Source organism: Rattus rattus, chromosome 4 (assembly GCF_011064425.1).
Source record: "Rattus rattus isolate New Zealand chromosome 4, Rrattus_CSIRO_v1, whole genome shotgun sequence".
Taxonomy (NCBI): Eukaryota; Metazoa; Chordata; class Mammalia; order Rodentia; family Muridae; genus Rattus; species Rattus rattus.
The window spans coordinates 145,698,232-145,818,972 of record NC_046157.1 but is presented as its reverse complement, the minus strand read 5'-3'; the positions used below and the strand labels follow the sequence as shown (position 1 = coordinate 145,818,972).

At 45.0% G+C, this 120,741-nt stretch overlaps 1 protein-coding gene and 2 non-coding genes across 4 annotated transcripts; 1 reads left to right on the top strand and 2 right to left on the bottom strand.

Annotated features, from left to right (window-relative positions):
* Nucleotides 1–1,652: 1,652 nt before the first annotated feature.
* Nucleotides 1,653–1,843, bottom strand: LOC116899936. Its single transcript, XR_004387903.1, has one exon. It is a non-coding gene; the product is annotated as a U2 spliceosomal RNA (small nuclear RNA).
* An 11,532-nt stretch (nucleotides 1,844–13,375) lies between these two features.
* LOC116899931 lies at nucleotides 13,376–13,566 on the bottom strand. Its single transcript, XR_004387899.1, has one exon. It is a non-coding gene; the product is annotated as a U2 spliceosomal RNA (small nuclear RNA).
* A 333-nt stretch (nucleotides 13,567–13,899) lies between these two features.
* Nucleotides 13,900–81,751, top strand: Mreg (melanoregulin). Of its 2 annotated transcripts, none has more exons than XM_032901313.1 (5): nucleotides 13,900–14,003; nucleotides 48,197–48,356; nucleotides 77,343–77,433; nucleotides 78,971–79,134; nucleotides 79,960–81,751. In XM_032901313.1, exons 2-5 carry the CDS (start codon nucleotides 48,264–48,266, stop codon nucleotides 80,092–80,094), a joined length of 483 nt encoding a protein of 160 aa, XP_032757204.1. In that variant the 5' UTR covers nucleotides 13,900–14,003; nucleotides 48,197–48,263; the 3' UTR covers nucleotides 80,095–81,751. The 2 variants fall into 2 exon arrangements, with proteins under 2 accessions (XP_032757204.1, XP_032757203.1); XM_032901312.1 differs by lacking the exon at nucleotides 13,900–14,003 and adding an exon at nucleotides 28,559–28,696.
* Nucleotides 81,752–120,741: the final 38,990 nt, after the last annotated feature.

The following is a 120,741-nucleotide window of genomic DNA, read 5'->3' as shown; positions in this document are numbered from 1 at the left end:
CATTTTTGGATGAGCAGTGCAGTTAAACATGGTGTAGGAAAACTGTGGGAGATCTGGGCTACGTTTTGCCTTCCCAGGGCCATGCATCTTGTACTTACAGATGATTTTCCTTAGGGAATCACCACTCTCCTGCTTAGTCCAAAATCTCACCCTCTCCCGTCTCCTGTCTTCCTCTTCTCTTGAGCACTTGTGTGGATATGCATAAGACTTGAAATCTCCTATAAAGCCTGACTCCCTTCATCGGCACAAGACTGTTACTTTTGTTGTGCACCAACAAGGTTAAGGTCCAGGTCTGGGTGCTAGGTGGCTGTGAAGGAGCTGTTCTCTGAGTTAACTAGAAGAAAAGATGTGCAAGACAGAGAGCTACTGAAGGCAGGAAAGTGGCACGAACTCAGCCCAGGGAGGAAGCAGATTGGATCGCAGGTGTGCACCACTACACTTACTCCCTGGCCAGAATCAACCAGCCACCAGGGCCATGGCACACTTTCAGACAATCTGGGCTTTACAGCTGAGGGAGGAAAGACTTGTCTGAAAACAAGAAGAACCTGGAAATAAAAGACTAAAGACCCACAGACTAAAGGACCCTAACGTCTAGATGACCTTGGTTTCCTTCTTGCATGTACTGCACGTATTTGCTCGCCTAGGGAGTTCTTCAAGATTGCATCTCTAATGCAATCTGGTCCTAATTTATAATATCTATTTCAATATGAACACTAGGAAATATCTTATCATTAGGGGTACGTATCCTGCCCTGCCCATAGCCATGTTTCCTCTTAGTTCCCTAGTTTCCACCCTGCTTCTTACCTAAAAGATGATTAACAAAGAAACAGGCATGTGCGCGCGCGAACACACACACACGCACGCACGCACGCACGCACGCACGCACGCACGCACGCACGCAGGGTTGGGGGGCATTTAAAAATGTTATTTTTAGGGGTTGGGGATTTAGCTCAGTGGTAGGGCGCTTGCCTAGCAAGCGCAAGGCCCTGGGTTCAGTCCCCAGCTCTGAAAAAAAAAAAAAAAAGAAAAAGAAAAAAAAATGTAATTTTTAATGACACTGGCTTCCTCCCTCAATTCTCATTATTAATCTCAGATAAATGAATAGTGAGTATTTTTTTTTAATGAAGTGCCCCTCTAATGCTTAATTTTACTCATGTAAATATCCAAAACCAGAGAAGAAGCTCTAACAGAAAAGAGGACGAACAAGGAACAAAAGTATAGGTTAGGCATTACTTCTCTGACCAACCACGGTCCAAGATGATCTACTAAGTTTTACTACAGGCTCAATATGAGCTACTTAAGTTTTACTACAACACACGAATCACAGAAAAAGACAACACCATCCACAACTCCATCCCCGTTTTAAAAAGAGTATTAAAGATGAAAATGGCTTTAGGCTCCTTCCCACTTAACCTCATAGCTACTGATTAGCCTTAAATACCAAGTAAGGAGAGTAAAAACGCTGAACATAAAAAGAAAGAAAATTAAAAAATAGGCAACTAAAATACACCCTAGTTTACAGCACTTACTCTCAAACACCTTCTCTATAACCACTGTTAAGGGTATACAGCATAAAGACAAAGCCATCAGGTAAGCTGAGATACTAAAGAATAAAGAAGCTACTTCTAACTTTAAACAGTTATTATTCCCCAGAGGGGTGCACCGTTCCTGGAGATACTGCAATACCAGGTCGATGCGTGGAGTGGACGGAGCAAGCTCCTATTCCAACTCCTAGCTCCAAAAATCCATTTAATATATTGTCCTCGGATAGAGGACGTATCAGATATTAAACTGATAAGAACAGATACTACACTTGATCTTAGCCAAAAGGCCGAGAAGCGATACCTGGCAGCCAGCACGCAGCCAAGCTCTGCGTCCGCGAGACACATTTACTTCGTGGTGACCGCCCGAAAAACCCTCACTTCCTGCCTTTCTCACGGCCCCCTCCTCCTTCCGTTCGCCTCCGCATCCTTCACCCCTCACTCCCTCTCCAGTACCCACAGCTTCACTACAATTCCCACGATCGCGGCTCTCCCGGCGTTCCCGCGCGCGCACGCGGACTCTGATTTACATGTCCCGCCCCCTCGCGAGGGGCGTGGCGACACCGCTGTCTGCTGCCTCTGAGCCGCGTTCAGAAGTTTTGGGAACACTTTTACTTTGGTCTCCAAAGAGGAAGGCTGTGGCATTGTGGTGGGCAATGCTCTAGAGGAGACGCGGTGGCGGATGGTGGCAGAAAGGGGTACACCTACTGTTCCTAGTTTGCGTTTGAGTGAGCTGGCAGACGAGCTTCTCCGGTCCGCGGAAGGGCAACTTCCGAGTCGAGAGGGCAGCGCGGGGATATAGAATCCGGCGGACTCGGAGGGGTTCAATCCCACCGGGCACTGCGGCTGCGCGTCGTCACCCCTCCCCGCCCCCAACTTCGAGACTGACTCCGTTCTCTCCCCTCCCTCACCTGGTCACTTAGCGACGGAACCGCTGGGTGTCTCCGCCTCCCGCGGCTCCTGCGCCTGCCCAATTTAGATATGGTCCCTGGTATTTTACCTAGTCTTGCTAGAAGAAGTGGGGCAGGCTCCGGGAAAATGCTGTATATTCACGATCCTCAGATAGTCACAAACCCAGGATGCTGGAAAAAAAATGGCTGAGTGGTTAGGAGCACTTGTATGCTCTTGCAGGATCCAGATTCAGTAACTATTATTTACATGATACTTCACAACTGTCTGTTGCAGGGGATTCAAAACCGAATTCTGGCATCTGTGGACGACAGGCTCACACGTGGCACACGTGCAGCCAAAATAGCCATACATATGAAATTCATCTTTAAAAACACGTTATCGGCTCATTACATATTAGGATGTCTGAACAAATAGGATGAAGCAGAGTTAAAATTTATTAACATTTTAAACAGATTTAAACATAGGCGTTAATAGCTCTCGGGAGAACAGTGCACACTCCAGTGTGGATGTAGACCTCTCAAGATAGTCTCCCACATATCTTAGCAGTAGCCATGTGAATGATTTTTTTATGTTTCCTGACTGTATACTGTTTGAAAATTTCATAAGAATCTCCCCAGGCCTACCTTCAGAGCGGTTCCTGGGGTGGGTTGGATAAGATGACCATGAACATCTATAACATGAAGGCAAGGGTCACAGAAGGTGCAATATCAGTTTTTTGTTGTTGTTGTTTTGGGTTTTTTTTTTTGTTTTTTTTTTTTCAGAGCTGGGGACCAACCCAGGGCCTTGTGCTTGCTAGGCAAGCGCTCTACCACTGAGCTAAATCCCCAACCCCGAAATATCAGTTAAGATATGCCTTTCACTGTGAGCTTGTGAGGGGGGCAGGGAGGAGGGAAGTGAGGGAGGGGGGAGAGGAAAGGGAAGAGATATTTACTACTGACTGGGAAAGAGGAAGATTCATTGTTACTTAGATGTTTTGTTTTTGATATATATATGAATGTAGGCATAATGTATAAACATTGCTCCCCAATTATTCCCTGATTGGGGAATAAAGCTAGCTGATCAGCCAATGACTAATAGGGGAAAGAAAAGAACATCACATCCAGCCAGGGGAGAGAAGGGGAAGTGGGGATTTAGCTAAGGGGAGAGTCCAGGAGACCTTTTGAGAAAATACCTTGAGCCCAGACAACCAGATAGGTACTAAAATGAAAGTATCTCTGAGATTTTGGCTGGAGGATAGCCAGATTAGCATAGAGGATTAAAATAGAGTAATACGGCTCAGTTGTTGTGCCCTTATAGCTTGTTAAATAAATATAATAATCCAGTCGCAATTATTTGAGAGTCACCTGGGTTAAGAGGAAAACTGCAACAAATAGTTATAAAATAGCTACTAATGGGGCTGGAGAGCTAGCTCAATGGTTAAGAGCACTGCCTATCCTTCTGGAGGTCCTGAGTTCAATTCCCAGTAACCACATGGTGACTGAAATTCATCTGTAATGGAATCTGATTCTCTCTTCTGACGTGCATGAAAACAGAGCACTTATACACATAAAATAAATAAAATCTTTTAAAAAAAAAAAACCCTATCATAGAAATAGTGTCTCCATATGGGCATTTCACTGGAAATGTTTTTGTTGATTATGTTTGACTCTCAACGTTCAAAAAATTTCAAGTGAACTCCAGGAAGAACCTATATGTTCTTCCCAAGTGCCCTATAATCCCCACACCACATCTTTTCCTTTACGGGGTTCCTCTGTGTAGCTCTGGCTGTCCTGGAATGCACCCTGTAGACCAGGCTGGCTCCAAGCTTCCAAAGAGCCATCCCCAAGTGTGGGGATATGCTGGGTAGGCTAACCCATAGCACTGTGTTTTTGCTTGCCCAGCAATGGAGGGCTCTATCCTAGCCAGGGTGGGCAGACCTGTGGAGAACTTTAAGGACTGCTTGGCAGGAATTTGAGGTTTGGCTAGGACAAGGAAGTAAGCTCAGGCAGGGATCTGGTTTTAGGTTAGAACAAAGAAGCAAGTTCAAGCAATTGACATTGGGCCTGGACAGGAAAGTAAGTTCAGAGAGGAATCTGATTTTAGGCTAGAACAAAGAAGTAGACTTCAGGCAAGAGTGTGACTTTGGGCTAGGACAGGAAGCAGGCTCAGGTACCTTGGTCATCTTGATCAGCCTCTAGAAGCAGTGGTCATGGGACTTTGTTTATTGCCTTGCTTGTTCCTTGACTATTTGTGTTTATTGTTTTGCTTGTTCCTTAACCTAGAACTGACCTTATTACTTGCATGTAGTTGAAATGGTATAAAAGAAAAAAAAAAAAAAAAAAAAAAAGGAACCAGGTAAAATGGGGTTGGGGATTTAGCTCAGGGGGAGAGGGCTTGCCTAGGAAGGGAAAGGCCCTGGGTTCGGTCCCCAGCTCCGGAAAAAAAAAAAAAAAAAAAAAAAAGAAATGGTATAAAAGTAGACTAGAAAAAAATAAACCTGCCTCAGCCTCAGAACTGGCTGGGGTCATGCTACAATGTTGTGTCATTGTCTTTTTCTTGTTTTAATCCTCACTCCTGCTCTGGAGAACCTGTTGACTGACTGAGCTGGCTTGGTCACAGACCTGAGTAAAAACTTACCAGTTCCCCTGTGATGACTAAAGAGACAATATTGAGCCAGGCATCCCATAAGAGCCGTGGACTTTTTGCTCAGGAGTGCTGGAGATCCTAGCGGCACTCTGGTGATATGAGAATGATGGCTGTAGGTGTTAACAGTTGTCTTTGCCGATGTACAGCCTGCTTATCGCTATGGGGACGGGATGCGATGGTCTTCTTACTCTGTAGTGGGAAAGAGACAACTGAAGGAGGCAAAACAATTTTCCTGCCCAGCTATGGATTCACGGGCAGGTGTAACACACCTTTCTGATACCTGACTTTAATACCTGACTTTAAAACTTTAAAACACCCCCACTCCACCCCTGCCCCGCTTCTGCATGCCATGTTGTTTGACTCTAAGGCTGCCATCTTTCTGCTAGCTGTAAGAATCAATTCATTTCATCTACATTTGGGATGTCTAAATCGTTGGTCTTCCCAGTGTACTCAAAGGCCACAGTACAAGTGCTGGGGTGAAAGACACGTACCACCGCTCGCTCCCAGCACTCTGCTTTCTATCCCCCAGGTATTTATAGAAAGGAAGGATTCATAACTTTTCCCTCTAATACTCTGCACCACCGTGGCCTGACCTCACTGATTGAAATGTCATTAGGGCTTCGCTGGGTGTGCCAGCCCTTGCTCTGTGCTCTGGGTATTGTATGTGGCAGTAATCCTTTCTTGGGGGACTGGACCATGGGTATGTGGTGATGTGTGAGCACTGACCAGAGAGGCATTTGGGAGACCGGATGGGCAGGAAGAAAGATGTGGTATTTGGTGGCATAGCATGAGAGACTATTGCTGAGGCCTGGAAGATTTCCTTCCAGGTCAAGGTCCTGGGAGAGGAAGGGATATTTCTTTCACAGTTAACCTTGGCCTTCCTCATCCTTCATTTTAGTTGAATTGTGCTGTTTGTGAGTGTCCTAAAAAGTTAATAACAAAACAAAAGGGTGGTATATTTTTGAGCCAACATCAAAGACCAGATCCAGGGAATACAAGTCCAACAACAGAAACTCTGGAAGGTGTGATTCCCTCTAAAGCAGTGGTTGTCACCTTCCTAATGCTGTGTACAACCTTTTTAACGCAGTTCCTCATGTTGTGCTGACCCCCAGCATAACATTATTTCTCTGCTACTGCATAGCTGTAATTTTCCTACTATTACAAATCGTAATGTAAATATCTGTTTTCCGATGGCCTTAGGCAACCCCTGTAAAAGGGACATTCGACTTCTGAAGGGGTCCAGACCCACCGGTTGAGAACTGCTGCATGAGACCTTTACAGTCCCAAGAAGAAGGTGGAGTGGAATTTGATATTACAGTCCTGTGATCCTACCACTTGGGCAGTGGAGGTGTAATGGGATCTGGTGCCCGGGATACATTAATGGAGAAGCCAGGTTCAGGGGTTCAGGGAGCAGTATGGAAACCTAGGTTGGGACTCTTGTATCAAAATTCACAAGCCTTGGAAGAAAACAGTGACTGACCGACTAGACTTTGTGTGAAAGAAATGCCAGGGATGTGACTTACTGGGGTATCTGCATGAAGAGCAGTCATATATGTTAAATAAAATTTTAAAAAGATTTATTTCTGTATTTGTGTATTTGTGCACTTGCATGAGTTTATATGTAACCTGTGTGTGCAGGTGCCCTTGGGAAGCCAGAGGGTCATCGGATAGATATGAATCCTGGGAAGAAAACCCAGGTCCTTTGCAAGAGCAATAAGTCTTCTTAAACAATAAACCATTGCTTCAACCGCAGATTTTTTTTTCCTAATGTGGTAGTTTTGTCTTTGATGGGCTTCTTCTCTCCCTCAGCGGTGCAGATATAGGCCAGATTATAAGTAGATGAGGGTGGGTTTATTAGGAAGCAGCTCCCAGGTGGAGAACAGAGAAGTCACACATCTCAGCTAAAGCAAGAGGGTGTTACAGAGTTTAGGTAATGAGGTGGGATTGTGTCCATACATGGTCAAAAACTGAGGCCCTGGGTGGAAACTCAAAGAGTGATTATGTGTTAGCCTGGAGTTTTCTTGGAGAGGTAAAGATGTTTTCTCTGTATGGGCAGAATTGGGAGGAGGGCAGATGGGGTTTCTCAGCTTGTGCAGGTGCAAGCATGGGTTCCAGTTTTAACAGTCTTATTACCTATGAATATAAATATAAAGTCATTCTTTTTCACAGTAAAAAAAAATTAGTTTTATTTTCCAGTGCAAGGGGTAAGGGTGGGGGCTGGGATTGAACCTGTAGCTTTGCATGCTAGGGAAGTGATACCCTAGTAAGTCACATCCCTGGCATTTCTTTCACACAAAGTCTAGTCGGTCAGTCACTGTTTTCTTCCAAGGCTTGTGAATTTTTTTTTTTCTTTTTCTTTTTTTCGGAGCTGGGGACCGAACCCAGGGCCTTGCGTTTGCTAGGCAAGCGCTCTACCACTGAGCTAAATCCCCAACCCCGTGAATTTTGATACAAGAGTCCCAACCTAGGTTTCCATACTGCTCCCTGAACCCCTGAACCTGGCTTCTCCATTAATGTATCCCGGGCCATTACTCCCTCAATGGCCAAGGACCTATGCTTGCCAAACTTAGAGGTCTTTCCTGGCTCCCATGTCCTGACACAATGAAACGGGCCAGACCTCAAAATGGGCTCCAGATTTCAGGAAAGGCAATAAAAATTGTCTTGGCACAGTTCACCGTCATTTTTTGTCAATGGTCATGACTGTGTAGGCATTTGCTGTGGTGACGAGTGGAACGGGAGGTCTTCTGAGGACAAAGGAACTGGAACTGGCTATCCTGGAACTCAATCTGTAGACCAGGTTGTCCTTGAACTTAGAGACCTGCTTCTCTGCCTCTGGAGTAGTGGACCTGACCTACTGACCAGTCAAGTCCACTCTTCCACGAGGGCCTTCCTGGGCTCCTGGCTCCTGTGCAAATGGGAGGTAGACCTCAGCTCCCACGTGGACTTCCTGCAGATCCCACAGTGTGGCTACAGCGAGATTCTTTGTTGCCTTCCCACCCTACAGCTTTCTGTTACAATGCTTCCTGGACCTACTATTAGACCCCAGCATGGGCAATATGCTCAGAGTGGATTTCTGGGTTGGTGAGCATGCGCAGTGCATGCTGGCACTTGTACCAATTCAATGCCTGAGTTCCATCCACGGAGTCCCCATTAACGGTGAACGGACACACAACTCCACACTCCTCTGACCTCCACATGTGTGCATTGGCACATGTGTACTCCCTCCATCACATACAAACACACACAATAATAAAGTAAAGAGAGGGACTGAGGAGATGATGTTAAGAGCACTCGCTGTTCTTTCAGACTCCTTGATTCATAAAGGGCAGCTCACAGCCTGGAACTCCGGGGATCTGGTGCCCTCTGCTGGTTTCTGCAGCTCATAGCATGTGGCCGACACAAACACATTCATATAAAAATAAATATTAAATATTTTCTGCTCAAATAATTTACTTTAATATGATTTGACTCACAAAAAGAGAATGACCAGGGAGTTATTTCTATCCGCACTCTCAAACTTGGAATGGCTCAGCTACGGGACTTCAGGAGACGGCAATGGGACATTAGACACCTAACCCTTCACCCACATTTTCTTCTGGGCCGTGACAGTCCTTAAGGGAGCAGCAGCACCGCTTGCTTTATGTCCTCCAGTTGGCCCTGGGACCTGGCACATGGAAGGTGAGAAAATGCTCTTCTTAGGTAGTTTCCTCTGCCCTTTCACGGACGGGCCTCTCCACACACATACTAATTTCTAGAGGAAAGTTGTGTTTTCTTTATTCAAAACAAAACAAAACAAACAAAAGCAAACTGGTATATAAAAATTGGATCTTTGTGATTTCCCATGATATTCTACTCTTCTGATTCGGGTCCTTACTCAACCCTACTGAAAACCCAGTTTCAGTTTCTTCTACACTTTTGAACAAGTTGTCAGGCTTGGTGGCAAGCACCTTTACCGAAGAGACGTTGACATCCCTGGGGTCTTCTTGACTGCAGTTATAGTAAAAATGGGGACAGATGCAAATTGCTTGTCTTGAGCTTGGCATGTCATGGTCATTCAATAGAGCAGTGGTTTCCCAAGCCTTTGGCCAGTTCTGCGAGTGCCCTCTGTCCTTACCTCCCTAGGCTTAGCCCTGTCTCTGGCCCTCAGATACTGCAGCAATCTGCCACCCCAACCCCACACTTGGGGATGTAACTAATTCTCTACGGTATAATCATTGACTTCTTTTTTTTTTTCTTTTTTTCTTTTTTTCGGAGCTGGGGACCGAATCCAGGGCCTTGGGCTTGCTAGGCAAGCGCTCTACCACTGAGCTAAATCCCCAACCCCTTCTTTTTCTTTTTTAAAGATTTATTTTATATATGTGAATACACTGCCACTGTCTTCAGACACACCAGAAGGGGGCATCCGATCTCATTACAGATGAGTCACGGTGTGGTTGCTGGAAATTGAACTCAGGACCTCTGGAAGAGCACATAGTGCTCTTAACTACTGAGCCATCTCTCCAGCCCGACGAATTTTTAAGGTATCCAGGGATGTAGGGAAGCTGAGGATAGTTGGAAGCTGGGAAGGACGTGGCAAGTCATGTTGGTGTCAAAGAGATTGGAAACTTGAATCTGACATTGAGCAGATATTGTTCAAGAAAGAGGTGGATCCTGCTGTCTGTCAATGACTTCCCTTTTCTTCCATTACCCTTCTATACAGTTGTTAGAAAGATTAAAGCTGACTAGCATAAAAAGTAAAATAACCCAGCCCCTGGGGAGAATTAAGAGTTACAATATCATTCTTCCTAGACTTCTGATGAATGGCACCCCCTTTCCACTTAACTCTTTGCAGATGATCACCTTTGTCTCTTTGACCAATTACCCCTTTGTGTCACCATCCTTCAGGGCTGTTTATACTACAGCAGGCTGAAACTGCTGGGTAGTTCTGTAGTCGCAACATTGACTCCAAACGGAAACATTACTTGTAGGAAAGAAGTGGGGGTGGGAGTGAGGGCTGGGGGTGGGGGACTCACTAGCCTCAGGAGCTGAACGAAAGGTCACATGCCTCAGAAATGGAAACCTTGTAACAGTCTTGAGAATCTGTACACTGAAGACCTGGACAGTTGGCTGAGGGTGGAAACTGACCAGCCAAACGCAGGTCTGTCCAGAAGACTATGTAGCTCTGCATATAGGGTAGAGAGATCTCTTCTGACGACACGGCTGCTTTAAAGTTATTGGTGACCCTTGCAAGCTAACCCCTCCTCCATGCTCCTGTCAGTAACCCCGATTTTAAAAAAACAAAAAACAGGGGTTGGGGATTTAGCTCAGCGGTAGAGCACTTGCCTAGCAAGCGCAAGGCCCTGGGTTCGGTCCCCAGCTCCAAAAAAAAAGAAAAAAAAAAAAAACCAAAAAACTCATTGGTTCACTAAATTGGATATTGGTGCACTTGTGACTTTGGTCTGTCATGGGCCCCCTTTCTGGAATGAGTACAAATTACATCTCCCAGGAAAAGTCTGTCACGCCACAGCTGCTTATGGAGGTATTTATGTAGGTCAATTAAAGTGGAAAGACTCATCCTAAATATGAGTGTTGCTATTGTATGTGCTGGAGTTCTGTACTAACTAGAAAGGAGAAAGCAAGCTGAGCTGTAATAGTTAAAAGCTAACTCCCCTGCAAAAGGAGTTTAAAACTACTGTGTAAACAAGGGGAAAAACCTGGGAATCAGTAGGACCTTATTTTTAGCCTAAGGATTGTTAGCCCCGGATGTCTAGACCACAACCCTAAAGCCAGGCCTGTCAGCCTTGACTCATCTAGTGACCGCAATCTAGAGAATGCTGATCTCAGACCCTCCTCCCCTTATTGTGTAATTGCTATGCAAAAATGTTGGCCTGGGTGCCTATGCTGTTTCTACTTAACCATTGCTTGTCTAGAAAAACAAACAAGAGAAGAACAAACCTACAAAAAAACCCCATGATAATGCCTCAGGCAGCAGACCCCCCACCCCCAAATTGAGTTTTGCCTTTAGAAACTTCAGTCTCCTCTGCCCTTTTTGCAGCAACTCAGCACTGCTGAAAATACAGTTGTTTTAAAAAATCTTTTAAATTGAAAGACATTTTGTTGGGGAGGGGAGCTCTTTCCCTGGTAGTCTTGAATTCCCATAACAAAGCATTCGTGGTTGCTGTGATCCTACATCCTACCAAGTTGACATTTGCTACCACAACTTCATCTCACCTGTGCAAAGCAGTCACAGGAGTTGATTTGGCTTTGATAGCATAGTTGGACCTGATATATATATAATCTTGTAGTTAAACATGGTGTAGAAAGAGTGTGAGAGATTTGGGTTGCTTTTTATCTTCCCAGGGCGAGGACTCACTTCTTTTCCTGTCCTCACTTCATCTTCCCTTGAACACTAAGTGGATGTACACGACACTCGAACCCACTAAGAAGCCAGATTCCTTTGTCTGCACAGCCCCTTACTCCTGTTGTTGGCCAACAAGGGTCAGGCTCAGGCTTGTTGGTTGAGAGGTGGAGAAGGTGTCCTCTGTATATTGAAAGAAAATATGGGTAGTTCAGAACTATCTGCCCAGATTGAAAACAGTCCAACCTTTTATTTTTCTAGGGCCCATGACCAGTTGTATAAAACCAGGATTATTTAAGAGGAGTGGGGACAGGGTCTCACTGTGTATTCTAGGCTGGCCTGGAACTCTATATGTAGACCAGACTGGCCTTGAACTCACAAGGGATCTGACTGCCTCTGCCTCCCGAGTGATTGGCTTGGGGCACCCATATTTGTCTCCAACCAGTAACGAGGGCCTTAATGGCAATCTGGGCTCTTGTAGTTGGGGGAATACTTGTTTGGAAGCATGGAGGACCTGAAATTACAGGACATGTGACCAACAGGACAATGCATGCAAGAAGAGTACCACATGACTTAAAAATATTAGCATCACCACAGATCTGGACTGTTTTCCAGCCCACCCTGTATACATGCATGTATGTGGCCTGCAGTCGGTGGAAGTGTGTTTTTGCCCATCCTGTTTTGTAGCTCACAGTCACTATGTACCTGGAAATGGTGCTTTGGTATTAGCTTTCCACTTGCCATTGCAAACACCACTATCCCACTTTTAATGAGTTTTTCTTCTTAAACTTGTATTTATTGTGTTGTGCGTGTGTGTGTGTTCACATGTTTTAGGCATGTTTGTTTATCGCGGAGGCAGTTCCCTTGTTCTCCTTACAGAACATTGTGAGCTCCCCAATGAGTACTGGGAATTGAACCTGGGATCTCTGGGAGAACAGCCAGTGCTCTGAATCACTTCGATAGTCCTAACATTCTTTGGCAAGTGTCAAAAACAGTTTTAAGACTGTAACAGGGACTGGAGAGATGGCTCAGAGGTTGAGAGCACTGACTGCTCTTCCAGAGGTCCTGAGTTCAATTCCCAGCAACCACATGGTGGCTCACAATCATCTATAATGAAAGCTGGTGCTCTCTTCAGGCCTACAGGCACATATGCAGGCAGAATGCCATATACATAATAAATAAATCTTAAAAAAAAAAAAAAAAGGGGTTGGGGATTTAGCTCAGTGGCAGAGCGCTTGCCTAGGAAGCGCAAGGCCCTGGGTTCGGTCCCCAGCTCCGGGAAAAAAAAAAAAAAAAAAAAAAAAAAAAGACTAACAAATGCTCCAGCCAGGTGTGTTTATACAGGACATGAGGGAAATGCCCTAGAAATTAAGAGGGTAAGGCGGGTATAAATAAGCACAGCTTTCCTTGACTTGACAGTCAGTATAGAACTCATCTGAAAAGTCAGTAAAGAACCTACTCTGTTAATGTGCTAACAAACACATTAAGCATATACATACACAATAAGCTGTTTTTTGAAAAGATTTCGTTTTTGACATCACCTGCAGGTTCCTTAACCAAGTGTGTTTTAAGTACAACACCCGCAGGTGCTTTTGCGATATACCAAGCTGCAATCTGTACCAGGCTGGAATCTGTACACCATAATGATAATATCAAACGCAAAACAAACAGACCAGGGATGTAATAACCTCACATTGGTATTTTACAGCTCCTCTAAGTTCCACAAACACTAAATATAAATAGGCTAGAAAATGTGTTTAACTACGTTAACTACGTAACTGCAGTTCCAATACAGGCCACTAGTAACTTTTTAAGGTAACTTTAATTTAATTAAACAACAAAAGCTTCTTAAAACACAGCCTACTAGAGAGAAGAAAGCTATACAGCATAAGGGTGAGAACATCAGATAGTTAGGAGACGCAGCTGAAACTTCCATTTTTAAACAGCTATTATTCCCCAGAGGGGGTGCACCGTTCCTGGAGGTACTGCAATACCAGGTCGATGCGTGGAGTGGACGGAGCAAGCTCCTATTCCAACTCCTAGCTCCAAAAATCCATTTAATATATTGTCCTCGGATAGAGGACGTATCAGATATTAAACTGATAAGAACAGATACTACACTTGATCTTAGCCAAAAGGCCGAGAAGCGATACCTGACGCCCAGCACGCAGCCAAGCTCTGCGTCCGCGAGACACATTTACTTCGTGGTGACCGCCCGCAACCCTCACTTCCTGTTTCTGCCGCGGCCTCTTGCTCCTTCCGTTCGTCTCTGCATCCTTCACCCCTTGCTCCCTCTCCAGCACCCACAGCTTCACTACAATCCCACGACCTTGGCTCTCCCGGCGTTCCCGCGCGCGTACACGCGAACTCTGATTTACATGTCCCGCCTCCTCGCGAGGGGCGTGGCGACTCGTACGGAGCCGCCTTCTGTTGCAGCCTCCTCCGGTCTCTGCGCTGCTCACTAATGCTTCATTTTCTGCAGAGGAAAAGGAGGGTGGGAAGCGGTTGCTTGAGGAGTGTGATGGATGGTTCAGCGTCTGGCCGTCCGATCCGTGTCCATGGCGTTTCCCCTAGTCCTGAGGCTATATGTGAGTTGACACCGTGTCCTCCCCTTTCTCACTTGACCATTTAACGACCTGAGGCCTCTCCTGTGCCCATCACAAGTGTGATCCTGGGATGTTATGTCGCCCAGGCATTCGGAGCTAATTCAGCTCTTTGGCTCTCTTACTTCAATCTGCGCTCTTTATTGGTTGTGGTATCATCTGGACTTCTCTCAGTGCGCAAGGTGTAGTAGGTATTCAGCAAATTTGTGGGTACTAATCTTTGGGTTTATCGTTATGCAAACACTCCTAGAATCATTTGGAGAGGGGCGCTGGCCTGATTCAAGGTAAAGATGATCTGAAGTAGTAGGACATAAGGGAGAATAGAGTCAGGTGGGAACTTGGGGCACGTTTCTGAGGCCAGCCTCTCTCCCCATTATGTAGCCCTGGTTGCTCTGGAATTTGATATGCAGACCAAACTGGCCACAAACTCTTGAGATCCACCTGCCACCCGCCTCTGCCCGGAAATCGTTTTTGTTTTTGTTTTTGTTTTTTAATGTGCACAACCGTTAAAACGTTTGATCAAGGGCTGGAGAGATGGCTCAGCAGTTAAAAGCTCTGACTGCTCTTCCAGAGGTCCTGAGCTCAATCCCCAGTAACCACATGGTGGCTCACAATCTTCTGTAATGGGATTAGATGCCCTCTTCTGGAGTGTCTGAAGACAGCTATATATACTCATATATGTAAAATAAAGTTCTTTAAAATTGTTTTTTGTTCAAAGTCAGAGATGGCCAATTTTCTGGGTGGATGAATTCAGATAAATTACTTTCTCTGTACTCCCCACACGTAATTCCATAGCCCCCAACTATGTACTAAAAGCTGATTGAATATTCGGAGTTGCTAAATCTTTTTTTTTTTTTTTTTCTTTTCTTTTTTTCGGAGCTGGGGACCGAACCCAGGACCTTGCGCTTGAGTGCTCTACCACTGAGCTAAATCCCCAACCCCCAGAGTTGCTAAATCTAAGCATGACGTGCAGTGATTCTCTTCTAACTTGACCTGTGGTCTGAGCCTCAGGCTCCTGCAGCCTGTCCCTCAGACTCCCTAGGTTGGAAATGTAACACATTTTCTAAGGTTTTGACTTTAGATCAGAGGCCCTCTGCATGTCTGGGGATCAAGGGACTAGAAAGCAGGTAGAAAGACAGGCCAGGCTGGTAACAGAGATGGGAAGCTTGTTCAACAGCAGTGCCTGGATACCTTGTGCATAAAACAGCTAGGCCCTGCTGTTGGGAGTGATTTCCCCTCTTTTCCAGTGCTACACACACACACACACACACACACACACACACACACACACACGTATGTATGTATATATACTTTACAGAGGCTAGTAGTTTATTACATAATGAAAGAATCTGTTGCCCTATCCCCCACCCCCCAACCCCTGCAACGGTCCATATGGGGTAAGAAGGCTCGGAAGCAATGATGACACAGATTCCGGGAGTCAGATGAGATGCAGAACCAGATATTTATTGTTATAGTGGAGATACCCTCTGCCCACGTTGACCCCTAGGTCAGTAACTGCTTGCCCTGCAGCTGGCACCAGCCCATTGGCTGCCCCAGTCATACTCTCTGTCTTTGTCTCTGGGCGCCAGGCAGGTTCTGTGGTTAGTAAATGTGAAAGCACCTGCTGGTGAAGTTTAGCTTATGTGTTTGTTCCCTGAGGAGTATAGGATAATTGAGGAACTTGGTGTACCATGTCCCCTTGATCCTCTCTGAGGTGGAATTACATACCCGGTAGAGGATCAGACAACAGAAGAGACACGTCCTGAACAATCTGAAGTTCTTCTGACAAGAACCCAGCCTCTGGGTAAACAGACACCATTCATGTGGAGCCCACTCCTTTCCATCCCTGAAGGTGGTAGCTGATAATTATGTTTTTGCTCACACTTCTCCTTTGTGACATCGACTCCTCTTCAGGGACGTCTAGACTGCAAGGGTTGGAGTGATGCCACTCTGGTAGTGAACCAGAGCTACCCAGGACTAAGGTTTCTGGAGACTTCCAGAAGTGTCCAGTTGACACTTTTCTTTTCTAGAACTCCATGGGTGCTTTTCTCAGTTCCAAAGGAGCTAATAAACACGCTCTCCTGTACTATCAACTCCTTTCCTGTCAGTAGTCCGTCCTGTGTCTCTTGCTAGAACTAAGCAGGAAGCCTCAGTAGCCTCCTGCCACGCACAGCATGGATAAGTTAGAGACCACTCTAAATCTGTATTGACAAGGGAGGCCCTGAGCGGGCTTCAGCTGGCTCCAGCCCTGAGCAGCAATGATGAGGGTCTGCTGAGAAAGCCTAGTGACATGCCTTAGCTTTTCCACAGTGAATCAAAACCAAGTAACGAGGGCCCGGACTGATCCCTGTCAGCCATTACAGTAGCTGTGTGTGACGCGAGACAAACCAATCTTTACCCATCATACAACAAATCCACGTGTGCTGCTGTGAGGATCCACACAGGGGAGGGATTCTACTCCGAACCAGCAGTTGTGGGTTCCAGGTTAACACTGTTTTGAAAATGGATTTAGGAAGGCTGTCGAGATTATTGTCATGCTGGACATAGTGGTACACACCCTTAATCTTAGTGCTGAGGAGGAGCAAGCAGATCTCTGGGAGTTCAAGGTTAGCCTGGTCTATAGAGTGAGTTCCAGGACAGCCGGTGCTACATGGAGAGACCCTGTCTCAGAGAAGGGTGAGGGGAGAGAAAGGGTCAGAGGTAATTGGCCACTTGCTGAGGTATTCCTGCAAAGGAAGGAAGGCTGAGTTGGGAAGCTTGGCTCTGGGTGCCAGTCGTAACTGAGAACTGTGGTCTTTGTTTACTTTCTATGTCTTTAAAGTAACCTCTCCTGCATATGCGTGGGGCCACAACTAAGGATTTCTCCACTTTGTCTTTTCCATTTCTTCTAAGATGTGCATTGTCAGGGACGGGGGATGGGGGGGAGCATTTTTACCTTTTTAAGATGCCAAGACCTGTGGAGGAACTATCCTCTCCTTTGGAGTTCAGCCCGTTGCACCAATTCCTCATGTTTAGAGACTGCATGGAAACTAAGTGGACAGAGATGGGTCTCCCTGGGGCTGGGGCATTCGTGATGAATCCAAGGGACCTGCAAGAAAGTCAGGTACCCAGTCTTTGTGCCTGATATTTAAGAGCAATTTAAAGGATAGGGAGGGATGGTTCAGTAAAATATCCCTACCTGACGTGATTAAGTCCTCCTTTTCTCTCCCTCCCCTCCCTCTTGTGCTAAAGGGTAGTCCAGGCTGGCTTTGAACTCCTGATCCTTGTGCTCCAGGGTCAAGAGTATCTGAATTACAAGCATGTCTCACTATGCCTTGGCAGTAACCAGCCTTTTTAGATTGGGGGTGGGCTGGGACAGAACTTATGGTGGAAAATCCTGCAGAGGCTCTGCTTCAGAAGGAAGAGGTGAGGTTAGAGGTACTTAGCAAACTTCTCACAGTGAGAGCCGTACTCCGCTTTGGTCAAATCAAACATTTAAGTGAATGACACATTTCCCTGAGACCTGGCACACAGCATAGCCTGTCCTCATTGGCAACAGCCACCTTTATGTGACAGCTTCACAGGCTGTGCTCAGGGGAAGCTCCCTTCCTCCAGGCCCCCTCGGAACCAGATATGTTCTGGTTCTTGGCCATGTCCAGCCTGTGTTGCTCACATCATCTCTACGGAGTCTCGGGCACCTCCTTAGAACTGTATAATGCAGAGTCATATACGGCCGTGTGACATTACATGGGGGCAGTTTTCCTTGTGACATCACAAAATACAGTGGGGGCAACATCACTAGGGAGTGTCATGTACAGTCTACAGTGTCGTTAGGAAGTACTAGAATATAGTTAGCAAACTATATTCAGATTTTTTTTTTTAAAAAAGACAGGTTCTCATTGTGTATCTTTGACTTGCCTAGAACTCATTTGTATAGATGACGACACGACACTGGCCTCAAACTCACAGAGATCCACTTGCTTCTGTCTCCTAAGTGTTGGGATTTGTTGAGGTCTGAATTGATGCACAAACCATTCATTAAACAGGGATGATTTGTTGAACACAAACCCCAAGACTTGGCTGGGTCTGTAGCTCAGAGTCAAGAGCTGTAAGTTACAACCACGAATATTTTTTGGGCTCAGTTTATAGGCAGAGAACCACAGTGAGCTTCTGAGCATGTGCAGGGAGCACTGTGGGGCGGGCAGCCTTCTTCCAAGGTTTTTAGTAGTTTAGAAGTAACTCGTTAACCTTGCTTGGCTCTGAGTGAAGGCTACAATTGGATAATTTTCAAGAAGAAAGAGAAGGAAGAAAAAGAAAAGGAGGAAAATAAACCTCAGAATATACAGTCAACTTGACTTCGCTCTGAGGCAAACTATTTTCCTCTGTTTAACGTCAAGCTGCTTTTGTGTTGGCAATATGGGATGACTGACAGGCATGAAACAAAAGAGTTACAGCTAACAGGCTTAAAGGTGTGGACCACCATATCTTGCTCCAATCATGAATATATAGTTAAAAATCTCTCGCCAGCACATTTAACCAAAAGAGGGATCTTTTTTGTAGAATTGTGTTTATTAGGCCGTCAAGACAAATTATCTAAATAGATAAAAGGGGAATAAATTCATTTTAAAATTTCAATTTTGTTTGTTGGAGTTCTTTTATATAATTTAAGAAACAGCTTGACAGTGGCAACACATGCCTTTAATCCCAGCACTTGGGTGGCAGAGTCTGTGAGTTCGAGACCAGCCTGGTGTACAGAATGAGTTCTAGGACATTCCGGGCTACACCGAGAAACCATGTCTCAAAAAACCCAAATGTATGTGTGTGTGTGCACGCGCGCGCGCACACACACACACACACACACACACACACATATTGCCTATTACTTTGATAGCTAAAAGAGAGGAATCCTTTTCCATTTAGCTGAGCATTCACAGACTGAGAACAGCTTGGAGTCAGCTGAAACCTCATTTAAATGCTGCTGAGACTTTAAAAGCGAGTCCTTTGAGGCATGGGGCTGCTGCAGCTTTGCTGGAGGAATGAAAGCCAGTTTGCTGATCTAGTTTTGGTCTTTGGCTCTATCCTGTAGACTTCAGCTCATTTACAGTGAGAGCCACAAGGTGGCAGCAAGGAGAATTATCCAGGATTTAGGGCAACCCTGATAGGCTTACCTTACTTCATCTTTGTAGACATCCCGTGGGAGAGTTGCAGGCCCATGGCCTGTTTACATCTCAGCAGGTGGAATGGATAAATAAAGCAACAGGAGGCAAAAACCTCATAGCCATAAACGTGTTTATTCATGCCAATGAGATTGGTAGGATCTGGGCTTAGGACTTGGGGCAAGTCTTTATAAGGTCCTAGGAACAAATATGAACAAATTATTAGCTAGCCTGGAACTTGCTATGCAGGCAAGGCTGGCCTCAGACTTACAGCGATCTGCCGACATCTGCCTCCCAAGAGCTGAGATTTGTTACGGTTCTTGTAGCTTTTCTTTTAGTTTGTGATTTTGTGACTTCATGCAACAAGTAGGGGTCAGTGGCTGCTTATTGGTGTTTAATTGGAAAGAGGCACAGTGTGAGAGGTCCTGCTCTGCTTATCCTTGGGTTTAATGTCATAAGACCTTGGAGAACATGGGTTGCTGGGACAGGGTGGGAGGGGGAGGAGGGAGATGTCCTTGCAGGGTGAGAAGACATCAGAATCTAGATCTCATTCCCTGGTTCTGTCATTGTGAACACTCAGGAGGCTTTAGCAGTGCTTGCCGTGGTGAGGTGATGAGGTGGTTTGATGGTAGGGGTACCCAGCTGTTGTTTTGACAGGGCTCCTTCCCAAGAGGAGTTAAGGAGGCTGAGAGGAGAGGGAGGGAGTCAGGTGGAATGGTCAGGGGAATCTTGCAGCTCTGAGTAGCAATCAGACCTCTTCTGCATCTGACTGACTAACAACCACATTGCTTCTTTGTTTATACAGGTTTCACAGAATAAAGACAGACTAATGATTCCCCAAGAAGTATAGCTTATCTGTTTGATTTTTTTCATTACATGTCCAGGATTACCAGTTCAGTCACAACCAGAAAATACAAACAGAACAGGTTTTTATTTGCATTATCAGTCTATAACTCCAATGTGAAGAATCTAAAGAATGTCCCCTCCAAAGCACACCAACTTACTATATGACAGTCTGCTTTTAGGCTGGCAGTGTTTGTAGTGTGAAAGCATTCCAGACAAACAGAAGATATACGAACCTTTCTTTATGAATAGCAAATACTGATACCTAACTTCTTTTCTATAAAGTAGGATGATAGGTTTTATTCAACCTATCTTAATTGCTGAGTTCTGTTCTTCCAGGGGTCAGAGAGCTCTAATCCTATTGTAAAGGAAGGTCTTGAATCTATAACCCCTTTTTTTTCCTGGCCAGTTAGAGCTTGTCAATTGTCTCTGTTTACCCTGCACCATTTATACTGTTTGTGTTTGCTCAGAGACAGAGACCCCAAGAAGATTCCTGGAGTAAAGGCCTCATCTAGCTATGTGCTTACCTGTGCTTAAAGATCTCCAGGGCATAAGGAAGACTAAAGGGCCGCATAAAGTTAGTTTTAGGATTTTCCTAGAAACACTCAGACATAATCTTCTCAGACGAAGACATACAATGAATCATAATGCAGAAAGTCCCCAAGAGGGCTGGAGAGATGGCTCAGCGGTTAAGAGCACTGACTGCTCTTCCAGAGGTCCTGAGTTCAATTCCAAGCAACCACATGGTGGCTCACAACCATCTGTAATGGGATCCGGTGCCCTCTTCTGGTGTTCTGAATACAGTGGCAGTGTACTTACATATATAAATAAATGAATCTTAAAGAAAAGGAGGAAGTCCCTAAGAATACCACATGCAGAGACCAAAATGCAAAAGTTAGAGACAGGAGGGCCACGATTGCTGCATTGGGCTCAGCCTTGCTGCAACTGTGACAAAAAGCTGTGATAGGAGGCTGGGGATTTAGCTCAGTGGTAGAGCGCTTACCTAGGAAGCAGCAAGGTCCTGTTCTGGTCCCCAGCTCCAAAAAAAAAAAAAAAAAAAAAAGCTGTGATAGCTTCGTGACTCTCGCCTTTTTCAGTGGATATGGCTTTACCCGTAGAGTGGTATGGACAGCTATGGGTGTAGACTTGCTTGTGGGAAGATGGCTGAGGTAAGACAGACCTTACCTCGAGCTGCAGGAATCAAAGGCTGGGCACAGACATGTGAATTTCATAATTTTCCAATTTTTGTTCTGGATTCATTTTTTCGAGTATCAATAGCCCATTTGTCATCTTTAGATGTATTTCGTAAGATATTGGGCTCAGAACCAATCTCAAAAGGTTGGTAATAAATATTTGCACAGGCAAATAATTTTAGGTGGTTATCATTTGCTGCCGGAGGAGAGGCAATGCACACTTTGCTTCCCTGTCGTGAAAAGCTTCTGCAGGCTGGATTGTGGGGTTTGGCGCCTGACACGACTTAGGACTTGCATTCCTTGTGAGGTCAACCCTTTCCACTGCAGACGGCCGCATCTGTAACGCACAGAGAGTCACAGTTCACCTGGTGTATCAGCATTTGTCGGGGACGATTTAGCTCTGCCCAGAGAGTTTATATAGAACATTGTTGGTTAAACAGTGCAGTTAAATATAGGGAAGAGTATAGAAGTCTTTTGCCTTCCTGGAGCCATGCCTCTTGTGCCCACAGATGTTTTCCTTAGGAAACCACCCTTTTCCTGCTCTTAGTCCAAGATCTCACTTTTCCTGCCTGCTACTGGCTCTTCTCTTGAGCACTGCATAGATGCACATGACACTTGCATAGCCTATGAAGCGGTTCCCTCCATCTGTGCACAGACCATCGGGTCTACTGTGGGCCAACAAGAGCCAGGCCCAGGCCTATTGGTTGAGTGGTGGGGAGGGAGGTATTCCTTGTGTGCTGAGTTAACTAAGAGGGATGTGCAATCCAGGACTGCTGAAGGCATGAGAGTGGCACCAACTCAGCCCAGGATAAATGCAGACCAAGCCTTTATGCCCTAGGGCCTGGGTCTAGTTGTGATGTCAATAGCTGGCAGTACAGATTAAGGGACTTCCTTTTGCACTTGTACCTGTCCGAGTGTTGTCGCTAGTGGTAATTAGCAGCTGATTTCTGTCCAGTGATGGCCGTTCAAATTTAGCCCAGGTACTGGGAGTTGTTGACAAACTTTGATTTTTACAAGGTTAGTCTGTGAGAGTCAAAATTTCTTGAATAAGACTCTCTTGGTACCATTTGCATGTTTCCTCATATGTTTTTAATCCCTAGTGTTGGGGATTGAACTCAGGAGGGCATCCTTCTGAAAGCTGAGCTCTTTCCAGGTTTGAAGTAGTTCGGTGAAGAGACCCCGCTGAATTTTGAGGGGAACAGAAATGATTTTCATACTGGAGCTGAAGAAGGAGCACAGACTATAGTATTAAGGTTTTTGGGGGGTGTTTTTGGAGTGAGGTGAACTTGAGTAGCAGCCAGCACTGAGTAAAAACAGCTTAGAAATTTAGGATGTGTCTGGCATTCTAGGAACCACAGGTGATGGACAGAAGGGTGGAGAAGCCAAGCAGAGAAATAGCAACACAAAACCTTGTTGTGCTTTGGACACCGCCTAAGTACAGGAAATGCTCCTTGATTAGCTCTCCCTCTGTCACCTAGATCCTTTTCCTGCCCTTCACCAGACTGTAAAGTGTCACAAAAGTTGTCCCTAGTAAGTAGAAAGAATATTGAGTAACTCACAGAGAATGGGAAAAGTCCTGTAGGGATGTTCCAGGCACCTGAGTAGCAATGGCCTGTAGTCTCCTCTTCAAGTAACTGCTCCTAAAGTAATTCACATTTCAACCTTAAGCGTCCTCTATCATTGGCTTCTGGTGTTTAAGATGTAAACTGTCGGAGGTGTATTTGATCAGCTTGTTTTGGTCATAGCCTGTTCCTTTAGAGGATAAGGAGCAAGGGGTGGTAGGGTATCTTCAGTCATGTGCAACCTGCAGAATTGAGAGTATTTAAAAGACAAAGGAGAGATGGGGATATTGTAGATGCAGAAACACGTGCATCAGCTGGCCATAGTGGCACACGTCTGTAGGGGGGAGGTGCTGATAGTAAGGTCTGGTTCCCTAATTGGTTTTTGATTTGGTCAATAAAGAAGGCAGGAGCCAATTGCTGGGCAAAGGGTAAAGGTAGAACTTCCGGGTCCCAGGAGGAAGAGGAGACACTGGGAAAGAGAAAGGGGTTTTTCGGCCAGGCTTTGGTGTGAGAAACACATTAACAACCATGTAAGGTCTTGGGGGTAGCTAGAACTGGTGGCCGATATAGGCTAGCTGATACAAGTTAGCTGATAAGGTTAGGGCAGGAGATTCTGCGCCCAACAATTGTGCTATCTGACAAGTTCTAAGAGATTAAAGCTGTCTAAATGTTTTTCTTTCTCAGAGCAAAGGTGGGCAGAGATACAGAGAAACTGGATTGTTGATGGTGGCTTGGCGAAGCTAAGTCGGTAGGGACTGGGATCACTCCCAGTAGCTGGGGCAGCTCCCAGAAAAGGAGGTAGCTGGCGGTTGTCGGGACCACGGAGCAAATGGGGAGTGGGGTCAGCAAGTCGGGGGTGGGGGTCAGCGGCAGCTAAGCCAGGAGCAAGGGCTGCCCTCCTAGGAAAGGGGGAGCATGTTTTTAAAATTACAGGCAACATACATCTTTAATTCCATCTCTCGGGAGGCAGAAGGAGGTGGATCTCTGAGTTTCATGCCAGCCTGGTCTACAGAGTGAGTTTTAGGATAGCCAGGGCTACATAATGAGACCCTGTTTCAAAAACAAAACAAAACAATAGCAAACGATAAAAACAGTGACTCTAAGAACCCCTCACCCTGTTTTTCTCTTGGTGATATTTAGTCATGGAACTTTAAAAAAATCCAGTATTTATTCAAAGATTTATTTATTTTATGTGAGCACACTGTTGCTCTCTTCAGACACACCAGAAGAGGGCATCGGATCTCATTACAGATGGTTGCGAGCCACCATGTGGTTGCTGGGAATTGAACTCGGGACCTCTGGAAGAGCAGTCAGTGCTCTTAACCACTGCGCTATTGGTCTAGTCCTCTTTTTTTTTTTTTTTTTTTTTTTTTTTAATAACATTGTTTTATGTGTGTGAGAGTTTTTTCTTCATGTGTGTAAGTTCATCACATATGTGCAGGTGCCTGTAGGCACTAGGATTCTCTGGAGTTAGTTATAGGCGGTTGTGAGCTCCCATGTGGGTGCTGGAAACTGAGCATACATTCTTTGCAAGAAGAGCAAGTTCTCTTAACTGCTGAGCCCCCTCTCCAGCCCCTGTTATTTTATTTTATTCTTGTTGTTGTTGTTGTTGTTGTTGTTGTTGAGACAGGGTCTCACTGTTTAGCTCTGGGTCACCTAGAACTGTCTATGTAGATGAAGCTGGCTCCAAACGCACCAAAATCTGCCTATCTCTGTCCTCCGAGAGCTGGGATTAAAGGCCTATACCACTAAACCAGGAGGCAGAGACCGGCCTGGTCTACAAAGTGAGTTCTAGGGCAGCCAGGACTACAGAGAAACCCTGTTTCAAACAAACACACACACATGGCTATGGCTGGCCTTTTTAAATGTATGCATGTGCATTTGAGTGTGGGTAATGTCCACATGAGTGCATTTATCCATAGAGGCCAGTGGCTTCCAGTTCCCCTGGAGCTGGAGTCAGGGGCAGATGTGAGTGGTCTGATGTGTATTCTAGGAACTGAACTCAGGTCATCTGCAAAACCAGTGTGTGCTTCTAACTGCTGAACTATCTCTCTAGCGGTGCGTGTGCGTGTGCGTGCGTGCGTGTGTGTGTGTGTGTGTGTGTGTGTGTGTGTGTGTGTGTGTGTGTATGCCATGATGTGCATGTGGAGGTCAGAGGTCTTTTGGGGAGTCAGTCCCTCCTACCGTGCATGTGTGTTCTGGAGATCAAACTCAGGCTGCCAGGTTTGGCAGCAAGCACCTTTCCCCACTGAGCCATGTCCTTGGCCCTCATGGGACTTCTTGATGTGATTTCTCGGAACCACCATGGTTCTCCACTGTGCCTTACATCTCTTAGGGAGAGGTGCAACTCCTGAGTAGCGTCACCAAAATTCAGCAGAACTTCCCACACAAACACTAGAGAATTTTGGTGGAACCCACCAATGATGTAGCATTGGGATTTAAACATTTGGATTTTCTCATTTTCCCTTCTGCACGAGCCCTTTCCCCCTCCCGCTCTCAGCAATTGTCAGTAAATTCCGAAAGGTTGGGGGTGTGTGAGGAAGGACTCCAAACTACACTAATTGTTTTCAAAACAGACCCAGACCGACTCAGGGTTTTCCTTGACACAGAGAACTCTAAAAATAGTGGCTGGCCCCTTTCCTAGTTCTGCTCTCAAAACAAGCAGCTGATGGCCCTGTAAGTCACCAGTTGCCCCAGGGGACTGCCAACTCCCCTGACATCAGGTACCCAGGCGCTCTTGGTAAATGTCAGATGCGACTGTGTGTGGTTGGCGAGGTGCTGGCCTCAAGGCAGGCAGCAGAGCGGAGGAGCAGCGGAAGAGCAGTGGGGCACCACTGTGAAAGGGGAAGCTCACGGCTTCCCTGCGAAGGATATCCGAAAGGGGAAGTGTGCTCAGCCACAGAGCTGGAGGTGGAGGAGAAGCTGAAGGTGGAGGAGAAGCTGAAGGTGGAGGAGAAGCTGAAGGTGGAGGAGAAGCTGAAGGTGGAGGAGAAGCTGAAGGTGGAGAAGCACAGTGGTTTCCTGTAGCTTATGAAGATGAGAGAAGCAGGAAGGGAGCCAACTCCCAGGAAGACACACTTTCGGAGCTGGGGACCGAACCCAGGGCCTTGCGCTTCCTAGGCAAGCACTCTACCACTGAGCCGAGGTGATGAGTCTTAAAGAGCCAACAAACAGGGCAGTCTCTCAATGGCTCAGTGAAAGGGGAGCCAGACAAACTTGGTTGGATTCCTGAGACCCACATGGTGGAAGAAGAGAACCAACTCCTTCCTGCAAGATGTCCTCCGAACCCCACATGTGTGTCAGAGCGCTCATAGCCGCCCCGCCCCTGCCGAATAAACAGATGTAATAAGTGTGCTTTAAGAAGGGAACTCCAACTGTTATGTCCTAAAATTCAAATAAGAGAGAATATTAATTTAAAAGTAGGCATAAACTGGACATGATCTTTCTTAAGGCTCAATGCTAACCTCTTGGTTCAATCGTTAGAGAGACACAGTCAGTGGGCTGGGATGGTGTGGGACTAACATAAAGTCCTGAGTTAGATCTCTAGCACTGTATAAACTGGGCGTGGCAGCACATACCTGTAATCTCAACCCTTGAGAGGCAGGAGGGTCAGAAGTTCAAGGTCACATCCAGCTATATAGGGAGTTCAAAATCATCCTGGGTTACATGAGACCTTTTCAAAATAAAATACTGGGGGCCTGGGGCTGTAGCTCAGGGCTTGAGTCTGGTGTGAGCAAGACCCTGGGTTTGACCTCTAGACACACACTGCTCTGTGGCACTTGTCCCCCCCCCCTTTTTTTTTTTTTTATTTTTTTCTATAGTCTATACTAATTTAATGTTAACATACTTGGTAAGTGTTTATTTCGTTTGTCCAACCCCCTCACCCCAGAATGTTCACTCTTTGCTGGTCTTATTTACTGCTGTATCCTCGTCTTAAAGCATGCCTTGAACATAGCTGAGAGTAAATACATCTCAAATAAATCAGACTGGCAAAGACAAAACAAAAATGCAAAAATACCTTCTGTCTTAGGGTTTTACTGCTGTGAGCAGACACTATGGCCAAGGCAACTCTTTTTTTTTTTTTTTTTTTTTTTTTTTAAGGCAACTCTTATAAGGACATTTAATTGGGGCTGGCTTACAAGTTCAGAAGGTCAGTCCATTATCATCAAATTAGGAACATGGCAGCATCCAGGCAGGCATGGTACACAAAGAGCTGAGAGTTCTCTATCTACATTTGAAGGCTGCTAGCATAATACTGGCTTCCAGGCAGCTAGGATGAAAGACCACACCCACAGTGACACACCTACACCTCCTAATAGGGCCACTCCCAGGGCTGTGCATTCACAAACCATCACCCGTTGTATCTTATATTGAAGATAAGACATCCGTATGCCAGAGTCTAAATTTGAATTGCTCACTGGAGAGCAATTTGGCAAGATTCATCGAAATTAAAGGGGCGGTCTGGATAGATGGCTCAGGGTTTAAGAGCACTGACTGCTCTTCCAGAGATCCTGAGTTCAATTCCCAGCAACCACAAGGTGGCTCACAATCATCTGTGATGGTATCTGGTGCCCTCTTCTGGTGTGTCTGAAGACAGCAACAGTGTACTCACAAAAATAAATCATTTTAAAATCTTGTTTAGGGCTGGAGAGATGGCTCAGTGGTTAAGAGCACCGACTGCTCTTCCAGAGGTCCTGAGTTCAAATCCCAGCAACCACATGGTGGCTCACAACCATCTGTAATGGGATCTGATGTCCCCTTCTGGTGTGTCTGAAGACAGCTACAGTGTACTCATATACAAAATAAATAAATAAATCTTTAAAATCTTGTTTAATTTTTTAAAAAGATTAAAGGGGCATCTTATGACACAGCAAGTCAACTGCCACATCTTTATTCAGTTGATGTAGATGCTCCTAACTACATCAAGGACGTGTACTGCAGCCCTACCTTAGTAAAACCGTCTGGGATTGGTTTACGTGTATACCGTGTTCACCGTCTTACATAACGCACTGGCATCCATAAGAGTAGGTCTGGGTGAGGAAGACAGAAAGGCACACACTGGGATGCAGTACGGTCTACATGACATTAGTTAAACAAGCCAGGCACAAATGTGTGCATGGGAAGGGTTGGAGGTAGGAAAGGAGGAAGTGCGGCGTGGGTGGGGTGGGGTGAGGGGGGTGTAATGTTTTAATTTCAAAAGGTAAAACAAAAAAGAACAAAAATTGGTGCGGTAATCTGCTTGGACATTAAAAAAAAATTGGGGTCTGGAGAGAGAGATGGCTTGGTGGTTAAGAGCATTTATTGCTACAGAAGTCAGGATTCGGTTCCCAGCATCCACTTGGTACTTTACAAAAATACATCTCTATCATAATGTAACAGTTGTAGAACTCACAGGCGGTTGCTTTTTATTCCACCCCCCTAAGACTGTTCAGGGACTGGACGTTTGAAAAAAAAAAAACTTTTTCAAAGCGTGTATTGTGGGAGGGAGACCTTTCACTTCCTCTGCAGTGAAGCCAATTAAAAGGACGGTTGGGTTCGGCCACGCGCTTCAGACCCCCCGCTGCCCAGCGGTCACCCCCGGGGTTCTGCGCTGCGCCTAGAGCGCGTTCGCTCCTTAGAGGGCGGCAGCGGGGCGTCGCGGGGACGCATGCGCTCGGGCGGCACCCAGGGAATTAAAAGAGAGAGGGAAAAGCTCCCGCGGCAAACGCGCGGCTTGCGTCTCCCCGGCCGGCCGCGGCGTGATGCTCACGGCCCGGCCCGTGACGCCGCGGCCGTCCCCGTCCCTGTCCCCGTGCCCCAGCCGCCATCGCGCGCCCGGCTCCGGGATCCCGGCGCCCGGCCTCGCTCCCCATGGGGCTGCGCCGCTGGCTGCGGAGCGCCTGCTGCTGCTGCCCGTGCCGGTGCCTGGAGGAGCCCGCGCGGCCCGAGAAGGAGCCGCTGGTCAGGTGCGTACCGGGCTGCCTCACGGGGTGGGGACCCGGGTGTCCTCTGAACCGGGGAAGGGGGTGCTGTGAGGTCACGCAGCGGCGCCACCCGGCCCCGGGTCCCCGCACTGTGTGTCTCGGACAAGACGTTTTAAGCTCTGGATCCTTGACTCAAGATTTTGTTTGGCTCTTCGGAGACAGCGAATGCCCCTGGGAAATGCCACTGACAGATGCAGGGGCAAGGCTAGGAAGAGAAGTTTCCAGAAGGGGTCTCATCGGATGAGATGGACGAACGTGGGTTTCCGTGGCACTGAGCAAAAAAGTTTGGCTAGCTCGTCCAGTGTCATGACCGAAAGAAGTCTCTTTCAGTGACTGAGGAAATCTTTCTCGTGATAAAACTAGGCGTGCTGAGAGACAACCTATCGACTGTTTCGGTGTAGCTTAAGCTGTGACATGTGAGGAAATTTAATGCTCATTAGCAAAAGCGCTAAGAGGCCTTGTGAAGGAACTCTATGCATAGCTTTGTCTGACTTAAAAGAAATACTTTAATATAGATAAAAGCATAAGGGATAGAAGAAAAGGCACTCAGAAATAAGACATACCCAACTGTGGGTACCGGCTCCTAGAGAGAGAAGAGCCGGGACTGTGATTTTTACTGTTCCCTAAAATGATTTTCTTTTTCTATTGCGAGTTTGCTGAAATTAAGTTCCACCATGCCAGGTTAACCTTATGTTCTAAAAAAAAAAAAATGAATGAAGTCCCACCAAGTCGTGCCCCAGGGAACAGAATATTTAGAATGAAATTAGGGCACAGGATATAGGGTGGAATTCTAGGCTTGGTGAAGAAGCTCAGAAGCCAGAGCCTCTCTTCCTTAAGGGACACGCAACGAATAAATCATGCTTGCACAACTCTTTCCCCAAGCACAGCGTGGTTTACCTTTCCTTACTCTGTCAAGTTCAGACACTTCCCCTGACTTTGGAGTTACATAACCCATCCTGCCTGTCTGCTCCTATTTTCCAGCGCATTAAGCACGGTGTACTTGCCCCTGTAGGAACAATCTACTCTTAGTCTCCCCGAGCTCACGGCCAGCGGTGACCTTTTGCCTTCTTCCCTTTCCTAAAGCAGCCTCGTCTGATCACGCTGCGCCTTTCCATCTCCCGCTTGGGATTTAGGCCTCGGATTTATCCTTTTGTTATTTGGTGAGGTGTTTCGTGAAATATATCCAGACACACAAGGCACTATATACATACACACAACAACAGCAACAGCAACAACAACAACAACAACACACACACACACACACACACACACACACACACACACACACTATCTTACTATGTTGACCTGTAGACCTGGCTGACCTCTAATTCAGAGATCCACTTGTCTCCTGAGTGCTCTGATTAAAGGTGTTCTCCACCTCTCCAGGCTACCGTACTACGTTTGGTTGTTTTTGCTAATAGCCCTCTTGCCTAGATTTGAGATTACTTTGGGCTTGGAGAAACTGAATTATCTACCTTTAATTTAAAAGGCAATAGGTAACAGTGTAGATTTTTATCTCTGGACTCCAGGCTCTAGGTTATTACGAAATATAGTCTTGAGTTTAGTTTCAGCCAGTTTTCATTTTGTCCCCCCCCTCCCCCCAGTGCTTTTTTACCCTAGAATTGCTGGACTTTAGGTACCTTTTATTTTGAAATCGAGACCCTCGCCTGTCTTGCTTTATGCTCACTGGGTGACAGTTCGTGAAGTTTGTGACCTACCTTCCTTTCTCTCTCTCTCTCTCTCTCTCTCTCTCTCTCTCTCTCTCTCTCTCTCTCTTTCTTTTCTTTAGAAGTTAGTCCGGCATGGTGGAGCAGGCTTATAATCTCAGCACTTAGGTTGGGAGGCAGGAGAATCAGGTGTTCAAAGTTGCCTTGGCTAAGGAAGTTTAAACACAAAACCCTATCTAAAAAGAAATGTTGAAGAATTGGGAAGGTGGCGGGCGGTGGTGGTTCGTGCTTTTAATCCCAGCACTTAGAGGCAGAGGCAGGCAGATCTTTGTTAGTTTAAGGCCAACCTGGTCTACAGAGAGAGTTCCAGGGCTACACAGAGAAACGCTGTCTCAAAAAGAACAAAAACAAAAAGCCAACAACAACAACAACAACAAAAAAGGAAGGTATCATCAGTTGGAGCAGCATAGCCAAGCATTGGCGAGTCCAGCTACCTGGGACGAGTCACGCACGTAAGTGGGTGACTGGCCGTGAGTTATTCAGGTTTTTTGTGGCACAGTTTCCTCATGTCTTCGTTGAGGGTGGTGATGCTAGTACGTACTTCAGAGGACTTCAGGGAGAAAGGAAAGGAGGTCATACTGGCCAAGGGCTTAATGGAGTGTCTGACAACATAGTAAATAGTCCATAAATGTTAATTAGTACTAATTTTCATGTCATTCTTCTGGGCATGTGAGTATGAGTGGGCTTGTGTCATGTGGTTTAGTGTTATTCCGGCGCCATTTCGATACAACCATTTCGGAAGGCCAGCTTATTAATGGGCACCGGGTAGTGGCACCCATATCTCTATGGGTACTTGCTTGTTCTTTTCTACCCAAGATCTTGTTTGAATTCATTGTTTTAGTTTACTATTATTGCATATTTATGTGTGTGATAGTGATATGCAGCCGTGTTTGTATGGGTGCTCACATGGGCATGTGTGTGCATATAGGGGCCCGGGGTTGATTTCAGGTGTCTTCTCGATTTCTCGAACCCCTGTATGTTGAGGCTGGGTCTCTCACCGGAATTCAGAGCTTGCTAGCTCGTCCCTTTGCTCAGGAGATCCTGTCTCTGCCGCCTGAGCTGGAATTACAGGTGGATGACTAGGCCTGCCTGGCATGTATGTGGGTGCTGGGGATCCAAACTCTAGCTCTCACATTGGCATGACAAATACTTTGCCTGGTGAACTATCCACCGCCATTTTGTTTTAATGTATGTCACTGGCTTTTAGTATATGCACAAAATCATGCAGCTATCACAGCTATATTTTGTGTGTGTGTGTGTGTTTGTGTTTGTGTGTGTGTGTGTGTGTGTTTGTGTGTGTGTGTTGGCATGCTTGAGCCATGGCTTATGTGTGGCAGTCAGAAGAGAGGACCGCTTGTGAGAGCCAGTTCTCTTCTCTTAGCATGTGAGTCCTGGAGAAGGAGCTCAGGTCATCAGGCTGGGAAACATGCACAGTTATCCTCTGAGCCATCTCTTCAGCTCCTATTGGTACTGTTTATTTTCAGTGTATTTTTAACCCCTTTCAAAAAAAAAAAAAAAAAGAGCATCCCGGCTAACCATCGCTTTTCTTATTCTCACCACAGTGGTTACCAAGCAACCAGTAATCTACATCTTTGGCTTTACTGATTTGCCTGTTTGGGGTATTTTTTTTTGTAAGTGTGATCATAATCAGCCTTTTGCGAGATGGCTTCAGGCTTTATTGTGTTGGAGCATGTATCAATACTTGACTTCTTTTTATGGATGAATATTATTTCTTTGTGTGGATTTATCATACTGTGTTTATCTGTTCACCTGTTGATGGCTGTTTGGATTATATCTGCTTTTGCCTGTTATGAGTAGTGTGCGGACGTTCGTGTGCAGGTTTCTGTGTAGACATGGTTTCAGCTCCCTTGGGTGAAGCTCTCCGAGTGGAATTACTAGGCCATGGGACCTGCTGTTCTGTTTCTACAGAGCCCAGGTGAAGCCTTTACTGATGAGGTGAAGTCTTGTGACCAGATGGTTCGCACTGTTACTGAGAACGGTCGTTTACAGCTCTGAGAGCTAAAGTGCCTGGAAGAGCTAACACCATCAGGGGAGGCCACATTGCCGCCTGTATGTGTGGCCACCCGAGACCTTTCTCAGAACTGCACTCGGACGCCTGTTAGACCAGGACATGCAGCTCAGTCTCCCAGTCTCAGCTTGCTTCGGCCTGAGCAGATTTTTGACCTTGGTCCTTAGCTTTTGCGGGGACTATGTCTCTGGGAAGGCAAAGAGTCTCTGTTCTCAGATGTGCCTCTGTGTTTTCTCTCCCCTGATTGTCTCCTTCCTTTCTCTCTTAAAACATCCTTCAGATCCCCCCCGACTAACCAACCATTCACCTTGGAGATGCTATGATCTTTAACTACCATTCTCTGATGTCCTCTGCGTCACATGCAAATGTCATAAGGGCAGTTGCCTGGACACCCACATCCTTCTTGACTACGGTTGTTGTTGTTGTATTATTATTATTAAATGGAAACATGTAGTAAGTGTGCTAAAAACACAGCTTCTGGTACCTATCCCAAAGACACTGATAAACAAGTCTGGGGCAGGCCTGGGATTCTGCATTTTAGTAATTATGACTATGCTCGGTGGTTTGGCTGTGGACGGTTTGTGGACCTAGTTTGTGAAACAGCTCTAAAAGCTATGCGCAGGGCTGGGGAGGCTGTCGGCAGGTAAAAATTGTGCTCTGCTAGCATGAGGACAGGGATTTGGATCTCCAGAGCCCATGTGAAATGCTGGGTGGATGTGTCAGCCAGACTGTAATCCCAGTGCCAGGAAGATGGGACAGAGGAGGAGTCCCCAAGCAAGCTGGCTAGCAAGACTACCTGAAACTTGAGAGCTTCAGATAGCAAGAGACCGGCCTCCACATAAAAGGTGGAGGGCAATCGGGACTCTTGGCATCAACCTTGGGCCTCCACAGGTGCACACATGCACACTTGCACTCTCTGCACATATGCACATAAGCACATAAGCAAAAGGAATAAAAGCTATGCTTAGGTTCAGTGGCGGGGCACACCCATATAGATAGTATCTGTTTATTGGGCTCCTGGCCTTTCCCCAATCCAATCCTGAAATCAGACGTCTAGTTCGATGGATATCGTGTTTTTTGAAGGTTGCAAGTGAAGAGAACTGACTGGTCCTCTCTCAGTGGTACTCGCTACCTGTTGCCATGATGTTGAACTGCTCTGTCACATTTCTTCCTCCCTGGAGTCTAATTTTGCATTCACTGCCTCTGTCTGTGACCAACCAGTGAGCTGGCTTCCTACCTGCCACCTTTGCTGATGTCATACTTGATAGCAGAGACAACCTTTTTATTTTCTGTATCCCCTCCCCACTGTGTGTGTGTGTGTGTGTGTGTGTGTGTGTGGTGTGTGCGTTTGTGTGTGTGTATAGAGTGTGTGAGCAGAAGCCAGAGAAGGATGTCTGGTATCCTGCCTTCAAACCATGAATTATTCTGTTGTGAATATAGAGGTAGGCTGGCAGCCAGCAAGACCCCGTGTTTCTCTTGTATCTACCCCACACAGTACTGGGACTGCAGGAGTGTGAATGTGGCCATGCTTGGCCTTTTACATGGGTGCTGGAGATTTGAACTCAGTCCTCCTGCTTGTGCAGCAATCTCTCCAGTTTCCTAGTTCCTTTTCTTTGTTTGTTTGTTTGTTTGTTTGTTTCTTCCTTTTTTTTATTTTTTTCCTTTCTTTTAAAAGATTTATGTATTTATTATCTTTAAGTACACTGTAGCTGTCTTCAGACACATCAGATGTCTTCAGAGGGCATCAGATCCCATTACAGATGGTTGTGAGCCACCATGCGGTTGCTGGGGTTTGAACTCAGGACCTCTGGAAGAGCAGTCAGTGCTCCTAACCACTGAGCCATCTCTCCAGCCTTCCTAGTTCCTTTTCTTCTGAGAAACTTTGATCAGGATTAAGGCCTATTTCAGTTACTGCCTTTTGGAGCTTATGTTGGGAAATCTCCCTAAGAGGTTAAGGTGTCTCTTTACTTTTACCCTTGGGCCTCTTCCTGCCTTCAGCCAAGCGTCACAGTTATAAGGTGTATATTTTAAGTCCGGTGAGACTAGGGGTCTCAGGTCAGCACCTGATGACTGCATCCTCACTTTTGTTTGCCCTGTGGTACCTAGAACAGTGGAGTCACAATGGAGTAAGAGTGGAATAAAATCATTTTTGACTTTTTGTTATATTTGTCCATTTATGAATTGCTTGGTATCTATAAGATTTTCTGAACTATTTTTATTGTATTTATTTATTTATTCATTTGTTTGTTTTTTTGAGGCAGGATTTGTCTGTGTAGCTCTGGCTGTCCTGGAACTCACTCTGTAGACCAGGCTGGCCTCAAACTCACAGAGATCCACCTGCCTCCCAAAAGCTAGGATTAAAGCTGTGCACCACCACTGCCGGGCTTTAAAATTATTCTAAAAAATTATGATGAGTAGTGAAACATCAACAATTGTGACACATACCTTAAGAAAGAATGATGACGTCTCTGTCCCTGTCACCCTTGGCTATGCCTTCAGCTTCAGCCTCTTCCCGCCTCCAAGGATGACCTCTAAATGAAATCTGCTTTTAGAATTCTTAAACCTTATGTGCAAAGTACGTATTGCATTCAGGCTCTTGCACAAGAGATATTTATTTGCATATATTGTTGGTTAATTGTCACTGTGACCAAAAGAGGTAGATGTTATCTAGGCATAAGTGAGGAATCCTAGCATGGAGAAATTAAATAATAAATCCAAGGTTATAACCAATAAGAGAGTGTATTTGAGAACCACTTGTGGGACTGGAGAGATGGCTCAGCTATTAAAAGAATGGGTGTTCTTCTAGGAGGACCCAGGTTTGATTCCCACCACCCCCATGGTGGCTCACAACTGTCTGTACTTCCAGTCCCAAGGGAATCTGATGCTCTAATGTGGACTCCAAGGGAACCAAGCATGTACATGGTGCATAGCCGTACATACAGGCAAAAACACCTATGCATATAAAACAAAAGGAATCCTAAGGGGAAACAACACAACATTGTGATGACACACACCTGTAAGTATGGTGCTTGGGAGATGTGGAAGCAGGAATACAGGACGGTCAAGGCCTCTGAGAGGTGGTGACACATGCCTTTAATCCCAGCACTCCATACCAGAGATGGGTGGATCTCTGTGGGTCTGAGCCCACCTGGTCTACATAGAGTTTCAGGTCAGCCAGGATGACACAGTGACACACACAGAGACATACACAACACAGAGAGACACAGACAGACAGACAGACAGACAGACAGACAGACACACCAAGTTCAAGGTCCACCTTGGTTATATAGTGAGTTTACGGTCAGCCTGATAGACCAGACCCTGTCTGAAGAAGATGTGAATCCTTGCCTCTGGTTCAAAACCTGTATGTGGGGGGCTGGAGTGGTAGCTCAGCTGGTAATGGGCTTGCCTTGAAGTTTGATCTGCAGCACCCATGTAAAAAGTCAGGCACGACAGCGTGTGCTTACGTTTCCAGAACTGGAGAGTCCTGTTAGCTGAAGAGGTGTAGGAGTGTGTCTCCCCCACCCCCACCCCATCCTCCCTTCCTCCCCCCTCTTCCTCCCCTTCCTCCCCCCTTTCCTCTATTTCCCTTTCTTCTTTCTCTCCTTTCCTTCTTCCCCTCTCCTCTTTCTTTTCTCCCGCAGTTCTGGGGATGGAACTCAGTGCCTTGTACGTACTAGCCAAGTGCTCTCCCACTGCCCCAGCCCCTGAAGTAGACATCGCTAACACAAGACAGTTTAAGAACAAACCTAGGCCTGGAGAAAGGACTGGACCTGATCTTAGCGCAGGTTACAGTGTGAAAGAAAGCACAGGCTTCTTTGGATCATAGACTCGCTGTTCACTGCCCGAGGGATGGAAGTCTTATAAGAACTGAATCACAGGGGTTGGGGATTTAGCTCAGTGGTTAGAGCGCTTGCCTAGAAGCGCAAGGCCCTGGGTTCGATCCCCAGCTCCAAAAAAGAAACCAAAAAAAAAAAAAAAAAAAGAACTGAATCACAGTAGCACGATCATATCAGCTGTCCATATAGGGTTTAAGTTCTGGGTGCCACTGTTCCCACACTGACCACGTTCCCAGAGGAGGGGAAAGGTGATTGGATTAGCATCCGCAGACCATGGCATTGAGGAGAGAGCCACAGTGCAGATGGCTTGTTCTGAGATGGCTATATCATTGGCCACCCATCTCTCAAGTATTCAATGCCTTTATGTTGGTTGCCTTAACATTTTAAGTTTCTAGTTACGAGGAACGTGGGGTATGGATCAAGGCTGTCACAATAACAGCGTGGTGGTTTACAGCCACAGAAATGTGTTCCTTCACAGCTCTTTGTGCCTGTAAGTCTGAGATCCGGGTGTTATTGGGGCTACAGCTGCTTGAAAGACTAGGACAGTGCTTCTCAATCTGTGGGTTGCGACTCTCTGACAAGAGATTCCTAGAGCAGGTTATTTCTTGCTGATTCCAGCTTTGGGGTTCCTGCTGTCTCCTGGTGGTCACAGCTCGGTTTAACCTCTTCCTCTGTCTTCCATGCTTCTCTCTCTTTTCTTTTCTTTTACTGGATATTTTTGTTATTTACATTTCCGATGTTATCCCCTTTCCTGGTTTCCCCGGTTTCCCCTCCAGAAACCCCCTATCCCATCCCTCCCCTGCTTCTATGAGGGTGCTCCCCCCCGCCTCCCTGCCCTGACATTCCCCTACACTGGGGCATTCAGCCTTCACAGGACCAAGGACCTCTCCTCCCATTGATGCCAGACAAGGCCATCCTCTGCTGCATATATGGCTGGAGCCATGGGTTGCTGCTTCTTCCTTCTCAGCCTTAAAACTTCTTTCTCTTACTTAGGAAGACCGGATCATTGAGTTTAGTGACATCCCTAGAGTCCAGGATGATCTCATCTCAAGATCCTTTAATTAATAACATCTTTAAAACCCGTATTTCCAAGTAATGGCTCATTGGCAGGTACTGGAGATTAGCACCTGGATACACCTTTTGTGGGGACACTTAAACTCACTACGGAATATTTCAACTTAAACTCACTACAGAATATTTTGGAAAAATGAGTGAGCCAAGGGACACTGATCAAACCTAGAGCCTTGTGAATGCCAGGTAAGCACTCTTACCAGTGAGCTACAGCCTTGGCCATCCAAAGCATCTTTTTTTTTTTTTTTTTTTGTTTTGTTTTTTTTTTTTTCTTTTTGTTTTTCGGAACTGAGGACTGAACCCAGGGCCTTGCGCTTGCTAGGCAAGCACTCTACCACTGAGCTAAATCCCCAACCCCAAAAGCATTGTTTTTTGATTTCACATTTGTAACATGGTTTTCCTCCATCCTTTATAAAAGCCTGCCCTTGCTATGTAAAATTCCACCTGAGTATGAGTTGTGGCCCTAGGGCTTTAGCTGCAGACACTGTTAGGCAGAGGGGAGAGAGAGAGAGAGAGAGAGAGAGAGAGAGAGAGAGAGAGCGCGAGCGAGAGCGCGAGCAAGCCCAAGTCCTCTGATATCATACAGCCTCTTGACACATTACCAGAGGCCTTGGAAGAGGCCAAGATAGAACAAATATTTGGTGTAATGTCACGTGTAACACCATCTCTCCAGTGCATTGCTTGGTACCCTCTCAGGGAAGTGAAATTGTTACTCCATCTTTGTTTACCTGTTGGTAACTGAGAAGCACCACCATCACTGTGTGGGTATTCAAAGACAAAAGAAGCAGAGAGAACCACCAGGCTTGCTTTAGTTCTGCTGTCGTCCAGGCAGGCCTTTACCTTGTGGTCCTCCAGCCTCAAGCATCCCGAGTAGCTGGGACCTCGGGCCTGGCTTAAATGGTTAACTGTGGATGATTCTCTCTTAAGCCACTCCAGTGGACACAGAGGCTTCCAGACATCACCTTCATGATACTCACACTGGTGGGCAAGGAGCGGAGAAGAAATGTAGCCCTTCATTTGTCTGGGGTGCCCGGATGTCGATTATAGAAAATAAATGAGACCTCGCTTAGCTCTAGATAATTACCTTGTGTCCACAGAGAGGGCATTTTAGGAAGGAACGGAGTTTTTCCAAATGTCCCTCAGGCCATGTAGACGTGACATAGTTTGGGCCAGCCTACTTGAGGGTGCTGACAGGGAGAGTAGAGGAGGAAGTATCGCTGACATTTCATCTTTCCAGAGCTTGCCCTGATCTTTCATGGGCTGCCCTTCATGCTCCTGGTGTAGCAGGCGCTGTGGACCAGGCTCCGTCAGTTTGCCAGTCGAATATTGTCCTAACCCATGAGGCACAGTCATTTGTCAGATTCTGTGAAGTTACCCCAAACACTGGATGAGTAGATACTAACCCCCACCGGGTCGACACATACTCTTCTTTCACGAATCCCTGTCGAGTGACACGTCACTGTTGGCCGTTGACATTTTACTCATGGGGAGCAGCTGCTGCATGTCAGGTGTGAACGGAGTTTATACACGGGGTCTTATATAACCCAGGCTGACCTCAAACTTGCTGTGTAGCTGAGGGCGGCCTTGAGCATCCTCCTGCCTCTACTTTGAAAGTGTTAAGATCACAGGTCCTCACCACCATGCCTAGCTTGTTCAGTGCTGGGGGTTTAGCCCGGGGATTTGTGTGCTCGAGATAAGTATGGTACCAATGGAGCCCGTTCCCCCTCCCACACACTTCACACTCAGGTACCACCCTTGGGAGCATTGTAAGCAGCGGGTCACCAGTGACAAGTGAAAAAGAAACGCAGAGTACGACACAATAAAATATTCTTCATTTTACAGGGTAGACTCACATGACCCTTGAGTTGATTTGGTTACGTATATGACAGAGAGGGCACTTGTCTCCAGTATGCGGGAGGAGCAGGGTGCTGCCTATCCAACCTTAATTGGGAACATTGCTCTGTGCCTGCCTACGTATGACCTTAGAACTATCAGTTTTAGTGTTGATTTAGGGTTATAGGTAAATTTTATCGAATGGGAAATTCTGTAGATGTGGGTTCTGTGGATAATGTGGATAACTCCGCTTGGCAATTGAAAACCTGAGGCATAGAGAGCTTCGCTATCTTGCTGAAAGGCATGCACAGGCCTGTTACATTTCGGTGTCACTGCGCAAGGAGAGCCCTTCTCGGATGCAGTGTATGCGGGTGCTAGAATTGTGTTTTGGGTATGAGACTCTCCTTGAACTGTGGTAGCCTGGGGTCCAGAATCTCTGAGCTGCTTGCTTTCGCTGTTCTGCGTGGAGGGAGGGCGGGCGAGGGAGGCTCATGGCACCTGAAGGGGATGGGATCATCCCAGGCTTAGAAGTGTATCACTTCCTATATGTCACAGTTTTTCTTTTTACAGGCTGGACTCTGAGTTGACCTTTGAGTTGACCGAATGGCAGATGTGTTGATGTCGCTGAGAGCTCTCAGCCTGGGGTCGAGAAGGCCTGATTCTCTCTTGGCAGCGCACTGTTGGTTTTGAAGAGCCAGGTCTTAGCAGATTGTGAAGGGTTAACTCATCTCAGCCCTCACCTCTGCAGTGTATGCAGGCTGTGGCCCGCAGAGAGTGAGTCACAGGAGTCAGCAGAGACACGCAGGATCCCACAAATCCCATACTAGGGCTGGCATACATAGCTCCTTGAGACCTAGAGCAAAGCTGGAAAATAGGGGCTATTCCTGGGACAGGGACTCAGAGATCAGCCATTCACTACTTACAGGACAGTTTTGTTTGTTATTGAGACACTTAAAATATAGCTCTGGCTGGCCTGGGACTTTCTATGTAGCCTGGGCGTATCCAAAACTCACGGGGACCCTCCTGCCTCCCAAGTGCTAGGATTAGAGGCATTTTACCACCACCGTTTTAGTGCGTGGGTGTTTTGTCTGCATGAATGTCTGTGTATCATGTGCTTGCTTGATGCCCAGGAGGTCCAGAGGAGAATGTCAGGTCTTCTGGAACTGGAGTTGCAGGTGGTTCTAAGCCACCATGTGGGTGAGAGCAGTTGAACCTGGTCCTCTGAACAGCAGTCAGTGTGTTTAACTACTGAGCCATCTCTCCAGCAGTCACAAGGACGGTGTTTAAAGGTTTTCTTCCTTGGTAACCCACAGCAGCATCCCTGTTCTCCTTTTGTGACTTGTATCGGTTGGCCATGTGACCCTGGAAGGTCCCTAGAAGGTGACATTTCTTTCAGTTAGTCATGCGAACCTGGAAGGTCCCTAGAAGGTGGCATTTCTTTCAGTTAGCCATGTGACACTGGACGGTCCCTAGAAGGTGACATTTTTTTTTTCTCTTGCATATCATATGATCTGATCTAGGTTTCCTAGAACTTTCCAAATGTCTTGAAGTGACTATCACTTCACCTTTGTGTAAAAAGTAGACTCTGCTTAAAATAGTTTATTCTGTTAGATACGGGAAGACTTTTAGCTGGGCTAATAAATACTTGAGCTGATACAGTTATATAATATAGATTCTATTCTTTTTATAGTTATATACTATACATTTATTCTTTTTTGCCTTTTGAGAAAATAATTTTGGTGAGACACTGTACCTAAAGGCTGTACTTTTTCAATGTTTGGGAGTATCCTGAGCTAGCTCTCTCTCTCTCTCTCTCTCTCTCTCTCTCTCTCTCTCTCTCTCCTCCCCCTCCTCCTTCCCTCCTTCCTTCCTCCTCCCTCCCCTCCCTCCCTCCGTCCCTCTCCTTCTCCTTTTTGAGACAGGATCTCTCTAAAGGATCTCTCTAAGTAGCCCTGGCTATCCTGGAACTCACTACATAGATCACATTGGTCTCAAACTTACAGAGATCCATCTACCTCTGCCCACTGAGTGCTGGGTTTAAAGGCGTGTGCCACTCTGCCCTGCTCATACGTATGATTAAATGACATTACAGACAAAAGACATTCGGTATAGAGCACTTTGTATGCGAGCACACTGTGACCGTCTTCAGATATACCAGATACCAGAAGAGGGCATCAGATTCCATTGCTGGGAATTTAACTCAGGACCTCTGGAAGAGCAGTCAGTGCTCTTAGCCACTGAGCCATCTCTCCAGCCAATATAAAGAACTATAACCACAGCTCAAGATAAGAGACTTGCTCTTTCAGAGGTCCTGAGTTCAATTCCCAGCAACCACATGGTGGCTCACAACCATCTGTAATGGGATCTGATGCCCTCTTCTGGTGTGTCTGAAGACAGTAACAATGTATTCACATACATAAAATAAATAAATATTAAAAAAAAAAGATAAGCGATAGATGCCATTAGCTGCATATCCCTCCCCGACCATATCTAGACTTTTGTCAGAGTCATTTCCTTGTATTTCTTTTCAGCCCTACCACCTCTCTATGTACCTTAAAGACTCAGCCTAGTTTTGCCTTTAAACTTCACACCCATGGAGTCAAATATTGTGTGTGTCCACACTCACCTGTTATGGTGAGCTTGCTTCATGGTCCTTCCTGCTGTACGGTCTGTATTCTGGTACAGTCAGTCTTTCTATTAATGGGCTTGAGGGTGGTTCCCAGTTTAACACTATTAAGCTTGTTTCTAAGGTCAGCACAAACCACAAAATTATTCATCCTCTCCTATGGCCCTCTGTCCTGTAGATATGTTAAACAGGGCCTCTGTGAGTCTTACCCTCTCTGCTTAGAATATTCTTTCTCTGGCTTCCTGCATGGATAGCTCTCACTTTATTCAGATCTCTGCCCAGTCATTTTATCAGACAGTTATTCCCTTGACTGCCACGTCTACCCCTGCTCCTCCCCTCTCTGAGCCTCTCTGTGTATTTCTTCAGAGTCCTGGCTGTCATCTGACAGAAACACATGTGCCTATCATCTGGTCCTCCCACAAGACTGTAAGCCTGATTTTCGTCAATTTAACCAGCTGAACACTGTGAATAGTTTTCTTGAAGCCCAATGACAGAGCTGCCAGCTTCGACTCTGTTTGGAGCCCTGTGGGTTTGGGAAACAAATGTTCAGTAATTCAGCAAATATTTATTAAGTATCCGTTGTGTGTCAGGTACTGTGTTAAATAAACACTGCCAATAAACCACTGACCGAGCCAACACTGGCTGGAACCTGGTCTTCATATGTCTTCTAATGATGGTCAGCAAAGGACACAAGAGACAGTAAATACAACAGGTAAACTGGAAACCATAGGTATGCAGAAAGGGGAAGGACAGAACCGAATTGGTCAGGGCAGGCCTCAAGAGCAGGTGATGTGTAGAAGGGTAGAGTGGGGGCAGGCAGCGAGCGTCTGGAAGAACCCCGGGGTGGGCAGATACAGAGGGATGACATGACCTCACTTACACTTTGGGAGAATCAATCACATTGGCTGTTGGACTAAGAACAGAATAACCAGCTTGGAGAAACGACTCCGCTCTTAATAGCCCTTGCTGCTTTTGCAGGGGATCTGGGTTTGATTCCCAGCATCCACACAACTATCTGTAACTCCACTTTCAGGGGGGATCTGATGCCCTCTTCTGGATTTTCTGGACAGCAGTCACATATGTGGTGCACACAAATACATACAGGTAAAACACTCATACTACACATAAAATTAAAAAAGAAAAAAACGAATCGACTAGAAAAAAGCAAACTGCCACAGGAATTCTTAGGGCAGACCTAAGCAGCCATGGTTCTAGGTGTAGGAGTGGGTATTTTTTTTTGAACACAGAACAATAGGATTTTCTGATGCACTGAAAATAGGGGTTGAGGGGTTCAGGGTAGCTCTGTGGTCTTGGCCTGAGCAACGGGACAGTGGAGATGCCATGGTGGGAGTGGAGAGTCCACTAGCAGCAAGGTCCATGTTTGCGTCCTGTAGAGATACCTGGAGAGATACCTAGAGGTATGGTGTCCGTTGGACATCTCACTGGAGAGAGGAAGGCCAACATTGGGAGAGAGATGAAGGTGCTGAGTTAGGAGTCTTCCTTATGTGGACAGACTTTAAGGTCAGGAGGCTGGATGAGGAAGCCAGGAGTCCAGGCAAGCAGAGGGGAGGGGCTGGATGGGGCCTCAGCTTCCGGAGCCTTTCCAGTGTCTCCTCAGCTGGAGGCAATGGACACTGTGCTGCCCTGCTGGCTTTGCAGGGATCTCAGCCTTGGAAGTGGAGTACCCAGGTCTGCACCTCTAGGGTCTGCCTAAGCCAAGGGGATGGAAAGCCCAAGGAGACACAAATCTCAGGGGCCAGTAGCCAAGAACCTGAGGTTCTCATCCTTCATTTCCAGGGATGTCACATCTCTGATGTTGAAGGAAGTCATGTGTGAAGGGGGACCAGGGCCCAGAAAACCCCCCACAACGTTTAAATGAATAGGGTTTAAACTTGAGGCGAGGCAGTATGTGTTTATATGTTTTAGAGACAGGCTCTCACTATGCAGCTCTGGACAGTTTGGAACTCCCTCTGTAGACTAGGCTGACCTTGAACTCACAGAGGTATGCCTGCCTCTGCCTCGTGGTGCTAGGATTAAAGATGTAGGCCACCATGCCTGGCTTGGGGAGCAGGTGTTTAAACATTGGATCAAGCAGGTTTTTTTTAAAAGGAAAAGAAAAAGCTAGACTTTTTTAGAAGAAATGAAGAAAGGATGGAAGAATGAAAGAAAGCAGAAGGGAAGGGAACAGAGGAGGAGAGGACGAAAAGGAGTGAGAGGGAGAAGGTCAGGAGAGGGCAGGAAGACAGGAGAGGGCAGGAAGACAGGAGAGGGCAGGAAGAGCTCTTAGAGCCCCCGGCTCCCTTACTGGGAAGTGACACTTAAGGGGCTGGCCAGGCCCTAGTGGAGAGTGGGTCAGGAGGCCTTGGGCAGAGCGAGGGGAGATCACACAGCTTCCTGAGGTCTGCCTTTCTAGACTCACTCAGCCTTTGGTCCCTTCCCTGTTCATAGCTTCAGTCTTAGATCAGCCATTGCTGACCCAGGGCCCAGGATCAGAGCAGTGAGGTCATTGGAACTTCTGGCCAGCAGTCATCCTGTACGTGTAGTATCTTGTAGCTCTTCTCAAAATCTTCTTTTTACACAGGGTCCTTGGTAGTGGTGAGGAGTTGCCTGGCTTTCCCTGTAAATGGCTTTCATGCTGACAGGCACTTGGCAACCACGTCCCCAGGCAGACTTTTACTTACACCGTTGAAAGGAGACTCCTGCCCTGTTTGGGTCTTATGCCCTGAGGTGAGGGTAGGATGAAGTGCAAGGCCTCCCCTTTGGGAGTGAGAGTGGCTTCTGCTTGGGCTGTAACATCAGAGCAGTTTCTCAAATGCCCGAGGTTCATTAAATATTTATCATCAGCAGATGGTGGCCGGGGCAAAGCGCTGCTCTCATGTTCTTTAGAACCGTTTAGACTTGGTTATAGGAGGGAGGAAGAGAGAGGGAAGCTGCTGGCTGGACCCCCCTTCCTTCATGTGTCCTCCTGAGACTCCTAGGGCTCCTGGCCTAGGTTCAGGTCACACCCCTGTGCACTTCATGGTCTGGGCCTCACAAGGTTCCCGAGATGCTTTCCCTCAGGTTATTTGCTTTATTCTTTTTAGTCTGGTTTCTCCTGGCTGCTTTCTGAGTAAGGTAAATTGATAAGAGTTGCTGGAGTCATCTAGGTGGCTGCGAACCAAGCCTGAGGACCCAGGAGCTGGCCAGACATACCCGTCTAGTGCTCTTAGAGAGCTCATAGCCACAGTTCTCTATGAAGTGTGCGTGCGAGTGTGCGTGTGTGTGGGCATGTGTGCATGCGAGTGTGTGTGTGTGTGTGTGTGTGTGTGTGTGTGTGTGTGTGTGTGAAGGGGTGGGGCAGGAGATGGGATGGGACAGACAATTCAGTTCCCAAGAGATGACTGCCCTGCCTTAGGGCTAGGGGCATTCAGTTACTGTCATTGAGTAATTGATCCCACTTAGGGGATGAGCTCATCTTGAGCTCTGTCTGTGAGTGAGGCTTCTGTGTTCCTGGAACCCATGTGACTATAGGTCTAGGGAATATTGGAAACTTCTAGGCTGGACTCCAGGGGCTCCAGAGCCGGATATTGTAAAAGCTGACAGCTGGATGCTCTGCCAGTCTGGAAAATACCCTGGATATCTTATCTTCATGCCTTTGGTCTGGAGGGATGGGATAGGTTAGGTAAATACAGTGCTAATCAACATTGTATTGCCAGTGTTTCAACAGACTCGCCTTAAATGATTAACATGTCCGTGTGCAGATCAGAACAAAAATCTGATCTGAAGTTTTAAGACAATGGAGACACCTGAGAGGCTCTGCCAGAGCGTGACAAATACAGAGGTGGATGCTTGCAGCCAGCCATTGAACTGAGAACGGGGTGTCCATTGGAGGAGTTAGAGAAAGGATTGAAGGAGCTGAAGGGGTTTGCAACCCCATAAGAACAGCATAACCAACCAAGAGCTCCCAGGGACTAAACCACCATCCAGAGTACACATGGACAGAACCAGGGCTTAACTGCACATATAGCAGAGAATGGCCTTGTTGGGCACCAGTGGGAGGAGAGGCCCTTGGTCCTACCAAGGCTCGACCCGCCCAGTGTAGGGGATGTCAGGTCAGGGGGAGGCGGGAAGGGGTGGGTGGATGGGTGGGGAACACCCTCGATGAAGAAGGAGAAGGAAAGGAGGATGAGATAGGGGTTTTACGGAAGGGAAACCAGGAAAGGGGATAACATTTGAAATGTAAATAAATAAAAAATCTAAATAACAACAACATCAACAACAACAATAACAACAAAGACAATGGAGACAGAGGAATACAGAAGACAGACACACCAAGCTTTATCCTGCACTTGGCTACCCAGTGGGCATCCAAGAGAAGGATCAGTGTTATTGAGTAAAACCAGTCTCTCAGCTCTTGACAGGGTTGCTCAGTCTGGACTCCCAGACCAGAACCTCGCTCGGGAAGACTGTCAGCCTTTCCTTGGAGAAGTTTAGTTCTTAGCTGTCAAGTGGGCTAGTGACCCTCACCCTTCCTGTCCCAGACGGCTGTGCAACAGGAGGAGTGGAATGGAAGAACCCTTGATACAAGTGTTGAGTGCTATGGTTTACAGGCTGTGAGAACTAGTAGGCCAAAAGAACCCAGCCACCATGCTCCCTGCCACCATGCTGACGATGGACTAAGCCTCTGAAGCTGCTTGCAAGCTCCCAGTTAGATGCTTTCTTTTACAGGGGCTGCCTTGGTCATGGCGTCTCTTCACAGCACAAGAACAGTGAGTGACTAAGGCACACAGCCCTCCTCATATGACAGTTGATTGTGACACTGCCCCCAGTTATGCAATTTCCTTATTCCTCCGTCAGGGTTATTGCTCTACAACCCTTTGATCTGACCTGTCACAGCTCACGGGACAAAAGCCTGACACCAGATCCCCCTGCATCTTCATGACATGTCACTGTATCACTGCAGTGTATGCCCACCCACGTTTGCTGCCCTTTCTTGAGCTGTTTTTCTGATGCGATTCTTTGCCCTCGCTCCTCTGTGCTTATTGAGGTCTTTATGCACAGAGCACCAAGGTAGCTTTTGCTTCACCCCTTTCATTGGTTCCCTCCTCCCACATTTATCGTCTCTTGCTTAAGCTATCTGAATTGCTTACATATGGACATATGCACTTATTCTGGTGCTAAGGATCAAACCAGGGCCTCGCATACCTCAACTACATCTTCCTTTTCGCCTTCCCCTTCCTCTTCTTTTTATACAGAAGAATCTCTGTGTAGCACAGGATGGCCCAGGCTTGCTGTGCCCATGCCTAGCTCCTCAACTACATAGTTACAGAAAATCTCTCGAATCCTCTCCTGCCAGAGCCCGAGCATTCTCCACACTTTTTACCTGGGTTTTAAGGTGCTAACGCTGCTCTCCACAGTCTTGCCTTAGCTCAGGAGTCAGGCCCGCACTAGCCTAGGAAAAGGTTAGGAGCCTGACCCATGCGTGTCTCTAGCCCTGAGCTTCCTCTCCAGCTTCCCTCAGTTTGCTGACCAGGGTTGCCTTTCTTCCAGTGTACCCACCTAACTTCCCTCACACGCCTCCTTGCTGGCAGCTCTGTTGGTACCTGCCTCCTCACAGTCTCCATTTGCCTGCCCAGTGTCCACTATGCCAGGGTCTGCTGCCAGCATCCTAGATGTGCTCTCCCACTGCCCCCTTTACAGCACTTGCCATAGGTTTTAATTTTATAGCCATGTGATCACCCAGTAGCAATCTCCTATAATTGCTTTTACTGAGAACTGGAGACAGGAGTCCCGTCCATATGCCCACAGTTTTACTGAGTCCCGTGACTAAGGTGTAGTCACCCTCATACATGTTATTAGATGAAGTGAGCAGCCCCAGTGTGGCTGATTGTCCTGTCCTTCAGAAGTTAACTAGGGCTATGCACAGGCATGTTCTGTGTGTGATGCTTCATCACCAGCCTCCCCAAGACCAAACATGGGTATATTTCATGAAACAAGAGTACAGAACAAAACTTTCCTCCCCCCCCCCCTCTCTCTCTCTCTCTCTCTCTCTCTCTCTCTCTCTCTCTTCTCTCTCTATCTGTGTGTGTGTGTGTGTGTGTGTGCGTGCGTGCACGTGCGCGTGCGTTGCTATGCACCCATCTTGCCATCCCTTTTAGGCTATTTTTAAGTTGATTAATTAAGTAAGTTGGTTTGTTATTAATTGGATTGTGCTTATGCTTAATTATTTAAAAGACTTAAACCTTTTTGTTATAGATAAGTTATACGTTTTATTTATATTGTAAGGTTTACATATATAACGTTATACATATATGGTATATAATATATAATACACACATATATAACAAAATCCTTATGCTTGCTTTCCTTATTTCACAGTGGTAACAATCCATATTCCTCCTTTGGAGCGACTCTGGAGAGGGACGATGAAAAGAATTTATGGAGCATGCCCCACGACGTGTCTCACACAGAGGCAGATGATGACAGGATCTTGTATAATCTGATAGTCGTCCGTAATCAGCAGACCAAAGACTCAGAGGTAAAGCACCTTCTGACACCTTTCTATGTGCAGCTTATTATGTACAGAAATGGACATTACAGGGCGTGGGTGGGGCTTGACTCGGTCAGTGCAGTGTCCGTTGCGCAAGTGTGAGGACCCGAGTTGGATACCCAAGAGCTCACATAAAAAGTCCGGGCACGGCAGCGCTTGCCTGTAATCGCAATGCTGACGAGGCTGAGACACAGGAGGATCACTGACTGGGCCAGCCAGGCTAGCTGAATCAGTGAACTCCCGGTTCATTGAGAGGTCCTGTCTCAGAAGGTAAGGTGGAAGGCCGGAGGATGGCTCAGTGGTAAAGTGCTTGCTATGCAAGGCTGTTGACCTGAGTTGGGATCTGCAGAACCTTTGTAGAAGTCACATGACTCTGTAATCCTAGCATGCCCCTTCTGGGAGATGACGGCACAGCCAGAATTGCCAGAATCTCACAAGCCAGCTAGCCTGGAAATACACAGCAACGAACAGCAGGAAAGACCTTGTTTCAAACAAGGTAGAAACAAGGACTGATGCTGGAGGTTGTCCTCTGACTTACACACACACACACACACACACACACACACACTCTCACTATGGTGCATATGTGAGTGTGCACCTACATGCAGACACACAGAGCCAAGGCAGCAAGCATCTAAGGACCTAATGTTAACTTCTGGTGCATGTACACATACTAAGTAAAAAGAAATATTATTTGCAAGGAGACCAGCTATAAAGAAAGAACGGAGTTGGGCTGGAGAGATGGCTCAGTGGTTACGAGCACTGACTGCTCTTCCAGAGGTCCTGAGTTCAAATCCCAGCAACACATGGTGGCTCACAGCCATCTGTAATGGGATCTGTTGGCCTTTTCTGGTGTGTGTGAAGACAGCTACAGTGTACTTATATACATAAAATAAATAATATTAAAAAAAAGAGAAAGAAAGAATGGAGCATGGCTATGAAGTCAGGTGATGTGGTCCAGGTTGATCTTGAACCCTTGAGCTCAAGAAATCTTTGTGTCTCATCCTGTTTGGTAGTAGGAACTCGGTCTATAGGATATGGGTATATATATATGCTGAGTTATGTGAAATGAAAGACGTATTTTAGCAGTATGCATTAATACTGGTTAGTTATGGTTAGTCTTGAATAGATTTGCTTGATAACCTGGTAAGACTCATTTTGAACCTTTACCTTAACAGTATATATTACATGTTGACAGTGACGAATGCTGTCAATGAGAAGGATGGCTTGATATCTTACACCGCTCATCTCTTATCTTCCCAGGTTTAACAAGCTGCCGTTAGATAATTCAGATTGAAATGTGAAGGGCAGTTTGCATTTCCCCTAGTTCTGAGGGACCCGAGTCATTGGTGTGTGTTCCTTTGCACCACCCTGCCCAGCTTTTAGTGGTAACTTTAGACCTGCACATGTTTTGGTGCTTTGGTTTTGGTGCGATTTGATTGCCTTTGGTAAGAGTTGGAATTGGGGAAGATGGCGTTTCTCTGGTTCTGATGGGCTAGAGCTTTCTGCAACAGCTGTTGGTGTTTATAATCTTACTAAGGGCAGTGGTCCTCAACCTGTGGGTCAAAACCCATTTGGGGGTTTGTACAACTCTTTAACAGGGCTCGCCTAAGATTATCAGACAACACAGATATTTACATTATGATTTATAACTAGTGAATTACAGTTAGGAAGTAGCAGTGAAATAATTTTATGATTGGGAGGTCATCACAACATGAAGAACTGTATTAAAGGGTTGCAGAATTAGGAAGGTTGGGAACCACTGCCCTCGGCATTTTTTTGCTGCTGAGCCCTGCAGCTCTCCTGGGAGGTGTTCTTGTCTCTGTCTTCTGAGTGTCTCTGCTTTTGAAGATAGTTCAAGAGGCCATAAGAGCCATAGAACACTCTCCCCAGTTGCAGCTTTTGAAGCGAGCCCTTATATCCACCCACAGGGGTTTGTTTGTTTATTCTTGCTCAAGAAATGATACTGAGCTTGACTCTCAGAGGCTGTTACCAAGACAAATAACCTGATTTGATAGTTATTACACATGAAATTATTTAAAATACCTGTTCACAGAACTTCTCTTTTTTAAAAAAAAATAAGTAATATACGATTGATTTAAAAAGCTTGCATTTCCTTTTAAAAATAGAAGTGAAATCATATAAAGTATTCATTTCTCACAGATTGGACTGTGGACCAGGTCGTCTTCTGCACCTTGCTTTTTCTCCTGCTTACTGTGCTCCGGACACATCTCCATGTCTGTAGCTTAGTGTTTTCCTTCGTACTGCATTTGGAGACTGTCTGGTGTGCTGCTGCATGAGTTTACTCCTGCCTATGCAGCGTCCGCATTGCTGTTGAGCCTTTTTGCCATTAAAGGCTGACTGCAGTTGACGTCCGGATAGATTTTCAGCAGTTGCATTTCTGGGTCACAGGGTATGCATTTGAAATAGAAACTAGGGGTGCTAGAGAGAAGGCTCAGTGGGTAACAGCCCTGGCTTCACTTCTGGAGGACTCAGGTTCTATCTCCAGCACACACATGGTGGCTCATAACTGTTTGTTACCGTAGTTTCAAGGGATCTGACGCCCTCCTCTGGCCTCCATGGGCACCAGGCACCCGCATGGTGCACGTACATACATGCAGGCAAAATACTCATGCATATAAAATAAAATAAAATAACTTAAATGGAAACTAGAAGAACATTTCAGGGTACAGAATAGAGGTTGCAATCTGAGATCTCACCAGGGAACAGGTGAGTTTCAGTGAAGGATGTGGATCCCCTCCCCCACCCAGCATCCTGAAAGGGATTAGGGACTCAGGCTGCCTAATTGGCACAGATGCTAAGCTCCAGACAGTTGCTTGCCATGCTGAGGGTATGGGGCCTAAAATGTTGGGACTATCATTTTTTAGAGTGAAACTGAAAAAAAAAAATCTACATTTTCATATGAAATAGCCAGATTTTAAAAGAACTTGCCAGCTAAGCAAAATGTTAACAGATTACTGCTACCTAAGGACAGATAGAATGGAGCCACTACTAGTTACTGTCATTGATTTGTGCAGAATGATTGCACAGTGGACTAACCACTGTTTTTTATGAAGACAAAGCTAGAAAGTTGGTAAGCTGGTATTTTAAATCTGAACAAATTTTATGCTTATTACTGTGCTCATGGAGGGTAACTTTGGTACAGACTTTAATAAAACAGGATTTGGGTTCTGAAAGAAAAAGAATTCCACCTAATACAAGGGATGCTAGATAATTTTCGAATGTGTTGTTTGGAAGTTCAAACAGTATATTGAAGGACTGAACTGTTTCTCCTTGAATAACACCAGCACCAAAGACTTGGGAACATTCACACTTAGGATTCCCTGAATAATGAAAAACAATTTCAGAACAGCGTGTGTGCTGGCTACAGTCTCTGCGTTAAATCTGGGGCTGATGGAGAAGTATGGAGGTTTCTTCTACACCAGCTGAGGCTGACTTTACTCCAGAGGGAAAAGGACGCAGCAGACAAGATACACAATGAAGGAGAGGCTCCAGATTTAACTTGAAGTGTTAAAAAAATGGGAAAAGTGACATCGTTCAGTCTCACAGGCAGAACGCTCTTGCTTTTATTTATGCAAGCTCTCGAGCACTAGTGGAAATGTGACTCAGAGCAGGAGAAATGACACACTGACAGCTCTGAAAGTGGTGAAAACGGATCCTTTGAATGATGCTGAGAAATGCTTTACATCCCTCATACTCATGTCAGTAAATCATAATCCGTATGTTCTTGCTCATTAAACTACTGCTATTCCATCTACTACTCAGTTCTAAGGAGTTTAATAATTGCTAGCGATTTACGATCAATGCACCCGATTCATTCATTTGTAAAAAAAATAGTAAGTGCACTGAAAAACAGTGCTTAGCGCCAGTCTCCTCTTTTCCTTTCTTTCTTTCTTTCTTTCTTTCTTTCTTTCTTTCTTTCTTTCTTTCTTTCTTTCCCCCCCCCCCGGTAACAATTCAATAAGTAAGCACAGTTATTGCTTCCATTTTAAGCAACTTACCCAGGGCCACATACTTGTTACAAATGAGTCCCAAGATGCAATACACAACTTAGGAGGAATAGTCACCACCAGTGCCTAAATTCAGACTTAGGTCAGGGTTCAGAGAGCATTAGCAGAGGTGTGTTGAAGCCAGCATAGGAAAGGCGGTTTCATGAGTGGAAGAAGTGCCATGCACGGTGGGAGTCCGGGGACCACATTTCAGGAAGCGTTTCTCAGCTTATGGCTTTCCATGGTGACCGATGCAGCTGGCCCGTCTGCCAAGTTCCGACCAGGGCTCTCCGAGGACTCGGTACTTAATTCTGCAGGGCTGGGAGCAAGTCCAGGATTTTGAACTTGCCAGGCAGGTGTTCTGCCTCTGTGTCACGTCCCCAGTTCAGATTCGACACTTTTGATTAAGAAGATACATGTTAAATGTCAGATCATTCTCCTCAATACCTTTAAATACTTTTTTTTTTTTTCCAGAGCTGGGGACCGAACCCAGGGCCTTGCGCTTCCTAGGCAAGCGCTCTACCACTGAGCTAAATCCCCAACCCCTAATTTTTTTTTTCTTTTTTTTTTTTTTTAATGGCATAACGGATGACAAATTCTATGCTTACCTTTTAGGCTTACAAGTAATTACACGATCAAAAAATGTATGCAGTTGTCATGACAGGAACCTGCCAACTGGTCACTCAGTTAGTGTTTACATATCAATAGGTGCCACACGGTCACCAGATGCTTGTGTGGACAGAATAATCCTGTAGAAACCACATCGGGCCAAACCCAAGGAGAACAGCTAGCAAAATATTACTAATATTACTAGGTTTTTTTTTCTTATTTTTGTCAAAGACAAAACCATAGTATAAGGACTAGGTGCTGGCACCGTGTGGCCAGGCATAGCACACCGTTTCTGTAATGTTTAAAATAGTGTCTGGCCTTCCTTAGGGGCTATTTCTAGTGTTGAATCCTATGTTCAGGCTACCGTGTCCTTGATCCAAAAAGAAACAACAGAGTATAGTTGATTGGGATATTTGCAGAGAAAGAAAGGGCTGACTTGATCACAGACCAGACACATGGAGGATCCCTGAGGCACTCGGAGACTTGGATTTTCTAGTTGGGCTCTGCATTACTGCCCCAGCAGATCTCCAGAATTGGGCAAACCTCACCCTTTCAGGGACACCTGATTGCCTACAAATGGCTGAGCATTGGCTAGTGTTGGAAATAGGGCTGCAAGTTCACACCGACCGAGAAGGAACAAAACAACAGGGGGCAGTTTAAGTAAGCCATTCTCCAAATAATTCTGGGTTCTTCCAAATGATTTTTTGGGGGGGGGTTCAAATAATCTCTGAATGCATTTTTTTGTTTGTTTGCTTTTTTGAAGTATTGGGGTTCATCCTAGGGCACTAGGCAATTGCTCTAAGGCTGAGCCAAGCCCTTGGTCCCAAATGCGTCTGTTGTGTCTTTTACTTTGCTAGTGACTGTTTTGGATTAGGTGACTTAGAGAGGGATTTAAAAAGCATAGGATCTGAGGAGCCAGGGGTCTCGCCCCGTTTTCCGGGTAACTGTATTTATGGAGTACGTGCTGTGTGCCGAGCAGTGTGCGTGTGGCACGCTGTCCTGACAAGTGCTGAGTTCTCGGAAGCTCAGGGTGGAGGACTCCCAGTAGGTATGCTCAGGAAACTGAGTCATCTCAGGGTTGTCGGAAATGAGAGGGATAACTGGGGTCCCAGCTCAGGGCTAGGTGACCCAGAAACCTGTCTGACTAGAAACACCCTTCTGGTCTCTCCAGTAAGTTTGGGAAAAATCTTCTGGGCTATTTTTGGGAAAAATTTTCTGGGCTACTTGTAAGTAGATGGTAGAGTCTGTGTGTTTATGGGGACACACCCTATATAGTGGAATTATAGAGTAGCAACTTCGGTGACCGTGGGGCTATTCCGATGACATTTTTGAAGATCACTGGCTTTGGAATCACACAGCTTTGAGGGTAAGAGATGTACTGTCATGATGTTTTAATTAGATGACACCTTATTCAACTTTAGAGTAACTGTGCTATTTGTTTTCAAGTTTGGGTCACGTCATCAAGTCTTAACTAGGAGGAAAGGGGATGTTTGATAATATCCAGCCAAAAATATAAACCGAGACTTTCCTGGACAAGCTGAGACATAGATTACAGTGCCTGCCTGCCCGCCTGCCCTCTCTCTCTGTCTCTCTGTCTCTCTGTCTCTCTCTCTGTCTCTCTTCTCTCTCTCTGTCTCTCTTTCTCTCTGTCTCTGTCTCTCTCTCTCTCTCTCTCTCTGTCCCTCTCTCTGTCTCTCTCTCTCTCTGTAAAATATACATAACAAAACTTACCATTTACTTATCTTCTTTCTCTTTAAATTTATACGTGTGTCTGTGTGCATGTAATTTGTTTGAGTGTGCATGTGGATGCCAAATGACAACCTCAGGTGGTATTCTTCAGGTATGTCCACTTTGGTGTTTTAAACACGGTCTCTCACTGGCCTGGAACTAAGTAGACTAGACCTGTGGATCACAAACCCTAGGATCGGGTTGGGGATTTAGCTCAGTGGTAGAGCGCTTGCCTAGGAAGCGCAAGGCCCTGGGTTCGGTCCCCAGCTCCGAAAAAAAAAAAAAAAAAAAAAAAGAACCAAAAACACAAACCCTAGGATCTGCCTGTCCCCACTCTCCCAGTGCCAGGATTACACACATCTGCCCCTGCTCCTGGCTTAAATTCTTTATCTTTTTTGGGGGGTGGGGGCTACATGTGCATGTGGGAAGGACAATTTGAAGGAGTTATAGTTCCCTTCTTCCCTTGCCTCCTGAGTGCTGATGTTACGAGCATGTGCTCTTACACCTGATGTTTTATGTTACTTAAAACAGAACACTTGTGGAGGTCACGGGACAACTGGTTGGAGTGGGTTTGGGGATTGAACTTAGGTTTGGCAGCAAGCTCCTTTACTACTGATCCCTCTCACCAGCCTGTGGTTCTGGAGACTGAACTCGGCGCCTTATGCTCGCCAGGCAAACAGTCTCTCGGCTCATTTTAAAACCCCCTTGAATGCTCTGGTTAGTGGCATTAAGCACATTCATAATCTTTGGCAGACATCTATCCATCAGTCTCCAGAAGAGTCTTAGGGTCTAAACTCAAGTCGGCAGATTTGCCAGTGAGCACTCTTACCTGCTGGGCCATCTCAACAGCCTTTGTCCTCTTTTTTAATTTAGGAGACTATCTTTTTATGTAGTCCAGGCTGACCCGAAAATCTCTCAAGCTTGTCTCAGGCAGGCTTGATACAGAATGCTTTAGTCTGCAGAACCTGCTGGGATTAAAAGGCGAGGGCAGCCATTCCTGTTGTGCTGTTTTTGAGGCTCTGTCCTCAGTGGCTTCCTTCTGAAGCTGCAGGAAGGAAGGTTTGTGGAAGTGGTTAATGTACTTACAAATACCGACAGCTCTGTGAAGTAGGCCGGACTCACGGCTTCACGTCCCTGAAGCAGAGTGCCACACCTCTGCGGGTTAGTCTGTGTGGTGAGGATGGCCATGTCTTTGTTGGCAGGTAGGCCCAAGGCAGTTTGCTAGTAAGACTTGTGTCTTTATTCCTCCACCAGATGGAGTAGAGAAGACACTAAAACTACAAATGTGCCTTAAAAGTCTTGTTTTGGGTTGGAAGGGATGACTCAGCAGTTAGAGCACTAACTGCTCTTCCAGAGGTCCTGAGTTCAGTTCCCCAGCAACTACATGGTGGCTCACAACCATCTGTAACGGGATCCGATGCACTCTTCTGGTGTGTCTGAAGACAGCTACAGTGTACTCCTATAAATAAAAGTAAATGCTTTTTTTTTAAAGTCTTCTTTTAAAAACAAACAACCAGTTGACACCCTGTCTTAGTCAGGGTTTCTATTCCTGCACAAAACATCATGACCAAGAAGCAGGTTGGGGAGGAAAGGGTTTATTCAGCTTACACTTCTACATTGCTGTTCATCACCAAAGGAAGTCCAGACTGGAACTCACACAGGGTAGGAATTTGGAAGCAGGAGCTGATGCAGAGGCCATGGAGGGATGTTGCTTACTGGCTTGCTTCCCCTGGCTTGCTCAGTTTGCTCTCTTATAGAACCCAAGACTAACCAGCCCAGAGATGGCACCACCCACAATGGACTGGGCCCTCCCCCCTTGATCACTAATTGAGAAAATGCCTTATAGCTGGATTTCATGGAGGTATTTTTCCTCAAGAGAGGTTCCTTTCTCTGTGGTAACTCTGGCTTGTGTCGTTGACACACAACCAGCCAGTACACCCCTTATACATTTGAGATGGAGGATTAATACCAAGTCAAGGTCCATTGACCTTTAAGGATCGAGGGCACCAGAGATGCCCGTCTGCAGCAGGCGTGGATGCATTGAGAAGCTTCTCACAGTGGTCTTGTGAGTGAATGAGCTAGTCATTCTCAGAGAGCAAATAAGCAAGAAAAGCAAAGATGTTACTTGACTCTTCTTAATATTGTCTGAGGGGAAATGGGCTTCCGTCCTTGCTGATTACAGAACAGGCAAAGGAAGGTGACCAGGGTCTGTGGACCCAGGGCAGAGAACTGTATACTTCTTATTTCTTCTAATAACTGCCTGTTATTATAAACGTAAGCAGAAACAACATTATCAGGGCAGTTCTGATAAAGGAAGAGACACAGATTTTTATAGAAAATAATACTGAGACATTTTCCAACTTCAGGAAACTGGAATGTGTGACTACGGTTTAAAAGTATCCAGGGGGGCTGGAGAGATGGCTCAGTGGTTAAGAGCACTGACTGCTCTTCCAGAGGTCCTGAGTTCAAATCCCAGCAACCACATGGTGGCTCACAACCATCTGTAATGAGATCTGATGCCCTCTTCTGGTGTGTGTGAAGATAGTGACAGTGTACTCGCATACATAAAATAAATAAATCTTAAAAAAAAAAAGTATCCAGGGTATTCTATGTGGGGAATTGTGGCACTAGGAAGATTGTTTCCATTTTCCAAAGGAGCTAACTTCTGGGTCTGGATGTCAGTTCATCTTGCTAACAACAATAGGGAAGGTTTGATTTAGTGCCCAAGTCTCTTCCTCAGTTCCTATTCATCTTATTTATTTATTTATTTATTTATTTATTTATTTATTTATTTTTGAGATAGTCTTATGATAGAGCTTTGATTAGCCTAGCACTTGCTACTGTGTAGACCAGGCCTGCCTCTGCCTCCCAAGTGCTGGGATTAAAGGCATGTACTATCATGTCTGGCCACCTTATTTATTTGTTTGTTTGTTTATTTATTTATGACAAGATTTCTTGTGTAACAGCCCTGGTCGTCCTGGAACTCACTTTGTAGACCAGGCTAGCTTCAAATTCACAGAAGTCCACTTGCCTAATGCCTCCCAAGTGTTACCACCGTCTAGCTTATTTTTATTTATCTATTTATTTTGTTAAGATTAATTTTCTATGTCAAAGTATTTAGGCTACAGTGTACAGGTATTTGGCCAAATATCCTGGGACTGGCAAGGTGGCCCAGTGGGTTAGGTGCGTGAGGATCTGAGTTCAGATCCTCAGCTCCCATATTAAAAGCTGGCCATGGTGGTGTTGCCTTCAAAGCTCATCAGTGAGGTGATAGAGATGGAGGATCCCTGGAGCTCAGAGGCCAGCCTCTGCCTGTGTCACTGTTCCCTGGTCTCTGGGTTCGTTGGTAGACCCTGCCCAAATGTATGTGGTGATGAGGATCTGGACTCAGGGCCTCCAGCATGGGCAGCAAGCATTTTACCCCTCAGCCACCTTCCCGCCTCTGACACATTGTCTTGAGGAGAATCTGTCCAGTGCCTTGGCAGGGAATAGGGAGGCAAAGTTTAGAACAGAGGCAGAAGGAACACCCATTCAGAGCCTGCCCCACATGTGGCCCATGCATATACAGCCATCCAATTAGATAAGATGGATGAAGCAAAGAAGTGCAGGCCGACAGGAACCAGATGTAGATCTCTCCTGAGAGACACAGCTAGAATACAGCAAATACAGAGGCGAATGCCAGCAGCAAACCACTGAACTGAGAACGGGATCCCTGTTGAAGGAATCAGAGAAAGAACTGGAAGAGCTTGAAGGGGCTCGAGACCCCATATGAACAACAATGCCAAGCAACCAGAGCTTCCAGGGACTAAGCCACTACCCAAAGACTATACATGGACTGACCCTGGGCTCCAACCTCATAGGTAGCAATGAATATCCTAGTAAGAGCACCAGTGGAAGGGGAAGCCCTGGGTCCTGCTAAGACTGAACCCCCAGTGAACGTGATTGTTGAGGGGAGGGCGGTAATGGGGGGAGGATGGGGAGGGGAAGCCCTTATAGAAGAGGAGGGGGAGGGGTAAGGGGGATGTTGGCCTGGAAACTGGGAAGGGGAATAACAATCAAAAGGTAAATAAGAAATACTCAAGTTAATAAAGATTAAAAAAAAAAAAAGAATCTGCCCAGTGAAGGTACAGGTCAGTATTTCACAAATGGCGCGCAGTCGGTGGCGTGCGTCTTGACCAGCAGTGAGGAGGGTTTGTGGATGGATACATCTGGGAAAGGTTGTCTGGTTGCCGGGTGGTTAGGTGAGGATATCTCATCTGCGTGCGTAGATACTGCTGATCAGCGGAGGCTTACATTCCTCTGACTTTGTCATTTTCTTACTGCGTGGATACAATTCAGGTGTGTTACCTCGTAGCAATAGGCTTCACTTAAGGAAAATTTTCTCCTCATTATCTATAACATGGTCTCTGACGATTGTTTTACCCCATGCCTTTCTAAATGGATTCGCTTTGCTTTAGCCAGAGTGTTCTGGAAATGGGCGGGGATGGGGGAGGATGTGTGCTTAGGAGTGGCCAAAGCAGGCTCTGTGGAACTCCTCCAAGTGGACTGACTTGAGCGTGCATGAAGCCGTGGGTCACATCTGTGTTCGAGGCGTTGCATCAGTCTTCCAAAGCCAGCTGTTTACTCCAGAGCTTTATCCTAGCCCTTTCCCTCGCTCTGTCCTCGTAAACATTCCTGCTCTGACTCCTGCTCTCTGTCAGTCTTGCTTCTCTTAGAATGAATGAAATTGGCTCTTAATTGCATGGACTCCAGAAAGCCTTGGGCTCTGATTCACTGGGACTTCCTGATGTCGTCTGACTCAGCTGTGGGAGTACGCAAAAGAGCCGCACGCTTGTTTGATGGCTTTGATTGCATCTGGGTGGGAAATAGGAGGTCGTTCAGTTCTGGAGGGGGTGGAGAGCTGCTCCTCAGCCTTCAGGTCCCCAGGGTGCTGGGGAAGGGAGTCATCAGGGTGCAGGACTCATGGACTCCTGTTGATGTATTGTCAGATCTCCTGGTTCCGGTCGCACACTGCACGGCCAGTACTAGCAACCCTTGGTCCCAGCGCCACAAGGTAATTGTTCCGCGTGCTGGTTTAGCTGTGCCACTTTTGTGGTTGTGCAGTTTAAGAGTCAGTTCCTGTAGCTAATGAATACCAGCTAATGAATGCACAAATAATTGCCGAGTTTAATTATGAATCAGGTGCGGAAAGGTCACACCCAGCTTTTTTACTAGTTTACTGTCATTGCTATCAGAGCACTTCTGTGGACCTGAGCTAAGAGGAGCTTAGCTCCTCCTCCCCTGAGCCATGTGTTTTGTTGTGAGCAGCTCCCAGCATGCAGAAGTGTGCCTTGGGAACACAGGTTGCTAGTACTGGCTGTGCAGTGTGTGCCTTGGAACCAGGAGATCTGACACCCTCGATGATTTCCCAGGCCCAGGTACCGGGCCAGCGATCCCAGGCGGGTGTGGTAGACGCAGCCTTCTCTACAGCCACCGAATCTTTTCTGTTCAGTTGTCCAACTGAATGTGATTCTGTTTCTTCTGTCCTCATTTTTACCCTGAGTTTCTTTTTTCTCCCCTGCCCCCAGCTTCAGTGGACGGTGCCAGAGAAAATATTGAAAATGGGTGCAAAAGGGTAAATCTAGATGTCCCTTGAGGACACGACCTTCTTAGCTGTTTGCTCTGGTCTCTTTCCAAGCAACCACATAAACTTTGGGGGACTCCAAGGAGCTCTAGGAGTGGGGATGGCAGAGGCTTGCCAGAAAAGAGGACTCGAGACTATGGGCTGGGTAGGGATCTGGTGTTTCAATCCAGGCTTGATAGCCTGAAAAAAAAAGGAAAATACTTTATCATATTATACTGAGTATGCTCTTTTTGTGCATAAAGTTGGTAAGTCTCAGTATTTTTCTCTCCCGTGTGTGTGTGTGTGTGTGTGTGTGTGTGTGTGTGTGTGTGTGTGTGTGTGTGTGTGTGTGTGTGTATGTGTGTGTGTGTGTGTGTGTGTGTGTGTGTGTGTGTGTGTGTGTGTGTGTGTGTGTGTGTGTGTGTGTGTGTGTGTGTGTGTGTGTGTGTGTGTGTGTGTGTGTGTGTGTGTGTGTGTGTGTGTGTGTGTGTGTGTATGTGTGTGTATGTGTGTGTGTGTGTGTGTATGTGTGTGTGTGTGTGTGTGTGTGTGTGTGTGTGTGTGTGTGTGTGTGTGTGTGTGTGTGTGTGTGTGTGTGTGTGTGTGTGTGTGTGTGTGTGTGTGTATGTGTGTGTGTGTGGGTGTGTGTGTGTGTGTGTGTGTGTATGTGTGTGTGTGTGTGTGTGTGTGTGTGTGTGTGTGTGTGTGTGTGTGTGTGTGCTGTGTGTGCAGTCTGATTCATTGCTTCTTTGCGTCCCCAGGCAGAGGTTTGGAAGGAATGGGTTATATGAAGGGGCTGAAGCAGAGTCTTTGAAGTAGGATTGCCCTACCCTCTTGTGATCAAAAAGGGGAGTGTCCTCTGCATGCAAAGCTGTCACTTTCATAATCTTTAGGGAATTCTCCTGTCTTACCTCTCCAGGGTGTTTGTCACGTCATCCTTTGACTGTATCCTTGGCACTGTATACAGAGCACGCACAGTTCTCCCAACAAGGACTACAACCTTGGTTTTTTTGTTTTTATTCCCTCTCAGCTTTCTATCCAAGTGAGTGTCCACTTGCTTTGTGTAGGCTTAGTTCAACTGGGAGTTTAATAAAGCAGATGTTAGGAGGAATTAGGCTCGGGGTGGAGGGATGAATTCAACCTGCAGTGCAATTTTATTAAGCATTCATTTCCTATCTATCTATCTATCTATCTATCTATCTATCTATCTATCTATCTATCTATCTATCTGTGTATGGGGGCCTCACACATGTGGATGCCATGGAACACGTGTGGAAGCCAGAGGACAATCTCTAGGATTGGTTCTCTCTTTCCGTCATATGGGTACCATGGGTTAAACTCAGGTTGGCAGCAAGCAAGTGCTTTTACACACTGGAGACATCTCACTAGCCCCAAAGCATTAATTTCTTAAAATTTAATTATTTTTTATCTACTGATTTTGTGATTTGATAATTTCATACACACATACACGTACATATATTGTTTACTCTCCCCTCCATCCCTCCTTCCTCTTCTCAATTCATTACTTTATGTTTGTGTGTGTGTGTGTGTGTGTGTGTGTGTGTGTGTGTGAGTGATTTATAGTTTAATCAGGGCCATTGTGTAACCGTTGGATTGGCGGTCTCTCTTGAGACTTAGTGGGATCATCGATGTTTACGTAGTGGAAGGCAGTGAATCTGCCTGAATCTAATGCCACCAGAGAGTTGAGCACTGAGTGCTAGCTTCCTCCGTATCTCCATATCTGAGTGTTGCTGAGCCTAATCATTTTATAGCCTGTCTCGTTTCTTTTTCCAGCTCTTAATTTCTTCTGTCCCCCTCTCAGTGTTCCCTGTGCGAGATGGTATAAATGACTCCGGGCTGCTACTTTACAGTTTTGAGAGCAGAGACTGAACCCATCCATAGTCGTATGTGATGTGAAGGACCTGATCTCAGTGCTTCCTGCTCCGCTGCCAGGCGCACCCACGGGAAAGGTTCCCCTGACTTGAGGACTTCCTTGGATTAAAGTAGAAACAGCGTCACCACCTTCTGAACCCTGCCAGAAGCTTGGGATCCAGGATTCCCTGGGACAGAGACAAAGTCCTGAGGTTGGAGGCCAAGGCACCGAGCACAGACAGTTAGCACCTGACCCGTCTCAGAGGTGGTGAGGGAAGACTGTGGATGACACCCGGGGATGCCCAGAATGCCTCTCCCATCTGATAGGCAATGCAGGGAATTTGAGAACCGGTGCCCTCCTCTCCCCTGGCAGATCCCTGGGTGGTGTTGAAACACAGTCCTTCACCTCACTGACTCTGCCTGCTTCTCTGCCCTAGTTTCTAAAGGGCAATTCTTGTTCTTCTGTTTCTGCTGCTTCCTACTTCTTTTGACTCCTCTGGCTGCACACAGAGCTATATAAAACCACTGGGAAGCAAAGGAGCGGAGCCTCTGCTCGTTTATCCGTCCTTTTCCCTTCAGTCCGAGACATTCTCATTGTCTTTCCTTCATTTGTCTGTCTGTGCCTTTATGTGAACTTCTCTCCTGTCACCCGGTAAAAAAATCTGGTCACTAAGAGAGCCCTGGGTTCCTGGAGTTAGAGCTGTGGGGAGTTGTGGATTCCCTGATATGGGTGCTGGGAACTGGACTCAGGTCTTTGGCGTGAACAGAAGTACTCTGCCCTGCTGAGCCGCGTCGCCAGCCCCGTAAGCTATTCACTTTAACAGTTTAACCTGTGGTCTGGTTTTTACTTCTTACCTGTTCAAAGTGATCTTTGGGCTGTGTAGAAACTAGTAGGTGTGCACACTGAGACATGTCAGAGTGACTCCCCCACCTCCAAGTGCAGGCGGCTGTTCACTTGCTGCCTTTCAGTCAGTCGTGGAAGCTGACGCTGTGCTTATGGCCTGGTAGTGAACACTCACCGTCTTACTCTGTTTTCTGTTGCTAAGCAGAATACCTGAGATTTGGTGGTAATCAAAAGGCTTTTGTTCTGGCTCCTGGTTGGGAAAGTAGGAAGTTCAAGGCACTGATGGGGGCCTTGTGCCGCTTCAGTTCATGGCAGACAGAAGAATGGCAAGTGGGCTCCCTCTCTGAGGCAACCAGTTATAGTGGCTTGAACAGAGTGGCCTCCACAGTCTGGGGTATGCACACACTTGGAGGTGCTGTTTGGGGAGGTTTAGGTGATCCAGCCTTGCTGGAGGGAGTGTATCACAGGGGAAAGGGTGCGCTTTGAAAGTGTATAACAGGGGTTGGGGATTTAGCCCAGTGGTAGAGCGCTTGCCTAGCAAGTGCAAGGCCCTGGGTTCGGTCCCCAGCTCCAAAAAAAAAAAAAAAAAAAGAAAAAAAAAAAGAAAGTGTATAACACAGGCTGGGAGCTTTGAGAGCGTATGTCACTGTGGGCGGCTTTGAACGTGTATAGCACAGTGTGGGGGCACTTTGAGAGCATATAGCATTGGTTGGGGCTTTGAGAGTGTATATAGTACTGGGGTGGGGGGAAGCTTTGAGAGTGTATAGCATGGGGGTGAGAGAGCTTTGAGAGTGTGTAGCACTAGGGGACACGTTGAGAGTATGCAGCAATATCTGTACCTTACTTCATTTGCTCTCTGTCTGCTTTGAACTTGCAGTTGAGGATGTGATCTTTCAGCTTTCTGATTCCCCCCAGATACCTCCCCACCATGGTGAACCCTCATCTCTCCGGAACCATAACAGTCACAGTAACAGAGAAATAACTAAGACACCAATTCAATCCTTCGAGATCGCTCTTAATCCTCTCATGAGAGTGGAGCTCTTGTGACATAGTCACCTCCTGAAGGTCCCATCCCATTCAGAGCTGTTACATTAGCAATGAAAATTTCAACCCAGGTTTTGGTGGAACAAACCATATCCAAAGCCCATAGCATGGGCAACGTGCTTCTTATAGAGTGCTTTCTTATGTTCTGAGCTTCACGAGGTGAGTGGTTTTGACTCTGTAGTGGATGAACCAGAAGGCGCTGAGGCTATGTGGTTTGCTGGTAAAGGATGGAGATCGTCTTGGATGCAGAGCCCGTGCCCTTTGAGGCGCTGTTCTGCGTTGGATGCTGTGACGATCAGTAAGGAACTTCTGCTGTAGAGACCTGGCTTTAAAGCTCATACTTCACAGATGGAGTTGAGACATTTTGTGATTTCAGTGGGTATATTATTAGCTGGCTATGGCTGCCGTACAAAGTACCATGAACTGGGTGGTTTTAATGACAGAAATGTGGTTCTGTAGGCTCCAGGTTGGTTTCTTCTGAGGGCTCCTAGACATGATAATGTTGTACCATCCCATGTCTTTACATCAGTGTGCAGTGTGCTTCCTCTGTGTGCAGATCTATGTCCCTACTTCCTTTCCCTTCCTTCTTTTTTTTTTTTTTTTTTATAGTTTCATTAGAATAGGACTCTCCCCTATGACATCTTATCTTCCAAGAAGGCCACGGTTTAAGGAACTGAGAGTTAAGATGCTAGCATATGAATGTCTAAGGGACACAATGCAAACCCATAATGGTGAGCATGCCAGTAAAACATAGCTCTTTCTTTTGTTATCTAGACAGACAGAGCAGTAAACACAGGGTCTGTGTTTAAGGGTCTTATATTCTGCTAAGGAGAGAACAGGCAAGTATGATGTCGGGTAGTGACAGAGTAAGGCGCAGAGAGAGACTCGGGGCAGGAGTGGAGCTGAATGATGGGACGGGGTGAGCTCTCTGCAGGACCTTCCTGGCTGAGGAAACAGCCTATCCAGAGGGTCCAAGGCACGGCAGTGAGTGCCCTTTGTGTGGGAAGAAGAGGCAGGCCCTGTGGCTTCAGCAGAGAGCAAGGAAGAACCACACAACCAAGGTGAGGATTTTAACTTTGTCCTTTGCAAATACTTTTCTTTCTCACTAATTCTGGATGCACAGTGGACCTGGGAACCTCATTTCTTGGGAGTCATAAGAAAGCTTAGTCGTGACTTCCTCTTCCAACTTGATGTGAGACTCAAGTCTCTTAGCGCCCCCCTCCCCCGGGGCAGAAGCACTGTCTGCCCTTGGTTTTCCTGGACTGTGTTCCTAGGATGTTTGTGGAACCTGTGGTTCTGGGAAGTGGAGGTAGGGCCTCCCTCTGGTCCAAAGGGCAGCCGGGCTCGTTGCTCACTGTGAAACACGGGTGAGTCCCTAACGTTGGACTTTCCTCCACACCAGTGGGTCTCAGCCTTCCTAATGCTGTGACCCTTTAACACACTTCCTCATGCTGTGCTAACCCCCAACCATGAAATGGTTTTTATTTCTACTTCATAACTGTAATTTTGCTACTGTTACAAATCATAATGTAAATATGTGATTTGCAGGGTATCTGATACAATCCCAGCAGTTGGGAGGCAGAGGCAGGTGAATCTCTGTGAATTTGAGGCCAGCTTGGTCTACAGAGTGAGTTCCAAGACAGCTAGGGCTACACCAAGAAAAAAAATGGATAAATGAATCTTATGGGGTTTTTTTGTTTGTTTGTTTTTTGTTTTTTTTAAATGGGCAGAATGTTAGCTTATAAGTGGGAAAAATCACAGGGGCACAAAGATATAGTGAGATGTACCTGAGAGTATGGGCGTGGGCTTCTGGAATGTGAGACCGATCCAAGGGTAGGTGAGCTTCTCAAGGGACAGTCACGATCTTCACAGTTCTCTCTCTAAAGAACCGAAATCTTCCTCTCTTAAAAAAATGATTTATTTATTCTTGTTTTATGTGCATTTGTGTTTTGCCTGCATGTATGTCTGTGTGAGGGCGCCAGATCCCCTGGAACTGGAGTCACAGTTGTGAGCTGCCGCGTGGGTGCTGGGATCGTACTGCTGTCCTCTGGAAGAACAGCCATTGCTCCCAGCCTCCACGGCATCTCTCCGCCCCCTCTTCACAATTTGACACCCTTAAAATAGCCTTCACACCCTGCCCGTAAGGAGATGCTCACTGGCCAGTGCTTTGGCATGCGTTTGTGGTTTTCAGGGTGTTGGGTTTTTGTTTTTTTCAAGTATCTTTGCAACTTTTCACCCCAAACTGAAACCTACCAAGAAATTGATAAGTGACAGCTCTGCTTGAAATTGGGTCTCAGCCGTGACCTTCCCATGTTAGGCAGCTCCCGAGAGATCACTATGGAAACTGCCCAACTTGGTTTTAAAATCAGTTGTGGGTCTGGAGGGATGGCTCAGCGGTTAAGAGCTCTGCTTTTCCAGAGGTCCTGAGTTCAAATCCCAGCAACCACATGGTGGCTCACAACCATCTGTAAAGAGATCTGATGCCCTCTTCTGGTGTGTCTGAAGACAGCTACAGTGAGTGTACTTACATATAATAAATAAGTAAATCTTCTTAAAAAATGTTTTAAAATCAGTTGTGTCCAGCCAGGAAACATCTTTTTAAAGTTCAGATCTGATAGCTACAAAGGTTACTCTATTAACTTGTTAGTGAAGAGAGATTATGTTTTAGGGAAAAGTTAATTTACCACTTACTAATGGGCCAGTACAAATTGGACATGGTGTATGCCTTGTGTTTAAAGTAGAAGTTGGGGCCTTTTTTTTTTTTAAATTAAAAATTGGTGTGTGTGTGTGTGTGTGTGTGTGTGTGTGTGTGTATGTGTAGGTCAGAGCTGGTTCTTCCATGGTCAAATCTGGGGATTGAACTTAGACGGTCGGGTTTGCTAATGGCTTTTACTTGCTGAGCAATCTGGCCCACCCAGTTGGGGACATTTTTAGAGTAAACAGAAGCTTTAAGGTGTTGGGATGGCTCCAAGGAAACAGCACAGTCCAGACGCTACAAGACTGACATACGTACGAACTCACAGAGACTGACTGACAGCACGCACAGTCTTGGGTTCAAGCCAGACCCCAAATCCCTGTGTTGAGAAGGGGAAGCCATAAAGCCCCACTGCTACCTAACCAAGAAGCTTTTGCAACTGGTGCCTGCTGGGAAAGGGAGAACCAGTTTTCCCTGGTGGAATGTCACTGGGCACAGCAACTCCAGGACAAGGCTGCATGCTGGGAGTGGTTTGGTCAACCCAAAATGGTAGCCTCTTTGTGTGTGTGCTTTTTGCTTTTTCATAGTTTTCCTTTTCTTTTCCTCCTTCTCTCTTTCTTTTACAGGGGTGGAGGGTGTTAAGTCTGTTTTCAACTTTGTGTTTTGTTTTTCCTTGAGAGAGAGGAAGAGAGAAGATGAGGTTGGATGGGTAGGGAGGTTGGAGGATCTGAGGGAGGGGGAAGAACGTGATCAAAATATTGTATGAAAACTTTAATAAATTTAGAAATCCATAATCTTTCATTTCCAGCTATATTAAAACATACTTCTTTCTAGATTACTGTGGTACCACCTTTCACCTTATACTTGTGGGATTTTAAGTCCTCTGGAATTGCCTTAAGGGCTTCGTTCAGTTAATGAGAACCTAGCATGTGGATAAGGAGGCAGGCAGGTGACTGACAGGACAAAGGTCTCCTGACCTAGAGGGGCCTGTGTCTCCAGGATTAACAGGCTGCTTCCTAGAGGAGTTGATGAGGAGACCACACACCTGTCTGTACCAGCATGCGGTCTTGTAATGATCAACAGATGTTTTAGCCAGAGGACTCCCAGGTGAAACCTGGACTGTCGCTGCTTACGTGGCTGTTTTCCCTTGAGGCCTCTATCGACACGTCCTTCTTCAGATTCTGTTAAGAGTAAGCCCTAAATACCCAGGGTCCTATGCAAACAGCACACCAGTTTATACAGGGGACGTGAGCAGCTTCAGATTCTGACATCTGACAACACGGAATATTGCAATTTAAATGTGTCCTCCAGTGCACTTTGCATTACCCTGAACTGTAGCACCTAGTAAAATATAAGTAGCTGTCCACAGCCCACCCACACGTTTAAACTTGGCTGGGATCTTCGAAGTGGCCTATATCATGACACATTCTAGGCGTATGAAGTGTGACGTGGCCAGTTCTGCCTCGCTAGAAATAGTAAGTCTTCCTGTGAGCAGGACGTGGTCTTATTGTCCTTTGCCTTTGGTGACAGCAGTAGATTGCCATCTTCCCTTGCAGTGGCTGGAGCCCCAGAACTGTGTTGGCTCCAGGGAGTTGCTTAGGCAACTCGTGACTCACGGGAAACATGGCTTCCCCTGGCAGCGTCTGTGAAATCACATTCTGAGCTGTAACCCTGAGACCCTGAGGAGGCCTGAGACAACCCCCCCTCCCCCATGTTAGACCTAATGAGCTAGCCCTGTACCAATTAGTAGCCCCTTTCCATGGCTTTGACGGCATACTTGGGCAGCGCTGAGAGCTACCTTTTGGCTTAACCAGATTAAAGTCAGGTAAGGAAGTAGGTCAGAGTCCTTGGACTCTAGTGCAGTCTGTTTGCAGAACTCCAGAGGAGAGAGATAACGGAGCAGAAATAAACAAGGGGGTGGGAAAAGCGACGCTCAGCGTTTGCCTTTGACCCTCCCTAGGTCAATGCCCTCCTTGACCCTCCCTAGGTCAGTACCTTCCTTCTGGGTGGACACTGGACAGTCAATGGAGCTGAATTGGCACCCAGGGCAGATGTGTCATTCCAAGGTGTTCCAAGGCAGTGACCCCAGGATGGTATTTGGGTCTGCTTGCCATGTATACAATCTGCCCCCAAAGTTTTCCCTTATTTGTCTTTGAAAGGATGGCCTCGGGGCCTGGTGGCACAGCAGCGACCTAGGGCTAATGGCCTCATGAATCTGATGTCTGACTTCCTGGGGAGATGGTAAATAAATGTTTGTTTGTTCACCCCAGATAAAGAGGGCTCTGATGGACCAGTGAAGGGATTCTGTCCAAGCTCAGACTGATGAGTTTATTGGGGTTAATTACAGGAGATGGGTGACTCACCACGAGGAAACCACACCCTAGTCCATTGTCTTCTGACGTAGTCATAGTTGGAACCTCAGGGAGAAGAGCATTATGGGTCTCTTGAGGTTCTCGTGAGGGTGGTGATTTCCAACCTGGAGGAAACAGATCTGTTACACCAAGTTTCCCTTGACAAGTAGATAGTTATTATTTATAAGTTATCTATTTATTAGCTGATTTGGTGTGTGTGTGTGTGTGTGTGTGTGTGTGTGTGTGTGTGTGTGTGTTATACATGTTCATAGATGCCATGGTGCATACCTGCACAGAGATCAGAGGACAGTTTCCAGCAGGAGTTCTACTACTGTGTATGTTGTAGAGACTGAACTCAGATCATCAGGCTCAGTGGCTAATACCCTCACCTGCTCAATCATCTCTCTCAAGGAGATAGTTCTAGAAGACCAGTCGGGAGGACTCACGTGTTACTGAACCAGGTCCATTTTGTCAGACAACAAAACAATGAGGGTTTTTTGTTTGTTTGTTAGATAGATTCTTTTTTTAAAAAAGATTTATTTATTTATTATACATAAGTACACAGTAACTGTCTTCAGACACACCAGAAAAGGGCATCAGATCTCATTACACATTGTGATGTAATGGTTGTGAGCCACCATGTGGTTGCTGAGAATTGAACTCAGGACCTCTGGAAGAGCAGTCGGTGCTCTAACCACTGAGCCATCTCTCCAGTCCCCTAGATAGATTCTTACAATTAATCTCAGTGTCTGGAACGCACTGTGTAGACCAGGCTGGTCTCGCACATAGAAGCAGTCATTAGCCACTATGCCTGGATTAAAATGATGAGTCAGTCTCTCTCTCTCTTTCTTTTGTAGTCCTGGTTGTCCTGTAATTCGCTCTGTAAACCAGGCTGACCTCAAACTCAGAGATCAGCCTGGCTCTGCCTCCTGAGTGCTGGAATTAAAGGTGTGTGCTACAGTGCCTGTCGAAAGGCTGAGTTTTTCAAAATAGGAAGAGTTTCCTCATGAGGGAACCAAGTGCGTGGGGCCAGGAGAGCAGGCCTCAGCCATTTCTGTTTCAGGATATGGTTTAGGGTAATTATGGCTAACAGTTGGGTGGTCTGGCTGTGGGAAAGGTGCCAAGAAGTAAGGAAAAATTGGAGAAAAAAATTGGTGGTGGGTATATTCATATCAAATTTCATGGCTCTTCCTGTTCAGACAACATTGCCATTAGCATGCTTTGGATGTGCTTTGGTCCTGTGACTTTCACAGGTCAGCAGTATCAACCATTTTGAGCCACCCCCAAGTTCCTAGAAAACAAGGGTAGGCATATGACCCCATGGAGAGGTGTTAACTGTAACACAGCTCACAATAGCGAATTGTTTAGCTGCACAACATCCACAGCTGGTGATGAAACTCAACACCTGGAAGCAAGCAAAGCTAGAAGGCTCGTCCCCTCAGGCTCACAGCTGCAGCTCCAGCAGCAGAAGCTGCCTCTCCTGCTACAGAAGGAGGGGCTCTGAGGCGAATGAGACCTTCATCGGGGTTTGACCTAGTCAGTTGAAAAGGCTCATTTCTCCATCAGCTCTGGTTGCCAGCATCTAGGCCCTCCTTCCTTAGACTGAGTGCCCCATAGTAGTGACGACATACAGCAACTGAAGCCATAAAGCCAAGCGTTGGGAAGACAAGTCCCAGAGCCCCCACAGGCCTAAGTGCCAGGATCCTGGACACTGACCCCTCCTCAAAGGTTCATCTAGGCCGATACTTATCCTTTTATGTCCTGGGTTTCTCTGTCCTGTCACTTGAGCCTGTCCCCTTTGGGATGAGGCAGATGGCAATGAGTGGACCAGCTGTCTAGGAACAGTGAAATATAATCCTATCTTTCCTGCCTCATACCATGTCTAATGGACAGAGAAAGCAAGCCTTGAGGGTACTGAAAGGCAGCGCCCCTTCTGCTCAGGTGGCCTTGACACTGTCCGGTCCAGGGATGTTTAGAGGAGACTCTGATCTGCCTTTGCGTAGTTGGCTGTGTGTCACCCCCCTTCCTTGCCAAGCCTCCCCAGTCTGTTTCTCCCAGGTTGCGTGAGATCTGAATGCATTGGTCTTCCTGCTGCTGGGTAGTAATGAGCACCTAGAGAGCAGAGGAGGGCTGCTCTTCTGCTTCTGGGACCATTACGTCTCCTCGAATCCTCATTTCCACACCACACTGGTGAGAGAGGAACAGTATCGTGGGCTAAATGTGGGTCTGACTGGGTGGCAAGCCCTTGAGAAATAATGGGATTTGGGAAGCTAATAGTCTTGGATTTAAATTTCAGTTTTCTACTCAATTAGCTGAGTGGTTTACCTCACAGAGTCTCACCCAATAGCTTTCTACTATAAATCCGCCTGGAGTTTCTTCTGAACATAGCACTGAATATAAAGGGGCAAGTTAGGGCCTGTGACACTGTGAGAGAGACATGTCTGGAAAGCACCTTTCAGCTCTCAAATGCCTGATCAGATAGAGAGGGGGAGGGTTAATGGATGGTTTGGTTTTATTCTATCTTAATTGAATTCAATATTTTTCAAATATATGTGAGCCAAAATACCTTATTAAATAAATGTGTGGTGTTCAGAGTGGGAAAAGACCATATAGTATACATTTCCTTATAGTTATTCTGCATGTGTGTGCACATATGCTCATACCATCCCTGCTCATGTAGAGGTCAGAGGACAGGCAGTGAGCGTTGGCTGTCTGCCTCCACCATGTGGATCCTGGGAATGAAGCTTAGATTTTTAGGTTTGCCAGCAGGAGCCCTCTACCCACTGAGTCACCTAGCTAGCCCATGTGTGGCCTTTTCTGATAAGATGTAGTGCTGTTTCTACATTAAAAAAAGACCATGTCACCTACAGAACTTGGCTTCCTCTTGCATGTGCAGTTGAACTCAGCAGACCCAGTTGAGAATGCTCGAAGTAGAAAGTACTACATAGGACAGGGGTGAACTCAGGTTCTAGTGTCTTAAGGAGCCTACACTCTAGCAGTGAAAGACGCCCTGCACGTACTGATGTAGCAGCGTACGCACAGTAAACCTACAACACTGTTCATGAAGGAGCTGAGGGAAGAAGCATTACTTTGAGTTAAGCTGGAGGAGGTAGTAGCATTTGAGCGGAGTCTCGAAGGCTAAGTAGAATGTAGATGGAGAGGGATGGGGATGTGCTCCTTCTTGGTCCAAGGCATGGAGGGCCAACACATACTAGAGGACAGTGGGTGTCTCAGCTCCGTGATCCCAACATTTAGGGATTTAGGAAGAGGAAACAGGAGGATTGCTGCTAGTTCCAGGAAAGCTTGGGCTACAATAGTAAGAATATATCCAAAATAAAAGGGGTGGGATCCTGTCATTTCCAATGGTGTGGATGAACATAGAGGTCATTGTTTTATGATCTAAATAGGATAAGCCAGACAGACAAATACTGTCCGATTTCATTTTCATTTGGACTCTAAAGTGGCAAATTTATACAAGCAGAGAGGAGAATCGTGGTATCAAAGGTTGGAGTGGTGACCAGGGGAGACGCTAGTTAAAGAACACAGTGTTTTCATTTTTTTAAAGACTTACTTATTTATTTTATGTATGTGAGTACACTGTAGCTGTCTTCAGACACACCAGAAGAGGGCATCAGATCCCATTACAGATGGTTGTGAGCCACCATGTGGTTGCTGAGAATTGAATTCAGGACCCCCGGAAGAGCAGTCAGTGCTTAACCACTGAGCCATCTCTCCAGCCCATGTTTTAATTTTTTTTTTTTAAAAGGCTTATTTTATGTTTATGTGTCAGTGTTCTGCTGACATGTAGATTTGTGCCGTGTGCACATCTGGTGCCCACAGAGGTCGGATGAGAGCATCAGCTTACTTGGAACTGGAGTTGACACACATGCTGACTGTGCGCTAGGAACTGGACCTGGGTCCTCTGCAAGAGCAGTAAGTGCTCTTAACTGCTGAGCCAGCTCCTCAGCCATGAGGAATACAGAGCTTTGATTGTGTGCAGGAGAAAAGTGGTCTGTGTTAGTTAGGGTTTTACTGCTGTGGAAAGACACCGTAACCAACTCTTATAAAGGAAACCATTTAATCGGGGCTGGTTTATGGTTCAGAGGTTTAGTCCATTATCATCATGGCAGGAACCGTGGCGGTAGGCAGGTAGACATGGTGCTGGAGAAGGAGTTGAGAGTTCCACGTCCGGTACATCTGGATTGGCGGGCAGCCGGAAGAGTGACGTTACGCCTGACTTGAGCTTCTGAAAACTCCCCTGCCTTGCCCAAGTCACACTTCCTCCAACAAGGCCACACCCCTCCAGTCCTTGCACTCTGTACTGCCTCTGGGGGCCATTTTCATTCAAATCACCACATGGTCTGAGTAGCTTAAATCAGTGCTCATGGTCCCGGCCAGCTTTGTCAGTACTGACGGGAGATGATTTTGTTCTCTCTCTTCCGCGCTGCCGATTTAACTTTTGTATCAGTTCTAATCTGATTTGGCCACATGAAGAGAAGACCTCCCCATCCCCACCCCAAGTGTAGCTGTGAACATCCCCAGGTGTTCATTTCAGTCACACATGGTTTGGCTCAGTTCCCAGGCGTTTGACGGAATTAATTCTGCATTATTCTCTTTGCCAGATCTTTGCTACTCCCCTCATTCTTAATATTTAAGGTCAAATTGTGTCGAGCTTAAAAAGCAAATCGTCAGAATTTAAGAGTTCTAGAAGCACATCAAGAACTCGTTCCTTTCTAGCATGAGGAAATGGTTCTTTCCAGTTATGAGGAATTGTAATTGAGAAGATTCTATGTGTGTCCATTTTTCACCTGCCTCACGTTCACATTGTTATTTGGAGCTCCGTGTTTAAGGGGGATTCGGGGTCCTCTGACCACTCATTCTGTTAAATCCGATTTTCACTCCAGCTTCCTCTCAGGCTTCTACTAGTTTTAGAGCTGTATTATTATGTCAAAAGAAGATATTGATAGTGGATGAAATTGATGTGTGAAAGATTGATGACATCATCTATTTGCAAGTTATTTACAGTGGGGAGGCTGGACCCAAGGCCGTGTCACCAGTCAGCTGGTAAGGCCTCTCTTGCTCATGAATAGATGGTGAGTAGGTAAGAAGCTAGTCCCAGTGGCCTTTATCCATTATCTCCATTGTGCTTGGCCACAGCGAGAAGAGATGTCGGTAGGCAGAGCACCAGTTGCGCCCTCTAGTGTTACTGTCTGGGTATAGGACCCAGGTATGGGATTCTTGACCCTTGGTAGTCACTAGCGACGTCTCAGCCTGGGGGTTGAGACTCTTGGCTCTGAAAACATGACAGCCCCCTGGAACTGTTGTGACAGGGGACTACGGGTTGTTGTTTCTGCCTCTGAACAGACATTTATACCTTTCCTCCCCTGTCAAGATTTAGTTATTTTTTTTATGTGTATGGATGTTTTTCCTGCATGTTTATCATATGCATGCAGCTCCCTCAAAGACCACAAGAGGGCACCAGAGCCTCTGGGATTGGAGTTAGAGATGGGAGTGCTGAGAACCAAATCTAGGTCTTCTGGGAGAACAGCAAGTACTCCTGACCACTGGGCCATCTTCTCAGCCCTTACTGGCCCTCTCTTACTGACTTTTCTTCCTCGTACCTTGGTTCTGTCCTGACTGCTCTGGAACTTTTCTTTGCAGAGCCTCTTCCAGTAGTTAGCCACGGCCAGGACTTGGGGTGCCTGTAGCAAGAAACAGGAGCGAGGGGTCATCATGTGGACTGTTGGGTAGCTAGGATTATTCAAGCCCAGCATCCCAAGAGAGTGTACGCTGACTTGCATCTGAAGGCCGTGGAACAGCTGAGCCTCACAGGCCACTGTGGTGTAGGTAGCATTGCAGATGAGGCACAGGCAGTGAAGTAGGGGCGGTGGGGCTGGATCCAGACACAGTCTGGCTCAGCACGGTACGCTGTATTGAGTTGTCACTTGAGTACTATAAGGTCTTCCTGCTGAAAAGACCATGGTTCAAGTTTTTCCTTTACAGTTTATCCAGTCAGGGGGTGGAGGTTGTCTAGGCATGCTTTAATGTGATGCTGTGAGGCCAGGACTGCATATTATTTACTTTTAAATTAAAATATTGTAGGCGTATGGGTGTTTTGACCACAGGTGTCTGTGTATCATGTGCATGCAGTGCCCTCAGAGGCCAGAAGAGGGCATCAGAGCTGCTTGGAACTGGGGCTTCAGAGGGTGGTGTGCGTCAGAGGGTGGTGGCGCGCTAAACGTGGTGCTGTAATTCCAGCTTCAGTCGGGTCCTCTGGAAGAGCAACTGGTGCTCCCAACTGCTGAGCTGTCCGTCTCTCCATGATTTCCAGATGACTCAGTTAACTGCCCTCCATTCTTTTTTTTTTTTTTCTTTTTCTTTTTTTCGGAGCTGGGGACCGAACTCAGGGCCTTGCGGTTGCTAGGCAAATGCTCTACCACTGAGCCAAATCCCCAACCCCAACTGCCCTCCATTCTAAGACCTTTTTGTCTTTGATTCTAGGCACCACACATGCATACTCACGCCTCTAGCTGGTTCTTCTTTTTTTCTTTATTATTATTTTTTAAGAACTAGGAAATCCACAACCTGCTGCCTTAAAGAGCGTAGCAGAAAGCCCTTTCCCTTCTCACGGCGTGTCCTCAGATACAGTCTCATTCGCAGTTGGGACAAAGCCCACTTTATTTCTAGCTTTCCTTTTTCAAAGTGGTACCTTTTGATGCATTTCAGTGGCAGCTAAGCTGATTTTCCTTAGCTAGGCATGAAATTGAATGGCAGTCTGCAAGGCAAGTCTGTCTTGAAAGGAATTTAGCAGGGAGCGCATGGCGTTGTTGAAACCTTTTCAGTTACAAGAGTCAAAATATTAAATAGCTTGAGTCTTAAAATCAAACATTTAAAATGCTGTTCTCGAAGCTGAGAGCGAAGGCAGTTGTGTCTTTTCTAGGAAAGGAAAGGCGTTCACGATAAGAAAAGTCTCCTTAAAAGCAAATTCCTGTGACACCTGAAGGCAGCAGTTCTCAACCTTCCTAATACCATTACCCTTTAATCCAGCTCCTCATGTGTGGTGACCCCCCCCAACCATAGAACTGTTCTGTTGCTACTTTATGACTACAATTTGCTATTGTTACAAGTCATAGTGTAAATATCCGATGTGCAGGATGTCTGATATGTGACCCCCAGAGGGGTCTCAACCCTAAGGCTGATCCAGGTCCTGATAGGATCAACATGATGCCCATGTTACCCAGAAGCCGATACAGGACTTTCCAGGATGGAAACCTTTTAGTGGACCTCGCTCTGTGTGCCCACACAGCTTACCATATCAAGAGTGATGCTAAGATACAGGATGGGCGACGCGGCAGGAATCGGGATGCTCTGGAGTCCTAGATCTCTATGTCATCCTCATAACAAACTGAGACAGAGAGTCTGGCTGTTGTCTTTTCATGAACTTCTAAGATTTATTACCTAGAATAAAATTATTTGAGCCTTAGTTTCATCATCTATAAATGGCTCCAAATACATGGGTTTTATTAGGTCTTCATTGTAGTCAGGCACTGATATTTTTTTCTTTCGTGTGTGTGTGTGTGTGTGTGTGTGTGTGTGTGTGTGTGTGTGTGCTCACACTGATGTGAGCAGTCTTCCTCAGTCATTTTTTGTCTTAGTCATAGAGGCAGGGTGTCTCAGTTGAAGCCAGAGCTCACCAGTTTGGTTAGTCTAGCTATCCAGGAACGTGCTCCCCTCCCCCAATAATTCTGCCTCTGAGCAGTGGAATTATAGACCTACCCCTTCACCCACTGGGCATCTACAGGGTGCTGGGCCTCTGAACTCTGGTCCTCAAGCTTGTGTGGTAAGTACTTAACCTGCTGAGACAACCTTTGTCCTAATATCTTATACTGTAAATCTTGACGGTAGTCTTACGTGAAACTTTACTATGGCTAAGCACATTTTCAGGTAAGGTCAGTGCATTGGAGAGAAGTGGTGATCAGAACGTCTAAGTAACATTCAGATGTGACATCCCTCAGAAGCAGAGCGATTCCTCAGCAATGGCAGCTGATGACGTTCCTGTCACCTGTGCCTTGTGTAGGCCTCCTTTTCTTGTAGGATTATGTTCCGTGTTCTGATTAGTGAAGAGAGGAGCCAGTGTTTAGGCAACATGAGGTTCAGAGATGCAATAGGGGTTTTAGGCCAGAGGGTGTGAGTAAATGTGAATTTTTATCTCTTTACAGGAGTGGCAAAGACTCAACTATGATATCTACACCCTGCGGCAGATCCGCAGGGAAGTAAGGAACAGGTGGAGACGAATCTTAGAAGATTTGGGTGAGTCTGAGAGAGACTGAAATGGTAAAAACGACCGGTCACGTGCTTTTCACTTTTCCATCAAGGTTTGGCTGGACTGCCCCAGACCGGCCATGGAATGATGACATAGAGACCTTTCATTAATTCTGAAAGCATGGCCTCAGTGTCAGCTTGTTCCCAGCTGCTCCTCTACTTAAATTGGCCCATTTATACCAACGTGCGACCTGCCATGCGGCTCGCCCCCTCCCGAGCGCCGGCACTTGCCTTGTCTCCTGACTCAGATTCTTTCCCAGAGTTCCTTACTCTACCCAGAAGTCCTGCCTCCCCATCCTGTTTTGCTGTAGGCCATTGGGTTCTTTATTAAATCAATTGGAAGGTGGAGAAGATGTTTGCGAAAGGCTGAGACAGGTGATGCTTCATCAAAAGTTTGCCAGTTACCTTGTGCTGATTAGGTCCTCAGTTTTTCTTTTAGGCTCTCAACAAAAACCTTGATATTTCTGTTGTCACCAGTCCATATGACTTCATCTGTCCCCAAGTCAGAGATGATACCGGGTAGCAAAGTCATATGGGTGTTACTACTTACTGGTTTTGTCATTATTTATTGACTGAATTAGAAGGAGAGCGATTGTCCAAGCAGTAATAGCTTTATAAATATGACAGGTGAGAGAAATATTGTTTGTAAGAGATATTCAGACAGAAAGTTCTCAAAGAAGTAAAAAGTGGGAAAAGTTGCAGGGACAGGAAAATACACTTGGCATTATGGTAGACCTTGAATAGTGGCCTTTCTTAGTTCTACTAGGGTTGAATAAATATCTCCACATCAAAAAAATCAGCTTGCTCTAGTGTTCAGAAATGAGTGACCACCTTTAGAGTCTCTGATAGTCTGCTTTGAGGTCATGTGACCCTCTGGCATTCCAGGTTTCCAGAGGTGGGTACCAGGGTGCAGCCCTCGTTGTCTTAGCTGGGGTCAGTGGGGTAAGGTGGGTGCTCTGTCCCCCTAACTCGCTCGGTCTCGCTGTGGGTTAATAGTTTACTTTCCACAAGTCAGTCTGCGCAGTTGCCTTCTGTGAGTCTTTTCTGTCTTTGGGAAAGTAATTTTCCACCAGTTGACTAGATTACCATGAGGATGAAAAGGGGGGCCACTAACAAAGTGCCATGAGCAGTCAGGAGCCAAACCTCCTTTAAAAGAGGGAAAAGGTAATGAGAAAAGCCCTGGAAAACATGGAGTAGTTTTAAGTAAAGAGCTTCCCACTCACACAGTGTGGAAGCAGCACACAGTAGTGCCTTTGACCTTAGTTTTCATTGTATAGAATCCACACTTAGAGTCCTTTATTTCATTGTATTTTCAAGACAGGGTTTCTCTGTGTAGCCCAGCTGTCCTGGAGCTTGCTTTGTAGACCAGGCTGTCCTGGAACCCTGAGATCTTCCCGCCTCTGCTTCCCGAGTTATGGGATTCAAGGTGTGCACCACCACCCTGGTCAGGATCCTTTAATAACCACAGCGATAGTACCACAGGATGAGCTCTTCCTAGTGATGACTTCACATTCTCCTGTCTTAGGCTTTCAAAGGGAAGCTGACTCTTTGCTGTCAGTGACCAAACTCAGCACCATGAGTGATTCCAAAAACACGAGGAAAGCCCGAGAGATGCTGTTAAAACTGGCAGAAGAGACCTCTATCTTCCCAGCCAGCTGGGAGCTCTCCGAGAGATATCTCTTGATTGTGGTAAGTGGGTGTCTTCCTTATCTGTCCTGTTTGGCTTTGCTTTTACCTTTTCTGTTATTTCCTGGAACACCCATCCCAGCCTCACAAACTCCAGCAGGATACAATGGCGGACGCTGTTGCTGCTGCACCTGTAGCCAATGGCACCAGAGCCACCTGAAAAGCTTTGAGGGGGAGGATAATCTGGATCTCACCTAACGCCCTTGAGGCTCAGGCTGTGGCCAGAGTCTGTTTTTCAGACAAGTCCCGCTGTGTGGTTAGTTTCGACCTTAGGTCAAAGGGTCAAGGCATCTCTCCAGCCTGAGATTGACACGGTTGGTGGAGGGGTTGGGGAGATAGTTAAGTTTGTGCTCCAGCACCCACTTCAAAAGTCTGGCACGCTGGCACTCAGGGCTGGGACGCAGAGAAATAGGCTGTGTCCTATTTCTAAGACGCTTAGGCTTGCTGAGAGCTAGCCTCGCTGGTCAGGTGCCTCATAGCTCCCAGCGAGAGACTCTGTTTCCAAAAGTAGTGAAACAAAGGTGGGGTGGCTCTGGAGGAACAACACCGAAGGTTGAACTCTGGCCTTTGCACGCACACATCTGAACACACACACACACACACACGCATGCACGAACGTACACATAATCACACTCCTGCACACACATATGCTTACATTACAGAAGATTGGTGGAAATAAAGAGGTACAGCAAGTCTCTAAGACTTGACATTTTAATGAACGCCTTACTGGCCTGGTCTGATTTCCAGGGCAGGCTTCGTTGTCTATTAAATTTTCGTGTCCATATGGCTTGGTCAAGCTTCTTTTTGTCTTTTCTTTTTAATCCGCAGGACCGGCTCATTGCTCTAGATGCTGCTGATGACTTCTTTAAGATTGCTAGCCAAATGTACCCCAAGAAACCTGGGGTCCCCTGCCTGGTAGACGGCCAGAGGAAGCTGCCCTACCTTCCATTTCCAAGTCCCTGAAGGGAGGCCCAGAAGAACAGAGCTCTTTACACAGTAACTCACCCAAGCTGGACAGCTGCCCGCAGTTTCCAGTGAGCCAGGAGAGGGCTTTCTCCAGTCAAACACTAATGTGAATCCTACGAAACGAAAGGTCTTCCTCAGGACCCTCCCCTAAGGATGCTCTGGTTACACTAAAACACCCGGTGACCACCGTGCATCCAGAAAGGAAGGTTAAAGAGGTGGTTGGTGGGCAGTTCTTCCTGGATAGTCAGGTTCCAAGAATCCATGGCTTCATTGGTTATGTAAGCCCCAGTTGTTCATTCTGTGGAGGACGGATGTTTTCTAATCAACAGAAGGGTCTGACTAATAGAGAAGGGTGTAACCGAGCCCTCAATTACATCACCAACGTCGAGGTAATCATTATTAAGTGTAGTACTAGACAGGGTGCCCCAGATTTCATAAAACCCCCTGTGACCTCGCTTTGATTTGGAAACACCTGCAGCAGCTGGGGCGCTGTTTAGGGCATCCCGTTGAGCATCAGGCACGGTTATTTAGAAGACTAGGTGAGCCAGACAATAGAACTGTGTAGACATACAGCCCAGACAGCAGAACTTCCTGTAGCTCGTGTCTTCCTCTGTGACGAGAGCACCCCGAATCCTTGGCACCAACCCTCAGCCCTGAAGTTACCCAGTTGCCTCGATTTTTTTTTTCCATGTTGCCCATTTCTGATCCAAAAGCCCTTGGCATTTTTATGAATAGCATCTGTAATCTGGAACGTTTGGCCTCTACTCCCTGCCTTGAATCTGTTTCCTGATTATCAGCTGAGGGTCGCAGCCGCCTAGGGACCTTTTGGTGCAGACTTGCAGATATGCAGGTAGTGGCACATGCTGACTGCTGGGTCTTCACTCTGAGGGTGATTTTCCAAAATGGAGCTGTGCTAACACCGAATGGGAAGCCCCATCTCCCAAGATCATAAAGCAAAGCTTGCCAAGAGATCGTGGTGCGTTTTGTTGAAAGGCCTTTAAAGACTTGTGGGATTTATCTGTAGACTTCTGAGAACAATAGAAATATTTTTATTTTTTAACGATTTTGCACTTCTGACTTCAGGTGGAAAATAAATTTGTATTAGTCTGTTCAGGGGTTTGAGACTTGAAAAATTTCATATCCTGAGAAGTTTTCTTTTTTCCCCAAGCGTATACTTCATGTTTAAAATATTTACTAGGAAATACATGTCCTCCATTCATTAATATATTATAGACTAATTTAACAGGTGCGTTTCAGGAAAATTCTTCCTAGTTTAATAAGTAAGGTAAAAGTTTTATTTTATTTTATTTTATTTTTTAGTGTTTAGTGCTTATTCTCTACTTCATGTTTAAGATTAGCCCACAACTATTTTCAGTCTCTTCTGTGGGCTATTAGAAGATAAACAATAAAATAAACAAAAGACATCTTAGAATGTTGTATTGTTTTAATCAGAATTTGTTTTGGCTTTTGTCTTCTTTGATGTCAAAATAGATAAAATTGTCTGCGTCTATGAATTGTAAACCATTTACCATAGTTTTTATTTTTTGGTTTCAAACAAGTAAGGATAAAATTATCTCTGTGGTAACTAAAATACCTGCAATTACCCAGGAGATGTTTCCCCAAGGAATTAAAAGACTTCTCTGTGTGCCTTCAAGTTGAATTGTGTGTTATATTTCTGATAAATAAGAAGAAACTTTGGTGTTCCTTCCATCATCCCTTTAAGTTAGAGGGAGAAGAGACTGAGAGACAGATGGGTTTAAGGACCTTCTGCCTGCCTAAGTCCAGTCAAGGACTGGGTTTTCTGCTCAAATGAGTAAACACTGCGTTGTATGAGAGGCTCAGACTGACTGAAGTGGGCCCTTCAGAAATCACAGGCTTCTCAACAGGACCAGGGACTGCCGATGGGTTGGGAGGCCACAGGGCTCTCCTACTTTAATCAGCATCTCCTTGTGGACTACGTCAGTACTTCTCAGATTCATCCATGTGCTAGGTGGTTTTAAGTGGTAGATGGGAACATATTTTTTATATTAAAATTATCCTACTGGGCATCAGGGGGGAAAAAATCCCTGTAATTAACAGGTCAAACACCCGCGTTCATATTTCCTGGATGTTATTGGACAGGACAGCAAAGCATTTCTTAGGGAAACATTTACCGTGGTGAGGAGGGATGTGTTCATGGGACACTGGTGTCACTGAGAATTCCCCTGATACCTCTCTGGACCAGATGCTGTTACAGAAGAGATTTCACTGAGAGCAAAGGTACAGAAGGGTAGAGGCCCAGTGGCAGCTCTCCATGGTCTGAACAAATTGTGGTAGCGTTATCATCAGGCATGGCCTGCAGGGAGCTTTGGAGACAGCTCAATAGAACGTGACACATTCGATGGGTCAATAGGAAGAGTATTGCTCAAGCTCTACCATTAAAATTTCCCAAGGCTGGGTAAATGGGGAACAGAACATGACCATCCTAATAAAAGATTACAATCTCCACCAGGTTACTAGAGCTTGGTTACTTTTTTTTTTTTTTTTAAGATCTTTATTATATACACTGTATCTGTCATCAGACACACCAGAAGAGGGCATCAGATCTCATTACAGATGGTTGTGAGCCACCATGTGGTTGCTGGGATTTGAACTCAGGACCTCAGGAAGAGCAGTCGGTGCTCTTAACCACTGAGCCATCTCTCCAGCCCACTTTTTTTTTTTTTAAGATCTTTATTATATACACTGTATCTGTCATCAGACACACCAGAAGAGGGCATCATATCTCATTACAGATGGTTGTGAGCCACCATGTAGTTGATGGGACCTCTGGAAGAAGTCAGTGCTCTTTTTTTTTTTCTTTTCTTTTCTTTTTTTTTTTGGAGCTGGAGACCGAACCCAGGGCCTTGCTCTTGCTAGGCAAGAAGTCAGTGCTCTTAACTGCTGAGCCATCTCTCCAGCCCAGCTTGGTTACTCTTTAAGGCCATAAACTATTGACCAAAAAACAGGGTAGATCCCCAAGTAAAAGGACTTGTGATCTGTTGTAGGAGTGTCTGATAATTAATTCCCTATGGTGGTTTGTGTGGAGGAAAGAGAACACACATTCTCCAAGGACAACGAGCTACAAGGTCCAAGTTACCTGGACCCTTGGGGATTGTCAACTCCTTTTTCGGATAGGAACATTTGAGAGGTTATGCATGGCTTCTTCCCTGGGACTTCCTAACACTGAATTCATGATCAACCTCATTGACATCTCCCCACTTCCAGAATAAATAATTGGGCCGAACATACTTGGGACTTGACTTGTGGGTAAAGAACTATTTTAATGAGAAAGACAGACAGTTCTGGAATTCTCTACCCATTGGCCTAGGCATCAAACTATAAAATTACTATTCCATCCCAGGGAGATGGCAGACATTATTTTTTAAATACCTACATAAGTTATAAATTATATGAAGTGTATGTGTATGGGTGTTTTGCCTGCATGTGTGTAAGTGTACTGTGTACCTGCCTGGTACGTGAGGAAGTCAGAGATCCAGAAACTGGAGTTATAAGACTGTTGTAAGCTGAGATATGGGTCCTGGGAACTGAACTCTGGTCCTCTGTGAAAACGCTAGTACTCTTACCACTGAGCCATCGTTTCAGCCCCAGCTGACTGATTATTAATGGAAGTCCTTACTGAAATCCATAGCTTGTTCAGATAGTTTTAGTTTTTACCTAACTTTTTTTTTTCATTCAGGACCCCATCTAGGCCACCATATTGCATTTAGTTTGATTGTCATGAATCAGTAGACTCCTTTTGGTCCTAACTGTTTATTAGACTCTCCTAGCTCCCAGTATTCCTGACAGTCTTGAAAAGTACTGGTTAATAATTGAGAGGAAGGACTGGAGAGCTGGCTCGGAGGTCTAGAATTCTGGCTGCTTTTGCGGAGGACCTGAGTTCGATTCTTAGTATCATGTTGGGTGGCTCACAAATGCCTGTAACTTGCTCCAAAGAATCGGTTGCTTTTTTTTCTGGACTCTGGGACACCTGCAAACAGTGGTAGAATCTAGAGCAGTGATTCTCAACCTTCCTAATGCTGGGACCCTTTAACACAGTTCCTCATGTTGTCCTGACCCACAACCGTAAAATTAAATCTCCATGTTACTTCCTAATTGTAAATTTGCTACTGCTATGAATCATAATGTAAATATCTGATATGTGATACCCAAGGGTTGAGAAGCACTGGTTTAGGGGACCATTCTGGACAACAGCTGTAACAGTGGGGTTGCATGCTGCTCTATTAACTCTCCAGGCAATTTTCCATAAGAAAAGATAGCTACCAGACTCCTAGATGAGATACCCCCAGATCTGGCCAGCAAAAGCAAGTATATCTGAGGAGTGCACAGGGCTGAAGCAAAGAAGGTGCACTACTGCTCAGGCCTTGGCCTTTGTAACAGACATTCTTGTTCCCTTAGCTATTAGCAGTGCTGATGTTTGATCCTCCAGTTGAGATTGCTATTAGCTGATGGCAGCTGCATTGCCCGACATGACTGTGTTGGATAGCTTGAAAACTTGACATAAGCTAGAGTCACCTGGGAGGAGGGAGCCTGGATTGAGAAAAGGTCTGCATGAGATCCAGCTGCAGGGCATTTTCTTAATTAGTGACTCAAGAAGGAGGGTCCAGCTCATTGTGGTTGCTGCCATTCTTGTGATGGTGGACCTGGGTGCTATGAGCAGGCTGAACAAGGCGTGAGGAGCAAGCCAGTAAACAGTACCCCTCATGGCCTCTGCACCAGCTCTAGGCTCTAGGTTCCTGCCTCATTTGAGCTCCTGTCCCAACTTCTTCGGTGATGAGCAGTGCTGTGGAAGTGTAAGCTGAATAACCCCTCCCCCAACATCACCACCACCTTTTTTTGGTCATGGTGGGTGTTTCAACATAGCGATAGAAACCCCAAGACACTCTTCCTTCTAGGGGGCATCCTACATCTATCGACTACTTAAGCGATGTGGAGGTAGAAAGGGTTAGCTAAATTCCAGAGTTTCCTATTAGATTGGCTGAGGCCTTTGCTGTGTCTCCCTTCTTGGATTCTGCTTTCCCTGTTTGTCCACATAGTTATTTGTTACCAAACAACTCACATGTCAATTTCCATTTCATAATCTCTTCTCCAGGGGATCTAGTTATGACAGTACCTGAGTTACCAATCTGGTACCTGTCTTAGTCAATGTTCTATTGCTGTGAAAAGGCACCATAGTCATGGCAATTCTTATAAAGGAAAATATTTAATTGGGGCTGGCTCACAGTTTCAGAGGCTTAGTCTATTATCGTCATGGTGGGAAACATGGTCACATCGAGGCAGACATGGTGCTAGGGAGGAGCTTGAGAATTCTAGATCTGGATCAGTAGGCAACAAAAAGAGACTGGGACTAGCTTGAGCATTTGAAACCCCAAAGCCCACCCCCATTGACACACTTCCTTCAAAGCCCATACCCATTCCAACAAGGTCACACCTTTTAATTCCTGTCAAGTGAAGCCACTCCCTAATGACCAAGCATTAATGGATGAGCCTAGGAGGGACATTCTTTTTTTTTTTTTTTTTTCTTTTTTTTTTTTTTTCGGAGCTGGGGCCCAAACCCAGGGCCTTGCGCTTGCTAGGCAAGCGCTCTACCACTGAGCTAAATCCCCAACCCCAAGGAGGACATTCTTTTTTTTTTTTTTTTTATTAACTTGAGTATTTCTTATTTACATTTTAGTGTTATTCCCTTTCCCGGTTTCGGCAACATCCCCCTAATCCTCCCCCCTCCCCTTCTTTGGTGGGTGTTCCTCCCCATCCTCCCCATTGCCACCAAGGAGGGACATTCTTATTTGACCAACCACAGCACCCATACCTACATTCAGATACCATATTCTACACATACTACATACTACATGCTACATACTACAGATACCACATACAGATACCACATTCATAGTAACTTTACCTTTATTCTAGTGTAAGGTTCCCAGTTTACTATAACATCTATTGAAATATATTTCATTGAATTTTTTTGACTGTACCATATTAGGACACTATATTAGGGCTGTCTAGAGGAATAGAACCAATAGGATGAATATATCTAGATATATAGACAATGATAAAATATAGATCAACAGGATTTATTAGGTTGGCTGACATAATAGGGTCTAGGTAATTTAAGAATGGCTGTCTTTACATCAGAGAGACTGAAGACCCAGTAGATGTTTGATCCACAAGGCTTGTGTGATAGTTTGTATATGCTTGGCCCAGTGAGTGTCGATATCAGAAGGTGTGGCCCTGTTGGAGGTGTGTCACTCTGGGTGTGGGCTTAAGACCCTCACCCTAACTGCCTGGAAGTCAGGATTCTGCTAGCAGCCTTCAGATGAAGGTGAAGGACTCTCAGCTCCTCCTGCACCATTCCTGCCTGGATGCTGCCATGTTCCCACCTTGATGATGATGGACTGAACCTCTGAACCTGTAAGTCATTGTCATTTATAAGACTTGCCTTGGTCAACATGTAGAAGAATGCAGATCGCTCCATGCTTATCACCCTGTACAAAGCTTAAGTCCAAGTGGATCAAGGACCTCCACATCAAACCAGATACACTCAAACTAATAGAAGAAAAACTAGGGAAGCATCTGGAACACATGGGCACTGGAAAAAATTTCCTGAACAAAACACCAATGACTTATGCTCTAAGATCAAGAATTGACAAATGGGATCTCATAAAACTGCAATGCTTCTGTAAGGCAAAAGGACACTGTGGTTAGGGACAAAATGGCAACCAACAGATTGGGAAAAGATCTTTACCAATCCTACAACAGATAGAGGCCTTATATCCAAAATATACAAAGAACTCAAGAAGTTAGACTGCCCAGGGAGACAAATAACCCTATTAAAAGGGGTTCAGAGCTAAACAAAGAATTCACAGCTGAGGAATGCCGAATGGCTTGAGAAACACCTAAAGAAATATTCAACATCTTTAGTCATAAGGAAGTGCAAATCAAAACAACCCTGAGATTTCACCTCACACCAGTGAGAATGGCTAAGATCAAAAACTCAGGTGACAGCAGATGCTGGCAAAGATGCGGAGAAAGAGGAACACTCCTCCATTGTTGGTGGGATTGCAGACTGGTAAAACCATTCTGGAAATCAGTCTGGAGGTTCCTCGAAAAATTGGACATTGAACTGCCTGAGGATCCAGCTATACCTCTCTTGGGCATATACCCAAAAGATGCCCCAACATATAAAAAAGACACATGCTCCACTATGTTCATCACAGCCTTATTTATAATAGCCAGAAGCTGGAAAGAACCCAGATGCCCTTCAACAGAGGAATGGATACAGAAAATGTGGTACATCTACACAATGGAATACTACTCAGCTATCAAAAACAATGACTTTATGAAATTCATAGGCAAATGGATGGAAGTAGAAAATATCATCCTAAGTGAGGTAACCCAATCACAGAAAAACACACATGGTATGCACTCATTGATAAGTGGCTATTAGCCCAAATGCTTGAATTACCCTAGATGCCTAGAACAAATGAAATTCAAGACAGATGATCAAAATGTGAATGCTTCACTCCTTCTTTAAAAGGGGAACAAGAATACCCTTGGCAGGGAATAGAGAGGCAAAGATTAAAACAGACACCAAAGGAACACCCATTCAGAGCCTGCCCCACATGTGGCCCATACATATACAGCCATCCAATTAGACAAGATGGATGATGCAAAGAAGTGCAGGCCGACAGGAGCCGGATGTAGATCGCTCCTGAGAGACACAGCCAGAATCCAGCAAATACAGAGGCGAATGCCAGCAGCAAACCACTGAACTGAGACTAGGACCCCCGTTGAAGGAATCAGAGAAAGAACTGGAAGAGCTTGAAGGGGCTTGAGACCCCATATGAACAATGCCAAGCAACCAGAGCTTCCAGGGACTAAGCCACTACCTAAAGACTATACATGGACTGACCCTGGACTCTGACCTCATAGGTAGCAATGAATATCCTAGTAAGAGCACCAGTGGAAGGGGAAGCCCTGGGTCCTGCTAAGACTGAACCCCAGTGAACTAGATTGTTGGGGGAGGGCGGCAATGGGTGGAGGATGGGGAGGGGAACACCCATAAAGAAGGGGAGGGGGAGGATTAGGGGGATGTTGCCGGAAACCGGAAAGGGAATAACACTTTCGAAAATGTAAATAAGAAATACTCAAGGGTTGGGGATTTAGCCCAGTGGTAGAGCTTGCCTAGAAGCAATAAAAAAAAAAAAATGCTCAATTAAAAAAAAAAAAAAAAAGACTTGCCTTGGTCGTGGTGTCTGTTCACAGCAGTAAAACCCTAAGACAGCATGACCTCAGCAGTCTCACTCAATCTGGCATGGAAGGCTGGGCAGACTTCTGGAGAGTAATTGGTCTTCAGTCCAAGTTAGAAGGCTGAAGAAACTGGGTTCTTGTCCTGCTCCGGGTTACTATTGCTATGGTGAAACACGATGGCCAAAGAGCAACTTGAGGAGAAAAGGGTTTATTTGGTTTACATTTTTAAAAAATGTTTTATTATATATTTCTTTACTTACATTTTAAATGTTATTCCCCTTCCTGGTTTCCTGTCCATAAGCCCCCATTCCTCCCTCCCTCCCCGCATACGGGTATTCCCCCTATACATCCCCCTTATTGCCCTCCCCCATATTCCCTTGCACTGGGGGTCCAACCTTCGCAAGATCAAGGGCTTTCTCTTCCACTGGTGCCCCAACAAGGCTATTCTCTGCTACATATGCAGTAGGAGCCCTGGGTCAGTCCATGTATAGTTTTTCGGTTGTGGTTTAGTCCCTGGAAGCTCTGGTTGGTTGGCATTGTTGTTTTTATGGGGCCGCAAGCTCCTTCAACTCTTTCAATACTTCCTCTAATTCCCCCCAAGGGGTCCTATTCTCAGTTCAGTGGTTTGCTGCTAGCACTGACCTCTGTATTGGACGTGCTCTGGATGTGTCTCTCAGGAGAGATCTATATCTGGTCCCTTTCCACATACATTTTTCAGCTTCATCAATCTTGTCTAGTTTTGGTGGCTGTAATATATTTGGGCCACATGTGTGTCAGGCTCTGAATGGCCATTCCTTGAGTTGCTGATCTAAACTTTGCTTCCATATCCCCTCCTATGAATATTTTTCCCCCTTTTAAGAAGGAGTGGGAGCATCTGCATTTTGGTCATCCTTCTTCTTGAGCTTCCTGTGGTCTGTAGATTGCATCTTGGGTAATTTGAACTTTTTGGCTAATATTCACTTATCAATGAGTGCATACCAAGTGTGTTTTTCTGTGATTGAGTAACCTCACTCAGGATAATATTTTCTAGTTCATTCCATTTGCCTATGAATTTCATGAAGTCATTGTTTTTGATAGCTGAGTAGTACTCCATTGTGTAGATGTACCACATTTTTTGAATCCATCCCTCTGTTGAAGGGCATCTGGGTTCTTTCCAGCTTCTGGCTATTATAAATAAGACTGCTATGAACATAGTGGAGCATGTGTCTTTGTTATATGTTGGAGCATCTTTTGGGTATATGCCCAAGAGAGGTATAGCTGGGTCCTCAGGTAGTGGAATGTCCAATTTTCTGAGGATTCAGACTGATTTCCAGAATGGTTCTTCCAGTCTGCAATCCCACCAACAATGGAGGATTGTTTCTCTTTCTCCACATCCTTGCCAGCATCTGCTGTCACCTGAGTTTTTTATCTTAGCCATTCTGGCTGGTGTGAGGTGGAATCTCAGGGTTGTTTTGATTTGCATTTCCCTGATGACTAAGGATGTTGAACATTTCTTTAGGTACTTTTTGGCCATTCTATAACCCTCAGCTGAGAATGTTTTGTTTAGCTCTGTACCCCATATTTTAATAGGGTGATTTGGCTCTCTGGAGTCTAACTTCTGGAGTTCTTTGTATATTTTGGATATTAGCCCTCTATCAGATGTAGGATTGGTAAAGATCTTTTCCCAATCTGTTGGTTGCCGTTTTGTCCTAATGACAGTGTCTTTTGCCTTACAAAAGCTTTGCAGTTTTATGAGGTCCCATTTGTTGATTCTTGATCTTAGAGCATAAGTCATTGGTGTTTTGTTCAGGAAATTTTCCCCAGTGTCCATGTGTTTGAGACTCTTCCCCACTTTTTCTTCTATTAGTTTGAGTGTATCTGGTTTGATGTGGAGGTCCTTGATCCACTGATAAGAATGGATCGATTTGCATTCTTCTACATGCTGACCTCCAGTTGAACCAGCATCATTTGTTGAAAATGCTATCTTTCTTCCATTGGATGATTTTAGCTCCTTTGTCAAAGATCAAGTGGCTATAGGTGTGTGTGGGTTCATTTCTGGGTCTTCAATTCTGTTCCACTGGTCTATCTGCCTGTCCCTGTACCAATACCATGTAGTTTTTATAACTATTGCTCTGTAATACAGCTTGAAGTCAGGGATTGTGATTCCCCCAGAAGTTCTTTTATTGTTGAGGATAGTTTTCACTATCCCGGGTTTTTTGTTATTCCAAATGAATTTGCAAATTGCTCTTTCTATCTCTATAAAGAATTGAGTAGGAATTTTGATGGGGATTGCATTGAATCTGTAGATCGCTTTTGGCAAAGTGGCCATTTTACTATATTAATCCTGGCAATCCATGAGCATGGATCTTTCCATCTTCTGAGATCTTCCTCAATTTCTTTCTTCAGATTTGAAGTTCTTGTCATACAGATCTTTTACTTGCTTGGTTAAAGTCACACCAAGATATTTTATGTTATTTGGGACTATTGTGAAGGGTGTCATTTCCCTAATTTCTTTCTCAGCCTATTTATCCTTTGAGTAGAGGAAGGCTACTGATTTGTTTGAGTTAATTTTATACCCCAACACTTTGCTGAAGTTGTTTATCAGGTTAAGTAGTTCTCTGGTGTAACTTTTGGGGTCACTTAAGTACACTATCATATCATTTGCAAATAGTGATCTTTTGATTTCTTCCCTTCCAATTTGTATCCCTTTGACCTCCTTTCGCTGTCAGATTGCTCTGGCTAGGACTTCGAGTACTATATTGAATAAGTAGGAAGAGAGTGGGCAGCCTTGTCTAGTCCCTGATTTTAGTGGGATTGCTTCAAGTTTCTCTCCATTTAGTTTGATGTTAGCTACTGGTTTGCTGTATATTGCTTTTACTATGTTTAGATTTGGGCCTTGAATTCCTGATCTTTCCAGGACTTTTATCATGAAGGGGTATTGAATTTTGTCAAATGCTTTCTCAGCAGCTAATGAAATGACCCATAGTTCTTATCTTTGAGTTTGTTTATATAGTGGATTACATTGATGGATTTTCGTATATTAAACCATCCCTGCATCCCTGGGATGAAGCCTACTTGATCATGATGGATGATCGTTTTGATGTGTTCTTGGGTTCGGTTTGCAAGAATTTTACTGAGTATTTTTACGTCAATATTCATAAGGGGAAATCGGTCTGAAGTTCTCTTTCTTTGTTGGGTCTTTGTGTGGTTTTGGTATAAGAGTAATTGTGGCTTCATAGAAGGAATTTGGTAGTGCTCCATCTGTTTCAATTTTGTGGAATAGTTTGAGGTATTCTATGAAGGTCTGATAGAATTCTGCATTGAACCCATCTGGACATGTGTTCTTTTTGGTTGGGAGACTTTTAATACCTGCTTCTATTTCTTTAGGAGTTTTGGGGTTGTTTAGATGATTTATTTGTTCCTGATTTAACTTTGGTACCTGGTATCTGTCTAGAAAATTGTCCATTTCCTCCAGATTTCAAGTTTTGTTGAATATAGGCTTTTCTAGTAGGATTTGTTGATTTTTTAAAATTTCTTCAGATTCTGTTGTTATGTCTCCCTTTTCATTTCTGATTTTCTTAATTTGGATACACTCTCTGTGACCTCTGGTTAGTCTGGCTAAGGGTTTATCTATCTTGTTGATTTTCTCAAAGAACCAGCTCCTGCTTTTGTTGATTCTTTGTATAGTCCTTTTCATTTCTACTTGGTTGATTTCAGCTCTGAGTTTGATAATTATTTCTTGCCTTCTACTCCTCTTGGGTTTATTTATTTCTTTTTGTTCTAGAGCTTTAAGGTGTGCTGTCAAGCTGCTGACATATGCTCTCTCCTGTTTCTTTTTGCAGACACTCAGAGCTATGAGTTTTCCTCTTAGTACCGCTTTCATTGTGTCCTATAAGTTTGGGAAATGTTGTATCTTCATTTTCATTAAATTCTAAGAAGTCTTTAATTTCTTTATTTCTTCCTTGACCAAGTTGTCATTGAGTAGAGCATTGTTCAACTTACATGTATATGTGGGCTTTCTGTCATTATTGTTGTTATTGAAGACCAGTCTTAGTGCATGGTGATCTGATAGGATGCATGGGATTATTTCTATCTTTCTGTATCTGTTGAGGCCTGTTTTGTGACTGATTATATGGTCAATTTTGGAGAAGGTTCCATGAGGTGCTGAAAAGAAGGTATATCCTTTTGTTTTAGGATGGAATGTTCTCTAAATATCTGTTAAATCCAATTGGTTCATAACTTCTGTTAGCTTCTCTATGTCTCTGTTTAATTTCTGTTTCCATGATCTGTCCAGTGATGAGAGTGGGGTGTTGAAATCTCCTACTATTATCGTGTGAGGTGCAGTGTGTGCTTTGAGCTTTAGTAAGGTTTATTTTATGTATGTAGGTGCCCTTGCATTTGGAGCATAGATATTTAGGATTGAGAGTTCATCTTGGTGGATTTTTTCTTTGATGAATATGAAGTGTCCTTCCTTATCCTTTTTAATGACTCTTTGTTGAAAGTCTATTTTATTTGATATTAGAATGGCAACTCTAGCTTGTTTCTTCGGGCCATTTGCTTGGAAAATTGTTTCCAGCCATTTACTCTGAGGTAGTGTCTGTCTTTGTCTCTGAGGTGTTTTTCCTTCATGCGGCAAAATGCTGGGTCCTCTTTAGGTATCCAGTCTGTTAGTTTATGTCCATTTATTGGTGAATTGAGTCCATTGATGTTGAGAGATATTAAGGAATAGTGATTGTAACTTCCTGTTATTTTCGTTGTTAGAGGTGGAATTATGTTTGTCTCTCTTTAGGTTTCATCGCAAGGAAATTATGTTCTTGCTTTCTGTACGGTGTAGTTTCTCTCCTTGTGTTGAAGTTTTCCATCTATTATCCTTTGTAGGGCTGGATTTGTAGAAAGATTTTGCGTAAATTTGGTTTTGTCATGGAATATCTTGGTTTCTCCATCTGTGTTAATTGAAAGTTTTGCTGGATACAGTAACTTGGGCTGGCATTTGTGTTCTCTTAGGGTCTGTATGACATCTGTCCAGGATCTTCTGACTTTCATAGTCTCTGGTGAGAAGTCTGGTGTAATTCTTATAGGTCTGCCTTTATATGTCACTTGACCTTTTTCCCTTACTGCTTTTAATATTCTTTCTTTGTTTTGTGCATTTGGTGTTTTAACTATTATGTGATGGGAGGAATTTCTCTTTTGGTCCAATCTATTTGGAGTTCTGTAGGCTTCTTGTATGTTTATGGGCATCTCTTTCTTTAGGTTAGGGACATTTTCTTCTATAATTTTGTTGAATATATTTACTGGCCCTTTAAGTTGGGAGTCTACACTTTCTTCTATACCTATTATCCTTAGGTTTGATCTTGTCGTTGTGTCCTGGATTTTCTATATGTTTTGGGCTAGGAGCTTTTTGCGTTTTACATTATCTTTTTGTATTATAGTTGTGTCAATGTTTTCTATGGTATCTTCTGCCCCTGAGATTCTCTCTTCTGTTTCTTGTATTTTGTTGGTGATGCTTGTGTCTACGGCTCCTTGTCTCTTCTTTTGGTTTTCTATATTCAGGGTTGTCTCCCTTTGTGCTTTCTTTATTGTTTCTATTTCCATTTTAAATTCCTTCACATGTTTGGTTGTATTTTCCTGTAATTCTTTCAGTGATTTTTGTGTTTCCTCTCTAAGGGCTTCTACTTGTTTACTTGTGCTTTCCTGCATTTCTCTAAGGGAGTTCTTTATGTCTTTCTTAAAGTCCTCCATCATTATCAAAAAATGTGATTTCAAATCTAAATCTTGCTTTTCTGGGGTGTTTGGATATCCAGTATTTTCTTTGGTGGGAGAACTAGGCTCTGATGATGCCAAGTAGTCTTGGTTTCTGTTGATTAGGTTCCTGCTCTTGCTTCTAGCCATTGGGTTGTCTCTGGTGTTCGCTTTTCTTGCTGTTTCTGGGAGTGACTTGGCCCTGCTGTAGGCCTCTGTGTCAGCACTGCTGTAGAACTGTTTTCCTGTTTTCTTTCAGCCTTTCCTGAGAACAGGTGCTCTGCTCTCAGCTGTGGCGGCGCTCCTGGAGACTGTCTTCTAGCTCTATACACAGGCAGGAATCAAAGGGTCCTGCTTGTGTAGGTCCTTGCACCCCTCGGGCACAGTTGACACTAGGTGATTCCCTCTTGAGTCTGGACTGTAGGCAGAGGTCATTCTCCTCTGACTTCTCAGGAGTATCCACACTTCTGAGGGTCCAGCTCTCTCCCCCATGGGATTTGGGTGCAGGGAGCTGTTTGGCCGGATCAGTTCAGTCCTGGGCACAGACCAGAATCGCGGGTAGCGGGGGGCTGTCTGATCCTATATCCCTCTGTCCAGAGGCACTGTGCAGTTTCCCCTTGGACCAGGGATGAGGGCCGAGGTGTACAGAGGTGGCAGTCTGTCCTGCGTCCTCGGGATATCTGCGCTCTGGGTGGTCGGCTCTCTTCCCTACGGGATTTGGGTGTAGGTGGCTTACACTTTCATATTACTGTTTTATTATGGAAGGAGGTCAGGACAGGAACTCAAAGGGGGTTGGAACATGGAGGCAGGGGCTGATACTGAGGCGGTGGAGGAGTGCTGCCCACTGGCTTGCTCTTATTCAGCCCGCTCTCTTACTGAATGCAAGACCACCAGCCCAGGGATGGCGCCAACCACAGTGGGCTGAGTTCTCCCCGATCAATCACTAAGAAAACGCTCCACTGGCTTGCCTACAACCTGATTTTTATTTTTAAATATTTATTCATTTTACATCCCAGTATCAGCCAGCCCTTCCTCTCCTCCCAGTACCCCTTCGCGTAAGTCTTCCCCCCATTCCACCTTCCCCTTCTCTTTTGAGTATCACATCCTCCCACTATCACTAACCACTGCACATCAAGTTGCTGTGGGATTAGGCACATCCTCTCCTGCTGAGGCCAGACGAGGTGGTCCATTTAGGGGGATGGGATCCACAGGCAGGCAGGCAACAGGCTTAGGGACGGCTCATGCTCTAGTTGTTCAGGAACCTGCATGAAGATCATGCTGCTCATCTGCTACAAATATACAGGGGACCTAAGTCCAGCCCATGCTTGCTCTTTGGGATTTGTGTGTGCGTGCGTGTGTGTGCGCATGTACCTGTGTATGTGAGGGCCAGAGGTTGGTGTTGGGTGTCTTCTTGATATTTATTTATTTATTTATTTATTTATTTATTTATTTATTTATTTATTGACAGGATCTTTTCCTCAACCCGGAAACTGGATTTGGCTGACAGGCTGGCCATATAAGAATCTTCCCAGGTCTCCTCCCCAGCACTAGGCTGACCCGCACACTGCAGCACGTGGCTTTCAAAGGGGTGCTGGAGATCTAAACCTGCCTCATGTTGATACAGCAAACATTTATCAAAGTAGACCATCTCTCTTAGTTTTTGAGACGGGTTCTCACTACATAGCCCAGCTCACTTTAAACTTGTCATGTGGTTCAAGATGTCTTTGTATGCTCCCTCCTCCTGCCTGACTGCTGGGTGCAGACGATCATGCCTGCCTCAACAGAAATACTAATCGAGCAAACAAACCCAACTCTAATACTAGAAACTGTATGGCAAGTATTTAGAGCAATTTTGGAGATTTCAGCTTTTCTTTATGGGAAGATTCAAAGCTTGTATATACATTTTTTTTTAATCCTAACTGCAAAATCTTGGTTGAGGGCTTTGAACTCAAATGTACTATGAGCCTATGAATAGGGATCATGTATCCAAAATGTTTAGAAAAGAAAGATTTATTTATTTATTTTGTATATGAGGACACTGTCACTGTCTTCAAAAACACCAGAAGAGGGCATCAGATCCCTTTACAGATGGCCATGAGCCACCTGGGAATTGCACTCAGGACCTCTGGAAGAGCAGTCAGTGCTCTTAACCGCTGAGCCATCACTCCAGCCCCTGGAAACAGTTTTGTTATATATACAGCCTTTCATTTTGTCAGCTTTTCTATTTTTGTTTTCTCGAGTAGAGTCCAATGTAACATTTTGTAAGGGTCCGTGATTCACCGAAAAAATGATATCCCAGACTCAAATAGTATGTAAACACAGAGAGTATTTTATTCTGCAGAAGTCCAGCATTCTGGGTCTCCCATTACCAAGAATAGAGAGACTACCAAGTGAGCTTGCAGGCCTGAGTTAAAGGGAATTCTGGGGTAGGTGACCTCTATGTTAATCTGTTGGGTCCATCTCTACAGACGTTCCATTGCTGGGGTGTGGGGGCTGGAAACTTGCTGGGGAGGACTGGAAACTATTGCTGACCCATTGTCCTTACCTCAGGCCAGGTGGTGGGGCAGCTTCTGAAGTCCCGACTTGCCTGGAATTGCCCAGTGTTGTTGTAAAAATATAAAAAAGTATAATTGTTGTCTTTTCCCCGCTTGGTCTGCACCTCGGTGCCCCAAGATATCTGCTATCTTGGCGGAAACACATCCCACTTTGCTACACTCAAACCCTCACATAAAAGAACACACAACACAATAATATTAGATCCAATTGGTAAGATATAATTGCCCACTTAAACATACAAAGCCCGGTACCATCGATCCCTTGAGAACATTAATAACAACCTGTAAATACAGAGCAGAATCTTAACATCACCTGCCATCTTGTCCTGCCACGGCTTCTCTGCCTCTCTCCATCTACTGTCCCTCCCCTTTCTCCTCCTCTTCCTTCAAACTTCTCTCCCGCCCATCCTTCCTTCTCCTCCAATGATAGGCCCCCTTCTATCCTGTACCTGCCTCACCTGTGACATCATCCTACGGCCCAGTTCTTGGAAACAGATTTAGACCGAGTTTCCTTAACTGCCAATTTGAAGCCTGTCATGGAATCAGCCTAGCCTACTCAATTTATGTAGATTTTTTTCAGTTTTAGAACGTTGTCCACTGGGGCTGGAGAGATGGCCCAGCCATATAAGAGCATCTGTTAATCTTGCAAAGGATCTGCGTCTGGTTCTTTGAGCCCACATCTCATAGTTTGCAACTGCCTTTAACTCCAGTTGCAGGGGATCCAATATTCTCTTCTGTCCAGAGTGACCGCCACCTGCACTCCTGTGCACACACCAGCCACACACATGCGCACCGTTAAAAACAGCAAAAAGAAAATTTTAAAGAAGTGTTGACCAATAAACTAAAAATTAAAAATCAAAACATCACACGAACCTAAGACCTCTCTGTAAATAACAGCTTAGTGCAGTTTCCCATGCTACAGAGATTTTTGTTACTAAGGAGAATCTGAGGACATCATCTTTACAAAATAACGGATTTAACTGAGTAGGCATAGGGAATTTAATCACCGTCCATCTATTTCTAGACATTAGAGGCTGTTTCTAGTTTTCTCCGTGGTGAGGAACTTCACACCCATATCCAGTGCTTTCGATGGGGTTACAGAGTCAGAGGGCATACATATTTAAACCATCCTTTGCGCACATGGTAATTAGTCTCACAAAGACTTATTTGTGCTGTCACCTAGCAGCGAAGTATGAGAATTTAGTTTCCCACCTTGTTAACTGGAAACTTAGAATATGTAAAATAGTTAAAAAAAAATTGGATAGTTTCTTGTTGGTTTAGTTTGCATTTCTGTTTACTGGTTGGGTGGAACATTACCCCATACGAGTGTTTACTGCCTCGAGTTCTTCAGTGATTCGTCCTTGTTTCCTTTATCTCTTGTCCATGGGGTAAAGCCCTCGGTTTGAGATTCTAACATTGTCAATCTATGCAGCAGCCAGGTATAAATAAACATCAACACCTGTTCCTTGTTTACAACATCTGCTTTATGGGGCCTTTGTTTTCCCTCTTGATTGTCAGCTTTTATCCACTGTCTTACAGAGGCAAAATGAACCCAAAGACGGCTCTCCATAGCCTTTGATGTGGGCTGAGTCTCTTTAACTCACGTTGTGATAAAATCCTCAAGGCCGATGCTACTGGAGAGCCTAGAGGAGTACACGCAACTCACTGTTTTCCTGCACCTGAAAAGAAATTAGGAGGGAAAATTGGTAAGGGAGAATAGATTTATTTTCTATTTGACTAAAGCAATGATTCTCAACCTTCCTGATCAACCCTTTAATTTAGTTCTTCATGTGTGGTGAGCCCCCAACCATAAAGTTATTTTCATTGCTACTACATAACTGTAATTTTGCTACTGTTATGAATCATAATGTAAATATCTGTGTTCTCCAATGGTCTTAGGTGACCCCTGTGAAAGGGTTGTTTAGCCCCCAACAGGATCTCGACCAGCAGGCTAAGAACCACTGGGTTAAAACATTATTTTAGTAGTCTGATAGCTGAATGGAGGTGTGCGAGTTTGTCTCCAGCCATGATAGTTATATTAGACTGTTTTACATTATCATTTTATGATTAGCTAATGAATTCTTATTTATAAATTACTTTGAGTTTAAAAGTCTATATCTTAATGGTGTACTGCAAGATAATTCTGGATTTTGAGATTCCACAGTCAGGATTCTACAGCCCAGATGGATACTCAAAATTAACCCGTAAGCCCCATCTGCTCAGGGACCTGGTGACTTCCTAGAATTCTGGGAATTGTAGTTCTTGGAAGATAATGCCTTATGGAAAAATACAGTGGCCTATGTCTTTGCCCTTATAAACCCCTGCAACATGGCCATTCTCAGCGGGGAAATTCCAGGGAATGGTCCTGACCAAAGTCCATCTCTTGGTCAGTATTTAGTATTTAATAAACTTGCTTCAAATTTAGCTCAAAATGGCGGAATTGTTTTTCTCTGGCATCAACACTTAAATGGTGTGAGTTACTTCTCTCATTCTGGTGACAAGCACTTGGCAGAAGCAATTTAAGGACAAGTGGCTTTGTTTGGCTTAGGAATCGAGACTTTAGTCCATCCTGGTGGGGAAGCATGGTGGCAGGAGGGTGAGGTGTCTGGTGTCTGGTGTCTGGTGTCTGGTGGCTGGTCGTGATATATCTGCAGGCAGGAAGCAGAGAGAGGTGGATGCTGGCTCTCAGTTCACTTTCTCACTTTTTCCATTTTGTTCACTCTGAGATCCAAGCCCCTCGGATAATGCAGCCCACACTCAGAGTAGGCCCTCTCTCCCCAGCTAATTCCTCATAGGTATGCCCACAGGCATTACTTGTAGGAGTTCTGAATCCAGTCAGGTTGACAAGGAGGATTAATGGCCACATATGTTGTGTATTCCAAACTACTCACTTTGCCTAATGTGGACCCAGTCCAGAGGTCACTTCTTCAAACTCGAATAGCTAATAAGCAATGGTGACGTATTTTATTATTTACGACTTTCATCTCAAGTTCTTCCCCTTCACCATACTGCCTTCTCCCGATGGCACAAGCATGTCTTTGCTACATTGTATAATTCGATGCCAATATGTAATACATCAAGTCATGAATAAGTATATTTCTAGTACATTCATGTCAGAAATATGTTACAGGAAAACAGTGGCTTCAACTGTGGTCTCTGAGTAAACCAGGATGCCCGAGACTTTAGAAGGAATTTAAAGGTGGAGGTGTGGACACCCCAGTAACTTGTGAAGGAACTGGAGAAATTTTGTTTTGTGAACAAAACTTTTGAAACTTCCAAGCTGACCTGTCTTGATCAATTTAGTTTAACACATAAGGGCAAGGTTGGAAGACACTTAAATTTAACTCTGAAATGTTGTCACAGGAATTTGAACATTCTGTTGATCTTGATCATAGAATCAGAGTCCAAGAATGCAGTGTTGTGGTCCATGGGTCGCCCCACAAACCACACAAACACCAGTCTTAGTCAGATAGGGATGGTGTATGGAACACACACCTTAATACTGATCAGATCAGAATTATCTGAGCTACAACAACAAACATTTCTCAGGGCAGGCTTATAAAGGAAAAAAAAACCCCACAAAAACCGTAATGAGCTCATACATGGGGCAGGAAGTGCTGCCCAGTTGTCCACACTCATACAAGATATTTTGGCTAGCTAGACAGAACAGTTATAACTGACCTTTATTCTGATTGGTCCTATGGCTGTGGAATTTCTTAAGATTAACAAACCTCAGAACACACAGAACATAACGGGACATGGTCAGCACGACCCTGCTCTGAGTCAGTTATTTTTCTGTGGCAATGACTGGCAGGCCTATTACAGAAACAACATGAAATAGCTGGAGGGCACGAAACAAAATGGCTACAGCTATGCTGGGGCTGGGGGTGGGTGGGGGGAGGTAGACCTCAACACAGAGAAGGGTGTAGCAGAAGGGCAGAGAGCAGAATCTCTCACCTGAAGTCTTGGGCTCTCAAGTGAGCAGAGCTGTAACAAATTGGGGAATTTGCATAGCCTTTTGTGACTGACTTCTTCAGCTGTCAAGGAGGAGGAAGGGAGAACTGCAGGGAATGTCTAGTATATGAGACATATGTGTATATATGTATATGTGTGTGTATATATATATATATATATATATATATATATATATATATATATATGGCAGTGACTATCAACACCTGCACATGCATACAGACACAGACACACACACGTGTGCACACATGCTCACACACACACAAAGGTTGTCTGGAGCAGTAATGGACAAAGAATGATAACACATCTGTCAGTATGCCAAGTTAAAAAAGTTCCGAGGTTTCTTATTCTTTTCTATGTTCTCTGATAAACCACTTCAGCTATGATGAGTAGCTTCTAGGGTTTTTTTTTTTTTTTGTTCTTTTTTTTTTCGGAGCTGGGGACTGAACCCAGGGCTTGCTAGGCAAGCGCTCTACCACTGAGCTAAATCCCCAACCCCTAGCTTTTTTTTTTTTTTATTTGTTTTTTGTTTTTTGTTTTGTTTTGTTTTGGTTTTGGTTTAGATTTAGAAGATAGACTATTTTTATAATCCAGGAAAATTAGTTTTAAATGTTGGTCTTGGGGTTCAGGTAGTTTTAGGTTGCTGGTGATACTCTATAAATGAAAACATGAATGAATGAATGAATGAATGAATGAATGAGTGAATGATTAAAGAGAAAATCGAGACACACCATGCTTTAGGAACACATCATAGGTGAAGCTGAAATGCTAGGTTAGAGGGTGGTACTTGGACTCTTCTTGAGAACTATACTGGCATTGCCAGTAGGTGAGGAATTCTCAGGAAGAGCCAGCAAGGTCTACTGTCTCCCAGAAGAATGGCAAAGCTTGGTTCTGTCTTTAAAAGTAACTTTATTTGGCCAGGCAAGGTGGTGCAGGTGTTTAATTCCAACACCTTGGAAGCAGGTGGATCTCTGTGAGTTTGAGGCCAGCCTGGTCTACATAGTGAGTTCCAGGACAATCAGGGCTATGTAGAGAGACCTATCTCAAACAAACAACATCAAAAACAAAACTAAAAACTCCCACTTATTTGATGTGTGTGTGTGTGTGTATTTGTGTGTTTGTTTGTTTTTATTTTTTTGTGTGTGTGTGTGTGTTTTGTGTGTGTGTGTTGTGTGTGTGCATGTGCATGTGTGTGTGTGTATATGTGTGTGTGTGTGTGTATATGTGTGTGTGTTTATGTGTGTGTGTATGTGTGTGTGTGTGCACATGTTATGACATACATGTGGAGGTCAGAGAACAACCTGTGAGAATCTTGTCCTTCCATCATGTGGGTCCAGGGATTTCACTCAGACAATCTTTTACAAGTGAATCTTCTCTCTAGCCCCAAGGACATTTCTTTTCTTTTCTTTTTTTTTTTACCGTGTGAGGTGCAGTGTGTGCTTTGAGCTTTAGTAAGGTTTCTTTTATGAATGTAGGTGCCCTTGCATTTGGAGCATAGATATTTAGGATTGAGAGTTCATCTTGGTGGATTTTTCCTTTGATGAATATGAAATGTCCTTCCTTATCTCCCCCCATCTTTATTAAATTGGGTATTTTTTATTTGCATTTCAAATGTTATTCCCTTTCCCGGTTTCCAGGCCAACATCCCCCTAACTCCTCCCCCTCCCCTTCTATGTGGGTGTTCCCCTCCCCATCCTCCCCCAAGGACATTTCTTAAAGGATCTGATGAATACTCACTGAAAAGTAGTTCTTTCAGCAAAAAAGGTGGGTATTTGAGGGCAGTACCTTTGTGGCTGCACAAGACTTGAGAAGCTTGTCTTCTCATGGAAAAATACTGCTGGTCTGTCTGCTGTGTGTAGCCTTTTGGGTTAACTAAGCTGACTCTCTACCCATACTGCAGGACTGTGTATCCCTTGCTCAGTACCTTTCTATTAATTGTCACCTAAAGGAGTCAGATCCAAATTTAAAATGCTTACCCCCGGAGGTCCTAGGGTTCTTCAGAAAAGAGGCGGGTGCTGGGTGTGACCGGAGGACAGTAAAGAGAGGAAGATGAGAGATAGAAGGAGAGATGAGCAGATAGGAGGAAAAGGTGTGCGTGTGCCTGTGTGTGTCTGGAAGGCCTAGTAACTGGGAGCCTAGCTTTCTATGCTAGAGTTCCTTCAACAGAACAGCCACACCTTATCAGTATTATCTATTTGAAAGTAACATGACCATTGCAAAGAATATTTCACTTTTCCCCCTTTCCCAAACCATTGGTAAGACCAGGTACAAGGTACAAGTTACCCTAGGTTGAATTCCAAGTACCACAAGAAGTTGTAGCACTCTCGTCTCTAAAAATCATTGGCGTGCACTCCATTTATAGCTTTGATAGGTGGTTAAATAGTTTTTAGTTTAAATAGTTCCCTGCAGAATTCATTATTCACCAGAGAGTTAAGAATAACGGCGAAAGATGGAAAGCAAATCCAGAATTATATTTTTAAAATGGACACCATCTAAATTTTATCATGTTAAAAAACATCATTAAAAAACAAACCAACCCATAGAGAACCTCTCTCCTTCAGGGCCGCTTAGGCACTTAGTGTCACCATTAGGAGGCAGGGCTGAGGCGTCCCCCCTTCCCTCCCCGCCTCCAATCGAGGCTGTGTGATGCTCGGTCTCTCTGGAGCAATCTGTGTCCTTATCTGTGAACATCTGTAGAAACAGCAGCATAAGGGCTTAAGTGAACACGCGTGGGAATCTCAGGCAGTTGACAAATGAAGCTGATTTGCATTTTACAATAAACAACGGACCCTCTTTGCAAACGAAAGAGTGGTGCAGGATTCTGATTGAGCACTAGATGTCGCTATTGACCCATTCTGTTGTCTGGCAAGTCAGCCTTTCTCAATACTAAATTTTCCTCTTTCCTTTCCTTCTTTTTCCTTCCCGCCCCTTTCCCCCTTTCTTCTATTATCTATTTCTATTGTAATTTTTCTTTAAAATTTATTTTTAATTATGATTTTATTTTTGAAATTATAATCACATATTTCTTCTCCTTAATACCCCTATGCACTTTGCTCTCTTGCAAATTTTTGGCTTATTTTAAAAATTATTGTTATATATATATGTATATGCTTATATGCATATATTTCTAAATATGTAAATATAAACTAAGCTTGTATAATGTTTTTATTATGCTACATTATATATAATGTGTATGTATTTGTGTGTGTACACACACACACATGCACGCACGCACGCAGGCACGCAGTTCTTTGTTCAAGGTTGGAGCCTCGTGAGACTTCCTCCTTCCGGGTTAGCAGGCCTGTTGCCCACATCCTTGTTCAAGGATGTCTTAGGCAGCCATGACGATGAGACTTCATGACTGTGACTTCTCTGACATTTCTAAGAGATACAATCTCACAGCAAACTTCCTATCCTTCGAGCTCTTATTGTCTTTCCTGTTTCTTCCATGACGACCCCCGCGACTCAGGTGCAGGGGTTGTGCAGTAGTTGAGTCCCTTGCGGTCGGACACCACGTGATCTCTTAATCAGTTGTGGTTTTCTCTAACAGTCTCCATCTGTTGAAAAAGTTCCTAGGATGAGGGTGAGGATACATTTACGCATGGGTTAAGGACAAATGTTTAGAATGTGGTTAGGGAATGTGCTGGTTTAGTAAAGAGGTGGTTGCAGGGTCTCCTCCAAGATCCACGATTGCACTAATCTGGGTAGTTGGCTAGGTTTCAGTACCAGATGCGATTCCCCTCTTGTTGAGCAGACCTTAAGTCCCATTAGAGAGCTATTGTGTACCATCAAGGTATTGGAGCCACCACTGTACCCTTAGGGTTATCATGTCATGTTGGTCATTGTTGTGGTTCATCGGTTCATCATCTTCATTATCGGCATCAAGCTGGAGAGGACGGTTGGTTGCTTCCCTCCTTTGGAAATTTGTATGGCACCTTCTGGTGCCATAAAAACTAGTCCTCAGGGCAGGGAGGCCTTCAGGTCAGTTCCAGTTCAGGGGCCCCTGGGCCCTGTGTCTGTGCTGTTTTCAGTCATAGGGATTCACCTTGCACCTCTGGGGACCAGCCTAGGGCAATGACAACAGCCTGCTATGTTTTGGGACTTTCTTGGATGCCCCTGACCAGCAACTTGAAAAGAAGAGTCTTCTATCTGGTGCTAGGGTTTTGTTAGGAAGTCTATAGTTCTTGTGGGGAGCATGTTAGCTCAGATGGGAAATTTTCATTTAAATTATTCATGCATATACAGACTCACATCATTTTATATAATTTTAAGTAGATAATATGATTCCTTCTTACTTTTTCAGACATCCTTACTGTTGTTATCATAATTTTACTTTCTTGAGACTTTCATTCACATTTATTTACATAATGAAATAGGATAATATCCACTTCCCCTCCTCCCATTCTCTGCCCTTCAGACTCCTTCCCCAAGGACAAGGTTTTAAAAGCTTGAGTTAATACATACATTTTTATTTTTTCTCAATTAACTTAGTTTAATTTTTTTGTGATACATTTTAAAGGTTATCTCTTCTGGGGAACATTTATCATTTGATATCAAGTAGAAAAACAAAAGGTGGAGAGTTTTTCTCAAAGGTGATTTGGGATCAGAAGTTTATAATTATGAACACTTCCCGACCTGTAAGTTTCTGCTAATGAAAAAAAAAAAAAAAATCAAACTACTCTGGGTTTCTTTGTCTGGTTCTTTTCTTTTAGTTTCTTTGATACAAGGTCTCTCTATGTAGCCTTGGCTGTCCTTGGATTTGCTACATAGATCAGGCTAGCCTTGAACTCTTAAGAGATCCACTTGCTTCTGCCTCCTGAGTGCTGGTGTGGGAGCGGGTGTAGCAATCCCAAGATGGCGCCCAGATTGCTGCAGAGTTTCGACTAGCACCTTTAAGTAACCCCCCCCCATCGTGGAGAGCTGGGCGCACCATGACTGGATGGTTGAGGTGGAGTTGAGGGAGGTTATAAGGGAGTGCGCTCGGGGGCTGGAGAGAGATTGTTGCTGCTTGCATGCAAAAAGGTTCCTGAATAAACTGCTCCTTTCCTGCTGGTCGGGGTTGGAAGCGACATGCTGGGATTAGAGGCATGTACCACCACACCTGGCCTCTGGCAAACTTTTAACATGGAGGCTAAAGACTAGTCAGGTAAACTCTATACTCACACTCGTGGCTGCAGAAAGTACTGAATTATACACAATTATCTGCTTGCTGCTTCCCTAAGGGGGCTTTACCGTCTCTGCCTCATAGGTAATAAACGCGAGACTCAAGATTGTGTAGCTGCCTGGTTTATATAGCCAGTTACATGGTCTGACTTCGACATTTCTTTCCAAGTGTGTTTTTATCTGTGAGCTTGATTTCTGCTAGGTCTGTGTGCATAGCTGGAAGCTGCATTCTTTTGAAGATGAGCCCTATATTTACATTTTAAAAGCTTTTGAAACAATATCTGTAGGAGGAATCTTCTAGAAAGTAAACAAGTTGTAAGGTTTAGTGGTAGCCTGATTTAACATAGCCGTGTGTATTGTACATGTATATATGTCCGGACAATTTATTCTACAAAGGAGTTCAAAATCACAAGAATATATGTGAGATCACTCGGGAGCTAGAAGCTATCACACAACAGATGTCGTAAATGGCAGAGGTGGTACAAGGTACTCTCTAGCTTGTCTCTCAGTCTGGAAATAGTCCTGTAAGAATCTCTACAGAAGGGCCGACAGCGTATCATCATGACAGAGTGCTTGCTTGTCATGTGTGAAGCCTTTGCTTCGATTTTCCCTGGACATTTTACTATGTTTATGGAACCTAAATATTTTAGGATCAAAATGATACTGATCTTTTCCCGTTGTTGCTTTCTATCTTCCATACTGACCGCTGTTCCTTGCTCATTAATTCCTCCTGTCACAGTTACTTACATCCCCCACCACCTAGGCCACTGAAACCATCAAAGATCAGTCTCCCTCCACATAGGCTGTATTCTAAGATAGCAGTTTAGCAAACCTGTCAGGTCCCTCTAGTTCTTCATGATTTTTCTTTAAAATAAGTGATTATTTTTATTTTCCTCTGTGGGTTGTTGGTATGTCTGTGTAAGGGTGTCTCAGCCCCTGTAACTCATCTGGAGTTACAGACAGTGGTGAGTTGCACTATGGGTGCTGGGAATTGAACCTGTGTCAATTTGGACATCCTATGGTGGCTTCACTGAGAACAGCTCCATAGGCTCATATATTTAGTCATGAGAGAGTAGCACTGTTTGAGAAGGATTATGAGGTGTGGCCTTGTTGGAGGAAGTGCATCACTGGATTGGGCCTTGAGGTTCCATAAGCCCATGCCACACACAAACACACACACACACACACCCCCGCTTCTGGATCAGGATGTAGCTCTCAGCTATGTCTCCAGCATCACGCCTGTCTGTGGCCATGCTCTCTGCCATGAAATGCTTTCTTTTATAAGAATTGCATTGGTCCTGGTATCTCTGCACAGCAATAGAACAGAGATCCCTTGCTATATTTTAGGCCTGAGAATTACCCCTTCCAGAACAACTATGGTTCAGACTTGGAGACAGCTCTGTCTTGGCTCAGTGGCTGATGCTCAGAACATGTATAATTTTGATTGAGATGTGTTCTATTCCTCTGTTCCTGTTCCCCCAGACAAGAAGACCTTGAGGGAAGTACCAAATCCTTTCTACCCTGTGTGCCTATGTTCTGAGTTTTTCATAGTGCCTGGCCAGGGTGGAATATCTCTCTCTCTCTCTCTCTCTCTCTCTCTCTCTCTCTCTCTCTCTCTCTCTCTCTCTCACACACACACACACACACACACACACACACACACACACACACACACACACACACACAGAGTCTTTTCCCACCCCACCCACTTTGAGACAGGGTTTCTCTGTGTAGCCCTTGGCTGTCCTGGAACTCACTCTATAGACCAGGCTGGCCTGCCTCGGCCTCTCCTGGGATTAAAGACCTGTGTACTACTATGCCAGTCACAGGGAGTTTTACACCAATTTCAAAATGTCTTTGGAGTACCTTGGGTCAGACTTTTCAGACAACATGAGCCACACGATGCAGGGAGGACAGACAGCTCTAGATCTTTATTCTTTAGGACATCTGAGGCATCCTCAATACCTACTTGCCTATTTCCTGGTGCTCATTTACTGCACATGTGCATAACCTTCCCCAAGGATGGGCCAAAGTAATCGATTCTGCAAAGCTCTTTTTCTATATCTGGGAGGATATTCGTGGACTGACAGCCCAAGTCATGACCTGGGAAAAGTGACTCAAGGCCTCAGGCATTTAATCTTATAAACCCACCCAACTTTTGTACAGGGACCCACACCCGGAAGAATATCTCTTTCATGCATATTGTTAGCAGACAAAGCAGAACAAATTTATAATTGTCTGTTTGGAACTTTCTGTAAAGGGCACCCCAAGATGTTGAAGTCAAAGGAAGATAGACTAGAGAGATGGCTCCATGACTAAGTGAATACCCTTTCTTTTCATAGCTCCAGTTCCAGGAGATCAGACGTCGTCTTCTGGACTCCATGGGTGCCAACACTCATGTGACATACCCATGCACAGACATATATACATACTTAAAAATCAACAAAAATAAATCTGTTTTTTTAACATAAAAGACCCTAAGTGGGAAATTACTATACCCTACAAGATACATGTAAGTGCTGTAGCATGCTACTGGTAAAATGTTTGTTTTCTAAGCTATTATTACAGTGTTAGCTTAGTAAATACACACTAGGGTCTTTCTTGGGTCCACTTGTTTCTTTCAGTATTATGACTTCTTTGTCAGAGAAGTTTTTAACAGCTTACAAGTCACTCTGGTCTCCTGTAGGCTACTTCTGTAACTGATCTAAAAATACAGAAAGATCTGTGAACTTTCATTAAAAGTGATGCCCATAGCCAGTGTAAAAAAAAACAAAAAACAAAACAAAAAACCCACTTTAGTTTCTAAGGACAAGAAAAGACTAGGCAGCAAGGTACCATAGGGAGAAATGCAGGTGTATGGTAAAGTAGAATGGGTGGGCACCTTTGCACGGCATAGGTGGGGGCATCTCTGAGAGAGGGTGTGTGAGACCTGAAGCTCCAGCTTCCATGTAGAGAGCTGAAGAGCTGCCGCTGCTCCTGAGGGAACAGGAAGGACAAAGGATTTGGAAGAACTGAGGGGCAAAGGGGATAAAAGTAGTGTGTTCTACAATTGTCATAAGTTTTGTGCCCTTAGCTGTCAGGGCCTGGAAGGGTTGGGATAGAGACCGAACAGCAGCCTGAGGAGGTTTTTCTCAGAGGTTTTTCCTCAGGTAAAGCTAGATCCTTGGTTTCAGAATGAGCCAGTGTGAAGTGGAGTTAAGGATTATTAAGGGGGATTTTCAACATGGGTTTAAGTGGTGGGGTTAATACAGAAAGAGGAAACCCAGGGAGAGAGTAAGATCTACCTAAGCATGGGTATGGGCTTCTCAGAGGAGAATCGCTTTTCAGTGTCTTGTCTCCAGTAGCCATTAGGGGGATACCGATGAGTTCTGAGGTTACTCTCTTCAAAGAGTTGTGAAGGAATTTAAATGAGAGATCAGAAGATAGTTCCTGATTTGTGCAGACAGGATTACAGTTAATAAGATAAAGCCCCACATCACAGAGATGTGGGAGGCTTGGGTATCTTTAAGGTACCCAAAAGTTAATCTGCTTTGTGAGGGTTTTAGAAGGGAAGGAACAAGGGTATCCTTGAAGGTCAATAGGCTTAGCCGTAAGCATGCTTCGTTGCTAGTTTAATATTCTTATTCAAAAAAAAAAATCTCTACACAAGAGGGATATTGTCTTTATGTAGGTAATCTTCGCAGCAAATATTAATAGTGCTTCAGTTCTTGCCTTGTGGCTGGTGAGAGACTTCAGCCAGAATCCAGAGTGAGGCATGCCCTGCCTATCCTGTATCCTAAAATGTCCTCATCCTCCTGTCCTTTTTAAGACCCGGTGAGGATTGATGTATGTCCCGCACAGAGCCATATTGGATTTGGGCCTAGCAGCTTTTGACTGCATGGTTCAAAGTGACTCTGGGCTGTTTGTGCACAGACTCACCGTGGTGATTGCCGCCATAAGTCTTGAGATTGTTGGATAAGCCTCTCCCATGAATTCGGCACAGGGAGTATAACTTTCAGGGGATGCACAGCCCGAGCAGATACCAGTTATCTCCAGTCAACACCCATGTCTCCACCACTGACCTCATCGCTGACTTCTTTTGCCTCCAGCTATCACTGCCTATACCCTCATCTCCCCCTCCTTCATATTTCACAAAGGTCCTCCCCCACCAAAAGCCTTGGCTGTAATGTTCATCCCAATAAACAGACCTTTAATAACAGAACTCTTGCTTGGTCTCCTTCTTCTCTTCACCCCCATTTTGGCCCACAGGTAAGAAACTCTTGGGACCCTGAATAACTGGGTCCCTTAAGCCGAGGACAAGTGGCGCCCAACAGGGATCCTGGCAAGGCAGAGCTACAGGATTTAGCCGGAGATAAAGAGCTGCATGGAATCGAGGACTCTTCAGGCAGATAAGTCGTCTTTGCCGCTGGAGAGGGAGGTAAGGACGATCCTAATAAGTGTGGCTCTAATTGCCATGGGAAGGTATGGATTTAGGAGTTTGTTTCATAGAGAGACTCAGAAAGTGCTCACTCAGGAGAGAGGATTAAGAGTTAAGAAAGGATTTAATCAAGTTCTTTTGTTTTATTGATGAAAAAGTGTCCATGGTTAATTTTAAGTGAATATTTTTTTGTCTTTGTAGTGAGAAACTTGTCCTTGGTTTATTATTGAAGGAGCGAAATTAATTCCTATAGTTGGAATAAGGTTGGAAAGTGTTTAAATGTGTCTTATTGTAAGAAAAAAGGATCCTAGGCGGTTCCGATTCAGGAGGTAGTGTCTGTGTCTTTGTGTCTTTGTATTTTTGTGCTGCCAAACTCTGGGTCTGTAGTTGTTCTCAGTTCTGGAGTTCTGGAGTTCTGGTTTTGGTAGCTGCTCCATCTCTCAGGCCTGAGAGGGAGGATCGTGTCTCAGGAGAGACGGATAAATGTGAGCGCAGATGTGCCAGGGACTCACCGATTGCACTGCCCCGGGAAGGCGTCCCAGGAGGTGAAGGACCCCAGGGGCATACAGATTCTCACTCTGGGTGCTGGCGAGATTGACGATTCTCATGGATTGGAGAAAAGACCCGCCTTTCCGGTCTGTATTTCAGAGTGGTCTTTGTCTGTGTCTTAGTCTTTGTTTTGTAGTGCTATCGACTTTGACAATGGGAAAGATTCTGGTTGGGAAGGGATGATGTGAATCTGCTCCGTTCATTTTGTCTTTGCTGCAGCTCATGGAGCTCACATCTGAATCAGCTCATGTTTTAGTAGCAATCTTGTGGCGGCCGCTTGTTTTTGTTTTTAGTACTTTTGTGTCTGTTAATCTTTTGATTGTCTTTCTATGTGACTAAATAGCTTTTGCCTCTTCAGCAGACCCTCTATTTTCTGGACTCTCTTCTTGTTTTCTCTGCCATCCCACTTGGGGATGCTTCATATAGCTGTTACAGGAAATCTATAATGCTCACTTGAGTGTGCTTGAGAAACAAGAATTTCAGGTTTGCCCTGGGTTCACTTTGGGATAGGTGGATAGGCTTGATTTCTATTGCAAATGATGTAACATTGCATATATTAGTACTAAGTAATACTTCTTGGGACTGTGCATCTGGGATCACAACCTGTATAAATTTAGAAGTTCTAAAAGGCAGTCATGACCTTTGTGTGTAGTTCGATAGTGTCCAGATGGAATCCTGATGCTAAAGACTTAGTAAGACACAAAAGAGAGTTGAGAAATTATTAGGCTATCTTAAAGGTTGGAGTCAATTTATGTAAACTGAAGCTGCAGGAGAAATTCTTACTGGGACTTTTTCAGACAAAATGCTTCACCCCTAATTGAAGCCCCTCAGGGTCTAGTTTTAATGAAGATATGTCGGTTGCACACTGTCCGCCCCAGCCTTTTGTGGAAAATTAAAGCTGGCTTTTCTGTCCCAGGATCCCACAGAGATCGCCTCCTAAACAATTTATAAACCACAGGAGACGCGACACTGAAACCCACCTCCTCTTGGGATTATATCACAGTAAAAAAGGGGTGGCATAATTCTAACAGAAACAGTACTCTAACCCAGGAATGCGGAACACCTTGCCTTCCAAGGGCTGGGTAACCCTCTTACAATAACTTTACTGATGCTGGGAAAAAGATCACCCCAGAAAAACTGGCATAGGGGTTTTGAGGCCTGGATGTATGTTGCCAATAGAGACCCCGGAGTAACCTTCAAAATTAGATTTAAAACCACCCCAACACATAAGGCCTCCATTGGGCTAACCCTCAATTGTGTATAGCCAGGGTTCCTTGCACCCCAGGGTGGTGACTCAGCCCCCTTAACACCTCCTAGTCCTCCAATCACCCTTTTTCAGCCCACCATACCTGTTGATGATATCCCCACAAGCCTGATTTGTATCTGTTCTTAACGCCCAGCTCTTGCCTTGGTATATCATGGAACAGGAACAAACACTCTATTTATAGGAATGCTGGATGTTTTCAGCTAACCCTCCTTTCTATGAGGGTAGCCACTTTTGGCAACATCACATATACTAATACACTGGTGGTCTCTCTTGGAGACACCATAGAACTCACTATCACAGAAGTCTCAGGATGGGGCATTGCCTCCTCGGGAAGCATGCTCCTCCCTAAACAATTATTAGAAATATGTAATCATACCATAATCGTTGATAATCAAAATAAGGCATTTACAAGCCCCAAGTATACTTATCTAGCATGTTCTACTGGTCTAACCACATATGTTATAACATCTCAATTTTTAAAGACTAAAAGATTACATGTGCTGGTTAATTATTTCCCAGACTCCAGCACATGAGCAGAGACTTTTTTAAAATCACTGGGAAAAGGGCTGGATATACTCTGAGTAAAAGAGAACCAGTAACTGCCATCACTCTCACGGCCTCTCCAGGTCCTGGGGGCCTCGGCAGGCACTGGCTTCCTTCCCTCATTACTTCCCATCAATACTATTACCAGCTTAGTGAAGCCATGAATGAGATATTGTGAATTAAGAGATGGATTGGCTAACCTAAAAGACTCAGTTGCCTGGGTTGTCTTGAAGTAGTCTTTCAAAATAGAAGAGGCCTAGACTTAATCTTCCTACAACAAGGAGGACTTTGCTCAGCCTTAACAGAAATGCTGTGTTTATGTAGATAAGACTGGACTTGTAGAAGACAGTCTGAAAAGTGAGAGGAGATAGCCTAGAAAAGCGAAGGAGAGAGAGAGCAACAAGAGTCTTGGTACCAAAACCGTTTCACATCCCATGGCTCTCTACCTTGTTGCCCTGCAACATAAGGCACAGGAGATAAAGCTTCAGTTGTGTTAATACAAATTGTAGGCTAGAGTCTTGAAAGTATTTAAAAAAAAAAAGAAAAAAGAAACCTGGTAAAACATATCTTATTCAAACAGCAATTAAATTGGTTATATTACAAAATACTGATATTTGGCCTATCATGTACAAATTTTTCAGGCAAAAGTTGGTAATTTTACTCTTTTTTTGTTTTCCTATAAATTTGTGCATGCAACCCATAGGAAATGAGCTTACTGTATTTATAGGTGGTTCATCTAATGAAAAGGCTACATGTGTGATTGGATCACTTGTTTATTCTCTTGAGTTTCCCCTGCTTCAGCACAGATTATTAATTAACTGTAGCCAGTTTTTAAAATGTTAAAAAAAAAAAATCAAGCTTTCAATTCATATACTGATAGCCAATGTATGGCTTATGGTTTACAGTTGATTAAAAAGTTTCCTTTGGGGTTAGATTTGGCTCAGTGGTACAGCTTGCCTAGGAAGCATAAGGCCTGGGTTCGTCCCCAGCTCCGAAAAAAAAAAAAGTTTCCTTTTTATAGATACTACTAGCCCTCAAATTTACAATTACTTAATGTTTACTAGAGACAAGTTTTCTATAAAATCAGTGAGTGATGATTTCAGTGTGAATGTCTGACAGCTCACTGTCCTTTCAGTGCTCTGGCTGAGACAACTAAACAAAACCATAGACCCAGCTCTTTGAAATGGTAATGGAGTTGATAACACCCCTCACAAAAAGAGGAAGACTCCATTTGCTTACTTTTCAACTCCCCATCCTCACCTTACCAGCTCAGGGGATTTCTAGTGCACTGAATCTGGACAATATTTATAGGATTTGGCATCTCTAATTAATGCTTATGTTTAGGTAAATAAAGCTGGTGAGGCTGGAGTGATGGCTTAGTGGTTAAGCACTTCAAGTACTGTTCCTTTTATAGGCCATTTAAGAACTCAAACTGGATTGCCTGGACTCCTAACAAGGGAGGACAATATACCAGACAGATTGTAGGCCCTTACATAAGAACAATTAGTCAAAAAATCTCATTCTTTATATATCCAAAACAATAATGCTGAGAAACAATTTGGTATAAAATTCAACTTATAAATACAAATTCAGTGTCCTTCAATTTAATCCTCATGACTTATCTTAATAAATAATATCTTAACTATATCTTAATAAATAAAAAGGGAGTTATCTCTGTATGCTAAAAATGCTCCTTTTATTTCAATTTAAAATTTGGATGCCAAGGAACACTTGATTTATGGTGAATCTACAACTAGGCATGCACTTCTGCCTGGGTGGAAATAGAAAGATCCACATATTGGCATGATCCTGTTCAGATATTTTATATGGGGAAGAGGGAATCTTTGTGTTTTTTTACAGGATGTTACAGGGGGTGTGCCAAAAGCTGCCCTAGTGGCTGGTGAGACTTGCTTCCTGGGAGCATGAAGATTCAGCTCTCCTGGTTCGGGTCCCTGAGTCATTCCTGTGTCCTTGGAGGGATATGGAGGATTCCACTCATCTTTGTCATCACAGAAATTCTGGCTGCTGCAGTCATTGTGTCCCGTCCCACACTGCCTGTGCTCCAACCTCTGTGCACTACTGCTTGTCCAGGAGAAGAAATGATCCTGAACTGTCCTGGGAAAGACCTTGACATTTCGGCTGCTATTATTAGCATTTACTGCTGCAGCCATTGTGTCTGCAGTGTCTGGAGTTACCCTCTCCAAATCTGTTGTTAGGCAACCACAGTGGGTGAACTTTCTGGAGAAGTTGCTAACAATTGGGAATTTAAATTTTATTACAGGAGAGAGCTTGACTAGGCCTTGGTGGTATGGGCTATAGCAGCTGAGGAGAACCAGATGAGGTGCCCACTACTTATCGGGAGAGGCTCAATTTCCACAATCTCTTATATTAATGCCATCTGGCCTTGCTCTTTACGGCTTCCTGGGCTCAAGTAAGCAGGAATGAGAAGATGATCCAATGTAGCTATCCTCAGGGATTTGGCAACTTCCTCTGACCCTTGACCAATCTAGGCAGGAACCTTTGGGGGCCACAAGGTGGATCCTATGACAGATAAGGCTGGGGTTAGAGGTGATCCTAAGACAGAGGTGGCTACACCCCTTAAACGTATGGGGCGGTCAAATGCCCTCTGCCCAGTTTTCCCAATAAAAACACACGATAGCCAGAACGGTTGTGTTACAGCATGTTCATTCCTTAGCCATTGGGGTGCAGTCCTAATCTTTGCAAAGAAGTGGCTCACCATGGCCGAGCTGGGCACTCTCAGAGGCATGTCTGATCTCTCAGACCACTACTTCCACCTAATGGGTTTTTTTATAAAAGAAAAATGGGGGATGCGGAGCCATATTGATTTGGGCTCTAGCCGCTTTTTTGACTGGCATGGTTCAAAGTGACTCTGGGCTGTTTGGCCACAGAGACTCTCACCCCAAGAAGATGATTGCCATATGTCTTAAGATTGTTGGATGAAAGCCTCTCCCATGAATTTACGCACAGGAGTATAACATTCAGGATGCCTTCAGCTCTCGAGCAGATACCAGTTATCTCCTCAGTCAACACCCAGTGTCTCCACCACCTGACCTCATCGCCTGACTTCTTTGCCTCCAGCTATCACTGCCTATACCCTCATCTCCCCTCCTTCGCATATTTCACAAAGGTCCCCCCCTACCTGGAAAGCCTTAAAAGCTGCAATGTTCATCCCAATAAACGAGACCTTGACAACAGAACTCTTGCTTGGTCTCCTTCTTCTCTTCACCCCCATTTTGGCCCACAGGTAGAAAGCCTCTTCGGGACCCTGAATAACTGGGTCCCCGCTGGCGGGGACATTGTCCCTTGTTTCAATGGGCCTTTGATGGGGTGGGTTCCAGGGACGGAGCTGTCTTCATGATGAGGCAAACCTGCCATTTATAGATGGTAAGAATGGAAACAAGTTAGGTTAGGTGCTTTAGACCAGGAGAGGGTAGAGAGAATTAGAATTCATGGGGCAAAGTGCAATGGGGCTGAGACTGCGTTATGTTTTATTTTTTTACTTTTTATTTTGACAGTCTTATTATTCAGTCCAGGCTGGACTTGCACTTACCCGATCCTCTTGCCTCCTCTCCCCCTCATGCCAAGATTTCATGCTTGCCCCACCTGAACACTAGGAGGCCCCTCCCTAACAACTTATTTTGTCATGAGGCATGTAGAGAACATGGGGAAGACTTTTTTTAATAGCTTTATTTAGTTTAACTGAGAGAGGCGACACAATTCAAGTAAGTATGTATTCTTGTTAGTACATATAGAGTTGTATACAACAACCAATATTATAATTAATTACTCAAAAAGAAATTCCAGAACCTTTACAGGCACTCCACCTTCATTCTTCATATCTGTCGTTACTAATGTTGTTTCTTGTTATGTAAATTATATTAGGGCTTCTTTAACCCTCACTAGAGTTGGTACCGTGATGTCTCATGGTTTCTGCAGATATCTTCATCTCAATCAGCAAAGTGTCTCCTGTTAGCTCTGACCCATATCACACTGCTGATGGCTTCTCTCTGAGCCTGTCAACAATCTCTCTACCAGTCTAGTTCCCAAGGCAGATTGCCACCATGCCAGACATACATCCCAATTCCTTGGTGGCCCAGTGTCCAGCCCATATACACTCTTGAACTCAATTGAATACGCCACATGAAAGAACACACACAACACAGTAACCTCTGATCAATTGATAAGATATACTCCTTACCTAGATAACAAGTTTGCTCATCTAGACATGAAAATCCTAAATACATCCATCCCTTAAGAATATTCATAACAACCTGTAATGTGCAGAGAGAAATCTTAACATCTGCCTCCATGTTCTCTTTAATTCTCCTTGCTCCAGTCTTCTCCTCCTCTCCTAAAACTTTTCTCCTGCCCATCCTTCCTTCTCGTCCCAGGTGACAGGTCTCATTCTATCTTGTACCTGCCTTCACTTGCATAATGACATCATCCTACAGTTTCTATCTCTATACATGTGTATTTCCTGGACATTTTAACACATGGACCCCTATTATTAATTCAAGTTCATCTACCTTGTAGCATGCTATTTCATTTGTGTTGTAGAATAACACTAAGTTGTATGGCTACACATTTGATCTACTCACCCAACAGCTGATAGCTGGATGCATCTTAGTCCAGTAAGGGATGCCATTAGAAAAGACAGTAGCCTGCAGGCCTAACAAGAAATAAGCATCTGCTTCTCATGGATTTGGAGCTACAAGTTCAAGTCCAGGTTCAGGCCTGATGCAGTTTCTGATGAGGGCTGTCTTGCAGAGAACCATCTTCATGGTATAGGTTAATAGAACCTCTCCCCCCCTTTGTTGTGTGTGTGTGTGTGTGTGTCTGTCTGTCTCTGTCTCTGTCTCTCATAAGGGCATTCTCCATTCCATTCAAAAGATCCCTACTTTCATAAACTCAAAGATTTCCCCCTCTAAATAAGGGGATGTATTTGGTGACTTTTTGAGTTTGCAGTAATAAAAACACCATACCTAAAAAGACCCATGGAAGAAATGATTTTACTAGTGGCAGAGGAAGAACCTATGAGTTATGAGTGGAGGGAGACACGGTTGCAGGCAGCTGGATCAAGAACCTGAGAAATCCATCTTTAACCACAAAAGGAAATGGTAAACTGGAAGTGAGGCAAGGCTATGCACTATGCCCTGCATGCTCCCCACCCAGTGATATACTTTCCTCTAGCAAGGTTCCTCAAGCTTCTCAGAGCCACCATCTGAGGACCTAGTATGCAGACACATGAGGCCCTAAAGGAACATTCCTAATTCAGTCACCACAGGGGTTAGATCCTTAACCTATGAGTTTTTAAGCAGTCCCTGACAACATCCACTACAAAACCCAGTTATTGCTGTTTTTGGATGATCAACAAATCTATGGACATTTGTGTGACAATGCTACTTGCCAAACCTGACAGAATCAAGAACCAGAAGGGTGTGGTGGTTTGAATGAGAATAGCCGCACAGGCTCATATATTTACATGCTTGGTCCCAGTTAATGAGCTGTAAGGAAGGACCAGGAGGTGTGTCCTTGTTGGAGTAGGTGTGTCACTGGGGAGGGCTTTGGGGTTTTAAATTCCACACCAGGCCCAGTCTTCTGCAGTTGCCTATGGATCCCAGGGGTGTAAAGCCCTCAGTGACTTCTCCAGCACCATGATGATAATGGACCTAACCCTGTCTGTAAGCAAGCCTCCAATCACATGTGCTTTCTTTGTAAAAGTTGCTTTGGATGGTGTCTTTCACAGCAGTAGAACAGTGACTAAGACACTGAGAGATGGCCTCTGGGTGTGCCTGTGGAGTGTTGACTTGAATTTGTTAATGAGGTGAAAGACCTTGGTGGGTGGTGCCATTATCCTACTGGAATCCCTGGAGTGTAAAAAAAAATGGAGGAAGGTGGGAAGCAGCCTTACATATCCATCACCCTCTGCATCCTGGTTGGGGTTGACATGGTCAACTCCTCAAACTCCCTGCTTTCAGTTCCCCTGTATGATGGACTGTCTACGCTCCAGACTGTGAGCCCAGAATAAACTTTCTTCCTTAGGGTTGCTTCTCGGGAAAGAAACTAAGACAATTTGTGCATATATTTTCATGTGGGTATCCAAGTGTTTGTTTGAATACTTGGAATTCACAGTGTTTAAAGGATACATCTCCATGGACTGCCAAGTTTTACCCATGGACTCATGACTTTTTTCTTTTCTTTTTTTTTTTTTAAGATTTTTATTTGGGCTGAGAGATGGTTCAGTGATTAGTCCCACTGACTGTTCTTCCCTGGGGAGTCCTGGGTTCAATTAGCAACCACATGGTGTGTCTTAAACCATCTGTAATAGGATCTGATGCCCTTCTGATGTGTCTGAAAACAGCAACAATGTACTCATAAAAAAAATAAATAAATCTTAAAGGATTTTTTTTTGTATGATACACTGTCAATATCTTCAGACATACCAGAGGAGGGGGCATCTGTTCAAATAGATGGTTGCAAGACCTGTGGTTGCTAAATTGAAACCTCAGGACTTCCTGAAACAGTCAGTGCTTTAACCCCTGAGCCCAACCAGCCCTTATAATTTTTCTAACAGCCATTCATCTTCTGACCTTTTTCTATGTTGAGGCCCTGTGGTGGTTTGAATGAGATGTCTGACATATTCTCAGGCATCTGGTACTTGGTACACAGTTGGTGGTACTGTTTGGGTATGTTTAGAAGGTGTGGCCCTGGTGGAAGAAATATGCTATGAGGATGGGCTTGAGCTTTCAAAAGCCATGCACCATTTTCAGTAAAACTCTTTTGTTTCCTGTTGGTAGTTTTAAGCTGTAAATCAGATCAGTTTCCAGTCCAGTCGCCATGCCGGGGAACCTGTTGCCACATATCCCTACAGTGATGATAACAGACTCTCATCTCTCTTGGACCCATAAGACCCCAATAAAATATCCCTTCTATAAATTGTCCGTCTTGGTGTTTTTATCACCCAACAATAGAAAAAGTAGCTAATATAGACCTGCTGGATATCTCAGTTGGAACCATCATGGAGCTGGCTTACAGCTCTCAAGGAACTCACGGAAGGTCTTCTGGAGGGCGTGAAGTCCAACATATATCACTAGAGGTCACATATGTGGGGGAGAAGCTGGTCCAAAGATGGAGCCTAGGCTGATGTCTGCTCTCCTTTCCTAACTCAGGAAAATTGCTTGTTTTCTGGTCCTCATTGGTAAAAAGGTGAACTAGCGATGGTTAACTCCATTGAGCTATTAGGAGTAATAAAATTGTGCTCAGCTCTCCTGGAAGAATTACTTCTCAGTGTCTGGTGTTTATATTAGAGATGGAGGTGTATCTGGTATGAAATGCTTGGGACCAGAAGTGTTACACATTCTTATCTTTCCTTTGAATTTAGAATATTTGCATGTATCAAGTGCAAACATTGAATTTACGTTTCAGTACATGTGCCATAATAAGAGCAGCTACTATATATTTTTAATTCTAGAGGATCGGCAGGTGCATCTATAAAATGTAACAGTGAGAGCAGACAGGTATGAGCTGGAAGTTTGGCTCAGGAGTTAAAGCTGCTCTTCAGGAAGTCTGGGTTCAATTCAGCAACCACGATAGCACAGCCATCTATAATGGAGTCAGATGCCCTCTGGTATGATAGAACAATGCAGAGGTGAGTTCAGAGGAGTTCAGGTCGATGGTGAGCAGGCAGTGGTGGGACCAGGTGATCATGCAGGTGTGTTGGGGAGGGTTGCTGTGTGAATGGGCTCTTGAGACAGACAGAACAGGTTTCAGACGGTTGGGCTGGGCCTGCAGACTGAAGGAGGAAGACAGGTGACAGACTGTGTGGGGTCAGTGGACGTGAAGGCCGTGACCGTCAACGACAGGCCCAGGACAGGTCGAAGGTGAAAGAGGACCAAGCAGGATTCTGTGATCTGGACTGGGATGAACGTGCAGCACAAACTCAGGGGGTGACCTTTGGAAATATGAAGGAAGTCACCTATGTTGGAGACAGGAAGTGAGAGGCTGGGAAGGAAGTTGTCCTTGTTGGGAAATTCTGTGGGTGGGATGTGTCAGCATGACAGGCAGGAGGACAGGGTGAGACAAGCAAGTGGGATGAGCTGGAGATGGAAGGGGACCCCAGGATGCAGGCAGATAAGATGACCTTCAGA

Excerpts from the sequence above, each read along its gene's own strand:
- Mreg (XM_032901312.1), top strand. The coding sequence starts at position 28,602 with ATGGGGCTGCGCCGCTGGCTGCGGAGCGCCTGCTGCTGCTGCCCGTGC. Across the intron at positions 28,697-48,196 it reads GAGAAGGAGCCGCTGGTCAG|TGGTAACAATCCATATTCCT; the intron begins GTGCGTACCGGG and ends CTTATTTCACAG. Across the intron at positions 77,434-78,970 it reads ACGAATCTTAGAAGATTTGG|GCTTTCAAAGGGAAGCTGAC; the intron begins GTGAGTCTGAGA and ends CTCCTGTCTTAG.